The following is a 144,179-nucleotide window of genomic DNA, read 5'->3' as shown; positions in this document are numbered from 1 at the left end:
GGCTTCAAATGACTACATTGAGTGCAAGTATGCTCTTCACAAGTAATAACAGTCATAAACAGCTACTTATGAACAATTTGGAGCATTATTTTAGGAGATTTCCTTTTCGCATTTGCACCCAGGCCTAAGAGGACCTGTGCTCACTTCACTCGTCGTTCTTGAGCAGGGGCCAGCAACCTAATTTAATTGGCCCACGAGTCGCCCCCAAACTGAATTGCCCACTCGCGCGCTGCGCTAAACCGGCACAGCACAGAGCAGGGACTCGCTCCCACGGGGCTGGAAATCGTGTCTGTGCAGATGCTGGAAATTGCGGGTGCTTGCGCACGCAATCCAGCCTACAGAGCATAGCTGTCAACCGTCCCTTATTTGGCGGGAAAGTCCCTTATCCCAGCGCCGTGTCCCGCTGCTGTCCCTTATTGATGATGTCCCGTAAATTTCCCGGGTTTCAAAGGAAGCAGCTCCTCTCCCTCCCTCCCTGCCGGCCAGGGAGGAGGGAGGCTCCAATCTGTTGCTTGGCTGCATTGCTCACCCAATAAGGAGTCTAAGAACGACTGGGGGGTGGAGCTTGCATGCCTTGTGCCAATCAAATCGGCAGCGTTGCCTGGGGACTCGCCTTTGCTCAGCGCTTCCCAGCGGAGAGGGGACGGTTGTTTTCCTTGCTGCATCCCTTTTGCCGGGTTGCTGCGCTGTGGGAACCACCGCTTGAGGCTTCGTTTGGCTGCTGGCTGGGCTTTCTGCCTTTGGCTCGGAGGGGCTCAGAAGTTGAACCTACCTGTGCTTGGAAAATCCCTTATTTTGGCTGCTGATCCCTTATTTTCGAGGCTGCTGGTCCCTTATTTTCAAATCTGTAAGTTGACAGCTATGCTACAGAGGGATCTCTGCTGGAGTGAACTGGCCCAGGTGAGATAAACCTTACTGACCCCTGTTCTTGAGAATGCAGAAAGACACGTCACGCACACCTCTTCAAGTGTGAATGAAGTGGAATTAGACAAATAGCTTTTTCAAAAACTGAGAAGCATGTAGACGTGGCTTCATAGGCAGGCAAAAGAACTACATGGGTAAAATGCCTGGATTTTGGTCAGTATCATCCACAATGTCAGTGGCAGCAGAACAAAGTTCCCCTTTTATTAAACTGAATGTGCACATCTCCCTGTTTCATGCGCAGAAAAAAGGGGCAGTGCACTCTTCTTGCCTGTCTCCTCCTTGTAAGAGATGACATCCTAAACCAGAGGATTTTGAGCCCACAGCTCTCTTGATCAGCTCCCTTCTTTCTGCTGCACGCCTGTGGGGCTCAGAGCCCAGTTATGTCACCCCTTGTTTGAAGCCGACAGCCCCTTACCCCTTTTCAAACACCCTTTCTTGTGGAGTGTTCACTCAGCCTCTTCTCCTCTCCCCTCTCCTTGGGAGTCCTCTGGGCAGTTGCTGCTGCTGCCCCTGGTCTCTGAGCTGCCCCTCCCTGCCCCAAAGAGAGGTGTCTCCTTACATGGCTCCCCAGGGGCCTGGGAAGCACCCCCTGGCCAGCCCCAGAGGCACCATTCGCCTGGGGAGCTTGTACCCAGGGCTGCTGCAACCAACAGCTGTGCAAGCCTTTGGGAGGCGAAGATGCAAGAGGGCATCAGAGGAGGGAGGGAGGGAGGGAGAGAGAGAGAGAGAGGGAAAGAAAGAAAGAGAAAGAAAGAAAGAAAGAAAGAAAGAAAGAAAGAAAGAAAGAAAGAGGGACAGAGGCCAGTGTTGTCCGCGGCACCCCTGACCATAATTCAAGGCACCCCAAGATGCTATGGCAAACTGGTTGAAAACCACTGTCCTAAGCCATTTCTTACAATCAAATATATAATAATAATAATAATAATAATAATAATAATAATAATAATAATAATAATAATAATAATTTTATATTTATATCCCGCCCTCCCCAGCCAAAGCCTGGCTCAGAGCGGCTAACAACAATAAAAGCAACACAGTTTACATAAAATCACAATCAATTAATTGAAATGCATTCTAAAATCAATTCATTCTAAAATCAGTTCAAATCAAATTAATGGCAACCATTGGGCTAGAGTTCTGTGAGGATTACCAAAGGAGGGGGTCAGGCTGTGCCCAAGGCCTGGTGGAACAGCTCTGTCTTGCAGGCCCTGCGGAAAGATGTCACATCCCGCAGGGCCCTAGTCTCTTTTTTTATATATATAATAATATTTATTAAAATTTCAGAGGAAATACAAAAAAGGGGGGAAAAGGGAAAAAAGAAGAAGAAGAAAAGAGACAAAAAGATACAAAATACAGAAAAATAAAAAAATAAAAATGGTTAAAAACAAAGCTTTTACTATATAGACCTTTGTTGGCAAGGTGATATTCCTACTTTTTAAGATATAAGTAGAATATAAGTAGAAGAGTAGAAATGCAAAGTTACTGCTACTGCTCCATCCAACCCAGTCCTCCCAAGTCTCGGAGGGAGGTCTTCCCCCATCACTTGCTATCATAGATCCTTAAATGAAGATGCCAGGATCTCATCAAGCAAAGCACTGGCTCCATTACTGAGCCATAGTCCCCTCCCAGTGTCATGATCGGCATCTTGTTCCCTAGTGGAACCCTTGTTATGTTGTTGTTGTTGTTGTTGTTGTTTAGTCGTTTAGTCGTGTCCGACTCTTCGTGACCCCATGGACCAGAGCACGCCAGGCACCTCTGTCTTTCACTGCCTCCCGCAGTTTGGACAGACTCATGTTTGTAGCTTCGAGAACACTGTCCAACCATCTCGTCCTCTGTCGCCCCCTTCTCCTTGTGCCCTCCATCTTTCCCAGCATCAGGGTCTTCTCCAGGGAGTCTTCTCTTCTCATGAGGTGGCCAAAGTACTGGAGCCTCAGCTTCACGATCTGTCCTTCCAGTGAGCACTCAGGGCTGATTTCCTTAAGAATGGATGCGTTTGATCTTCTTGCAGTCCATGGGACTCTCAAGAGTCTTCTCCAGCACCATAATTCAAAAGCATCAATTCTTCGGCGATCAGCCTTCTTTCTGGTCCAGCTCTCACTTCCATACATCACTATTGGGAAAACCATGGCTTTAACTATACGGACCTTTGTTGGCAAGGTGACGTCTCTACTTCTCAAGATGCTGTCTAGGCCTGTCATTGCCCTTCTCCCAAGAAGCAGGCGTCTTTTAATTTCGTGGCTGCTGTCACCATCTGCAGTGATCATGGAGCCCAAGAAAGTAAAATCTCTCACTGCCTCCACTTCTTCCCCTTCTATTTGCCAGGAGGTGATGGGACCAGTGGCCATGATCTTCGTTTTTTTGATGTTGAGCCTCAGACCATATTTTGCGCTCTCCTCTTTCACCCTCATTAAAAGGTTCTTTAATTCCTCCTCACTTTCTGCCATCAAGGTTGTGTCATCTGCATATCTGAGGTTGTTGATATTTCTTCCGGCAATCTTAATTCCAGCTTGGGATTCATCCAGCCCAGCCTTTCGCATGATGTATTCTGCATATAAATTAAATAAGCAGGGAGATAAAATACAGCCTTGTCGTACTCCTTTCCCAATTTTGAACCAATCAGTTGTTCCATATCCAGTTCTAACTGTAGCTTCTTGTCCCACATAGAGATTTCTCAGGAGACAGATGAGGTGATCAGGCACTCCCATTTCTTTAAGAACTTCCTGCTATTTAATACTTAAAGCTACAATTACAGATAGGGACGCGGGTGGCGCTGTGGGTTAAACCACAGAGCCTAGAACTTGCCGATCAGAAGGTCGGCGGTTCGAATCCCCGCGACGGGGTGAACTCCTGTTGCTCGGTCCCTGCTCCTGCCAACCTAGCAGTTTGAAAGCACGTCAAAGTGCAAGTAGGTAAATAGGTACCACTCCGGCGGGAAGGTAAACAGCGTTTCCGTATGCTGCTCTGCTTTGCCAGAAGCGGCTTAGTCATGCTGGCCACATGACCTGGAAGCTGAATGCCGGCTCCCTCAGCCAATAAAGTGAGATGAGCGCCGCAACCCCAGAGTCGGTCACGACTGGACCTAATAATCAGGGGTCCCTTTACCTTTACCTTTTACAGTTACAGATATAATGTGGTGGACCTGCCCCAAGGTGAAAGACTTCTGGGGAAAGATTTATAATGAATTGAAAAAACATGTTGAAATATACATTTATAAAGAAACCAGAGGCCTTTCTTCTTGGAATAACAGGTTTGGAATTGCCCAAGAAAGATGTTAAATTATTTTTGTATGCCACAACTGCTGCTCGTATTTTGTTAGCTAAAAAGTGGAAAACCCAAGAATTACCAACGATAGAAGAATGGCAGATGAAGATGATGGATTTTTCGGAGCTAGCCGACCTAACCAGAAGAGTCCGCGACCAGAAGAAGGAGGAGTATCAGGAGAGTGGAATAAATTTAATGATTATCTAGTTAAATTTGTTAAGTCAAATGAACTGAAAGCAGCTTGCAGATACTTAATTGGCTTAGGATTTTATTTATGTTGAGTGATGAATTAATATGTTTAATTCCCTAAGGTGAAGATTTAAGGATGTTAATGTTTAAGTTAAATTTCATAAGAATTGGGATTTGGAAAACCGTTAAAAGGGCATGCAATGAAATTCAACCAAGGGGAAGCGAGGAAGTCACTTAACAAAGTTAATAAGTGTAATTTTCAATAAGGCTATGATTTATGTTTGTTTGTGTTTGTTTGTTTGTTTGTTTGTTTGTTTGTTTATAATATTGTGAAAACTAATAAAAAATTGGGGGGAATACAGTTACAGATATAGACATATTACTGAAGAGGGTCTACTGTTCTGCAATAACTTCTTACCTAGTGCTTGTTGCATTGTTGCTCTTAGAGAGTTCTACATGCCTGTGGGTTTGGTATCTTCTGGACTCCTACACATGGAAGCCTCGCCATATCGTTATCAAGCTAAGCGTATTCATTAAATCTCTCTCGCTGCTATCATGTCAGAGGCTGAGAAACCCTCAGAGACTGACAACTCCAACAAGAAAGAGTTGTCATTATGTGCTGGGGGGGGGGGAGGAGAGTCCTGAACAAGACAACAAGTCATTCACATTTTCCTCTATCATAATAGCATCCTACAAATGTTAAGGTGGTTGCTGGAGGCATACAAGTTTTAATAAATGGCGGAATTGTACACTCGCTTCTGCCGGTGCCAGAAAACTGCCTTCTGAGCATTAGGTGTGGTAAGTGAAATAAAAGGGTCTGTTGAAGGTGTGTTGAAGGGCATGTAAGAAGCAGTGGCAAGGAACTCAAAAGAAGCTTTGTGCATTTCTCGGCTGTGTCTCAGAACACTCTGAGTGCATGATTAGGAACACCATTTCCAAAGCGCAAGAGGCATTTTGGCTCAGCCTTAATATAGGCATACTTCTCCAAAGCTCACGATTCAGATTATTTCCAGAAAGTGGCATTGCTGCCTCCATAACAATGAGGGGAACATGTTTTAAACATGCATTTGTGGTAGGGAGCACCATGCATACAACAAAGCCCCGTGGCCTGCAAATAAATATGCACATGAAAAGGCCTTTGCCATTAATGTTGTTGTTGTTGTTTAGCCATTTAGTCGTGTCCGACTCTTCGTGACCCCATGGACCAGAGCATGCCAGGCACTTCTGTCTTCCACTGCCTCCCGCAGTTTAGTCAAACTCATGCTGATAGCTTCGAGAACACTATCCAACCATCTCGTCCTCTGTCGTCCCCTTCTCCTTGTGCCCTCCATCTTTCCCAACATCAGGGTCTTTTCCAGGGAGTCTTCTCTTCTCATGAGGTGGCCAAAGTATTGGAGCCTCAGCTTCAGGATCTGTCCTTCCAGTGAGCACTCAGGGCTGATTTCCTTCAGAATGGAGAGGTTTGATCTTCTTGCAGTCCATGGGAGCCTTCTTGCAGCCTTCTTTATGGTCCAGCTCTCACTTCCATACATCACTACTGGGAAAACCATAGCTTTTATTATACGGACCTTTGTTGCCATTAATAACTATGAGTAATGCACTTTTATGCCCACAATGCTTTAATTCTTATTTTCTGCTGCTTACTATTGCGCCACATAACATAGCTCAGTTTTCAGATGGGAGTCTTTATGAAAGAAGATATGCAGATGTGGTTAGGTGAATGAAATTAAAATGGCGATTGTGACACACGCATTTTCCACTAGCATTGAAAGGATTAATTGAAAGCTGAAAAGGGGGTATTAATCACTTTCCTCAACAGGGAGAGGTTGTTCAGCTCTCCTGGTGACACAACAAAGCCTCATGGAACCCAGGTATAAAGGTGCTGCTGTGGCTGGCTCCTCAATTACAGAACCAATGCTCTGCATTTTGGAAGCAATTACATATGAAAGATGCTAGTCATTGCTTCTAGAGGAGATGGCGTTTCAATGAGAAAACAGGCGGAAGGCATTTTCTGTCGACACTCCTTTGCAAATGTAAAAAATGTTTTCTTCTAGATCACAGAATTGTCGGAGGGGTTGTAATAAACTAGGTGCATATTCTCATTTTATAGTGCAAATGTCAGTTGGTGCAAGATTTTGGGGATTTAATTTCGACAGAAGTGATAAATATTACTAGAGAAAATATGGTTTGGTGTCCCAAATTAATGTTACTGAATTTTTTTAATGATACCAATGTCAATATATTATCAAAAGAATTGGTCTTATATATAACATTGGCAGCAGGAATAGCAATTGCAACTCAATGCTTGCTACTGCTTACTCTGGAATATAGCTATAATCCGGGCTTTTTTCACCTGGAACCGGCCGGAACTCAGTTCCAGCACCTCTCAGGTGGGCACCATTGCCAGGAGAGGAAGGGAAATGACATCACACAGAGCCCTCTCTACCAATTGTATTTCTATGGTCTACGGATCTGCCTTTCAGCAACCCATCTCTGTGGACTTAACCCCTTGTCATGCTAACTAGCAAGACTATGCAATTGATGGGTTTGGCTACTAATCTCCCACAGGAACAAGCCAAACTGGTAGTAATGCAAAAAGAAATTATAAAGACTATGCTAAGGAAAAATCTTACAGCCTATTGCTTTATTAAACCAGGATCTCAAGATCTGGATGTCTGTATTGGCAATAAAGGTGATATTAGTAAATAGATTAACGATGGCCAGACAGGAATTATTAAAAATGAAACACCTGTAAACACACATCAAATATATGGAAGTAATCAACACAATTCATTAAATTTACAGTTCAAAACAGGCATATGCTATCATGTTTATTGATGCTCAGAAAGCATTTGATAATTTCAAATAATAATAATAATAATAGTAATAATAGTAATAATAATAATAATAATAATAATAATAATAATAATAATAATAAATTTTATTTATACCCCGCCCTCCCCAGCCAATACCGGGCTCAGGGCGGCTAACACCAAATATAAAAACAATTCATTGAAATACAGCTTAAAAAACAAGATTAAAATACGTTAAAACATGAAAATGCAGCCTCGTTTCAGTGGAAACTCAATCAAAAACTTTGGGGGGGGATGAAAACGTCAAGAAAATGGGATTTCTCTCCCTCCCCCCCAAAAAAAATTCTTGGCAGCCAATTTACTTGCCTCCTATCCATCATCTGCTTCTCCGTGGCCCCTGGAGCTCCATTTTTTATTCAGATTTGCACAAGGAGCACCAGGGCAGAGGTTGGGAGTGGTTGCGAGAGAACCCTCTGAGAAAGGGCAGTGGGCAGAGGGCAGCCACCAGATGAGAAAAGGGAAGGAGGCAGACAGGTGGGTGGGAACACCTATCACTGCTGCTCACCTGACAGAAGAAGAGATCCCTTGGGAAGGGGGAGGAGGGAGTACAGCATGCACTGGAGAAACAAACCTGTGATACCAGCTGCTTGGAGTTCTTGGCCAATGAGCGGGGGGGAAACCAGGATTGGCAAATGCATACCCTGCAGATGATAAACAAAGAGGAACATGCACATTGCCTGAAGAAGGGACATCCTGGTTCATTTCTCTGTTAACAGAGAGAGGGAAGTGAGCTAGGATCCTATGTGGGAATGTTCAGGGAGGCAGGAGAAGATATATTGTTTATTAATATCATTCCTAACGTGTGCTAGTACCGTATTTTTCACTCTATAGGACGCACTTTTTCCCCTCCAAAAATTAAGGGGAAATGTGTGTGCGTCCTATAGAACGAATGCAGGCTGCGCGGCTAAGCCCAAAGGCAGAAAAGGGAGACGGAGCACTGCGCAGCGCTCCGTCTCGCTGCTCTAGCTTGGGGGTGGCTGCGTAAAGCCTCCACAGGCCAGCGGGGTGCCTTCACCCCACTGTTCTGCGGAGGCTTCAGAGGCTGCGCTCCAGGGGCTTCAGGCAGCTATCTGCAAGCCTTCTGAGCGCAGCAGGAGTTCCCACTGCACTCCAAAGGCTTGCGGATAGCCACCTGAAGCCTGGAGAGCGAGAGGGGTTGGTGCACACCGATCCCTCTTGCTCTCCTGGCTTCGCTTCGCTGGAGAGGTGCTGCACAGTTTCCCCTCTCTGCGCAGCGCCCCTTCATGGAAGGGGCTCCGTTTCTCCTCCCGCTTCGCTGAAGGGGCGCTGAGCAGAGAGGGGGAGATTTTTTTTTCTTGTTCTCCCCCTCCTATGGTCCGATGCGTCCTATAGTCCAGTGCGTTCTATGGTCCGGTGCGTCCTATAGAGCGAAAAGTACGGTACGTTCCTTTATTTAGCAGAGTTTTACATTCCCCTTTTAAACACACAGCAGATAGCTGGTTGCAGGCTTATAGAAGCCTCTCACTATTAGGTTCCTGGTAAGTTCCCTTAGAACCCTCTTAAAAGAATAAACACGCCACAATCTTCTTCAAAGTCAATAAAAGAAGTTTACTCACATCATCAGTTCACAGTTGGATCCCTGAAGGCAGACTTAGTTACAAAGTATATACAGGGTGAGTCTTTTAAAAGAGGCCCCGTGGAACATGTGTGCTCTGTATCCACAGGGCCTCTTTTAAAGGACTCATCCTGTACGTGTGGAGCTATCCCATATGGAGATAATCCCAGTGTCCTCTGTTGGCTGAAAGTATTTCTAGCTAAAAGCTGCTCCAACGACGGTGGAAGTCAAAAAGAAAGAGTGTGGCAGCATGCCTTGTCCTTTTGTTACCTGGATAGGTAAGGTCACGCCCACCTCTAGTCCAGGCCTCAGTCCAGTATATCTGAAGGAGCGTCTTCATCCCCATCACTGAGGTCCAGCACCGAGGGCCTTCTGGTGATTCCCTCACTGCGAGAAGCCAAGTTACAGGGAACCAGGCAGAGGCCTTCTCGGTTGTGGCGCCCTCCCTGTGGAACGCCCTCCCATCAGATGTCAAAGAGAACAACTACCAGACTTTTAGAAGACATCTGAAGGCAGCCCTGTTTAGGGAAGCTTTTAATTTTTGATGTATTACAGTATTTTAATATTTTTCTGGAAGACGCCCAGAGTGGCTGGGGAAGCTATTATTATTATTATTATTTTATTATTATTATTATTGTTGTTGTTGTTGTTGTTGTTGTTGTTGTTGTTGTTGTTGTCACACGCAAAGGAAGTATGCCGCAGCCCAGGAGGAACAAGAAAGTTTCGACTGGCTGGACCAAACATCTCCTTGCATGTCCACTCTAGGAAAATGAGGAATGCTGCACTTGACTGCTACTTATGTATCCCATTCCACATTCTACCTGCCCTATCTACTGAACCCCCTCCCACCCAACCCCAAGAACTGGCAGGAATGTGGACACTGGGAGGAAAGGCAGTGGGACTGCAAGTGGCTGCTACTGGCTGCTAGACAATTTTCGGGGTTACATGTATGGAGAAGTTATGTAATTCGACAAAGGCGCCTTGGCTCTCTTTGATCACAAAATTCCAAATTAGGATATTTATACTCACTATGCTAGAGGTTACAAACTATGCTAGAGATTACGGCAATTATACACATTTGTTCCTTTGTATTTAAGCACTTCAGGCTAGAATACAAGTTTGGCTATTAAATTTCCACAACAGAAAGTTGACTCTGCCATCGGCACATTTACAGTTTTTACAGTTTATGGCTCTCCTATAAAATTCCAAAAGTGAATAGCCACTCTATAGACATTTTCCAGAGATATTGATAGCAAATGGACCGAGATCCAGTCTATGTCGAAACCATGGTTGGCTTTTCTTGCATATGGGAATAATAACAATAACAATAACAATAACAATAACAATAACAATAATAATTTATTATTTATACCCCGCCCTTTTGGCTGGGCTTTCTCCAGATTCTGTCCTTGTATTAAGGACAGACTGTGTCCTTGTATTAAGTTCCATTGTGTGGTGAGGCCCCGGGCCGCACAGTTCCCTTAGATAATAAACACACTGACACAAATGTTTAGGTTAATGGGATAAAATAGATCACAACTTTATTGGTTACAGATGTGAGCGATTTGGCTTAGGTATTGGGTGAAACCGGACTATATTCTGACTCCTGCCCGTCTGCAGGGAGTCTCATAAGGGTTAACCACGGATAGGGGGAGTCTTGTGATATACAACAAATTGGGGCACCCCCAGGGTCACTGATGGGGTTGTGCCATGGCCCTTGCCCACGCCCAGGCTTTGGACAGGAACCACGCCCCCCCCGAATCCCTTTAACGGGATACCCTTAATGAGGAGCGGGAGGCGGAGGCAACCATTTCCCCTCCCATAAACAAGGCTTAAAGGTAAAGGTAAAGGACCCCTGACAGTTAAGTCCAGTCGTGAATGACTCTGGGGTTGTGGCGCTCATCTCGCTTTATTGGCCGAGGGAGCCGGCGTTTGTCTGCAGACAGCTTCCGGGTCATGTGGCCAGCATGACTAAAAACCAGAGCAGTGCACGGAAACGCCGTTTACCTTCCTGCCGGAGTGGTACCTATTTATCTACTTGCACTTTGACGTGCTTTCGAACTTCTAGGTTGGCTTACCCAATGCCTAACCTTACAAAGTTGTGACGATTGCTACAAGGTAGGCGCAAACCAAATGGCTGGTGCCGGCGAGGAGGTGAAAGAAGGCCGCCCCCCCTCCTGCCATGCCACCCTTTAAACAAGGGCTCAGTAACCTTTTTCAGCCATGGGCCAGTCCACTGTCCCTCAGACCTCGTGGGTGGCCGGACTATATTTTGAAAAAGAATCTGAACAAATTCCTATGCCCCACAAATGACCCAGAGATGCATTTTAAATAAAAGCACACATTCTATTCATGTAAAAACACCAGGCAGGCCCCACAAATATCCCAGAGATGCATTGTAAATAAAAGGACACATTCTACTCATGTAAAAACATGCTGATTCCTGGACCGTCCGCAGGCCGGATTGAGAAGGCGATTGGGCCGCATCCGGCCCCCGGGCCTTAGGTTGCCTACGCCTGGTTTAAACGGCAGGTGGCCACGCCCCCCCAGCCATCCTGATTGGTCAGCCGGGGTATGTGATGCAGCCGGAGTCCCAATGATGCAGGCGACATCCCTCTGCCCACAGCCGGGTCACCGGGAGGCCCAGATGCCCCCCGCAATGCCACCCCCCCGGGAAAGGGAGCGGACTTATCAAAATGCTTTTACAGAACTAAGATTTAATGTCATGCCCTCTGCTTTTCCGGGTGGACATTAAAAGAAATTACCCCTAGAACAGCACCGTTGTGTTCCTTGGGAAACTCTTACAGAGAACATTGTCTGCTGTACTGCTCAGTATCCACTTTATATAAAGATCCCCATGGAAAATATTTGTTGCCATTTAGCTGCAGGAAGAAATTTGTCACACCTAATGGAGTTGCATGCTTTTTGCTGTCTGATAATAAAAACCGTTTTGTGCGTATGTGTTTATTTGCGCCGGCAGCCAGGAAATGAAGAACGAAATGTGTGTGGGTCAACTCTGAATGTTGTTTTGCTTTTCGCTTCTTTTGCTTCCTGTTTTGTTTTTGCTTATAGCTAAACAAATAAAATGATTGCCGGCCTACTCAGTTTCCCAACCAAGATTGGCTCCAAAGTGACTTTTAATTAAAATGCACACAAAGCACAATTCTGGAGCAGATCTACTGGGGGAAATGTGTGGCAGAGTCTGCTGCTAACTGGCGATCGATGGCCAAGCTACCGTATTTTTCGCTCCATAAGATGCACTTTTCGCCTCCTAAAAAGTAAGGAGAAATGTGTGTGCGTCTTATGGAGTGAATGCAGGGGGGAGGCAGGCAGGAAAAGCCCCCAAGAGCCGCACACAAGCTCCGCGCGGCTCTTATGGGCTTTTCCCCAGGAGGGAGAAGGGACTGACACGGCCAGTCAGTCCCTTCTCCCTCCTCATAGAAAAGCCCGCAGGAGTAGCGTGCTCCTTAAAGGGTGTGCGGCTCCTGTGGGCTTTTGCGAGAGGTGGGGGTATTGCCATAGCCGCGCGCAGCCCCTCCGGTCGGGAGGGGTATGGCTTCTTTAGCCACGCACAACCTCTCCAGCCTGCTCGCTGTCTTAGCTTCTTTGCTCTTTGGGGCTGGGGGGGGCGCGGGCTTCCCCCAGCAGCCCCAGAGGCTCTGGGAGAAGCGGACAGGCTGCGCGCATAAGATTTTTTTTCTTGATTTCCCCCTCTAAAAACTAGGTGCGTCTTATGGTCCGGTGCGCCTTATGTCGCAAAAAATACGGTACTTATTTTGCATAGTTAATGCCCATGAGAGACTCTGTTGAACACCATCTGATAAGATATAGATTGTCTGTTGAACCTTAGATCAGCTGCCCAAGATTATTCCATGATTCAAGCATTCTTCCTTCTGTGGGGAAAGGATTGCTGGTTTTATAGCAAGTAAGGGTTTTGGGGGGCGGGGGGAAGGAATGAATAAAAGAGAGCACTTAGAATGGAGATGTTGAGAGCCACTTACACGTACCACAAAAGGAGCTTTCTCCTTTCCAGCTCTTTTGGCAGATTAAAAAAACACACATTTTCTAGCAGTTGCTTGGATATATTTTGTTCTAAGTATAGTTAAAGCATTAAGAATGTGAGATAATGGCTTCAGGGTTTTTTCCAGTGATCGAAGACTGTGCATTACTTTTTCTCCTGAACTAAAACAAACATTTGTTGATTTGAAATAGTTATGAGAATCTGTGAATAATCTATAATAACACAGATCACAACATACAAAAAGAGCAGCCAGATCAAAATTATCATTCCTAAAATATTTCTAAAATAATGTCTTCATTAAACCCCAAAATCTATACAGTTTAAGTGTTTGCTTCATCTCCACTAGGAAGTGTGTTCCACGATGCAGGAGCTACAGCACTGAATTCTCTCTCCTGAGAATGGAGATTTTATTTCTGTGGCAAGAGGCACTTCCAGGGGGTCCAGGGGGTGTACATATGTCAGGCACCAAACCAGCAGGCGCCAAAGATCCTTAAGTTTCATTTTTTAAAAAATTAAGTCAACCTCTTAGTTATACACTAAGCAAAACATGCAGACAAGGCTTAATGTTTTAAGAGATTTCGTGGGATAAACCAGATTGGCTGCTCCTGCCTTTTAGTGCCTTTAGCCAATAAGGAAAGTCAGATTGGCAAGCGAGAATTAGGACACCAGGAGTGCCTGGGGTCCTAAAAAGCTTCTCTCCCTCTCTCTCTCTCTCTCACTCACTCACTTTCTCTCTCACCACTTAACCTTCTGGCTTCTGTTTCCTTGCAATCTCTGTATGAGATCAGGTAAAAGGTAACGGGACCCCTGACCATTAGGTCCAGTCGTGACCGACTCTGGGGTTGGGCGCTCATCTCGCTTTATTGGCTGAGGGAGCCGGCATACAGCTTCTGGGTCATGTGGCCAGCATGACTAAGCCGCTTCTGGCGAACCAGAGCAGCGCATGGAAACGCCGTTTACCTTCTCGCTAGAGTGGTACCTATTTATCTACTTGCACTTTGACCTGCTTTCGTACTGCTAGGTTGGCAGGAGCAGGGACCGAACAACGGGAGCTCACCCCGTCGCGGGGATTCGAACCGCCAACCTTCTGATCAGCAAGTCCTAGGCTCTGTGGTTTAACCCACAGTGCCACCCGCGTCCCCTATGAGATCAGGTATACCTTATAAATTATTTCCTGCAGATTCTACTACGCAGTGTTTCTTGAGTGGGTGTTAAATAATCCTCCCCCAACCAGTTAAAAATGCAAATGCAAATGGTATATATGTCTAGTAAGAAGTATCTTTGTGTTTAATGGGAAGGGTTCATGGCGAGAAGGTCCCTTGTGTTTACCAATCTGCTCGGCATATTAAGATTGGTTGAAGCCTCGGACATCTACATTGCTGGTGGGGCAGACAGAAAGCAAGCATATCCCTTTATAGAGCAGTTGCACTCCTTTGGTTAGACACAAAATTAGATCTACCCCCGTCCAAGCATTTTATACCTCCTATATGCAAAGTGAAATTAAAAGACGCCTGCTTCTTGGGAGAAAAGCAATGACAAACCTAGACAGCATCTTAAAAAGCAGAGACAGCACCTTGCCAACAAAGGTCCGTATAGTTAAAGCTATGGTTTTCCCAGTAGTGATGTATGGAAGTGAGAGCTGGACCATAAAGAAGGCTGATCGCCAAAGAATTGATGCTTTTGAATTATGGTGCTGGAGGAGACTCTTGAGAGTCCCATGGACTGCAAGAAGATCAAACCTCTCCATTCTGAAGGAAATCAGCCCTGAGTGCTCACTGGAAGGACAGACCCTGAAGCTGAGGCTCCAATACTTTGGCCGCCTCATGAGAAGAGAAGACTCCCTGGAAAAGACCCTGATGTTGGAAAAGATGGAGGGCACAAGGAGAAGGGGACGACGGAGGACAAGATGGTTGGACAGTGTTCTCGAAGCTACCAGCATGAGTTTGACTAAACTGCGGGAGGCAGTGGAAGACAGGAGGGCCTGGCGTGCTCTGGTCCATGGGGTCATGAAGAGTCGGACACGACTAAACGACTAAACAACAACAAATATGTGAAGTGAGACTGGGTGGCTGGCCAAGGCAGGAAGTGAGCAAAAGGAATTGTAAGTGCATGTGCTCAGAATATTTTCCTTTTTAAAAATCAAGATTAAAGGTAAAGGTAAAGGGACCCCTGACCATTAGGTCCAGTCGTGACCGACTCTGGTGTTGCGGCGCTCATCTTGCTTTATTGGCTGCCAATTAAGCCAATTAAGTATCTGCAAGCTGCTTTCAGTTCATTTAACTTAACAAATTTAACTAGATAATCATTAAATTTATTCCACTCTCCTGATACTCCTCCTCCTTCTGGTCGCGGACTCTTCTTGTTAGGTCGGCTAGCTCCGAAAAATCCATCATCTTCATCTGCCATTCTTCTATCGTTGGTAATTCTTGTGTTTTCCACTTTTTAGCTAACAAAATACGAGCAGCAGTTGTGGCATACAAAAATAATTTAACATCTTTCTTGGGCAATTCCAAACCTGTTATTCCAAGAAGAAAGGCCTCTGGTTTCTTTATAAATGTATATTTCAACATGTTTTTTCAATTCATTATAAATCTTTCCCCAGAAGTCTTTCACCTTGGGGCAGGTCCACCGCATTATATCTGTAACTGTAAAAGGTAAAGGTAAAGGGACCCCTGATTATTAGGTCCAGTCGTGACCGACTCTGGGGTTGCGGCGCTCATCTCACTTTATTGGCCGAGGGAGCCGGCATACAGCTTCCGGGTCATGTGGCCAGCATGACTAAGCCGCTTCTGGCGAACCAGAGCAGCGCACGGAAACGCTGTTTACCTTCCCGCCAGAGCGGTACCTATTTTTTTTTTTTAAATATATTTTATTAATTTTTCCATACAATCATTTCACATTAACAAATTGTAATACATTGCCAATTTTTTTTGACTTCCTTCAGCTTCTCTGATAATCATTCGAATTCTAATTTTTTAGTACACACTTCCCAATTTCATATTACCTTTGTGCTTACCCCCATCTTATATTCTGCTTTTTTGCAATATTTCTTAATCTGTTACAGAGCTTCTTTTAATGCCACTAACGTTATTTCGTTATCACTTATACTTTCCCAATAATCTGTTAATTTTTTCCAGTCCTCGATGAAACTTTGATCTCGCTGATATCTAATCTTCCCTGTCAGCTTATCAAGTTCTGCATAGTCCATCAGCTTTGTTCTCCATTCCTCCAACGTTGGTATTTGTTCTTGTTTCCAATTCTGGGCCAATAGTATTCTTGCCGCTGTCACTGCATACTGGAAAATTTTGTAGTCCTTTCTATTTATTTCATTCCCTATTATTCCTAAAAGAAAAGCCTCTGGTTTTTTAACAAATGTATATTTCAACATTTTTTTCAACTCATTATATATCATCTCCCAGAAGCTTTTCACCTTCTTACATTCGCACCACATATGAAAAAATGTACCGTCCTTTTCTTTACATTTCCAACATTTCTTACATGTTTTGTACATTTTTGCTAATTTTACTGGTGTAATGTACCATCTGTATATCATTTTCATAACATTTTCCTTTAATGCAGTGCATGCAGTAAATTTAATACCATCCTTCCAAAGTTTTATCCAATCATCAAATTGTATATTATGTCCAATATCCCTGGCCCATTTTATCATAACTGATTTTACTTCTTCATCTTTTGTATGCCATTCCAACAATATTTTATACATTTTGGATAAGTTTTTATGTTCATTATTTATTATTTCTATTTGAAATCTAGAATCTTTTTCTATATATCCATATTCTTTAAGGTCTTTCTTAAACATTTCATTTGTTTGGAAATAATGTAACCAATCATACATAAATTCTTTCACTTCTTCATATGGTTTCATTTTCCATTTCCCCCCTTCTTTAATGATCAGATTTCCATATGTAATCCAATTCTTTCTCATATTAGTTTTTTTAACAGCCATAACCTCTAATGGCGACAGCCAGTGTGGAGTTTTTGCTTCCAGTAGGTTTTTATACCGCTCCCATATTTCTATTAATGATCCTCTGAAGATGTGATTTCCAAAACCTCTATGGATTTTCTTCTTTCCAGCCCATAGGTACGCGTGCCATCCAAATCTGTTGTCAAAACCTTCTAAGTCCAACAGTTCTGTATTTTCTAATTTTATCCATTCCTTTAACCAACAGAGAGCTGAGGCTTCATAATATAATTTCAAGTCTGGCAAGGCAAAGCCCCCTCTTTCTTTTGCATCCGTTAATAACTTAAATTGAATTCTTGGCTTCTTTCCCTGCCAGATATATCTTGAAATTATTCTTTGCCAATCTTTAAAAACCCCAGTCCCCTTGATTATCGGAATTGTTTGATATAGAAACAGTAGTTTTGGTAGCACGCTCATCTTTATCGTTGAAATTCTTCCCCAGAATGATAATTTCATTCGTCCCCACGTGTCCAAGTCTTTTTTTATCCCATTCCACACTGGTATGTAATTATTCTGATATAAATCTATATTCTTGGGGGTTATCCATATACCTAAATATTTCACTTTTTTCACCACTTCTATACCTGCTTGCTGCTGTATCTCTTCAATTTTTTCAGAGTCCATATTCTTAACAATTATTTTGGTTTTTTTCTTATTCAATATAAATCCTGCCACTTGACCAAATCTCTCTATCCCTATAAGTATGTTTCTCATACTTTCTAAAGGGTCTTCTACCGTTATAACCAGATCATCGGCAAAGGCTTTCACTTTGTACTCATTCCGGCCTACTTCAACCCCTTTTATTGCCTCATTTTCCCTTAAAGATTTTAGAAAGACCTCCAGTACCATGATGAATAACAATGGTGAAAGTGGACACCCTTGTCGTGTGCCTTTAGATATCCCAATTTCCTCAGTAATCACATTATTTACAATTAATTTAGCTTTCTGCTCCGTATATATTGCTTTAATTCCGTTGAGAAATTCCGCCCCTACTTCCATATATTCTAAACTTTTCAGCATAAAATCCCAAAATATGTTGTCAAAGGCCTTTTCCGCATCAACAAATATTAACATCGCTTGTTTCTCATTTCTGGCTGTCAGATATTCCAAAATATTGATTATATTCCTAACATTATCTCGCATCTGTCTGCCAGGTAAGAAACCCGCTTGGTCCTTATGTATAATATCCTTTAATTCTCTTTTCATCCTTTTCACCAAAATACTCGCAAATATTTTGTAGTCTGTGTTGAGTAACGAAATAGGCCTATAGTTTTTTACTTGTGTTAGATCAGAATCTTGTTTGGGGATAAATGTGATAAATGCTTCCTTCCATGTTTCCGGGATTTCTTTTTCTTTAAGAATATTATCCATAACTTCTTTTAGGGGCAACGACAGGATGTGTTTCATCTCTTTATAATATCTTGCTGTAAATCCATCCGGGCCTGGAGCTTTCCCTTTCTTAAGTTCTTTTATAGCCTCTTTTATTTCATCTAATTCAATTGGGGTATTCAGCCTTTCTCTTTTTTCTGTCGGGATCTTCTGCACCATTTTTTCTTTTAAATACCTCTCTATTTTCCTCAAATTATTTTTTTCTGTTCTTTTATATAGATGTCTGTAAAAGTCCAAGAATCCTTTTCTAATGCCTTTTGGGCTGTCAATTTCTTCTCCCTCCACGATGATTTTATTAACTGTGCTTTGTTCTTTTCTTTTTTTGATTTGCCAAGCTAGCCATTTTCCTGATTTATTCGCCGATTCGAAATTCCTTTGTCTCATCTTTTTTATATTCCATTCCACCTCTTTGTTGATTATCATCGCAAATTGTGTTTGTAACACCTTTATGTTCTGTTTTATTTTCTCATTATTCAGTTTTTTGACCAATTTTTGTTCATTGTCCATTATTTGTCTTAGGATTTCTTTCTTACCTTTCTCTCTATTTTTGTTTTTGATGGAATTCTGCTGGATAAAGAATCCTCTCATAACCGCCTTACTAGCGTCCCATACTGTATTGATTTTCGTGCCTTTGTTGTAGTTATTAGCAAAATAGTCCGTCAAAGATTTTTGAGCTTTCTCCACAATTTTTTGATCATCTAGAAGGCAATCATTCATTCTCCATCTGAATGTTCTTTCTTCATATCCTTGTAATTCTAGTTTTATTGGACTGTGATCTGATATTACTCTTGGTTGAATTTCTATTTGCTTGATTCTTGGAGTTAACTCATTTGAAACCCAAATTTGATCAATTCTTGACATTGACTGGTTCGGATCCGAATAAAATGTAAATTGCTTTTCCAGCGGGTGTCTCAATCTCCAAATGTCTATTAAGTTGCAGCATTTTACCAGTGAAAAAAATGTTTTTGGAAGTTTTCCTTCTTTACTAGTTCCTGCTGCTCTTAATCTATCCATTTCCAATGACACCACTCCATTCATGTCACCCAGTACAATTATCTTTTGGTCTACATATTCGAACAGCTTTTCTTCCAAATTTCTGAAGAAATCTACCTTATTTCCATTTGGTGCATAGATCCCGACAATTATTATTTTTTCGCCTTGCCATTTGATCTGTACCGCGATAATTCTTCCTTCTTCATCTTTGAAGATTTGCTGGGCATCAATTTTACTCCTCACGTAAATTACCACTCCTCTCTTCTTACTTTTATCAGAAGAAATGAATTCATTCCCTAATCTTCTATTAATCAAGACCTTTCTGTGTTTTTTTGCCACATGCGTTTCTTGTAAACAAATTATGTCCAAATTTTCCTTTTTTAAGTGCTGTTCAATTTTATTCCTTTTTTTCCTGTCATTCATTCCATTAATATTCCAATTCCAGATTTTTAAAGCCATTTTTACTTCTTAAATTAAATATAATCTTTTTTTTTCCTCTAATTTTATTGTTCCTCTACTTCCTCTTCTTCCTCTTCTTCTTCCTCGTCTTCTCCTTCTTCCTCTTCCTCGTCTGTTTTCTTTCTTCTCTCCTCTTTTTCTTCACCTGCTCTTGTGACCAGTCCTCCTAATGCTAATCCTCCTACAGCTCCTTTTTCTTCTTCTTCTTCTGTTCTTAGTTCTTTATATTTTCTCTGGAACTTACTTGTCTCTTCTGGACTGGTCAGTCTATGTTTCTTACTTTTGTAGAAGAATGAAATTCCTTCAGGAAATTCCCATCTGAATTCAATTTTATTTCTCTTGAGGATTTGTACAAATGCTTTGTATGGCTCTCTTCGTTTCAACAATCTTATTGGAATATCTTTAAAAATAATGATGTAATTCCCATCGATGTTTAGCCTTTTTTCTCTATTTTTTTGTAATATCTGATTCCTCATATCTCTGTCTTTGAACGTAATTAGACAATCTCCTGGTACTTTCCGTGTTTTAACTGATTTTACTCTCAATCTGAATGCGCTTTGAACTGTCTTCTCTTCTCGCCACCACTTAGGCTAATCCTTCTTCTGCCACCAATTAGGCTATCTCCAATTAAATAAGGGCAATCAGAATCAAAATAACCAATCCGCAATAATCCAAACAAAGGCGTCGATAAATATATAAAGGAGTTGGTCAGTTATAATCCAAAAGTCCAAATTTTTCTTTTCTTTTCTTTTCTCTTTCTTTTTTTTTTCTTTCTTTAAGATTGTCCCGAAAATTATATCCAAATCCCTTCGAAAATTCTTCCCAAATTGGAGGTAGAAGCAAAGAAAAGCTCAATTTTACCAAAAAAAAAAAAAAAGAGAGCAAAAAGAAAAAATTTAAAGTTTGCCAAAACAGCAGCAAAGTCCAGGGAGAGAGTCTCTCAACCGAAATAGTCTTGATCCAATTCTAATTAGTTTCCAAGTTCAGATAATTCCAAGTTTCAAATAATAAAAAAGAAAAAGTTTAACCAATTCTAAGCTTGGGGATCAAAGATTAATATACAGGAAACAACCGTCAAAAGTAGCCAGTTCCGAAAAAAAACATGTTGTAATTCCCTGTTTGCCCACAGGGTTTTAAACCACAGTCTATGGCCGATTTTTACTTATTCTCCCCAAAGCTTATAAAAAAAGCTTATAAAAAAAAAAAACCAGAGAGGCAAAAGCAAAATTATTCTCCTTCTACCAACAACAAAAAATAACAAAACGAAGATACAGCAACAAGAGACTACCAAAGACTAACAAAAATTGTGTAATGGCGTTCAAATCATTCCTTCTTCTCTGTATTCCAAACAAGAAGCATTGTTCTATAAATAGTAACAATGGAGTCTTAAGCTCTGTTGCGCAGATATTTAAGCAGTCACAGATTCCAATTATCACGTACTCCTCCTGACTCCGTACTAATTTCCTCGAGGGCTTAAGGTTTCTACCTCCCTCCTCTTTTTTTTCACTTATATTCTCACTATCACTGCAACAGTTACTTTAAAAAAGTAACCGTTTTCAAAGTTTTCAAAGGGGCAGGGAGACGGAGCCGCTAGCAGCAACTCACTTTCGATTTCCAGCTCCGCTTGCAGTCCTGCGTCTATGCTGATTTCAGAGAAAACCGACCTCCGTTGTTTTAGCTTTCAATTCCGGATCCTTCCTTCTGCCGAATCAGTTCTTTTTTGTTTTAATTAGGTCCGAATTTCTTATAATTTGAGAATTGAGCACTCCCCCTGCGGACTCGGGGCTTCGCTTTCCGAAGGCAGCAATGGCTTCCCTTCAGCCCGCTCCCCTGATCGCCGTTCTCTTCGCTCCGCTAGGAGTTACCTGACGGCCGGGCGGTTAGCGTTTCGGCTTCAGCGGGAACCTGAACTCCTGGACCTCCTCCAGAGAGTATTTTCGGGGGCTACTGCGCCCTGTAGCACCCCCTTTTCCTTCGGAAAACCCGGGATTCTCTCAGCGGAGAGAATCCCCGTCCGCTCTGGTGTCGGGCTCAACCGGAAGTCCAGAGCGGTACCTATTGATCTACTTGCAAAAAAAAAAAAAGAGTTTGCAGCTTGCCAAGAGTTTTGAAGCTTTGTGCTCAGGGGTCGAGTGCAGTTCTGGTCCACAAGACTTTTTGCCACTATAAACGTGTTGGTCCTTTTTTTTCTGGCATCTAATTTCATGCGTTGCTTTTGAGCGGGAGGGCAACCCTATTTGGGGAATTGCCCCAGGGCCCCCGGCCACCTTAATCTGGTTTTTGCATCTGCTCTTCATCCCTTATTGCTGTGCTCTCTTTGTGTATTTGAAAATGGACCAGACATTTCAGAGGCACTGTGAGTGTCCAGTATTGCAGTGAGCTGTTGCAGGAAACCCCCCCCCCATCATTCAGTTTGTACAAACGCGACACACTCACACGCGACATACGTGACATTTCTGTTATTGAATCATAGAATCATAGAATCATAGAGTTGGACTAGACCACAAGGGCCATCGAGTCCAACCCCCTGCCAAGCAGGAAACACCATCAGAGCACTCCTGACATATGGTTGTCAAGCCTCTGCTTAAAGACCTCCAAAGGAGGAGACTCCACCACACTCCTTGGCAGCAAATTCCACTGTCGAACAGCTCTTACTGTCAGGAAGTTCTTCCTAATGTTTAGGTGGAATCTTCTTTCTTGTAGTTTGGATCCATTGCTCCGTGTCCGCTTCTCTGGAGCAGCAGAAAGCAACCTTTCTCCCTCCTCTATGTGACATCCTTTTATATATTTGAACATGGCTATCATATCACCCCTTAGCCTCCTCTTCTCCAGGCTAAACATGCCCAGCTCCCTTAGCCGTTCCTCATAAGTCATCGTTTCCAGGCCTTTGACCATTTTGGTTGCCCTCCTCTGGACACGTTCCAGTTTGTCAGTGTCCTTCTTGAACTGTGGTGCCCAGAACTGGACACAGTACTCCAGGTGAGGTCTGACCAGAGCAGAATACAGTGGCACTGTTACTTCCCTTGATATAATAAATCCATAGTAAATCAACCGTACATCGGATTTACACCGGTCCACTTTTATTTTGCTCCATGAAGGAAGGACTATCAAAGGGGGATGGTTTGATACAGGACGGCCATAATACCTTAACCGTACCAGCACGTACTCAGGAGCCCTGCCCAGGTGGCATGGCAACCTTGATGGTCCCAGACAGAAGACCATCAAGGTCACAACGGACTTGCATATGGGAGTGGATTCAACAGAGACTGGAACAAAGGACAATGATCAGATCTTCCCTCTGGGGGCAGGAAACTGCCAACTGCCCTTTGTCCTCTGGAAATGATTCATGGGGAAGGGGAAAGGGGGAGCTAGCCAGGTGACAAGATACTCAGGTTACCTCCACAACCCCTCCCTCAACCCCTCCTTTTTGTGATGTGTCAATGATGTAGTCATGATGTAGTTGTGATGTAGTTCTAGGGGTGTAGCTTGGGGGATTAGTAGCTAATAAAAGTTGGGGTCTTCTTCTGTTCCATTTTGCTTCATCTTGTTGCGGGTGGGAGTCCTGTCGCGACAGTTTCCAATAAAGGCCAAGCCTACAGACTGCTGTTTTCCTCCAAATTGTCCTGGTTGGTGTCTTTGGTTTTTGCCCAAGGGAGCCCTCGAATTCCTCCATTAATAATAAATAATAAATAAATAATAAATTTTATTTATATCCCGCCCTCCCCAGCCGAAGCTGGGCTCAGGGCGGCTAACAACAATAAAATAATACAACATTCTAAAATCATTTCATTATAAAATTATTCAAATCAAATTGATGGCAACCGTTGGGCTAGAGTTCTCTGAGGATTTCCAGAGGAGGGAGTCAGGCTGTGCCCTGGCTAAAGGCCTGTGGAACAGCTCCGTCTTGCAGGCCCTGCGGAAAGATGTCAAGTCCCGCAGGGCCCTAGTCTCTTGTGACAGAGCGTTCTACCAGATCGGGGCCACAGCCGAAAAAGCCCTGGCTCTAGTTGAGGCCAGCCTAACCTCCCTGTGGCCCGGGATCTCCAAGATGTTTTTGATTGAAGACCGTAAGGTCCTCCATGGGACATACCAGGAGAGGCGGTCCCGTAGGTACGAGGGTCCTAGGCCGTATAGGGCTTTAAAGGTTAAAACCAGCACTTTAAACCTGATCCTGTACCCCACCGGGGGCCAGTGCAGCTGGTATAGCACCGGGTGAATGTGATCTCGCAGCAAGGACCCCATAAGGAGTCTTGCCGTGGCATTCTGCACCCGCTGGAGTTTCTGGGTCAGTCTCAAGGGCAGCCCCACGTAGAGCGGGTTACAATAATCCAGTCTGGCGGCGACCGTCGCGTGGATCACAGTGGCTAGGTCAGGGCGAGAGAGGTAAGGAGCCAACTGCTTAGCTTGGCGGAGATGAAAAACAGTGCCAACTATTATACATTTCTGTTTGGGTTCTTTAAAGAGGTATTCAGTTATGCCTCTGAGCATGTTGGGCCGGAGAGTTATCACCTGGCAAAATGTGCGTCCTGTTCTGCTTCTCTAGCTGTGTTTTCCAACGCTGCAGTCTGCCATTCAGCATTCTTCATGGGCAAAACTGCCTTGGGAACTGTCCCTCCTACTGATGACAGACGTTGGGCATTTCACCTCTGCAATCCAAAGAGTGCACATTCCTGTAAGAAGAAAAGGGCCGTCCCCACCCACTCCCCACCCCCAAGTGATGTTTCAATTTGCAGTCAAGTTGGGAGATTAAATGGACTTTCGAGACAGGCAGCCACGTACAGCTTGTGCGGAGAGCCACTGTCAAGACATGCTCTTTCTTAAATCAATTTGTCATCGTTTGGAATGTTCAGAAATAATTTTTTAATTCTTCTGACCTTAACTCTTGGAGGCACCAGTCTTTGAGCTGTTACACTGAGCCTAGGAGGCAAAAGAAGGGGGGGGGACTTTATGAGCTGGCTTTCAGGCCCTCTTCTGAGCTGAACCTTGCCCCACATTGAACTACACTTTAGAAAGGAACATTTTCTGGTTAGGTTGTGTGAAACTCAGTATCCTGTTTATGAAATCTTGCTTTCATAGTTGTCCTTTCTGCTGTTTTTGCAAATATCCACGATATACACTTTATGCGTCTTTTGTTTTGTTTTGTTTTGAAGAAAAGGCACGGGGGGGGTTTTTTGAGCAGGAACTCAGGGGAACTGAGTTTCCTTACCTTTTGAAAATTTAATAATTTTGTTGCTGTTGGAAAAAATATACACCCGATGCCTGAGACAAAAACCCACCTGTATCTGTAATCAATAAAGTTGTGGTCATTTCTTTTCCTTTTTTCTTTTTTCTTTTATTCAAAATTATAACAAGACATATTATCCAAAAACATATCATCCTTGTTTTCCCCTCATTTTTCCTTCCTCCCCCCTCCCACACAAACCCCCCACCCCCACCCCCACCCCACCCCCGACTTCCCTCAGTTCCAGTCTTTGGTTTCTCTAAGAATGCTCTTTTCTGCATGTTACGCAGTTGTATAGATCCTCAAACTATTTAGCTGATTATTATCAATAAAAAGTTTGTGAATGTTTATTCAAAACCTGCCAAGGAGTCCAGTTCGCTTTGTTGCGTCTTCAGATACTTTGTAAAGGGTTCCCATTCATCCTTAAAGTCACAGTTATCCTTGTCCCGTAGCTTATATGTCAGTTTTGCCAGTTCTGCATAGTCCATCAATTTTTCTTGCCATGATTCTTTAGTTGGGGTTTCTTCAGTCTTCCATCCTTGTGCTACCAGAACTCTCATGGCCGTTGTCGCATACATGAAGATGTTTTTCAACTTTTTTGAACAATCCCCAGCAAAAATGCCTCGGGTTTTTTAACAAATGTTAAATGGAACATTTTCTTCAATTCGTTGTATATCATTTCCCAAATTTTTTAAATTACCTTACACTCCCTCCACATATGATAAAATGTCCACTCCTTTTCCTTACACTTCCAACATATATTTGAACTAGTTTTGTACATTTTCCCTAACTGCACTGGTGTTGTGTACCATCTGTACATCATCTTCATGTAATTCTCCTTCAGTAGGGAACAATCTGTAAATTTTAAGTCAGTTTTCCATAATTTAACCCAATCTTCCATCATAATGTTGTGACCTACAAGTTGTGGTCATTTCTAATCCAGATCATTGTCTGCTTGAGTTTATTAATCACATCTTACATTTAGCCACTGCCTGGGGGCAGGGTGTGCCACTATGACTGGGCCTGCAACAAACAAACAAACTGTGAGTTCCCCACCATTTTTTTTCCAGAAAAAAAAAGCACTGAGAAGAGGTTTAGAGTGCTGAATTTAGACAAGAAAAGCCCAAATTCAGATAGAGAGTCAGCCATGAAACACACTAGATTGCCTTGGGCCAATCACAGAGTTTAACCCCCACCCCTTGTAGAGCTGTTTCGAAGATAAAATGAGCTAGTCCCACATGGACCAGTCTGAGCTCTTTGAAGGATGGGGCAAATGTGATGAATAAATAGCATCATTTATGAACATGCCAATCCTGGCTCCCTTGTAATTCAGCAGCGATATCTCAAAGTTTTAACTGTGCTTTGCGCACTAGTTTAAAGTTTTGATCTAGCCTGGGTCATGCAACTGGATCCCACTAGCAGCACATTCATGTATGATATGAGAGACAGGGTTGGCTTAAGAGGTATGATCATGTCAAAGACATGGGACTCAGGTATATTAGTCAAAAAAACCCCAGTGTTTTAAATGTGTTATAAGCTTGCAACACCAGATAGCGCTATAGAGCACAAAAATTTCTATGCCGTTTTACATAGGGTTTTTTTTCCTTTCGTTATAACGATTTAATCTATTACTTATTTATAGCGGGGGTTTTCCTGTGTGTAGATTCACCCATGGATGACAGAAGCGAGGCTAGCACTTTGCCTCCGTTCATACAACCAAATTGTCCAAACCAGTCTGAAGAAAGTGCAGTGGCAAAGCAGTCTTTGATAGCCACTGTTTCATGATAACAGCCATCCAGTGCAATTTGCACATCCCTAATTATATCAGAAAAATAAGCAGCCTATATAGGAAACTGTTAGTTTGTGAAGTTTGTGTCTGCCACTCATTTCAATAGCGATTTCATCATGGAAGTAGTATGCAAATATTGTAGCTCATTGTTCAGACAGATCTGTAACACAGCCCTCTCATGTTTAGAGTGTTATTCTTCCTGCCACAGAAGTCAGGTTGGTTTGTTGAAATAAGAACTAAACACAATGACAGAAAGAGGTTTCTGTGACATTGCCTAACTCTGGCCACCCAGCAAGCAGCTCTGTGCTAAATAGTGATGAGACTGAGACACCACAACACATAAAGTCAGGGCCGCAGTCTGAAATATTATGTAAATGCTCTGAGCACACATCAGAAATGAAATTCTGCAAAAATGTTCAACCTGTGCATAGCCTGGCTGGGCGACACTGGGCGACACTGAACATACAAATATTTTAGCCAGAGTAAAATATGAAATGATAACATCAGGCAGACATACCACAGAAAAAAAAGTTACTTAAAGTTTAACTAGTGTATGTCATAACGGGTTATTCAAGTCAAACAAGATCACTTTGAATCTTTCACGCTGGGCGAACTTTAAAGGGACAGGAGCCACAAGAAGAAGGCAACGAGAGAATAAAATGCAAGGAAAAGCAAATGGTCAAGTTTTAACTCTTCCCTTCATTACATCTCAAGAAAGCCAGGATTGAGTTAGGAGCAGAATAAAAGGGCAGGCTGTCACTGCTGTTTCTCTGCTCCTCCACAACCACTGCTGAAAATCAAGGGGTGTTTCCACACTAGGTGTTGACTCTGGAATTGCCTGTCTGTCTGTTTTTCAATGAGACATCAACATGAAAGGGTCCTCCCCTACTTAATTTTAAATCGTTGGGTTTTGATTGATTTATTTGGGATAGCTTAGTTGGTAAGAGCGCGAGTCTCTCAATTTCAGGGTTGTGAGCCCCACTTTGGATGAAAGATTCTTGCCTTGCAGGGGGTTGGAGTAGATTATCCTCGTGGTCCCTTCCTAGGGGACATGGCTGGCTCAGTGGTTTAGACCACAGACCTCTTGGGCTTGCCGATTGGAAGGTCAGCGGTTCGAATCTCCGTGATGGGGTGAGCTCCCATTGCTCTGTCCCAGCTTCTGCCAACCTAGCAGTTCGAAAGCACGTCAAAGTGCAAGTAGATAAATAGGTAGGAAGATAAATGGCATTTACGTACGCTCTGATTTCTGTCATGACGTTCCGTTGCTCCAGAAACGGTTTAGTCATGCTGGCCACATGACCCGGAAAGCTTTTTGTGGACAAACGCCGGCTCCATCGGCCTGAAAGCGAGATGAGCGCCGCAACCCCACAGTCTCCTTTGACTGGACTTTACTGGTCCAGGGGTCCTTTACCTTACCTTTTACCATGGTCCCTTCCAACTCTAGAATTCTGTGATTCTGTGATATCTGTACTATGCTTTGGATAATTGACACTGATTATTTATAATTGAACCCTGTTGTGGTTTTTGAATATTTAGATTTATTGCTGTTTACGTGATCTGTTACGGACGTGGGTGGCACTGTGGGTTAAACCACAAAGCCTAGGACTTGCTGATCAGAAGGTCGGCGGTTCGAATCCCCACAATGGGCTGAGCTCCCGTTGCTCAGTCCCTGCTCCTGCCAACCTAGCAGTTTGAAAGCACGTCAAAGTGCAAGTAGATAAATAGGTACCGCTCCAGCGGGAAGGTAAATGGCGATTCCGTGCGCTGCTCTGGTTCGCCAGGAGCGGCTTAGTCATGCTGGCCACATGACCCAGAAGCTGTACGCCGGCTCCCTCGGCCTATAAAGCAAGATGAGAGCCGCAACCCCAGAGTTGGCCACGACTGGACTTAATGGTTACCTTTTTACATGATCTGTTGGGAACCACTTTGGGCCAAATCTTGTGAGGAAGAAGGATCCTAAGAAACTTACAGTGGATGTTCCTAAGGGAAAATGTGCCTGGTTTGCTCTGCCACTGACTGTTAAAAATGCTTCTAGCAGCCTGTGCGGCCCCAGCCCAGCCCAGCCCAGGCCCACAATCTCACAGCACTATTTTATTGCTTGCATCGCACCATCCATGGCTGGACTATGTCCTTGAGCTATGATATGCCTTTTGCCTGCCTAGGTGGAGAGATGTGCATAGAAGCCTCTGACTTCTATATGACTGGCTTGCAGCCGACGTTGAATCAAATCCATTATGAAAGTTTCCCCAATCCTACAACAAGGAAAAGCTTCTTCGATTGCTGGTCGGTTCCTAGGAACGGGCCTGCCGTGTCCCCTGTCCTTCAAATAAAAAGTGCATTGTCAAAGATTAAATGGCATCAGGAGGAAGCGTTTAGCGCAAAGAAAATAGTGAGGTACTTAATTGATAGCTCAGAAGGACACCCCCCCAATGGAATGGTTTTAGTAATTACATCTGCCCATCCTGGACTCTTCACCCAGGCAGAGATAATAGCACTTATCTCTGAGAGGCCAGGCCCCAGCTGAGAAGGCGGGACACCCAGTAAAGGAGTTGTAATTTGTATTTTGTCAACAAAAGCTGTTTAATCCCCCAGAAAGGCATCCTTCACGGAGCAATCCTTTGTCCTCAAGCTAGCAGTGGGGGGAAAGAGAAATTGGGGGAGGGGGATTACTCGCACAAAATTTATGGTTGAAAGAAAGGGTCATTTATAGCCAACACAAGATGCCTTTCGCATCTCATTTTCTCATCAGGTTTGCCTTTTGTAGTTAAATGAATGGTAAGGATCTGAGGAGAGGTTGGCCGTGGCTGTTAAATCATCTGATGCCATCGAACTCCAGCCCCAAACTGATATTCACGTCTGAATAACATTTCGCTGCCATGAAATTTAGAGGCACAGGGATACTGAATACATCACTGGGATGTTCTGGGAGTACTTTGATTCTGCCCCTATAATCCTTGACAGAATGCAGAAGAAATAATGCAGAGGGAAAAATATTGTTGGAACAATTCTACTTTCTGTTTATTTGGAATTTGAAGACGATGATGATGATTAGGTATCTTGGAGATATTTGAACCGCACTTTCACAGTTGAAGCAATCTGCTCCAGAAGTCTGATAAAACTGGATAAAATTCAGACTTAAACTTTGATTTTATAACAGCAAATTATGTATGTATATATATATATATATATATATATATATATATATATATATAGTACAGTACCTATTTTGAAACCAGCTAAATTCATATTTCTTATCGTAGGGTTTGCCAACAGATCCTAGCTACCGGTAAATTCATGTTTATAACTGGACACACACACCCCACAGCTGGTAATATTAACTGTACATGTACCAAGTTATAATCCATTCTTTAAATACATACAGTACTTTTTAAATTAGTTTGCATCCAAACCATCTTTTGGCCAAAATGCTCATGGGTCTTTTGACCTTTTTTTATATAATGTATATAAACCATGTGTCCATGTGGATTAAACTCTTGAGTACAGAAAGTCAGATTATCTGGCTACAGATATATAGGTAGAGGTAAAAGGTAAAAGACTGGTAAAGTCCAGTCAAAGCTGACTATGGGGTTGCGGCGCTCATCTCGCTTTCAGGCCAAGGGAGCCGGCGTTTGTTCACAGACAGCTTTCCGGGTCATGTGGCCAGCATGACTAAACCGCTTCTGGCGAACCAGAGCAGCACACGGAAACACCGTTTACTTTCCCGCCACAGTGGTACCTATCTATCTACTTGCACTAGTGTGCTTTCGAACTGCTAGGTTGGCAGGAGCTGAGACAGAGCAATGGGAGCTCACCCCATCGAGGGAATTCGAACCGCTGACCTTCCGATCGGCAAGCCCAAGAAGCTCAGATATATAGCAAGGATGTTCTAGAAGGCATTCTAAGTGAAAATATACAGCTTCATGGAACCAGTCTAGGAGCTTCCTGCAAGCCAACTCTATTCTCCTACAACTGTGTATCTCTAGGTCCACGGCCACAGGGAGCAAGGAATCATGCTAAGCTTTTCGTATATGATCATCTTTCTACACCACAACTGTTTGGAAGAATTTAGCGATGCGAATTGGAGGCACAGGGCTTGCAATATTTGACAGGCGGTGGCACTTAAAGGCTCCTCCATTGTTTAACTAGTAGCTGTTCTGTTTCTCGGTATTAAACATACAGAGCAACTGCAATGTTCTTGACTATAAACATAGTTGGACGTATACCTGAAAAACCAGAATACCAAGATAAAACATTATCTCAAGGGAACTACTGTAACGTAACACCGCCTATGATGACTCAGTAAAAATGGCGCTGAATGTGTATAATTTGAATCTCCTTTCACTTTCTTCAGCTTTGCTCCACACATTTTCTGTTGTTGGATTAAAGTTCTAAACACATGCAGGATTGGTGCAGCTGTGAGATTAAGTTAAATCAGTGTCAGATTCTTCAGTACGTATAACTATTTTAATTTAAGAGAGAGACAGAACGCCCATTACCCCCACTTAATTCTTGAACACGCCAGAGGGTTTAATAGACTCATGAAAAGTTTCACTGGACTAAAAGCAATACTCCAAGATCAAATGAAGGTTGACCATATAACATCACAGAAATGTTTAGCTTTTACCACATCATGCCTATTCTAAAATCCCTGTCAAAGACCTATTTTTCATCTGTGTTGCATCACTGAAGTGACATCCAGGATTGCATGAGAATATCTCCTAATCAACCAATACAAGAGAAACGAACTTGTTTGTTATATTTACATCCTGACCTATTATATGGGCTCCAGGTGGTAAATTCAAATTAATTTTGAGACCTTAACTTTGGCTAACATCATGCTTGGAACAGCTGTAAGTCACCATTCCCCAGTGCAGGCCCATGCTGTGACGCTTGCAGGACTCTCCCTGCTGTCTCTGTCTGTTGTTGTTTAGTCGTTTAGTCGTGTCCGACTCTTCGTGACCCCATGGACCAGAGCACGCCAGGCACTCCTGTCTTCCACTGCCTCCCACAGTTTGGTCAAACTCATGTTCGTAGCTTCGAGAGCACTGTCCAGCCATCTCATCCTCTGTCATCCCCTTCTCCTAGTGCCCTCCATCTTTCCCAACATCAGGGTCTTTTCCAGGGAGTCTTCTCTTCTCATGAGGTAGCCAAAGTACTGGAGTCTCAGCTTCACGATCTGTCCTTCCAGTGAGCACTCAGGGCTGATTTCCTTCAGAATGGATGCGTCTGATCTTCTGGCAGTCCATGGGACACTCAAGAGTCTCCTCCAGCACCATAATTCAAAAGCATCAATTCTTCGGCGATCAGCCTTCTTTATGGTCCAGCTCTCACTTCCATACTTCACTACTGGGAAAACCATAGCTTTAACTGTACGGACCTTTGTTGGCAAGGTGATGTCTCTGCTTTCTATCCTCACCCAAGTAAAGGGTTTTGGAGATGGAGGGAGGAGGAGAGTGAGGCTGAGAGGAGGAAGGAAGATGGAGCCAGGGAGCCTATTGACACAGGAATGGAGCAAAGGAAATGAAGAGAAAGAGGTCAATACACAAGGCGGTGGAGAATCAGAGTAGAAGACCTCAAGAGGGAGAGGCTGGGAGGAATAGCCAGAGAGGACCTGCTCCTCAGCAGTAGTGCAAAGCTGCAAGAGAAGAGGCAGAGAAACTCTCCTGCTAGCTTGCTTTGGTTGTTTTCTCTCTCAGGAAACTTGAGTCTTTCTCCAGAGCTGACCTGCTCTGTCTACTCAGATTCTCCCCACAAAGCTCAGGTGGTTAAACCTCAGGCAAGAGCAGAAGAAAGAAAGAAAAAGCAGTAAAAAGGCGGGGATCCCCAAATGTAATAGCAGGCCAAGACACAATTAATTTTGTTAACTCAGAGGTTTTCAACCTTTCTGAGTCCACGGCTCCGTTGACCAACTACCTTCTTCCTGTGGCACCCCTGTGGGGCTCAGGAGCCCAGTTAGGTCACCCCTTGCCAGCAGAGCTGGCAGCCTCTCACCCCTTTTCAAATACCCTCCCTTGGGGAGTGTTTCCTCAGCCTCTTCTCTTCTCCCTTCCCCTCTCCTTGGGGGTCTTCTGGGCAGCAGCTGCCACCATCCCTGGTCTCTCACACTGCCCCACAGGGGCCGGGGAAGAGGATGCCCCCAGCCTTAGTGGTCCAACAGAGACCGGCCCAAATGTGAGGCCACCATCTTACTCTCCCTGGGAGGCAGCAGTGGGCATCGCCGGGCCTGCATGGCAGCGCCGGGCACTCAGCTCCCAGACAGGCCTTGCACACAGCAAGCACAAGGAAGGCCAGCAGGGTGCCCACCTGCCTGGTCTCCCATCTGTCTGTCCATTCCCAACAGCAAGGGCTGGAAGACCAGCTGGCTGGGTTCCCTTGCCCACTTGCTTGCTCCAAGGCCGCCTCAGCTCCTGGCAACCAGCACCCCTGGCCAGCCCCAGAGGCACCATTCACCTAGGGAGCTTGTAGCCAGGGCTGCTGCAACAAACAGTCATGCAACAAACAGGACATGGAAGCAGAGATGCAAGAGGGCATCAGAGGAGGGAGAGAAGGAAAGAGGGACAGAGGCCAGTGTTGCCCGCGGCACCACAGCCGCTATTCAAGGCACCCCTGGGTGCCATGGCACACTGGTCGAAAACCACTGAGTTAGCTAACAAGGGGTAGGTTGATGACATGGTTTTTCCATTCCACCCATCTGTCTCCAAAGGATATAATGCTGCGTGTTTTTAACACTTGGTTAAGGTGAACTTGAGGGACGTGGGTGGCACTGTGGGTTAAACCACAGAGCCTAGGACTTGCTGATCAGAAGGTCGGCGGTTTGAATCCCCACGACGGGGTGAGCTCCCGCTGCTTGGTCCCTGCTCCTGCCAACCTAGCAGTTCGAAAGCACGTCAAAGTGCAGGTGCATTTGTTCTGGTTCACCAGAAGCGGCTTAGTCATGCTGGCCACATGACCCGGAAGCTGTACGCCGGCTCCCTCGGCCAGTAAAGCGAGATGAGCCCAGAGTCGATCACGACTGGACCTAATGGTCAGGGATCCCTTTACCTTTTTTTAAGGTGAACTTATATTTCTGAATTCCAGTCTAGACATTGGCATCTCTTTTTCTATCATAAATAGAAAGTATAATATAGTTTTACTACAGCTGGGATATGGTATGTTTGATATTTTTCAAGAGCAGTATGTTCTGGGTCCCATGTCAGGGAGAGGTCTTCTTCTTCTTCTTTGGCTATCACTTGTAGCCGAGTAAGATTGTTTTCCATAAACACGATTTTTAAAGTGAGTCCGTAAGTGACTGTGGAGGCGAATCCTGGATCCATACGTCCTTCCACAGTGGGGACATAGGTTTCCGGGTGGGAGTTGATCACGGTGCAGATTTGCCAAGCGTGCCTTCCTCTTAGCACGTTTCTCCCTTGCGTCCTGAGTTCGAGTGTCTTCAAAGCCCAGGACACCTTTGGTAAAGGCTGTTCTTCAATTGGAGCACTCGCAGGCCAGTGTTTCCCAATTGTTGGTGTTTATACTACATTTCTGGGGTGCATGCTTTGCTTCACCCCACTGCTCCCTGGCTGGGGTTAGGATTACTCTGCCCATCTGGATCCAACTCAATATCAATAACTTTAAAGGGTTGTTTTGATAATTATTTTGTTTTTCATCAAAAAGATTTTTCTTTCCCACCCACTCCCTCTTTAAAAGGCAGGAGGAGCAGACACGCTGTCTTAAAAACACAACGAAAGGAAAAACCCTCTTTTTATAGACTGTGGTGCAGAAATAGTTAATAAGGAATGTTCAAATGGATTCTGGCATCAAAGGCTGGGTTTGGTTTATCAGCTGAAGTCTACCGTAGGATCTAAAGTCTGTGATATATCAATGCTATGCAAACACGGGGCACTTTAGAGCTAGGGTAGAGAAGCACGTTTTCTAAAACAACTTAAAGTTATTTTGTACAAATCCCCTTTGATGACATCTATGCATTTTGAAAATGCACCAAGACCACTTTAAATAGACAACCATGCGAATTTCTTTTCTCCAACTTTCACTCTTTCAAAACAGACCTGTGTTTGTTCATAGTAAAATGGGCATTTGGAACGTTTTGTTTTGTTTTTAATGCTAGAAGAAATAATTTGCTTTGGGGAGTGCATCAACCTCCAGCGAAGACAATGAAGATGTCAGGCTGCCCTTGAGAAAAGGCTTGGTGCGTCTTGTCATGCTAGGACATGAAGCGCAAAATATCTCTATTACGCCCCATGGAAACCCCAGAGGACACAGGGGTCGCCTTCCCATTAGGCATCAGAACCCGCCTTCCATCCCTGGTGAGGCACAATAAGTTGATTATAAAATGCTTTTTTGTTTTGCTAAGTAGCGCACAGGACAATGGCGCATGTCCATCTGGGCCTCTCGGCTAGGACCTTTGTGACAGATCTGCCGGCTCATTCTGCAAAGCTGCTGTGCTGGAGGGACGGGCGAGGGCAGGCGGGTGTTGGAATTATAAAGCTGTCACTGACTGCTGCCATGTTCCCCATCTTTCCTTATAATAATAATAATAATTTATTATTTATACCCCGCCCATCTGGCTGGGTTTCCCCAGCCACTCTGGGCGGCTCCCAATCGAGTGTTAAAAACAATACAGCATGAAATATTAAAAACTTCCCTAAACAGGGCTGCCTTCAGATGTCTTTTAAAGATAAGGTAGCTGCTTATTTCCTTCACATCTGCTGAGAGGGCGTTCTACAGGGTGGGTGCCACCACCAAGAAGGCCCTCTGTCTGGTTCCTGGCCCACTCTGCCGAGGAACAGCTGGTACCTGGTGCTCATGATGACAGAAAACATTTCTGAGCTGGGGCGGAATACTGATTCACAGGTGCCAGGGCTATTAAACAGGCCATCACGGGTATGAACACAAGATTATATTTCTAAGGGCTTGCCCACACTTGTCCCATGCCTAGAAAGCACAGGTCTGAGAGATTTCCCACCTGTCCCAACTGAATCAGAACAAGCATCTATCAATCCACAGAAAAAAACCGATTGGCATTTGTTCTGATTCAGTGGTAAACAATGGGTTTTCTTGACGGGTCAAGCAGTAGACTGGACAAGCCCTAAGTTGATGCCTTTTTCCCTACACAAGATGGGCTCCCAGTGCTAATATAGCCAGCCTGATGGAATATTCCTCATATACAAACCTCTGGGATGAGTGGTCTTTATGAAGTGCCCACCCAACCCCATTTTCAAACTTTTGATTATTTGTAATTATTATTATTATTATTATTATTATTATTATTATTATTATTATTACCCCACCCTTCCCGGTTTAAAAACCGGGCTCAGGGCGGCTAACAGCAAATATAAAACATTGATTAAAATGCAACTTAAAAACAGCATAAAACAGCATAGAATACTACATAAAATGCAGCATCAATATCAATAAAATTCAAAAATTCAGGGGTCATTTTTTTGGGGGGGAACTCAGTCAGTAGACATTGAACTATCACCAAGGCTAACTGGCCAAGTTGGTCCTACTGGGGTCAGCAAGGAGACCAAGGAATAATTTAAATGTGGGGTCCCAGAAAGGGTTTCTTTCTAGAAGAGGAAAGGGAAAAGGGAATAGAGGATCAGGCTAATTCAAATTGAAGGCCAGGCAGAATAGCTCTGGGTATGAACACACTTTCATTGTACACACTTTCCGGTTGTTTGGAATGGAGCATACAATGTTCTGGCTCTCAAAATCAAATCGCAATTTTTTCCCGGCACGAAAGCCTGTTTAAAAGAAAGGTAGAACTCCCATTTTTTTCGCCACTGGCGCTAATAAGAAGATAATACTTCCAGCACTTTGTAAGCCAGCATACACAATTAATTACCCACTTACTTAAAAATATTGGGGCACCTGTGTGTGTGTGTGTTTAGTTATTTTCCTATGAATAAGTGCTAGCTCCTTCATGCTGAGAGTCACACTGGGCAGCAGCCGGCCGCCTTTCCTCGCATGGAAACAAACTGGTTTGCTTCAATAGGTTATTGTGGAGTAAATGCAAATATCTGCACTCACTGGAGCAAACAGGAGGCGGGGGATTAGGAGTGAGGAGTTGCTGGAGTGGTTGAGACCATCTGTCGCAATCCTGAGAAAAGAGAACTCCCATTTGCCGCGCATGCTAATGAGGACTGTGATTGGCTCTGCTCTCACCTCTGTAAAGTGGGATCACCCCAGCACAATTGAATTCAGGCCCCTGGGTGCTTATCAAAGCACATGTTGTAGGCTCTGCTATTTGAGTTGTAATTTCAGATGCTCCAAAATGAGTCTTGACCATACCTTCCCACCCACCCCCAACCCCCAGCCTTAATTAAGATGTGATTTGAGCTGTTTGCCGAAGCGCCTTGCTCTTTAATACACTCAAAATTACTCATTTGCAATCGAGGAGCTGCATTTATTTCTGTTCCCTCGGTGTTTATGCAGGAGGTGCCGGGTTTGAAAATATCCTTTTGGTCTGTTTTGGCTCTCACAGTGTCTTCATTCAGAGAGAAGTCTTGCCCTTAGAAGAACACATTTTGTTAAAATAAAATTATCTCATGGAAAGCTTGTTCCTTCTTCTGTTGTTTCAGCTATGTTCTTGAAGGCTGCAATCTTCCCTCCCCAGTTTAAGCTATGGATTATACAGAGGGTCCCTGCCTTAAGGTACCACTTGTTTTGTTATGTATTTGCTGGCTAGAACTGCAGGCTGAAACATCTCCATACCTCTCTATACCAAATGATGAAACAAACAGAGGGGTGCTGCCCTCCTGTTAGACTCCCGGAGAAATTTGGCTGGTCATTATTGAAAACACAGTGCTGGACCACATGCCAACAAAGAGTTCCATCCCAACCCACAAACTGAGGGCAAGGCAAAGGAACAAGTGTGCATCTGAGCTCAAACATGAAACCACTCCCTTTATCATACAGGTGTTTATTTTAAATTTCCTTCCATAAGAAAACATGGAATAACAACAAAGAGCTGTGATGTGCAGATGTTGTGTTTATCGGTGACACCAGATGGCGCTGTGGAGGTCTGCCTTTCCCCAACATGATTTCCCACTTTGAGATTTACAACGCGTTTTCCTGAAACGCTTTTTTGATGCTTTTGAATTCTGGTGCTTTAGGAGACTCTTGAGAGCCCCATGGACTGCAAGAAGATCAAACATATCCATTCTGAAGGAAATCAGCCCTGAGTGCTCACTGGAAGGACAGATCGTGAAGCTGAGGCTCCAAGACTTTGGCCACCTCAGGAGAAGAGAAGACTCCCTGGAAAAGACCCTGATGTTGGGAAAGATGGAGAAGGGGATGACAGAGGACAAGATGGTTGGATAGTGTTCTCGAAGCTACCAGCATGAGTTTGACCAAACTGCGGTAGGCAGTGGAAGACAGGAGTGCCTGGCGTGCTCTGGTCCATGGGGTCACAAAGAGTCGGACACAACTAAACGACTAAACAACAAGAAGATCCAGCCCACGTCTTCCCAGTTTACTAGGGTTATCTTTAGTCCATTGAGCGAATCCATACCAATGACCAGACAAGTTGCCTGTAGTGTTTTCTTGTCTCGTTGCTTCAATTTGCATCGTCAGTTTTTCTAGTAAAGCAACATGCCCAACCATAAATGCCCATTCTTGTATTGATCCTCCCTCATTTGATTTCCAGTTTTGTCCTATTGTTTGCTTGGTCGCCGCCAAGAGAAGTGGCAGAATGCCTCAGGAAGCGAGATCTGTGTTTTGCCCATAGCTAAAAGTGCCAGCGAGGGTCTTATCTAAATATGGTGACCTATTGTTTTGCTACATACAGTGGTACCTCTGGTTAAGAACTTAATTCGTTCCAGAGGTCCGTTCTTAACCTGAAACCATTCTTAACCTGAGGTACCACTTTAGCTAATGGGGCCTCCCACTGCCGCCGCACGATTTCTGTTCTCATCCTGAGGTAAAGTTCTTAACCTGAGGTACTACTTCCGGGTTAGCGGAACTTGAAGCATTTGTAACCCGAAGCATTTGTAACCCGAGGTACCACTGTACAGTGGCACCTCAGGTTAAGTACTTAATTTGTTCCGGAGGTCCGTACTTAACCTGAAACTGTTCTTAACCTGAAGCACCACTTTAGCTAATGGGGCCTCCTGCTGCACGATTTCTGTTCTCATCCTGAAGCAAAGTTTTTAACCTGAAGCATTATTTTTGGGTTAGCAGAGTGTGTAACCTGAAGCGTATGTAACCTGAAGCATATGTAAGCTGAGGTACCACTGTACTAGAAGCAGTGCTAAATACACGAGAACAGCTGCCAGTAAAACCTGTGGCAGCAGCTCTAGAGGGTCACTTAACTCCAGTTGTTCTCTGAGTTGTGGGTCTCCTGTAGGCAAATGAGCCAATAAACTCACAACGGCATGGCTTGTATGCTAAAGGAAAACTTGTTTACTGGCTTCGATGGAAGTACTGCTGGGGCGACTTGTTTACAACTTTACTCTTCCCTAATAGCCTCATAATGCAACTCACTGTTGAAAGTTTGCTTGAAAGCTTGCTTGCATAAACATGCTCCAGTGAGTTATTATTTGCTTTTTCAACTTTTGTTCCCAATATAACGTATTATTAAACGCCCCCTTTCATTCGAAAATGTTGTCTGGAACACATGCATGTCTCCAAAAGGATAAGTACGATTCCCCACCACCCTCCTTCATTTGTTCAAGCCTTCAACTTTTGACCTGTGCTTTGAAAGAGTAGTTACGACTGGGTGAATTGCTCCCACTGAAGAAGAAGAAAAGAGATCACCTGTTAATAGATCTACTCTCTGTACGTGAAAGGTTTGTTGCATTTAATACCATCACCCAATTCTACACCAGCTGACGGCAGATTCAGGTAGGTAGCCATGTTGGTCTGATGCAGTCGAAATAAATTTTTTAAAAAATTGTGCAGCAGCACTCCCGTTGCTCGGTCCCTGCTCCTGCCAACCTAGCAGTTCGAAAGCACGTCAAAGTGCAAGTAGATCAATAGGTACCACTCTGGCAGGAAGGTAAACGGCGTTTCCGTGCGCTGCTCTGATTCCCCAGAAGCGGCTATGTCATGCCGGCCACATGACCTGGAAGCTGTTCACAGGCTCCCTTGGCCAATAAAGCGAGATGAGTGCCGCAACCCCAGAATCGGTCACGACTGGACCTAATGGTCAGGGGTCCCTTTACCTTTTAAGAAACAAGGCGCAGAGCTAGGAACAAAGGGGGGATGCTACGACTGCATGAAAAGCGATATAGTCATGTGTCCCCAAATGCAACCCTGAAACTTTTGGCCGCTAATCTATTCTGTGCAATGTGAATTTGTAGGGTTTCATCCAGCTCCCGCAACTAGTGAGGTTCCCATCATGGTGCTGTGTTACATCTGAGGTGAAGGGGGAAAACGGCAATGTTTCTGCTGATGGAACTCGCAAGGCAACTCCAGGGCCTATAGCAGGAAGCAGCGCAGTGCTCAAATTATGGGGAAAATGTAGGAGAGCCCTTAATGAAATCTACAAGTCCCCTTCCGTCTCCTTGTGGTGTCTGGTGTCACTGAGGCCATGTTGGTTTCTTACATGCTACAGTTTCATGTGACAGCCTAACTGGGAAACTATGGATTAAGGTTTCCCTCCAATCCGGGATTGGAGCTAAAGGAGAGAGGCCATAAACTATGTTTTATAGGACTGAGATAATAACATCTGAACCAGACCAAATGTTTAAAGTACAGTTCTCTTCCACGCCCGCACACACACTGCAAAGTTGTTAAAAGATAAGGGAAGGATGATGCAGTAAAATGTATTCTTAATACTGTGTACATTTCACTCTGGCACACTGTAAGAATAATTAGCATGTAAGTTAACCCCTTGGATACTCAGTAAGCACCAAAAATACTTTGAAGAATCGATGGAATGTTGGCTGGCATGGCACAGAAACATTCAGTCACAGTCAAACAGTTTGCAATTACCTCAGGGAAACTTCAGAGCTGCACCTTTGAAAGCTTCTGCAGAGACTGTTTTAATCCACAATCACTTTGGACTGGCATGCTTTATCTTCTGAAAACACCTACAAGGCCCAATTCACCACTGCCTAGCACTTTAAAAAAAATATTTGTCTTGCATCAGTGTAGGATGTTACCTCTGTAAATAAAGAATTCAGACTCAGTTTGTATTTAACCTCCCCCCCCCCAATATCCTATAAATAATTAGAGAAGGTCTCAAAGCATTTATTACTAAAATGCTTCTTTCATTTGACAAAGGAACCTTTGAGTTTCCATGCTCCTATTCAGAGGCACTATTTAGATTTCCTTAACTGAGACCTATTCACCCACCCCACTTCCAACCTAGAACTTGTTATTTCTGGATTCATTAAAGATAGTTATCATCAGATAATTTGAGAACAAAGAGTTTTTTGTGGTTATGGAGCTAGGTAGGAATTTAAGTGAGTCACGCAGTTTTACAGCATGTGCCAATTAACTTTATATTATCTCTCTTTAGATAATGATTTATCCTCTTGGGATGTACTTTTTAACCCACAAATGGCTTCGAGAACAACATCTATACATGGCAGGCATAATCTGCACACAAGCTTAAGTAGGTTTCAGACAGGATGAACTACCAGAATGTTCCCTGAAGAAACCTGGGGGGGATAGTAAATTTGTGAGGGGAGTGAAAATAGAAATTGATTAATAAACTTGCAAAAAGCTCACATATTTTTAAGAGTTGAGCAGTGTATGCTGAATGGATGCTGGCAAAACACAAGCCTTTGCAATCAGCTACCTCCTGGCTGCACGCTAGTTCCTGCACAGAAGGTTGTTTTTATTATTATTGTTGTTGTTGTTGTTGTTGTTACATTTTGTATTTATTTAATATTTTTAATACTATTTTATAAATTTTTACAATAACAAAATAAATAAATAAATCCCATAACAGCTCCCATACATGCCATTTCCAAAAATCCCTTGACTTCCCTCCACTCCACTTCTTGGTTCTTTTGTTTTACATTTATTCATTCATGTCCATAATAAATTCAATTCACAATAATTCCCAATTTTGTACATTATTCATCGTATTGCAAGCGTCTTCCTATTTTTATTCAATATTTTCTTGTGTAACAAGCAAGCAAGCAAGCAAGCAAGCAAAGGAAAGTACATATAGCGTCTCCACTTTCTGCTCATAGAGTCTTTTCCACAATTTGTTTACAGTGTTTATAAGACCCTGTTGCCATTTGCATTATGAGGTATGGGGGAAAGGAAAGAGGGGGCGGGTATCGATCTTTCTACTGCATAGTGTTTGTGCAGGGTTTTTGTCTCAGCATCACATGTGGGTAGGTAATTAATTCATTTTTGTTGGCATTGCAAGAGCTTGGAGGGTCTAGAGCTTGCTTGGTTGTAGTGTGGCTTGTTTGTTTGTTTGTTTGTTTGTACGTGTGTGTGTGTGTGTGTGTGTGTGTGTGTGTGTGTGTGTGTGTGTGGAGCGGAGCTTGCTGAGTCAGATTAGTCAGATTAATTTGTATGCTGTGTGTTGATGGAGTGATACGTCATTTTCTTCTTGTGCTGTGTATGTGATAAAGGAGAACCACACCTGGGTAAAGGCGTCCTCCTTTGCTAGTTTAAGTTGTTGGTTAACTTTTCTAATGGGGCTGTTTCCCATATACAGTGGTGCCTCGCAAGACGAAATTAATTTGTTCTGCGAGTTTTTTCGTCTTGCGAATTTTTCGTCTTGTGAAGCACGGTTTCCCATAGGAACGCATGTATTAACGGTTTTAAGAAAAAGGAAACAAACTCGCAAGACGTTTTTGTCTTGCGAAGCAAGCCCATAGGGAAATTCGTCTTGTGAAGCAACTCAAAAAACGAAAAACTCTTTCGTCTTGCGAGTTTTTCGTCTTGCGAGGCATTTGTCTTGCGAGGTACCACTGTAGTCTGGTACCAAGTGCTCTATATTCATTCCTGACCAGTCTCCTTTGAAAGGAGTCCCCAAAGTCTCCTTTGAAAGGAGAATGTCAGCCGCTTTGAGACTGGTAGTGATAAAGCAGGATATCAAATCCAAACTCTTCTTCTTCTTCCTTACGATGTTTCTGGCTGCTGAGAGAAGGGGCGAAGGAACACATTGTAACCCCCGGGGCGGGCGTCGCTGCGTAGGGCGCATGTGCGGCATCGCTACGTACAACGCATGTCCCGGAAAAACTGTCTGTGGACAAACGCCGGCTCCCTCAGCCAGTAAAGCCAGATGAGCACCACAACCCCAGAGTCGTTCACAACTGGACTTAATTGTCAGGGGTCCTTTACCTTTTTTAAAAAAATCCTGATCTTACCTAGTGATTTTTGCTTGTTTGGTTCTGGGAAACCAAGCAGAAAGTATTTTTCTGCTGCTCCAAATTTTTCTAAGTCTGGGGAAGGGGAAGAGACAACTTGCACACTTGCCACAAGGAAGTTGACAGTGATGATTTGGGGAAAGAATTGAGTACAGGTAACACCATCAGAGAAGGGACAAGGGTGGCGCTGTGGGTTATACCACAGAGCCTAGGACTTGCCGATCAGAAGGTCGGTGGTTTGAATCCCCGCAACGAGGTGAGCTCCAGTTGCTCAGTCCCAGCTCCTGCCAACCTAGCAGTTCGAAAGCACGTCAAAGTGCAAGTAGATAAATAGGTACCACTCTGGCGGGAAGGTAAACGGTGTTTCTGTGCACTGCTCTGCTTCGCCAGAAGCGGCTTAGTCATGCTGGCCACATGACCAGGAAGCTGTACGCCGGCTCCCTCGGCCAATAAAGTGAGATGAGCGCTGCAACCCCAGAGTCAGTCACGACTGGACCTAATGGTCAGGGGTCCCTTTACCTTTACCTTTAACACCATCAGAAAGGTGTGAGGTAGCAGCTGGGCTGCAGTGGGGCTGGGCTGCCAAAAGGAATGCATTGCCCATGAGGTGTTGACACTGTAACCTAGGAATTTGGAACAATTTCCCAATCTCGGTGAGGCTCATTCTTCTAGTTGTCATCCTTCATTGATTTAGTCTGGACAATGGAACCTTAAATAATGGAATTTACTTTTGAGTGAAGACACACAGAATTACACTGTCCTTGAATTGTGAGTCACTCATCATTGGGGCAGAATCAGTGCCAGATTTACGTAAAAGCTAAACAATCTATAGCTTAGGGCCCCACTCTCTTGGGGCCCCCCAAAAAATTTTAAAGAAAAAAAATTGATGTACATTTCCAAAATATAAGATAAAAAACAAATAAAATAAAACCTACATACAGCAACAGTGTTTTGTGTTGTGTAGGCTCCTATGATGTAAGTCATGGGCCCCGCCTGCTAGCCTGCTCCCTAAAATATCACTGGTTTGCTCATTTCTATATATAGGGTACCGTATAGCATATATTCAACACAAAAAACAGCAACATTTTTTTGTTGACAAAGGACAGCTGGACATATAAAGGGCCCCGTTACCTTCAGTAGCTTAGGGCCTCATCAAACCTAAATCCAGCCCTGGGCAGAATATAATTTTGTTGTGAATAATAATTGTATTTGCTTTTAAGATGATGCGTAAGTCTAATATAGCATAAAGGTAAGGTAAAGATAAAGGGACCCCTGACCATTAGGTCCAGTCGTGACCGACTCTGGGGTTGCGGCGCTCATCTCGCTTATTGACTGAGGGAGCCAGCGTTTGTCCGCAGACAGCTTCCGGGTCATGTGGCCAGCATGACTAAGCCGCTTCTGGCAAACGAGAGCAGCACACGGAAACGTCGTTTACCTTCCCGCCGGAGCGATCCCTATTTATCTACTTGCACTTTGACGTGCTTTCGAACTGCTAGGTTGGCAGGAGCAGGGACCGAGCAACGGGAGCTCACCCCGTCACGGGGATTCGAACCGCCGACCTTCTGATCAGCAAGTCCTAGGCTCTGTGGTTTAACCCACAGCGCCACCCGCGTCCCAGCATAAAGGTAAGCATGCCACAAATAACAGCTTCTCCATCTCAGCTTCTTTGTAACATTTCAGATCACATATAACGAAGTTGAAAGAAAGCATTTGCTGAAAAAGTTGTCATCATTCAGTAGCAAAGTTTCTACAAAGAGGTATAACCCACTGATTTCATGCAGCACGTTCAGCAATTCACAGCATTACAGACAGACTCAAGTCTCTGCACAAAAACACTGTTAACTTGTGCAATTCTGCATTCAAGGTGCCGTTCTGAATCATTCACTTTTTGAGGGTTTTTGCCCCTGTGGGATAATCTGAGTCATCTACGACTCATTTTTTTTCCCCTAATTAATTTCATTCCCAAATAAAATAAAGGTTGCCCCAGTTATATAATCATTCCTGAGAGAAATTGGCTTTTGCATAGCTAGCTTGTCACTGAAGTGGGATTCTCTGACAACACACCCCTGTTTCCAAAGAGCAGACATTTATTTTTAGCAGACCTCCTGCTGAAGCCTCAAAAGTGCGGTTCTGATGTTTTCCTTATTCTAAATTTAAAAAGTGTTGTGAGTTGTAGCGCGTGTGTCAGTCTGTATCATGCCTGAATCCATTCTAATTCTGGGGGTCCAGCAAGGGTTAAAAATCTAACGGCGGATTCCATTGCTGAATTAGCCAGGCAAGGTCCTAGTCAGGCCCGTCTTACCCATAGAGACTAGAGACGAGCAGAATCCGTGACCAAGGGAAAGAGACGGTGGAGGAAGATTGGAAGAAATTTAAACTTTATCTTAAAAAATTTTGTAAAATCATTGAGTGTTAAAATGTCATGGGTAAAGCATAGCAGATTTGCAGCGATAAAGGATTGGATATGAGGAAAGAAAAGGTTAAAGAAAGGAATTAATAAGTAACTAAGACCAGGGGTTGCTGAAAAAATTTAAAACAAGGATGCAGAAAAGGGAGGCATGGGGAAGTCGTTGAAATTGGGTATATGAAAAAAAAATTATGAAATTATACATGTTTATATGTTTGTTTGTTAGTGTTTGTGGTTTGTATTGTCTTATAATATATGTTGAAAAACCAATAAAAAATTTTATAAAAAAAAAAAAGAGAGAGACTAGTGGCGCAGGGTGTCAGGGCGCCAAGTTCTGGAAGGCGCAAGGCAAGAGTCCGGGAAACACCGAACGAGTGCGCTGAGTGAGCAAAGGTGCGTGCGCCGCTCCTGCCGAATTCCCCCCTTTTAGTCTGCAGGCGCCGAATTCTGCTCTCTCGGCGCATGCCCTCTCGCTGCCTGCCATGGCCACCGCTGCATGAACCGCCCAGCTGAGCCGGGAGGCGCCCACATCCAGCCTCCGCTTCTTTCCCGGAGGAGGAGCCGTCCTCCAACCGCTGCCCGCCTCCTCCAGCCCTAAAAAAAGGGCGACAACTCTGGGAGGGGGGCACCGGAGGGATCTTTGCACCACAGCGCCAGATATGCTTACGACCTGGCCACAGTGATCCATGCGATGGTCACCTCCAGGCTTGACTACAGAGTTTGGGTGTAATCTTCGATACCTCCCTCTCTATGGAGGCGCAGATTGCAGCTATAACAAAGGCGGCATTTTTTCATCTCCGCCAAGCTAAGCAGTTGGCTCCTTATCTCTCTCGCCCTGACCTAGCCACTGTGATCCACGCGACGGTCACCTCCAGAATGGATTATTGTAACTCACTCTACGTGGGGCTGCCCTTGAGACTGACTCAGAAACTGCACCAGCTGCACCGGCTCCCGGTGGAGTACAGGATCAGGTTTAAGGTGCTGGTTTTAACCTTTAAAGCCCTATACGGCCTGGGACCCTCGTACCTATGGGACCGTCTCTCCCGGTATGTCCCACAGAAGAACTTACGGTCTGCAAATAAAAACATCCTGAAGATCCCAGGCCACAGAGAGGTTAGGCTGGCCTCAACCAGAGCCAGGGCTTTCTCGGCTGTGGCTCCAATCTGGTGGAACACTCTGTCACAAGAGACCAGGGCCCTGCGGGACTTGACATCTTTCTGCAGGGCCTGTAAGACAGAGCTGTTCCACCAGGCCTTTGGTCAGGGTGCAGCCTGACCCCCTCCTCTGGCAATCTGCACAGAATTTTGCTTAATGGTTGCCATTAATTTGATGTTAATTAATTTTTATAATGAAAGGTTTTTAGAATGTTGGATTATTTTGATTGTTGTTAGCCGCCCTGAGCCCAGCTTCGGCTGGGGCGGGCGGGGTATAAATAAAATTTATTATTATTATTATTATTATTATTATTATTATTATTATTATTATTAATTCGCTCTACACGGGGCTGCCCTTGAAGCTGTCCCAGAAACTCCAGCGGGTGCAGAACGCTGCAGCGAGGCTCCTCACGGGGTCTCTGCCATGGGAGCGTATTCACCCAGTGCTTTTCCAGCTGCAATGGCTCCCGGTGGAGTACAGGGTCAGATTTAAGGTGCTGCTTTTGACCTTTAAAGCCCTTCACAGCCTAGGACCCTCGTACCTATGGGACCGCCTCTCCCGGTATGCCCCACGGAGAGCCTCAAGGTCCATAACTAGCAACACCCTAGTGGTCCCGGGCCCTAAGGAAGTTAGATTAGCTTCAACCAGAGACAGGGCCTTTTCAACACTGGCCCCGGCCTGGTGGAACGCTCTGCCTCATGAGACCAGGGCCCTGCAGGATCTGATTTCTTTCCGCAGGGCCTGTAAAACGGAGTTGTTCCACCTGGCCTTTGGCTTGGAGCCAATTTGATTCCCTCCCCTCTTTCTATTTTCTTTTTCCTTTCTCCTCCTGCGATGAGGCTACATTTTAATATTTTAATGTTTCAATATTTTAATGTTGTATTTTAATTTTGTTTTTAAGTTGTATTCATTCAACTTGTTTTTATTATTGCTTGTTAGAGGCCCTGAGCCTGGCCTTGGCTGGGGAGGGCAGGGTATAAATAAAAATTATTATTATTATTATTATTATTATTATTATTATTATTAAGACGGCCCTGGTCCTAGTTACCACGTAAGTCTGACAAAGGAAGTGGCTCTGTGCCAGCGGACAAATGGGTGGGTTCCCTCTCTCTCCTGGCTGGTAGCAAGAAGCACAATAGCCAGGGTTGTGTGAGAGAGAGAGCTGAGCTGGAAGCAGGCTGCAGGCAGACAGGGAGAGCCACGCTGGGTTTCTGCTGGGATCCAAGACTGCGACTATGGGAGAAGCAAGACCCTCTTGGGGTGTGAATGCTGCAAGTCCCTCCATCGTAAGCTCAGGCTGTATATATGTGTAAATAACCCATATATCTTAAAGATACAGTGGTACCTCGGGTTACATACGCTTCAGGTTACAGACTCCGCTAACCCAGAAATAGTACTTCAGGTTAAGAACTTTGCTTCAGGATAAGAACAGAAATTGTGCTCTGGCGGCGCGGCGGCAGCGGGAGGCCCCATTAGCTAAAGTGGTGCTTCAGGTTAAGAACAGCTTCAGGTTAAGAACGGACCTCTGGAACGAATTAAGTACTTAACCCGAGGTACCACTGTACTGCAGTCTCTGTTGTCCCCAGGAAACCACACCCAGAACCCCTGGAATATCATCCACTTGGGAGGGCACACAACAATATCAGTCATGTAGACATTTGGGCATGTTGCCCATCGACAGCTAGTTTGGGATCTGGAACATCAGAAATCCGTTTGGAGAAGTCTTTGATGGGGAGAGAGGAAGACAGGGTTGGCCCGAGACATTTTGGAACCTGAGGCAAACCTATGGGAACCAACTCCTAGGGGCTGACGTCCCTTTGCTCCCCCTCCCTAAAATATTTTAGGGGGTTAAAAAAGTTGGTGGGCATTGCCATGTTGAGTCATGTGACTGATGGTGCGGGGTGGGGCTTACCAGTGCAATATTTTATTCACGTTGGCACCCCTGGGTGAACCGCAACATGGTTCCCTGCCAGGGAAGAAGGCGTGTGGACCACCGGGATTAAATTTACGGCATGTAATGCCTTAAGAGAGAATATTATGAAAATGATATATAGGTGGTACATGACCCCAGTCAAGCTTGCAAAAATCTTTCATTTGCCCGACAACAAATGTTGGAAATGTAAGGAAAATGAGAAGCCACAGAGCACCCACCGCTCGACTGGCGCCCCTGAGAGAAAACGGCCTCGGTGGGAACAAATACAAATACCTTTATTGGCATGTCGAGTTAAAACATTTCAAAACACTAGGATAAATTTAAAAGGGACAGGAGTGAGGCTGTCAAGGACCACAAGGTACCCTGTCTATTCCCTATATGTCAAACAGGTCGATCACGACCTCAACTTTGGCTCCCTAAAAAAAGCTCAACAAACTTGGTCAATCCAATGGGTAGATAACTGCCAGGGTTTTTTTTATAGCGCGAGTAGATCGCAGTCTCTTGGAAGTTGGAGGGATGGTTTATTAAGAACCCTTTCGGGTAAGATGGAGGTTAAAAAGGAAGCCACTGGGCAGGTCTGTGGCATATGTGGTGCCAGGGTGCAAAGATCTGCCCGGCGCGCCCCTCCCCCCGGTTGCCCACTCCCTGGTGCGCAGGAGGGTGGAGCCGGATGGCCACCTCATCATCTTTCTGGCTCGGTCACCCCCGAACTTGCGGCCAGAGCCGTCCGCAGCAGAAGAGCCCACCGCAGCGCTCTGACCGATGGACGGGCTCTTCCCCGGACTCAACTCTCGGGCCCCGTACTCTCGGCCTGGTGCCTGAGTGCCCCACACCCCTAGCGCCTATGGGTAAGACGGCCCTGCCACTGGGGCAGTAAAGTCCTTGTCCCTATCTGCTAGGAGGAACCTCATTTGGCTTACTCTCAGAGCCATGGGTCGCAGGTCCAATATCTTGCTCAACATCGGTTTGCGGAGTTTGCTGTGCAAATGGCAGTCCAAAAGAATATGGTCCAGTGAATCTGGTACGCCCTGATTGCAGGCACACAGGTGGACTTGATAAGGAATGTGCTAATATCTACCTGTGGTCACAGACGCGGGTGGCGCTATGGGTTAAACCACAGAGCCTAGGACTTGCTGATCAGAAGGTTGGCGGTTCGAATCCCCGTGACGGGGTGAGCTCCCATTGCTCTCTCCCTGCTCCTGCCAACCTAGCAGTTCGAAAGCATGTCAAAGTGCAAGTAGATAAATAGGTACCGATCCAGCGGGAAGGTAAACGGCATATCCATGCGCTGCTCTGGTCCGCCAGAAGCGGCTTAGTCATGCTGGCCACATGACCCGGAAGATGTACGCCGGCTCCCTCGGCCAGTAAACCGAGATGAGCACCGCAACCCCAGAGTCGGCCACGACTGGACCTAATAGTCAGGGGTCCCTTTACCTTTACCTGTGGCCACTACGGAAGGGAAAGCGTTTAGTCTCAGTGGGAAAGCTCAGGGGGCAACTGCCCTGGTTCGTTGCCCAGCAGCGCCAAAAACCCGCACACGCCGTCTCTTGAGGCAGACGGGCGCCCACACCCACGGCCACCAAAGAGGGGGAAGCCCGAGGGGGGGCGGCTTCCCGCTGGCTGCCTTTCCCGCCCTGTTCTTCAGGTAGGCTGCCGCGGGCTCCTCCTCGCCGTCCAGCCGAAGGGCCGCCCCTCGAGGGCTTCGTGCGCCCTGGGCGCAAAGGCGCGCCGCCCCCTCTCTGCCGCTGGGGGCCGCCGGCCAGCCCAGCCCAGCCGGCCAGCCCAGCCCTCTCAGTGAGGCGGGGCAGGCAGGCAGGCAGGCAGGCGGACTGGCTGTCTGGCAAGGCTGGCGAGCGAGCGAGGGAGCGAGCGGAGCGGAGCAGAGCCGCCCGCGCCTCTGCCCAGAAGCGCTCCAGCGGCGCCAAGGAGCAGGTAAGCGGCTGCTCCTCCGCGCCATCCCCGGCGGGTACTGCCGGCTTAACCGGAGGGCGGCGCCCCTCTCGGAACCCTAGGAGCGGCGTCGGGTTGCGGGAAGGGAAGCCCCAGGGGAGGCGGAGCGGCTGCTCCGGGCTGCTGTCGGGGCAAACCCGGTCGGGAAGGGGGAAACGGTGCGCAAAAATGGTTCTTCCGAGGCGCGCTCGAGGCGCCTTCCGAGGTGGCGGGCGGTGCTGGGGCAGGGCTGGCGGGGAAGAGGAGCTGCCCTCTCCGCTGAGGAGCCTCCGCGAGTGTCCCTCTCCTCCCGACTCCTTGCAGGGCACGGGGCCGCCACTTCGGGGACCCAGAGCAGGAGACCCCCGGCCAGCCCACGGAGCAGCATGCATCTGGAGGATGGCTGAGGCGGGCCGAGGAAGCGCTGCCACCACGACCCACGGCGGGCTGCCCCGAAGCGAGAGGAGAGGAATGATTGCTGCGTGGGGAGCCTGGTCTTGCTTTTTCCTGGTCGCCACTGTGCACAGCCTCCCGGCAGCCAGGATTCCTATTCCAGACCCCGAAGAAACGCCGACAAGAGCACCATTAGGTAAGGAAGCAGGAGGGCTTCTCCCCCCAGTTATGCTTTATTGCATTTTTAAGCATTTCACGGATGCATCCCAAAACGTAAGAATTTTTTTTCTTTTCTTTTATCCACTTCCCGTCCCATTTTCTGTAGCTTCCTATTTCTGTAGCTTCCTATCTTATAACCCCTCTCTTATAACATAACCTTATAACATAACAATGATCTCTCATTCCCTCTGTTGCTCATAGTTCAAATCCTGCTCACGATTCCATCAAGCTATCATATTTCTTTAAACAGTCCCCAAAAAGGCTTCCATTATTCCACAAAACAATCATCATTAGGTTCTCTCGTTTTAGCTGTTAGATTTGCTGATTCCTCAGAGTCCATCATTTTACTTATCCATTCCTTTTCAGTGGGAATTTCTCCTTCCTCCCTTTTTTGCGCATAAGGAATCTTAGCTGCTGTCATTACATACATAAACAGCTTAATCGTCTTTTTTAGAACCACAGGACAGCTTCTTCTGCAAGGCATGAATATAGTTGACAAGGTTGGGGGGTTTTGGTTGGTTTTTTGTATTCCATGGTATATAGGCTAAAAAGGTTATAAGCCTTTTTAAAACGGGAACACGCTTTGGATGTCTACCTGCCTGAAAGGGTCCCAGTGTTTGATCCCAGAAGACTTGGCTTCAGCTTGGCAACTTTTCCTTTCCAATGCAACCCCCCTGTGCACAGTTTTACAGTGCCATAGGACTTTGTGGTTTTTGTTGCAAAAGAGAAACACAGCTACGCCGCTTAAGTTTGCTCTCTTGAGAAGTACGCAAGGATAGAATTGTTTCTGTTGCCTCCAGAACAGTCTGCACATTTGTGATACTTTCCCTCCATACTTGCAAACTGCTGCTGGATCCACCAGAAGTATTCCAAGACCAAACTGTTACAGGTCAAGGGCAAAGTCTCCAATAAATGGAAGCACCTCAAATGGTTATTGTAGCATTAACCAAAGGACAAATGCTAGGGTGTATGCACTTAGATGCCGGTGGCTTCACAGAAAAGCGTAACTTGATTTCCTTGCTGAAAATAGTGGGTGTTCGGCCCACACAAAAAATCTTTGTACTTTTGAAATTTGAAAATCTGGACTGGAAAGAAACAAGTCCTTCTTTCAAATCCTTTTTTCCAGTCTCATGTGCAATGAAATGTTCTGTGCATTGTAGTTTTATACCTCCCAGCCAAATGCTGCGTTTAAGGGAATGTAGAAACAGGGTTGTTTGGGGGTCTTTGGGAAACTAGAAATTGAAGTAAGAGAGACATGAACATTTGTGCTGAACATTTTAAATATCCAAATGACTCAATTTTAAATATCTAACTGACTCAGATTATTTTAAGCGGGAAACTCATTGTACAATATCGCTTAAACTCTAAACATTTGGAGAGAGAGTTAATTGTTTCCCCCTTTGTTGGCAGACAATAAAAGTCAGGGTATACATCTGTATACACCATGCACAGAAAGTTCTATCTGTGTCAGGTTTCCATTGTTTGGGAAAGAGATGAAACATGCTTGGCAAACAAATGAGGGTGGAATAAATGTGCTTCATGGCAGCTATTCACACCGGGACATTATTTCCCTTCTGTTTTCCTGGTACAGCTATAGATCACCCAGGGCAGTGCTATTTTTCAAGAGAGATGCCGGAACTCACCATGAACAACTCCCTCTTTCTCTTAGAATGCCAATGGTGCCCACCTGTGAGGTGCCGAAATTGAGTTCCAGCTGGGGGGGGGGGAGCCCTGACCCAGGGTCATGGTTTTATTTTCAAAAAAGTTTGACTGAAATGCAGGGTTCTCCATGTAGATTGCCTGGCTCATTTCCCCACAACTAAATTGATTGAATAATGGAGCGACGTCTCTTCAATTTGATCCAAGTGGATACGTTTTGTACTGTATATGGAACAAGCTGCATGGCTTGTAGAACAGTCCAGAAACTCACTAGGTATACAGTCAGTTTGTTGATCCAGTGTTTTCTCCTTCTTTCCTAGTGGACTGCCCTTGTTTTGAGCTTTTAAACCAATTCCTTTGGAGTATGTAACCACGTTTTGTAAGGTTCAGAATGGGACCTCTGAACAAACAAGTTTAGGACTGAGTCCCTTCACTGTACAGTATTGTGCTGGGCTGCTATTATGACTGCTGATGTAGCTACACTACCATTCTGAAGGAATATGTACTTGAATGGTGTACATATTTTTAGAATGTTAAGATGGAAGAGCCCGGCAGAGATGTCTTAGAATGATGAAATCCCTAGATTGGGTCTACAAAATTGCTTTCTGGCAATAGTATTTTCACTTCTTTCCGTTTTCAAAGAGGTAGAACTGCCCAGCTGTATAGACTCCGATGGCAGTCTTAGTCTTTAGGCAGTCTTAAGGGCCTTTTCATACATTACGTTGTATGTGTGTGTGTGTGATTTTCATTCTAAAAGCATGCACTTAAAAATATAAATGCAACGAACATGTATTGTACAAATATAGCAGGATCGGCTTGGGCTTGTTGTCAGATATACGCTACCAAGAATGACCTTACCTGAGTGTGACTGCATTTTATTTCCAAGAACTGTATCTTGGACTAGGGATCTAAGAGTGCAGTTTGCTGAGCGCAGAAGTTGGTATAATCCCAATGGAATAAACAGCAGCAAATGGTTTCAGATTGTTAAATAAAATGCACATTGGTCCCAATGGTTCTCAATGCTTAGCAGCACAAGCAAAGTTGCACTATATATTGCATTATATATTGCACTATATATTGCATTATATGTGTATATATATAGAGAGAGAGAGAGAGAGCGCGCGAGCGATGCTTGATTGATCATTCCCTGTTTTTGAATGAACTATCAATATAAAATGGTCCATAAGAAAAGGTTCTGTTGAATCACTTGTATATAGAAGACAGAGATTCACAGCCAAGCAAAACACAGGTGTTTACTTTTGAATCTGCAAATTGCACAGTCACAAGCAAACATTTTCTCCTGGTCAAATGGGCCGTGGGGGTACTGATTCATTACTGAGGCTTGTTGTTCGGCCGCTTTTGCCTTTAACACAGCTCAAGACCTTATTTTCCATAAAGGGGCTTGGAAGCATTTTTCCCCAGTGATCTAATTCTCCACACGGGGCTGTGAAAGTTGTAACAGCTACTGCCTTGTGCTTCTGCTCAGCTACATAAAACACACATTGAAAGGAGGCATTCTGGAGGTATGTGTATGTTTGCTAATATGAATACTAGCTATTAATGGAGGTGGTGCAAATTCTGACATCTCTACAGGGAGGTGTTCTGCTGTTAGCAGGAAGAAGGCAGATGGTGGGGCTGCTGCTGAATAGAAAAATACTGGGGGCCTCATTTGGGCTGCATTTCTCTCGTCTCCTTTTTCTCTGGACTGCTGCAAGAACAATGTCATTTTTTTTTATGAATGAAAGTGGAGAGGCAAGACAGAATTGACTGTGTATGTCATTCACTCGCAATGGCAGAGATGATTAGGGAGGTCAGTGAACTTGTTTGCAGCCTTGAACATGTGGTCACTCTATTCAGCCGCCACAGAATAGGCGTTGGAATAAAATAAAATAAAAAGCGCTCCTGCAATTTGCATTCTTATTCAGATAAAGATATTACTGGGTACGATCAGTGAATGTCAAGTAGTGCTTACTGTGTTGTTAGACAGCAGACAGATAAAAATAGCAGCGGCACATTTTAAGGAGTTTGTGAGGTGCTCTGTCCCAATTGTACTGTGGTTTCCACAACACCCATTTTAATTCTTTTCCACAGAAAAAAAAACCCCATTGCCCCATTACGAATGAAACTCCTCCTCCCCTTATGTTACTCATTAAGTGTTCTGGATCTAATGATATTCTTGAGACAGAATGTTTATTAGCTAGCAGATTAAAGTATCTGTAATATTCAAAGAGCAACAAATACTTATTATTTTATTGTTATTAAACATTCAGACCACCCTTCATCTGAGAATCAGAGGGTGGTTCACGGTATAAAATACATAACAAAGTAACAAGCAGAACAACAATCCCATACTTTTTGGGAGAAAACTATTTGAAACATACAGTTATTTTATTGAAATAGCTATATGCTGGTTTTCAGCCCAGGGGTTCTCTGAGCAGCTTACAGTAGTTTGAAAAAGCAAGCCATTACAACTTCTTTATTTAAAAAACCAGAAGAGCACCCCAGAAAAGCTTCTTTTTAAAGCAAAACAAAACACCAGGGTCATACCAGCATTAAAAGTGCAAACTTAAAAGCAAAATAACCCCTCTGTTAGGAATAAACTGGAGCAGATTTTGACATTAAAACAAGTGAGGGAGATTATTATGATTATGATTATTATTATGATTATTATTATGATTATGATTATTATGATTATTTATTATTATTATTATTATTATTATTTATTATTTATACCCCGCCCATCTGGCTGGGTTTCTCCAGCCACTCTGGGCGGCTTCCAACAAAACACTAAAATACAATAACCTATTAAACATTAAAAGCTTCCCTAAACTGGGCTGCCTTCAGATGTCTTCTAAAAGTTTGGTAGTTCTTTTTCTCTTTGACATCTGGTGGGAGGGCGTTCCACAGGGCAGGCGCCACTACCGAGAAGGCCCTCTGCCTGGTTCCCTGTGACTTGGCTTCTCGCAGCGAGGGAACTGCCAGAAGGCCCTTGGCACTGGACCTCAGTGTCCAGGCAGAATGTTGGAGGTGGAGACGCTCCTTCAGGTATACTGGACTGAGGCCGTTTAGCAGAGTGCAGGTATCTTGTGTTTGGTCTTGATACATGCAAAGTGAAGAAGCGTAATTTGTGGGTAGGAAGGCCTAGGAACCCCTTGGGTCACCTTTGAGCACGTCAGAATTCCTGCTCAGTGCAGAGACATTGCTCATTTTCCTTACAGGAATGGCTGAATTGGTCAAGGAGAAGTTGATGCCTCTTCGTCAACACGTTGGGACGGTACAGTATTCCCAACATAGTCACTGAGCTAGTTTGGACAATAAGCCAGGAGATCAGAAGCATTCATTTTCACTTTAGATTCAACACAGCTCGCTGTTTTGTCTGAACCCAACACAGTGTGGTTATTATGAGCAATAGCTTGCTTAAAACAAGCCGGCATGAAACCATGGATTGTGAAATTGTCGTGTTTCAACAAACCACAGTTACAATGAACCACAGTTATGGGTTCAGACAGAACGCTAATGGAAACTGAAGCTTGTGGCTACACCAGGAGGGAGAAGCTCCAAAGCCCAAGGTTAGCTGAAGCTTGTTCCCATTGTGGTAAACCATGGTTTATTGTGATGCCTGAACTCGCCCACGGATTCTTCCGAGAAAGAAAGACTCCTATACCTTTTCTGCTGGGAAAGAAAAGTGCAGCAGCTAAAGCAACTAAGATGTTTCTTTCTTGGGAGAATTGCCTTTTTTCTTTCGCTCTGTTCCTGTAGGAAATATACTTTGATTAAGTTGTACAGCTGGAAACAGAAGCATATCAGGCTGCCAAGTGCAGATGCAGTCATCCAAAAAGGGCTGCTGGGTATCTTTTATTCCTTTCAAATGGATATTGTGCAAGTGGGATGGGCCGGCCAACCTGTGATGCGTGGCCGTCATGCAGCAAAGCTTGGGCAGGGGCTAAATCCTGAGCTCCTGTTTGGTCTTACTGTGTTTAGTGGCCAAGTTTACATTGTCTGTTGCTGTTTTTATGTGGATTTTCTGTAAAGAAAGAGGTTAAAACGTGGATTTCTGTAGCAGAGTTCAGTTTTCGCAGGTTCTAATAAGGACTTTCTTTAAGTTGCTATAAATCACAAGCAAAATCACATCGTTGACATCGTAATTGGAACCTAACACTTTCGTAACAAGCTGCTGTATGGCGTGAACAAGATTTGTAATCTTGCTGCGTTTAATTATTATTATTATTTTTGGAGCCGTTTTTGTTTTCTTAAAAAACAACAACCATCATATCTAATTATATTTTTATCTGCTGACAGTCTATATCAGGCTTCCTCAAACTCAGCCCTCCAGATGTTTTTGGCCTACAACTCCCATGATCCCTAGCTAGCAGGACCAGTGGTCAGGGATGATGGGAATTGTGGTCTCAAAACATCTGCAGGGCCGAGTTTGAGGAAGACTGGACCATATTGTATTCTGGTTGTAGCAGCGTAGTTTCTTGACACTGATTGGCTGAGCTGCTGTGATGGCATGGAACATTCCTACTTGAGGAACAAGGTTTTAGCAACAAAGGTTTCACAGCCTGGCTTCTGTTAGAAAGGATAGGTCTTAGCCTTTGGGGGATAGGGATCCCTTATATGGTGTGGTGTAAAGGCATACAGGGGATGCAGGTGGCGCTGTGGTCTAAACCACTGAGCCTAGGGCTTGCCGATCAGAAGGTCGGCAGTTCGAATCCCTGTGACAGGGTGAGCTCCCGTTGCTCGGTCCCTGCTCCCAGCTAGCAGTTTGAAAGCACATCAAAGTGCAAGTAGATAAATAGGTACCACTCCGGCGGGAAGGTAAACGGCGTTTCCGTGTGCTGCTCTGGTTTCGCCAGAAGCGGCTTAGTCATGCTGGCCACATGACCCAGAAAAACTGTCTGCGGACAAATGTCGACTCCCTTGGCCAGTAAAGCGAGATGAGCTTTGCAACCCCAGAGTCGTTTGCGACTGGACTTAACTGTCAAAGACATACAAGGCAACAGCCTTGCTGAGCCTAAGCAGGTCTTGGCCTTGATTGGTTTTCCACCTGGGAAGCACATGCCTTGGGAAATGTAGCTTAATGAAATCAGTCCCTTCCAACTCTATGAGTCTATGGTTCTATTAAATGATACAGGCATGTAGACAGAAGATCTGGCCAGGGCAGGTGAGGGACTGGAAAGGTGGGGAGAAGGAGGACGCTGCAGGTATCAGAGAGCCCAGAGGCTAGGTGGAAAGGGTCACAGCAAGTAGCAGAGTTAGATCAAGGTGTGTGACCCAAGTGCAGATAGAAGCATCATAAGCTTGAGACTGAGAAGACTTGGGGACTGAGGGCCAGGGCACATAAAGGCTGTGCAGGGTTGCCAGGTCTAGACCCTGAGAGGGTTGCACAGAAGGCTGACTCTGGCATTATTGTCTGGCATTGGCTCCCAGTGCGTTTCCGAGCACAATTCAAAGTGTTGGTGCTGACCTTTAAAGCCCTAAACGGCCTCGGCCCAGTATACCTGTAGGAGCGTCTCCGTCCCCATCGTTCTGCCCGGACATTGAGGTCCAGCGCCGAGGGCCTTCTGGCGGTTCCCTCATTGCGAGAAGCAAAGCTACAGGGAACCAGGCAGAGGGCCTTCTCGGTAGTGGAACGCCCTCCCATCAGATGTCAAAGAGATAAACAACTACCTGACATTCAAAAGATATCTTAAGGCAGCCCTGTTCAGTTTTTAATGTGTGACATTTTAGTGTATTTTTGGTCTCTGTGGAAGCCTCCCAGAGTGGCTGGGGAAACCCAGACAGATGGGTGGGGTACAAATAATAAATTATTATTATTATTATTATTATTATTATTATTATTATTATTATTATTTCATCAGCACATCTGTGGTTAAGAGGTAGTGATATTATGCTAGGCACTGGATTTCACATACACATTTGAACAAACCAGCTCTTTGCTTGTAAGCTTCCTGTATTATCGGATTGAAACTTAACTCGCTGTTGATAAAATTGTGTTGTTTTTTTTAAGATAGGGGATGGGCAGAGCCTTAATTATTACTTTAATTTTTAGCTTCTTCCGTGTGAATGTATTGGCCTCATCCTTATTTTGGTGGACTCCCCCACCCCCACCCCGGTTGCCTCCGCCATCAAAACTAGGGGAAACTTGTAAGATACATTGCAGTGAAGCCATTATGACTACAAGTGATTCTAACTTTTAGAATTGGTGCCTGAGTTTGCTGATTTTCCTCTTTCTTCCTCATCCCCTTTTTTTCCTTTCTGTGTTGTGTCTTTTAGATTCTAACCCACCCACAGGCAGATACCATCTTGTTTTTATTGATCTTGGGAAAACTACTCTTGGAACCTTTTGCGTGTTCAGACCCAGAGACCTCCCCCCAAAATAAATACACACTTGACTCAAATTTTAGTTTTGATTTTTGACAGAATTTAGGTCACAACTTTATTGATTACAGAAAAAGTGAGTGGTTGCATAGGCTCTGGTTCAACTAGCTCCCTGCACCGTTGCAGGTAGCGCTGACCCAGAGCTCTATCATAGGTCAGACAAGGGTGAACACCTGAGGCAAGTGAAAAGCCCGGGAACAGACTCTGTTCACTCTCCCAGATGCTCCCCTGGACTCAGGCACAGGCACAACCCCCTCTCAGGGGTTGACCAAACCATCGAGTCCCTGGATTCCTTTAATGGAATACCCTTCACGTAGGGATGGCGAGAGCCTTCTCCCATCCCTGTCACCTGAACCAGAGCCTATCCGCAACCTTACAAGTTGTGACGATTTGCTACACAGCAGGCGAAACCCAATTGGCAACAGCCAATCAGCCAAGTGGGGAAAATTCCTGCTATGCCCCTGTCCCAAGGACAGATGACACACAACGGCATAGCAAGGTCAGTCACAAAATATCCTAAATATAGGGAGAGGTGGGCGGGTGTTCCGTTTGCACGAGCTGAAATAGAATCTCTGGGTCACATGCAAGGGGTTAAATAGGTCCCTCGAATTGTATAGACTGCACCCCATTGGCCAGATTACACCCAGCAATGAGGGACCTACCAATCGGGTGTTGTGGCTATCCAATAGACCCAACCACAACCAGGAAGTCAGTCTCCAGGTCTCATCGTAACGCGTGCCCTCTTTTAGGGAGGACACGATTTCCGTGAAAAACAACAACCATGCCTTAAATAAATATAAATAAATAAATTTAGTCTTGGAGCAGTGAAGGTGCTATATTTTTCAGCCTGCCTGTGTTGGCAAAGCCATCCTAAACAAGAGGTGTTTTCTGAATGTTATGAACAAGGCAAGGAGGTTCTTGGTTGCTATTGTAAGCTACCGAAGGCCACTCTCGTTTTTTTAAAGTAATGTTTATTAAAGTTTTAAAGGTTACAAAAAGAGAAAACACCAAATTAAGCAAAAACAAGACAACACATCACAATAAGGGGGGGAAAAGAAAGAAAAAACAGAAAAATAGAAACAATTAAAAAACACAACGAACCTTCCCATAACTTATCTTTCATTTGCTTGTTTCCTTGATTGCAAATGCTTCCATGTTCGGCAAAGGTGCTTTTGCAGGATACAGATCCTTCTGTAACTCTGCAGGTGGCGAGATTCCTGAATGCGGTTATCTCACACTCAAAAACCACCAAAAAACAACAACAACATCAAAACTAATCGGACTGTTATGATGAAAGTGCACGTCGGATTTCGTCTTCAGTTTTCCTTTTTCTGTGATCCGTCCCTTGGAGCTCTCCTGGCCCCAAGCTGTCATTTGGCTCTGCTCAATGACCCACCCTTGCATCGTGGTGTTCACCTTCTGTTGTCGGATATATCGGTTTTTATGTCTCTGTGTTTTTATGTTTGTACATATTTTATGGGCTAATAGCCGTAAGTAAATAAATAAATAAATAAAGGTGATCAAGAGAATTCCTGCATGGCTAGGATTCCTGATTGTTTGGAGGAATCCTAAGTGTATTTCTGGTTGAATGCATGGTTACCACCTGCCCTCTGCACGTTCAGTCTCTGTGTGGTAAGAATGAATTAAAAAAGGGCCCACCTTGTTTTGCTTCTCCTCTCTTGCCTTCAGTTCATAGAAGATAGACCTGTGGAAAGGAATTAGACACAATAATTAAATGGACCCTCTGTGTGTCAATTCATAGCTGTCACAGATTTGAAAATAAGGGACCAGCAGCCTCGAAAATAAGGGATCAGCAGCCAAAATAAGGGATTTCCCCAGCACAGGGAGGTTCGACTTCTGAGCCCCTCCAAGCCAAAGGCAGAAAGCCCAGCCAGCAGCCAAACGAAGCCTCAAGCGGTGGGTCCCACAGCGCAGCAACCCGGCAAAGGGGATGCAGCAAGGAAAACCACCGTCACCTCTCCGCTGGGAAGCGCTGAGCAAAGGCGAGTCCCCAGGCAATGCAGCCGATTTGATCAGCACAAGGCATGCATGCTCCACCCCCCAGTCGTTCTTAGACTCCTTATAGGGTGAGCAACGCAGCCAAGCAACACAGTTGGAGCCTCCCTCCTCCCTGGCCAGCAGGGAGGGAGGGAGGGAGAGGAGCTGCTTCCTTTGAAACATGGGAAATTTAAGGGACATCATCAATAAGGGACAGCAGTGGGACACAGCGCTGGGATAAGGGACTTTCCCGCCAAATAAGGGACGGTTGACAGCTATGTGTCAATTGTGTAGGGTGGGGCTGGGGGCAACCAAGAAAAGGGAGGGTTGCTTTCCTTATGTTCTCCCAGGAGGTTTCCTGGGAGCACCTGGGTGGCCATGGCTGGAAAGGGGATGCTCAATGGGTATATTCAGCCAGGCTGCTCTTATATTATTTGCTTCCTTTAAAACATTTATATTATTGTAAGCCGCCTAGAGATCTCTCTTATTTGGTGCCATATAAATATTGCTAATAAATACATGTTGGATCCCTTTCCGTAGTTCACAGTGGGTTACAATGAGATAATATATCCCGTATTTTTCCGCCTATAAGACGCCCCCATGTATAAGACGGCCCCTATTTTGGGGGACTCCAAGTTAAGAAAATACTCCTTAGCACTACCTGTGTATAAGACGAGCCCCAATTTTAAACCTAATTTTTTGGTTTTAAAAAAACTAGTTTTATACATGGAAAAATACAGTCGGTGTGTGTGTGTGTGTGTGTGTGTGTTGTCATTTACTGCAGATTTTGTTAAGCTACCTGTTCTGAGAAGTTTTATCTGATTTACAAGATAGAAATTCCTTAATAACAAATAAAATACTGGTTGTATTCAATAATAATAATAATAATAATAATAATAATAATCAAAAACGAGGTAGCCAACCAAACTAAAAACAGGGTGAAAGCTCTTCTGAAATCTACTGGCAACAATTAAAAAGAGAGGGAGAGAGAAAGAGAAAGAGCGAAACTGGTCCCAGAGCAAGCCCCATCCCCCAAAACTGGACTGTGGCTTTTGACTCTGTTTTTTCCTGCCCACCATGGTGTTAGAGAAAATATGTTCCCCCCCATCACCCTTCAGAAAAAAGTTCAGATCACAGCTAGAAATGTCTACCGCACTGACCACAGGCAAACCTGCCTCCTCAGAGATATGAGCTTTGATTTGTCTGGGAAGTACAAATGTTCAAACAGAAAAGAACGAGTTTTATTTTATGGAAAAACTAACCATATTTGTTATAGACAAGGCTACTTACTGTTTGCTATTATTACATTTTTGCTATTTTTCAAGTCTAAATGCAGCGGGTGGAAATTTGTGGAACAGGCATGCATAGTTCAACTTCCTGACTTTCATTTTTAAAAACCGCTAAGGATCTAGTCCTCATCGCTGAGAGGCTTTATCTGAAACAATGTGGCAATAGTATCTGAGGAACCAGAGGGGTACTTGGAAAAGTTTTCCTGTGGGTGGGCTGGGTGATGTTTCCTTTCCTGCAAAGTCTTTGCCCCCTTCCCATGAGTAACGACAGCAGCATAAATTATGCAAATCAAGACAAATGCGCAATTTTTGGGTGAAGAGTTTTGCATGGTCATGTAACTTTTATCAGTATAAACGTGGACCTCGTTGTGGCCAAGCCTTGAATACAGCATTAAAAACTCTGCTGTTCCAATATAGCTAGAGGCTAAAGAACGCGGGTGGCACTGTGGGACGCAGGTGGCTCTGTGGGCTAAACCACAGAGCCTAGGACTTGCCAATCAGAAGGTCGGCAGTTCGAATCCCCGCGACGGGGTGAGCTCCCGTTGCTCGGTCCCTGCTCCTGCCAACCTAGCAGTTCAAAAGCACCTCAAAGTGCAAGTAGATAAATAGGTACCACTCTGGCGGGAAGGTAAACGACGTTTCCGTGCGCTGCTCTGGTTCGCCAGAAGTGGTTTAGTCATGCTGGCCACATGACCCGGAAGCTGTACGCCAGCTCCCTCGGCCAGTAAAGCGAGATGAGCGCCGCAACCCCAGAGTCGGCCACAATTGGACCTAATGGTCAGGGGTCCTTTACCTTTACCTTTAAAGAATACCAGCGCCGTCTGCTTGTGAGAGTTCTCCTTGAGGAAGAGTAATAGGCCAAGACCTTTGGCATGTTGCGTCACTTTTAACAGCTGTGCCGCCATTGTACCCGTCTGTGACTGTATACACCTAGTGCTTTAAAAAATATAATGTTGTTTGAGTTGTGCTTTATTTCCCCCCTTTGTGTATGACACACCCTCCTGTTTGTGATGCTATGGAGACTGTCGGGTGGGTGAGACAAGGAACCTTTATACAGCGAATTTGATATTCATTACCCTCATAACCTTTGTCTTTAGTTAGCAGGAAGGCTTTGCGATATCAAAAGCAAACAAGGAGCCTGAGATACGAGAAGAGCAAAGCCTTAGGTAAACTTGGTAGTTAAATGTGAAAAGTAATCCGATTAAACTTACCCTGTCATTCTTCTTTGGGGGCGGGTAGGGAACACACCATGTCTTGCTGTGTTGTGTAATGTGCCCCCTCCAGAATCAAGAGTAAAAGCCTGTTTAGTTCTGCCTTCTTGTCTTGAAACTGTGCTGGTGCTTGGAAGAACATCATTTGCATCGATATGAAAAATAAGGGTGTGCATATTTTACTGGGATATATATTCCTAGGAAGTCTGGTGCCATTCTCATCCAATTCCAAATGAAGCCGCTAGTGGTCCACTTCTGGGTTTGGGGTTGGGAAGGGAGGAATGTTTGCACACTGTTTGAGCTGGCATCTCAGGAGCAGTGGATCTGCTGGGTAAGCGCTCAGGAGCCGGCTGATCTGGAGCTGCAGATTGGCTAGCTGAGGAGGGCTCTCATATTAAGATTGCTCATGAGTAGGTCCACAGGTAGGAATATCTCCAATCCATCTCTGTTATGCCATTTAAGGTAAAGGGACCCCTGACAATTAGGTCCAGTCGTGGCCGACTCTGGGGTTGCGGCGCTCATCTCGCTTTATTGGCCGAGGGAGCCGGCGTACAGCTTCCGGGTCATGTGGCCAACATGACTAAGCCGCTTCTGGCGAACCAGAGCAGCACACGGAAATGCCATTTACCTTCCCGCTGGAGCGATACCTATTTATCTACTTGCACTTTGTGCTTTTGAACTGCTAGGTTGGCAGGAGCAGGGACCGAGCCATGGGAGCTCACCCCGTCGTGGGGATTTGAACCGCCAACCTTCTGATCGGCTAGTCCTAGGTTCTGTGGTTTAACCCACAGCACCACCCGCGTCCATATGATGCCATTTGGTGGCCTGCAAAAAAGCGGGTGCTTGAGAACTCTACCCCTGTTCTTCTTGTCACACGTCTGGCTTCCTCTGCAAAGTTCTTCTCAGTTTCTCTAGTCTTTCCCTCCCTGCTCCCTCAGTTCCACCAGTTTTACGTTCACAGTACAGTCATACCTTGGAAGTTGAGCAGAATCCGTTTCGGAAATCCGTTCGGCTTCCAAAACGTTCGGAAACCAAAGCGTGGTCTCTGATTGGCTGTAGGAAGCTCCGGCAGCCATTCGGAAGCCGTGGAAGCCCCCCAAAATAGTTCACAAACCGGAACAGTCACTTCCGGGCTTGCGGCGTTTGGGAGCCAAAACGTTCGAGAACTAAGCTGTTAGAAAACCAAGGTATGACTGTACTTTAGAAATCTTTCTTAAAAATCACCAGTGCTTTGCTGAGGTAGTGGGCAGCCTCTGGCCAGCAGGTCCCATTAGGCCTGGCAGGATTCCGGATTTGACCCACAAGGCTTTCTCCCCCAAACTCCACCCTGTTACCTTTTCACTTCCTGCATTCCAAGTGTGGGGCGAGTGAAGACATGGCTACAGAACAACAATCAGGAACTAGGTTGCTGTTACTCAACCTCCTTACATAGATCTTATACATAAGTACTCAGAACCAGGTCTCACGAGTAGATCTGAAAACCAGTACCTCAAACTTGTGATTTGAAACTGATCCCTTCCGAGTCAGCCAGTCTGCAACCAACTGAAGGTTTGTAATACAGTCCATCATCATCATCATCATCATCATCATCATCATCATTTATTATTCGTACCCCGCCCATCTGGCTGGGTTTCCCCAGCCGCTCTGGGCTGCTTCCACAAAGACCAAAAATACACTAAGATGTCACACATTAAAAACTTCCCTGAACAGGGCAGCATGAGTGGGAGCAGTGAATATTCCCCTCTTTGCGAACATATCTCTGGAGAGCAGCAGCAGCAGCAGCAGAACATTCCAGGAGGATATGTGATAATCCTCTAGGTAAAGAAAGATCCCCATTGTATGAACTCCCACATTATTGGATCTTCAGTAAGATGCTTTCCAATAGAGAGAGAGTACTGGCTTCCTCCCCTGCCTTAAAAGTGGGTGACAAGGTTGGGCATTTAGCTGGGCCCCAAGGTCTTCATGAAGAACACCACCAATCTTGCTCCACACAACACCTGAGAACATCAGAGGCAGTGCGTGATAAGGGTTTAATTTCCATTCCCCATCCCCTCTGGGTGAAGGGGGACCAGAGAACTCACAGAATTTGGATACTGGATTAAGTTGGGACTGGGGCTGATGGGAGTTGTGGTCTGAAACATCTGGACAGCATCTGGTTGGAGATGTTTGCTGGTTGGAGAAGACTGTTATTATTATGATTATTTTACTATCAGGCTGCCTGTCACTATGCTTTTTACTATGTTTTTATCATTGATGTTTTGGAATGTGTTTCTAATGTACATCGCCCTGAGATCTTTTGGTAAAGGCCAGTATATAAATTGAAACAACAACAACAGCATGATTTTAGGGTTTTTTACTAGAAATGGGCAGCTGTATGAATGATGCACACCAGCACCCTTCCTCAGCCATATCACTGCACATCTAAACATTCTGCAAAACAGAGAAACAAAACTAGAAAAAAGATAGCCAATTAAAAATAATAATCCCATTTTGACACTGATGAAAAGCTTCCAGTCTCGTTATATTGAAAGCAACTGTATTCTGCCCCCAGCTTCAGTGAATGCCTGAAATAAATGTTCTAAAAAGTTGGGGGGCGGGGGCTGTTGCAGCATAAGATCAGCGAATTTATAGAAAGTACAAATAGTGATCTGATCCTATGCTTCTTTCCTGAAGATTCAGGTAATAGGTGTGGGACTGTTTTAGCTTGCAGAAAGCGCTGGGGGAGAGAATTACAAATTACAGGGTTGTTTTTTTCCATAGAAGGAGAGGTCTGCCCCCTCCTCCTCATCCAGATATTTGGGCTTATATTCATGCAATCCCGGTGGTCTCGGTTTAACTTCCAGGGCAAGACGTTCTAAGCTTGGTGGTTAGTTATTTTCTGAAGTAAGGAAGGGGGCAACAGGGGGCAACTGACAAATGTTAGTATAAGTCCCCGACAGAGTGCCTGGAGTTCCGCTTTGAGCCATGTTCTCTGAACCGTTTAGACCACTGGAGGAAACCTGGAGAAATGAATACAATGCCCCTGGGTACCCTTCGTAAGATCAACAAGTTCCTAGGAAGCGTGCCACGGGCTGGCTCTCCATAAACAGATTTCTGTTCGATCTCCTTTTGAATACCAAGTAGTGTTGAAAATGTGAAGCCTCTCAAACATACCATTTGCCTCCTTTTCAAAGCTTTACTCCTAGTCCTGCTGCGTTCAGAAGGCAATTTCCAGTTGGCATCAGAAACCATGGGTTTCTTTTGAGGCGGCAACAGCTGGCAGTAGCAAGTACTGTAACTGGTTACCCTTTGGAAAAATCCACAGCCCCAAGTGTGTTAAACAACTAAGACAAACTTTGTCCTTTCATTTTAAATTTTCATAGTAGATTTCCTCACAAAATATTGGGGGGAGGAGAAGTTTGGTCATTTGCTCTTATCTTACTCTACTCTTACTGTAGATGACACATGATAGAGTTGCCGTACTGCAGCCGCAAGCAGTGTCCAGGTGGAGACTGGCAAAATATCTGGGGAAATCGCCGGCAGTGTTGTTTTTGCCGATTTCCCTCAGAAATAGCTTTAAAATGTCAAATTTCTTTACAATTTTGTACCAAAAAAAAAAAGCTCAAAAACTTTGGGCCAAAATAAAAAAAGCTCAACAGCTTTGCCTCCCGAAAAAACAAAAAACCAACTCCACAAATTTTCTGTCCAGATTTTCACCTTTTTGAAATATGACAGCCCTATACCAACCATCTATTTTTCAGCTTTTGGACTACTAGAGCAAAGGTGATGGGAAATTATTGTGATTGAGCCTATTTTTCCTTCTGGGGAGAAAGGGATTCTACAGTGTGTTGTCCACTGTCTTATTAGCCATTTCTTCACGTTAGGCATTTTGTTCTGCCAATGTTGCACAGGATTAGTATTTAGTACTGCAGCTTGCAGACGGAACAATACAATGGTGATAGTGTTGCTATTCCACTTCAGCAGGTCTAGGCTGAGTCTCTTCATTGGCAATCTCCATTCTTGAAGGAAAGAAGACAGTACTGCCATAAATTGGAGTTTGAAAATACTGTCTCAATTTGCATAGTAATAAAAGGTTGTGACAATCTGATGAATGTAGTTAGCACTCTGTGCCTCAGCTAACATACAAAGCAGAAGTCTTGGTACACGCTGTACTTTCAGACAAGAAAACTTCTGCGGGAAACGAGAGCTATTAGGGTGGAGGTAAAAGTTGTTGTGAGTCCTCCCCTCCCCCCCCGCCTTTCGTCTTTGCCTCAAGCAAAGTTTGTTTTTAAGCAGACTGTCCAACTGTGCGTTTTATTTCTGAGCCTCATATGTCTTGAAAAAACACCGATTTAAATGTTTTCAGTATTTCTGGCAAATGATTACTAGCGTGGCATTTTTGCCGTTGGCAGATTTGCACTTTAATCTTGCAAAGTGCAAGGGAGTTGAGAGGGAAACAAAAAATTGGGAAGACCCTGTGGCTAGTTTGCGTACTTGAATCTCAAGAGAATTAGAATGAGGTTTTGCTGTCCTCCCACAGACCCTGTAATAGTTAGTGCGCTCCTAGAGCACAGCCTCATACATCTTGATGGATGGATGGGGTTTAGTTGCATTGAAAGGGAAAGCAGTGGCGGAAAGGGAAAGGAGGACTGGAGAATCGTGTCCCTTCCAGTACAGTGAACAGATAGCACAATTCATCATCATCAATCTTTATTACGGTCCAGAGACCCAACAAATCGTTACGAAGCAATACACAATTCATAAAGCCTACCTCCAGGTTAAACAAGCATTTTGTCCAGAATATAGGGATCATTGGTTCTTGCAACCACCGATAAAAACTTTGCCACTGCTAATGTTCTAGCATTTGTCCGGTCTTCCAATAGGAACCTGACATAGTGAGCCTTTGATTTCCCCGGGAAAAGTACCAGCAAGGGTAGTATCAGTTCAGCCCTGGCTTGCTCATATTTTGCACAGTGCAACAAAATATGTTTTATGGAATCGATGTCTTGAGCACCCGAGCAAAGTCTGTCCTGGTAGGTAGGGAACTCCTCTCAACCTGCCATCCAACACTGCAGAAGGAAAGACGTTTAGTCTGGCTTTGGTGAAAAGCCTTCGATAGTTTGGTACTGTCAGGTTTTTAATGTAAGATGTTAACTTAAAGACATGCCCATATTGTACTCCTACTGCCAGAGGACTACAGACTGCGTGTGATCAAGATCGCAAGTCACTGTGTGCATTATCCCATAATCTTTGCTTTAACATCTTTTGGGCACCTTCATAACCCAGGTAATACAGTTGGGGGGGTGACAGACCAATAGAGGTGGCTTGATAGCACAATTAAAATGAAGCATTTGAATGGTGGGGAAGAGGCTGAAGAGTTGTCTTTGCTAAATTGTCCTGAGCCAGCCCGGTAGAAATAGCCATTTTGCACAGAGATGCCCTGCTAATGCCAAAGTGGGAAAATCTCAATAAAAAGGCTTTTGGTATTAGTCCTTTTTTGGTGATACAGCAGAGTGTGGGTTGAGATAAAGGTGGGTCGGCATATGGTGGCTACAGCAAAGTTGTTCATTGGTTGCATTTGCGGAGGGAGCAGCCAAGGCAGTATCTTAGCATTGTTAGAAAAAGCAATGTTGCTAAAGTTAAATATGTATGTACCTGTCTTTATGGAGAGCATTGGCAGAAACAGGGACCATAGTGTTGGACTCTTCCATTGAACAATATTTTTTTTTTAGGTTTTAGCTTGTTTTGCTGTTAAACCTTACATCTTGTTACAGAGATGTTATTTCACAAGTGAACTATATTTCAGTGGCATGGGAAATGGTCAAACTTTATTGAATAATATGATTTGTTAAGTATCGTCTGCCAATCCAAAAGGACAGGGTTTTTGAGGATGAGAGGAAGTGATGTGTGAAAAAAGTCGTGATTAAAGGTGTGTTGGATTAGGGGTAGCAGGCTATTACCCTGAATTAGTAATGATTGGTAGTTAACAAGAGTTGGATTCTGCTGTCTCTTGGCTATGGGGCCGGCCCACCCATGAGGCAATGGGAAGTGACTGCCTCAGGTGACAGAATCGACAGAAGCAGCAGATACCGACGCAGATCTTCATTCAGGGCTGGCCCACCCAAGAGGCAAGATGAGGCAACTGACGAGGATCCACAGAAGGAGCAAATCCTGTTTCAGATCTTTATTTCCTACTTCTTCATGATTTAGATCTTCACTCACCCTTCCTTCCCTGGCAGAAGAAGGTGGCACCATTTTGTGGTTTGCCTCAGGGGCCAAGATGTTTTGAGCCGGCCCTGCTTGACCACACACATTGGCTCAGTTGGGTTATTCTGGTTTCACAGTGAATTCAGTGAGGAAGGCACTCAGTAACCGAACAGGGTTAAAAACAGACAAGAAAGGTGAACATTATATTAACATATTATAATATTTGCTGATGAATTTCAGCCATCATGGGAAACCGCTCAGTATTGAACAGTAATAAACCGGTTGAAAACAGAATTCTAGCAGTATTATTATTATTATATTTTTTAAAATCCCAATATAATAAACCATGAATAGCTACAGCACTTCCCAGTCCTAAAATCTACTACATTGCAAGTTTTTCTGAGATTAGGCAGCAGAAAGGCAACTGTGATCCAGACATGAACTGAAGTCAACTTGATGGAAATAGTACCAGGAAGTCTAAAGGAAGAAGAAAAGACATTATATTTATATGCAACAGTAGCCGCAAGGCTATTGATTGCGAAAAATTGGAAAAGTGGTATTATACCGACAAAAACAGAGTGGCGTGCCAAATTATTGGAGTACTACAATATATCCAAAACAATGGGAGAAATTGAAAGGATCTCAAAAGAGAAGATAGACAGGGACTGGAAGGTGTTTAAAGGATACTTTCAAAACCATATCGAAAAATCAGAACTCCTATTAGAATAAACAAGTTCCGTTTTAAATACTGAAATACTAAATAAGATGGATAACAATGTGTAATAGAAAAAGAAGCATGAAATTAGGTTAAAGATGTGTGAAAGAAAGCAATTGAAGTGGAAAGAAATTGCAATTGAGTAGATTGGAAGTCTAACACAAAGGTGGGGTGAGGGGTGGTGGATGGTGAAGGGAAAAGGAATTATCTGTGGGACTGAGTGTAGGTATGTTTGAACATTTTTAAGGATTGTATGAAATGTATGTTTGTATGCTTGTATATTCGCAATATGTGTGTATTAATGTTGAACTATTTTAACAATTAAAACTTTTTAAAAAAGAAGTCAACTTGATGCTATCTGTTTACAAAACAAAAATTGTCATATTCAGATGGATTTCTTCTGCACCACTCTCTTTTAGCTTGGGAATAGACTTTACGTTGATAATTCAAGGGTTATGTTCTGGGTCTTTGTGTTCCAATAACTTCCAGCACACTCTTATAACGCATGCTTGTCTTCACCAAAAGATTAGAGCGTGGAACTCTGATTGCTTTGTTAAGAATAAAGTTTTCTCTCTTTGTTTATACAAAAATAACCAGTGCCTCACTTGACATTGGAAAGCAAATGTTTTCACTCAGTATTACAAAAGTTGGCCAACAGCACAACCATCTTCTAGATCAGGCATCCCCAAACTCGGCCCTCCAGATGTTTTGGGACTGCAACTCCCATTACCCCTGACCACTGGTCCTGTTAGCTAGGGATGGTGGGAGTTGTAGTCCCAAAACATCTGGAGGGCCGAGTTTGGTGCCTGCTCTAGATGTACGAAGGCCTTTTGTGACGATACAGTGATGTAACTGCACAGCTAACCAAATTGTTGGCATTAAGACTGCATATGAACTCTTGCAGGGCATTTGTCGTATGGGCATCTCACTGTGCAGTTTCTCGGGTGAAAAGCCAATGCTGGGTAGAAAAGAGAGATGTCATGGTGGGGAGATGGGTATACTACAACAAATCCAGAATGCGGCAGCTAGACTAGTGACTGGGAGCGGCTGCTGAGACCACATAACACCGCTCTTCAAAGACCTACATTGGCTCCCAGTACGTTTCCGAGCACAATTCAAACCGTTGGTGCTCACCTTTAAAGTTCTGAACGGCCTCAGCCAAGTATACCTGAAGGAGCATCTCCACCCCCATCATTCAGCCTGAGGTCCAGCTTCGAGGTCCTTCTGGCAGTTCCCTCGCTGCAAGAAGTGAGGGAACCAGTCAGAGGGCCTTCTCGGTAGTGTCGCCCGCCCTGTGGAACTCCCTCCCACCAGATGTCAAAGACATAAACAATTATCTGATGTGTAGAAGACATCTGAAGGCAGCGCTGTTTAGAGAAGTTTTGAATGACTGGTGTTTTAATGTATTTTTAATCTTTTGTTGGAAGCTGCCCAGAGTGGCTGGGGAAACCCAGCCAGATGGGCAGGGTATAAATAATAAATTATTATTATTATTATTATTATTATTATTATTATTATTATTATTGTGGTAACTTGGTTTAAGAACAGTCTGCTTTAAGAATGATTTGGTTTACAAACTCTGCAAAACCAGAAATATTGTCTCGGTTTGAGAACTTTACCTTGGTCTAAGAACGGAATCCGAACGGTGGAAGGGCACCAACGGCGGGAGGCCTCATTAGGGAAAGCACACCTCGGTTTAAGAACGGTTTCGGTTTAAGAACGGTCTTCTGGAACGGATTAGGTTCATAAACCGAGGCACCACTGTATACTAATCCGCATCCTAGCCACTGTTCCAGGTTTGGAAAAGGTTGGCTTCAGCAAATGAATAGAGGGACGCGGGTGGCGCTGTGGGTTAAACCACAGAGCCTAGGACTTGCCAATCAGAAGGTCAGCGGTTCGAATCCCCACAACGGGGTGAGCTCCCGTTCCTCGGTCCCAGCTCCTGCCAACCTAGCAGTTCAAAAGCACGTCAAAGTGCAAGTAGATAAATAGGTGCCGCTCCGGCAGGAAGGTACCGTAAACGGCGTTTCTGTGCCCTGCTCTGGTTCACCAGAAGCAGCTTAGTCATGCTGGCCACATGACCTGGAAGCTGTACACCGGCTCCCTCGGGCAATAAAGCGAGATGAGCGCCGCTACCCCAGAGTCGGCCACGACTGGACCTAATGGTCAGAGGTCCCTTTACCTTTACTAAAGGAATACGCATCAGTTAGACCTCTAACAAGTGTGGAGCGAAGCATGCAAACAGAGCATCTCAGGTTCTTCACTCCAGATAACTCACACAACCAAGCCAAGCCTTATATCGAATTCTAAATCTTTACTTTTCAAATAAGGGCCAAGGTTTTTATTCTTTGCACAAGATTGCGCCACCTGTTGCTCTCCATTAGTTAAGAACTCCCTGGATCTAGTATTGTTTGCAAGGTTTTTGGGAAATAGTGGTGGCTTTACAAGGCATTGTGAGCCTTCAGCCTTCATCTTATTAGGAGTTGTCGCATTTGTGCTGTTCTTAAAGCACCAGAGAAACATGCAAAATGTTTTCCTTTTAGTTTGTTTGAAGGAATACCCAAAAATTTGCATTTGTTTACTACATTGAAAGCTATTTGGGAGTGATTGTGGTAATCCCGGAAAGTTGTAAGTGGAAAGCTGCTACAAAAGTAGCAACATATACTTTATAACCTATTTCTGTAATTAAATCAATAAAATCAGTTCTGTTGCATGGTTAGCTGAATAGAACCTCTATGTTCAACATACGTCTGAATAACAAATTCTGAAGATATAACGCTTACCTGCATTTTGAGTTTCCAAGTTGATGACCGTTATTACTCTGATTCATTGAGGAAATTGTTTGTGCTATAATATCTGTTTGTGCTATATTTTCCATGAAACATTTTTATAATTTGCTAATGTAGTCTGCCATGTTCTGAAGTACAGTGGTACCTCGGGTTAAGTACTTAATTTGATCCGGAGGTCCGTTCTTAACCTGAAACTGTTCTTAACCTGAAGCACCACCTTAGCTAATGGGGCCTCCTGCTGCCGCTGCAGCGCCGGAGCACGATTTCTGTTCTCATCCTGAAGCAAAGTTCTTAACCCAAGGTACTATTTCTGGGTTAGCGGAGTCTGTAACCTGAAGTATATGTAACCCGAGGTACCACTGTACAAATTTTGACATTCCAAATATATCCAAGAAACCTTTTTTCCTTCATACATAAATTCCTCCTTTTATCCACCACTTTGCATATAATTGTGTTTGCACATCACTTTAAATCATGGGTAGGCAAACTAAGGCCCGGGGTCTGGATCCGGCCCAGTCACCTTCTAAATCCGGCCCACGGACGGTCCGGGAATCAGCATGTTTTTACATGAGTAGAATGTGTCCTTTTATTTAAAATGCATCTCTGGGTTATTTGTGGGGCATAGGAATTCGTTCATTATTTTATTTTATTTTTCAAAATATAGTCCGGCTCCCCACAAGGTCTGAGGGACAGTGGACTCGCCCCCTGCTGGAAAAGTTTGCTGACCGCTGCACTAAATTATGGCTTAGTTAATGTTATGAACAATAGCAGCTGGCGCAGAGGCGGCGGTGGTTATCTGACCTCCCGCCGCTGGTGTTTCTGCAACTTACTGGGTGATGTAACTGGGATTTTGGTGCAGTGCAAACACACCAGCAGGGTGAGCTGGATTTGTGCTGCTGGTATATTTGCACTACACTGACTTCCCCATCACATTCCCCCTCCCCACCTCTGTAAGGTGCAGCAGTTACCTGTGAGCCAGTGTGGTGTAGTGGTTAAGAGTGGTAGACTCGTAATCTGGTGAACCCGGTTCGCTTCCCTGCTCCTCCACCTGCAGCTGCTGGGTGACCTTGGGCCAGTCACACTTCTCTGAAGTCTCTCAGCCCCACTCACCTCACACAGTGTTGGTTGTGGGGGAGGAAGGGAAAGGAGAATGTTAGCCGCTTTGAGACTCCTTCAGGTAGTGATAAAGCGGGATATCAAAATCCAAACTCTTCTCTCTTCTTCTTCCAATGAGAGGGGGTCAGGTAAGAGCCTCTACCTCTCCATGCTGCAAGGATGAATCACAGAAAGCTTTGGGCTCATACGTTGCCCTTTCCTCATTCGGCATGGCTGCAGGGAGGAGTGCAAAAACATTCTCATCCATATTTAGACCGGCTGCAGCTTGTCATGTCATCTAGACCTGATTAGTCTTAACTATGGTTTGGGGAAACCAGCCAACTTCAAACCATAATGTATGGAATTGGGTCGCTTTCACTAACCATAGCTAAAAGTAGCCACAGTTTAGGGTTCAGATGTCATACTAATCTCTAGTTGATTTAAAACAGGTGGAGCTTCTGATCTCCGCCTTGCAACTATGCCAGCGAAGGAAAGGGAGAAAGTGTACTTTCCCTTGAAACGAAATGACTGCATGCAAAACAGGCCTGTAATTCTCTTTAACAGAATGCGCCTTTGCTAATCTCATGGACACAAGTTAGCATGAAGCTCTGCACCTTTCTAAGGAAGGAAGGAAGGAATTGGTCCTGGATTTTAAGATTTTTGACATTAAAAAAGAAGTTTCAGTGTTTGGGGAAAATCAGCCAATAAATGCATTGGAACTGATGGTTTTAACTAGCTGTGTTGGAAAGCGAATTTCGCTCTGAAAGTAGGACGGTTGTAGCTGGAATGACAATTAATGCCGTGTGGGCAAAATCCCGGCTGGAAGCCGGTATCTGAATAGAACAAGAACTCTGGCTCTTTCTACCAGTCCTTCCCTCCTCTTTCGTGATTTGGCCCTATGTTGGCTGTAGAGTGTGGTGGCTTCCATTTTTAATTAGCCAGCTGGGCAAAATTTAGTTCATTGTGTCCCTTCAGTTAATTATCGTGAAGCTGTTCTCTTCCCCTTCCCCCGTTATAGAGCAGCCTGGGATTTGGCAATCTGGGGTCCAGCATTTTGCTTTTGAGGTATTATTGGGTGCCAGCTGTCTGCCTTAACTGAAGATTTGATCTAAGAGAAGTTTAATCTAAAAAGGGGCAGGGAAGTCCGGAGGAATAGAGAACGTAGACCTGCAGAATCTGCAAAACTTCATTCTTGAAAAACTAGGTGGGCAAACTGCCCTAGAAGGAGCACAAAGTTTCCCCCCACAAAGGCACTAGGGAAGTCTTAAGTGTCTTAATCAGACTAATTTAGAATTGTGCCCTTGCTAAGGGCTTTAAAGGCAGGACATTAAAGGCTGTAGACAACAAATGTAAGAATTAGGAACAAGGTAGACATCGTGCTTTTCAAGAACCTGTCACACAGAAGCAGGCAAAGAGTACTGTATTTTTTGCTCTATAAGACTCACTTTTTCCCTCCTAAAAAGTAAGGGGAAATGTGTGTGCATCTTATGGAGCGAATGCAGGCTGCAGAGCTATCCCTTTCACTGTGCAGCGATCCCTCTTGCTGTTCTGGCTTCTGGGATTCAGAATGTTTTTTTTCTTGTTTTCCTCCTTCAAAAACTAGGTACGTCTTATGGTCTGGTGTGTCTTATAGAGTGAAAAATACGGTAATTCTCTGCCGCCCCAGAAGGTAGGACCAGCTAGAGATCCTTAAGACTTAAAGTAACATTTAAGTAAGTTTTCGGAAGAATTTATAGCTGCCAGAGGCAGCACAAGCGTTCTCCCAGGCCACCTCCCTCAGAATGCCTTGCTCTGAGGAAGGGAGTCGTCCCACCGAAGGAAGCAGAGAGGAGAGATGGAGGTGGATTGACTCCTAGCACTGCCACTGCATTAGCAGAGCAAAACTTGTGAAAAGTAAGCAGGGAGGAGAGGAAGAAGAGTTTGGATTGATATCCTGCTTTATCACTACCCAAAGGAGTCTCAAAGCTAACAGTTATAATTTACACAATTGTTGTGTGTGTGTTGAGTGGGAGTTGAACTTTCCAGGAAACTTTCTTTTCTCTAGCTGCTTCCTTCCCTAAATTCCCAACAGGAGGGAGTTGGAGCAGGTCTCATCAGAAGCAAGTTTTGAAGAAAGTTGTTGTTGTTGTTTGTTGTTGTTTAGTCGTGTCCGACTCTTCGTGACCCCATGGACCAGAGCACGCCAGGCACTCCTGTCTTCCACTGCCTCCCACAGTTTGGTCAAACTCATGCTGGTAGCTTCGAGAACACTGTCCAACGATCTCGTCCTCTGTCGTCCCCTTCTCCTTGTGCCCTCCATCTTTCCCAACATCAGGGTCTTTTCCAGGGAGTCTTTTCTTCTCATGAGGTGGCCAAAGTATTGGAGCCTCAGCTTCAGGATCTGTCCTTCCAGTGAGCACTCAGGGCTGATTACCTTCAGAATGGATAGGTTTGATCTTCTTGCAGTCCATGGGACTCTCAAGAGTCTCCTCCAGCGCCATAATTCAAAAGCATCAATTCTTCGGCGATCAGCCTTCTTTATGGTCCAGCTCTCACTTCCATACATCACTACTGGGGAAACCATAGCTTTGACTGTACAGACCTTTGTCAGCAAGGTGATGTCTCTGCTTTTTAAGATGCTGTCTAGGTTTGTCATCGCTTTTCTCCCAAGAAGCAGGCGTCTTTTAATTTCGTGACTGCTGTCACCATCTGCAGTGATCATGGAACCCATGAAAGTAAAATCTCTCACTGCCTCCATTTCTTCCCCTTCTATTTGCCAGGAGGTGATGGGACCAGTGGCCATGATCTTCGTTTTTTTGATGTTGAGCTTCAGACCATATTTTGTGCTCTCCTCTTTCACTCTCATTAACAGTTTCTTTAATTCCTTAAGAGGTTCTTTAATTCCATACAGTGTAGCATCAGGGTCTTTTCCAGGGAGTCTTCTCTTCCCATGAAGAAAGTAGAGTTGCCATATTCCCAAAAGTGAACATCTGGACAAAGTTGTTGAGCCCTTCTTCTTTCTTTCTTTCTTTCTTTCTTTCTTTCTTTCTTTCTTTCTTGTCAAAGTTATTGAGCTACAACAATTGTAAAAGAATTTTTAAATTAAAAAAAATACTCCACTTGCCATACAACTGGTTTTCACCGATTCAGAGAAAATCTGTCTGGATGCCATTTGAGAGCTTGTTTCCCAGCTGTGTCCAGGATAATCCGGGCATATGGCAGCCCTGAAGAAAGCTCATTTCACAGCCACGCAGCAAGGGAACAGTCTTTCATTGCCTTTGGTTCAGCGACTGTCGTGTGTATAAACAGAGTGGTACTGGGTCTCAAGCTTGCTTGGGAGCTAGGCAACCTATCACAAAGTGCTCTTCAGTTCTACAGTTTCCTAAAAAAGAGAAGAAAAGCAGTCTCTGCGTGCCTAGGGGCATCAACATATTTAATTGATGTATTCCACAAATCAGCTCCGGAATGTAAAAGATTCTTGCCAGAGAAGGCAAGAAATATATGCAGGAAAACGAGAGGGTGCGAGATGCAGATGAAATAGGAAATCTTCTTGGCGGAAGGAAGCACATAGAAGAAACACTGGTGCCTGTGAAAGGGTGGAGAAGCAGGAGATAAAGGAGAAGTGGCTGGTGGTGGCAGGAGCCAGAGGGCAGATGAGTTAGTAGATGAAGGCATGGGAAGGAGAGGAGAGATGGGTGACCCAGGACCAGAGGAGAGGAAGCTTGTGACTCATGAAAAGCAAGGGCGAACAAACAAGAGAGAGAGAGACTCTCCTACAGGTCTAAACCACTGAACCTCTTGGGCTTGCTGATCAGAAGGTTGGTGGTTCGAATCCCTGCAAAGGGGTAAGCTCCCGTTGCTCTGTCCCAGCTCCTGCCAACCTAGCAGTTCGAAAGCACGCCAGTGCAAGTAGATAAATAGGTACCACTGCAGCGGGAAGGTAAATGGTGTTTCCATGCAGTGCTCTGGTTTCCATCACGGTGTTCTGTTGCTCCAGAAGCGATTTAATCCTGCTGGCCACATGACCCAGAAAGTGGTCTGTGGACAGACGCCAGCTCCCTTGGCCTGAAAGCGAGATGAGCACCGCAACCCCATAGTAGCCTTTGATTGGACTTAACTGTCCAGGGGTCCTTTACCTTTACCTTTTTACCTAGAATATGGTTATGATCGTGTTTACATATTCTGAGTAAACTAGAATTGTATGGCATCTTTTCCATTTTCTTTCCTTGCAGATTATTTAAGGACCGATACAACATTCCTTGAAGAACTGGTGGTTGGCAGTGGCGAGAACATCGAACTCCTGTGTAACTCTCCGGTCTCTTCTATGTCTGTCTTCTGGTATAAAGATGGCATTGGCATTTCACCTACTAACCGAACTCATCTTGTCCAGAAGTTGTTAAGGATTATCAATGTATCTTACGATGACTCTGGCCTGTACAGCTGTAAGCCAAGGCACTCCACTGAAATGCTCAGGAACTTCACAGTACGAGTGACAGGTGAGTTCAGTGAAGTCCCTCCCCCCCCCATTTTCTCTCTGCTTTTCTGCAGATCACCTGGATCCATGCTTACATCCCCAAATCAAAAGTGCATTTTAAAGAGTTTTGCATCTGGTTCTAATCTGATCTGAAAATCAAATTGCTTTGACCAATGTTGTTTGACCAATGTTGTTTCCTTCGCATTATCCAACAAAGTTTGTGATACTGTTCAGTCTGCCTAGGTTGCAGCTTCCTGACTTGAAAAGTGTTAGGTTAACAAAGAAGCTAAAGACTGCTAACTCAGGTTCTAGAATGCTCTCTATGGAATAACAGAAGGACCCCAGGTGTTTGGACATGGATGCGAATGATTTTTCCACTCTTGTAGTTTGTCTACCTTTAGTCTCACCTGTGGCCCCTAGAAGCTGGGCATGCAACAGCAGCCGCTTAGAATCATAGAATCATAGAATCATAGAGTTGGAAGAGACCACAAGGGCCATCGAGTCCAACCCCCTGCCAAGCAGGAAACACCATCAGAGCACTCCTGACATATGGTTGTCAAGCCTCTGCTTAAAGACCTCCAAAGAAGGAGACTCCACCACACTCCTTGGCAGCAAATTCCACTGTCGAACAGCTCTTACTGTCAAGAAGTTCTTCCTAATGTTTAGGTGGAATCTTCTTTCTTGTAGTTTGGATCCATTGCTCCGTGTCCGCTTCTCTGGAGCAGCAGAAAACAACCTTTCTCCCTCCTCTATATGACATCCTTTTATATATTTGAACATGGCTATCATATCACCCCTTAACCTCCTCTTCTCCAGGCTAAACATGCCCAGCTCCCTTAGCCGTTCCTCATAAGGCATCGTTTCCAGGCCTTTGACCATTTTGGTTGCCCTCCTCTGGACACGTTCCAGTTTGTCAGTGTCCTTCTTGAACTGTGGTGCCCAGAACTGGACACAGTACTCCAGGTGAGGTCTGACCAGAGCAGAATACAGTGGCACTATTACTTCCCTTAATCTAGATGCTATACTCCTATTGATGCAGCCCAGAATTGCATTGGCTTTTTTAGCTGCCGCGTCACACTGTTGGCTCATGTCAAGTTTGTGGTCAACCAAGACTCCTAGATCCTTTTCACATGTACTGCTCTCAAGCCAGGTGTCACCCATCTTGTATTTGTGCCTCTCATTTTTTTTTGCCCAAGTGCAATACTTTACATTTCTCCCTGTTAAAATTCATCTTGTTTGTTTTGGCCCAGTTCTCTAATCTGTCAAGGTCGTTTTGAAGTGTGATCCTGTCCTCTGGGGTGTTAGCCACCCCTCCCAGTTTGGTGTCATCTGCAAATTTGATCAGGGTGCCCTTGAGTCCATCATCCAAGTCGTTGATAAAGATGTTGAATAAGACCGGGCCCAAGACAGAACCCTGTGGCACCCCACTAGTCACTCTTCTCCAGGATGAAGAGGAACCATTGATGAGCACCCTTTGGGTTCGGTCAGTCAGCCAGTTACAAATCTACTGAGTGGTAGCATAGTCTTCTTGGGAACAGCTTTGAATGGCCAGCTAAACTGGGCAAGGGTAGCCCATGGGTCTCAAACCCTTGGACTTCTGCATGTGAAGACAGGTTCTGGCGGATTGAGCAGACGAGGCCAGTTTCTACACCTGCTGTAGAGGGGCAGACGGGGCTTGTCAACCAGAGAAGGTAGCCTATCTAGGAGAAGGAAAGCTCTGGTTCAAACCTCCACTGCCTTGTGGGATATCTTTGGGGGGAGGAGCAGGAGGCTAAGGAGTGAACCCTACACCAGTAAGGAGTGAGGTCCCTAAGACTGTTGGATGGTGCCTTGTACGCCTCCTTCCGGCAACAGCAAGGCCAAGAGGGGTGTCTTGTTGTCGGGGCGGCCCAGGACCTCCATAAAAATGTGAGCTCCCGGGAGGTCCCTTGGGTGCTGCAAACACAGCAGCTTAACTTCATCCCTGGAGACACACTCCATTGTCTTTTGGCTGTCTCTCTCTTGGTTGTGGGCAGACTGGTCCAGGGGAGGGAGGAGAGAAATGATGGGGTGGAACCCATGGCACTTGCTGAAGAATCCAGAGATGTTGGGCAACCCCCAGAGTACATGTGAGAAGGGAACGTCATTGCTGAGTATTCTTGCCTTATAGAGGGTGCATCTCTTTACCAACTTTCGTTTTCTTTTCATGATACGCATTCAGGTTCACAGGCCCAATGTATAACGACCAGGAATGGGAAGAAATTTGATTCAGTTTGCATTTAAAGCCAAATCTATCAAATCTATACTTTCTGAAACAATATGTGGTTCGAAAGAGCCGTCCTTCAAAATTAACACCTGAACTTTGTGATGCAGTTGGTCAACCAAACATTGTTTGCAATCATGCATATCTATTTTTTGGTGGGGGGTGTGTGCATAAAAATTAATATGTTCATGAAAATCTACATATTAAAAGTTATGTTAAATCTTCAAGGTTTCTGGGGGTTTTCCTGTTGTTGATTAAAATACAGCTTAAAAATTAGAATCAGGATAAAATTAAATGATTGCCCACTAATTACAACCATAGGGGTCGGGAACCTCAAGTATTCATCCATGTTGGTCCCATAGGAGCCGATAAAAGGGCCAAAGAGTTAACTTACGGGGTCCCATACAGGGGGGTCAAACTGGGCCCGGACCAAAAGCCAGGCGGAAGAACTCCGTCTTGCATGCCCTGCAGAAGGATGTCAAGTCCCGCAGGGCCCTGCTTTCCTGCGATAACCTGTTAACGCTTAATTAAAACCAGCTCAGTGGAAGCATATTCTCTTGGTACATGGGCAGTTTTACACTCCTGGCAAACAGAAGGGGAAGAAATGGAGGCAGTGAGAGATTTTACTTTCTTGGGCTCCATGATCATTGCAGATGGTGACAGCAGTCACGAAATTAAAAGACGCCTGCTCCTTGGGAGAAAGGCGATGGCAAACCTAGACAGCATCTCAAAAAGTAGAGACATCACCTTGCCAACAAAGGTCCATATAGTTAAAGCCATGGTTTTCCCAGTAGGGATGTATGGAAGGGAGAGCTGGACCATAAAGAAGGCTGATCGCCAAAGAATTGATGTTTTTGAATTATGGTGCTGGAGGAGACTCTTGAGAGTCCCATGGACTGCAAGAAGTACAAACCTGTCCATTCTGAAGGTAATCAGCCCTGAGTGCTCACTGGAAGGACAGATCCCGAAGCTGAGACTCCAATACTTTGGCCACCTCATGAGAAGAGAAGACTCCCTGGAAAAGACCCTGATGTTGGGAAAGATTGAGGGCACAAGGAGAAAGGGACGACAGCGGATGAGATGGTTGGACAGTGTTCTCGAAGCTACAAACATGAGTTTGACTAAACTGGGGAGGCTGTGGAAGACAGAAGTGCCTGGCGTGCTCTGGTCCAGGGGGTCACGAAGAGTCGGACAGGACTAAACGACTAAACAACAACAGTGGAAGCATATTCTCTTGGTACAGGGGCAGTTTTACATTATGCAGTGTAAATGAAAGAGAACTGGAAAAAAAAAATATTCCTGCATGTTATATATCTTTATTGTCACACCCTCACCTGGAATGTTGCATTCAGGTTGTGGTTTCCAAAGAAATTTTGAATTTCAAGAACTTCCAAAGAATAGAAGAGAACATTCACAGCAACGTTGAAGAGCAAAAAGGACCTAGAGATATTTTCATGTTACGACAACAGACTGTAAATATAGAGTCCGCGTAGCTGCACAGGGGCAATAAACATGATCTTGCTTGGTTTTTTTTCCATTAGCAGTGCCTGGCTCTTGGCAGTGGGGAATTCTAATACGAACATGATTTTGCCAAGCTGATTTCCTCAGCAAAACCACTTTTATACTGGGCATCGACAAACCGCCGACTTAAAACGAGCTTGTGAGCCTTTCAAAACTGTGAAAACGGAAATGATTAGAATGTGCCAATTGGTTTACAAAACCTCAAATTGGTTTACAAAATATAGATGGTAAAATCAAGAAAAATTCACTTTAAGGCATACAAAAGTTAAAAGTTAAAATACTAAAGCAGATTAAAATTACCTCAACTTTCTAAGCAGCTGGGTAGGCTTGTCTATACAAGTGTATGTCTTAAACAGGTACTGAAAAGAGTACAGTGAAGGCACATACTTGATCTCAATAGGCAGGCAGTTCCAAAGTTGTAAGTGCTTCCACACTAAACGACAGAGTTCTTATGAAAGGGTACCTGTGCTTTGCCCCTGTTTATTTTGGATGAGAGTTGACATGAAAGTGATTTTTTTATAAATATCAAAGACAATACATTTTCATTCTTTTTATTTGAGTTTTTAAAAGCAGACTACAAAAACCTCAGTCAATATGTTCCCTTGTAGTTATGTTATGTATAGCAGCCACCCAAGTGATCTGGATAAAACGCCATCCTTTCAGTTGTTCCATTTTTTCCCCTCATGTGGGTGCTTGTCATTTCACCAGATTTCTTCAGGAACAATTTCTTTGCTCGAACTGTTTATATAGAAAGGTTTTCTGACCATCCTCATTTTGTAGAAAAGTGCAAACAAACGGGGACATTTTTTTTATGATGGAATTGAGATTTTGGTTGGTTTTCATTAGCGCCTTTTAACAGAAGTGGCTAAGTAGAGTGGAACACCACCCCAATTTACCAGCAATTGCATCACTATTTCTTACTGGGGGGGGTGTGTGTGAAGAGGTCTGTTTTAGCTGATCGCAGACTAAATGTGAGCAGCAGTTGACTCCTAAAAAAACAATTGCAGTCTTAGGCTGCATAAACAGAAGCTGTGTCCAGATAGCAAGAAATAATAATTCCACTGTCCTTTACTGGTCTTGCTGTCTTTTGAGTACAGTGGTACCTTGGTTTATTAACTTAGTCCGTTCTGGAAGTCCGTTCTTAAACCAAAGCTGTTCTTAAACCAAGGAGCGCTTTCCCTTATGAGGCCTCCCACCGCCAGTGCCCTTCCACCGTTTGGATTCCATTCTTAGACTGAGGTAAAGTTCACAAACCGGGACACCTGCCTCCAGTTTTGCGGAGTTCGTAAACCGAATAGTTCGTAAACAGGGCTGTTCTTAAACCGAGGTACCACTGTACTGCCTCTAGTTCAGAACGCCCTACTTTAAGAAGGACATTGATAGAACTGAACCACCTGTGATTTTTAATCCCCTTTGTTCTGAAGATCATTACTGATATTCTGGGCTTAGCCGGACTGTATCCCTGTGTTTGTGGATGAGTGGATTTATGTGTTTGTAAGTTCAGAAGTAAAAGTTGAGTTCAGAAGATCACAGCTTTATTGGGATAACGTTGGGATGTGCCAATTAATACCTTTTGATAATGGAAAACCATTGCAGGAATGAATTGAGAATTTTGCCTCCACAAAATGTAATTTCCACACACACCCCTTGCTTCTCTTTCAAGATTCTCCATCGTCAGGTGATGATGAAGAGGAAGATGAAGATGAAGATGACTCTGAAGACGGAGGTAAATATCAGGGGTTTGGGACACATGCAAAGTAATTCTCAAGAATGCTTATACTAGCTAAACTATTGGCATCAATGGGGCTTGGAACTGTTGGAATCATTTGTGCAGATGGGGGGGGGTGATTTCAACCTTTGTTTTACAATATCTAGCACTGAGTCAAAACTTTTCAGTGTTTCAATGTTTTTACTGTTATCTTTTTGAGTGGTTATGCTACTGCACCAAAGACCTCAATTTCCTCAATTGTTTTCTAAGGGCAGCAATCCATTCTTCACTAGAGAAATTTTTTAAAAAGAGTTTCAGAATTAATCAGGAAGCCCTATCTTAAAAGAATGGGTCTTCTTCTGTTTCTGTGGCTCATAGTGCCTCTCCCATTGCTGTCCTTAAATAGCAATTGAATTGTGGGGGGGGGGATTTCCATGCAGCATATTGTGTTCCCTTCTAAGTAAAGGTAAAGGGATCCCTGACCATTAGGTCCAGTCGTGGCCGACTCTGGGGTTGCGGCGCTCATCTCGCTTTATTGGCCGAGGGAGCCAGCGTACAGCTTCCGGGTCATGTGGCCAGCATGACTGAGCCGCTTCTGGCGAACCAGAGCAGCACACGGAAACGCCGTTTACCTTCCCGCCAGAACGGTACCTATTTATCTACTTGCACTTTGACGTGCTTTTGAACTGCTAGGTTGGCAGGAGCTGGGACCGAGCAACGGGAGCTCACCCCGTTGCGGGGATTTGAACCACCAACCTTCTGATCGGCAAGTCCTAGGCTCTGTGGTTTAACCGCCTGCCTTAATTTGGAGTCAATATGCGATATTTGCAACAGTGCCAAGGAAGAGTGCTGCCTACTTAAATAAAACCATGGAAAATACCTGGGAAGGACAGTGGTATTTCAAAACCACTGCATTCAAAGGTAGCAGAACCCTTTAAAATTGAAATCCCTAATGATTTTTAGAAGTCTTTTTGTTTTTTCCTATGTATGGACTAGGGTTATTTGGGACAATGGGATGAAGTGCTTTGCAAGTGTCACACATATCTATGCACTGAATTGGTGCACTGATTATTAACGTGACTTTGCTGACCTCTGTGCTGACTGCTAGGGATGCGGGTGGCGCTGTGGGTTAAACCACGGAGTGAGCTCCCGTTGCTCGGTCCCTGCTCCTGCCAACCTAGCAGTTCGAAAGCACATAAAAGTGCAAGTAGATAAATAGGTACCACTCCAGCGGGAAGGTAAATGGTGTTTCCAGGTGCTGCTCTGGTTTGCCAGAAGCGGCTTAGTCATGCTGGCCACATGACCCGGAAGCTGTACGCTGGCTCCCTCGGCCAATAAAGCAAGATGAGCGCCGCAACCCCAGAGTTGGTCACGACTGGACCTAATGGTCAGGGGTCCCTTTAACTTTACCTATGCTAACTGCTGCCAATCAGTCCATGTGCACTGGCCTCCCATACACCTTCTTGCAAACATACGAGGCACTTCTTTTGAGGTGCTTCCTGTGACGGCATTCTGATCACTGGAGGCCCCCTTCTGAAGCACCTTGGGAAGAAATTTCTTTAGCGCTTCTTGTCTCTTTTTTCTGAGATCTTTCTGTTGTGTGTCGAGACCCCGAAGCCACCCCCTCGTTGATGAATAAGACACAAGGACGCGGATATTAGGTTAATGGTTATTGGGCAAATTTAGGCCACAACTTGATTGGTTACAGAATGTGAGCGGTATTGGCTTAGGCATTGGAGTTGACCTGACCATAGCTGACTCCTGCCTGTCACGCAGGGAGTCCAGTAAGGGTAAACCACCAGTAGGGGGAGCCCCATTGATGCAAACCAACTCAAACTCCCCCTGGGTTCCTGACGGGGTCGTGGCATGGCCCTAGCCCCGCCCCGGGCTTCAGACAAGATCCACACCCCCTGATTCCTTTAACGGAATACACTTCAGCTTGGAGAGGCAGGTGATGGCCACACCTTCCCTCCCCCATCATAAGGTCAACCAATGCCTAACCGCCAAACCTTACAAAGTTGTGACAATTGTAGGCGAAATCCAAATGGCCCGTGCCAGGTTGCCAAGTGGAAAAATCCCTACCAGGCCCCTCAACGGTGACCAACCGAGGTCCATAGCAAGGCCAATGTTGAAACCTGAAAATAGGGAGGTCAGGTGGGAGATCGAGGAGGCGAGCCAAGAGGAAGCTCTCCAGCTCACGCCTCCATTTAAATGGGGCCCAGCCACGCCCCCAGCCAGCGGATTGGCTGGCTAGAAATGACGTGGCCGGGAACGCCCCTGGAGGGGAGTGATTGGTCACGTGGTCCACCGCAACTCCTCCCCACTGGGAAGTGGAGTGGATTTGCCCACCTTTCTTGACTTAGAATCATAGAATCATAGAGTTGGAAGAGACCACAAGGGCCATCGAGTCCAACCCCCTGCCAAGCAGGAAACACCATCAGAGCACTCCTGACATATGGTTGTCAAGCCTCTGCTTAAAGACCTCCAAAGAAGGAGACTCCACCACACTCCTTGGCAGCAAATTCCACTGTCGAACAGCTCTTACTGTCAGGAAGTTCTTCCTAATGTTTAGGTGGAATCTTCTTTCTTGTAGTTTGGATCCATTGCTCTGTGTCCGCTTCTCTGGAGCAGCAGAAAACAACCTTTCTCCCTCCTCTATGTGACATCCTTTTATATATTTGAACATGGCTATCATATCACCCCTTAACCTCCTCTTCTCCAGGCTAAACATGCCCAGCTCCCTTAGCCGTTCCTCATAAGGCATCGTTTCCAGGCCTTTGCTGAGCTCAGCATTTTACTGAGGAGAGAGCTTTCTCATTCGTATAGCCTGAGGACCTTAATCCGGTGCTAACTTGGCATTGCGTTTGTGTTTCATTTCACTGAGGTTACTTTGGAGCCGCTTCAGTTCTTTCAAGAATTGGGTCTCATCAGCAAGCTTCTCCAAGGCTCAAATGACAACTGCCTTGCTCTTTCCCAACCTATGAAAACAACAATAATTTTAAATTTACGGATTATTTGAAAAGTATTTGCGATGACCAGACGACGTTTGTAGGTTTGCAAGAGGCTCTGTGAGAACTAATATTAGAAATATTGCAAAAATGAAGAAGGAGATGAGTTGTGTTAAAAATGTAAAGGCAATATTAACTTAGGAAATGCGTAAGAAGTGATTAAGACGGATGATTGTCAAAGGTGCTGATGGAAGACTAATAAGAGGGTATTTGTGATGAATTGTGTGGTATGTTTTATAATTTTATATTTTAAAACTAACATATATATATACACACACACACATTATATATATATATATGTGTGTGTGTGTGTGTGTGTGTGTGTGTGTGTGTATATATATATATATATATATATATATATATATATATATATATATAAAAGAAAACAACAATGATTTTGCTGAAACTAAATCTAGCTGTAGCCATTTGGCTGCTGTTCCACATAATAGATCGCATCACAGGCTCGCCAACGGACATGGTGTGTTTCTTCAGTTGCTCTGCTTTGTGTCTACAGTTGCTCCTTACTGGACCCGTCTCGAGATAATGGATCGGAAGCTTCTGGCTGTTCCTGCTGCAAACACTGTTCGCTTTCGCTGCCCGGCTGCTGGGAATCCCTCACCTTCTATACACTGGCTGAAAAATGGCAAAGAATTCAAAGGAGAGCACCGCATTGGGGGCATCAAAGTAAGACGTCAGGGGTCTAAATATCGATTTGGTCCATTTCTTAACTTCCAGCTTTGAAAACCTCTTGGAACTGTCGCACCTGAAGTTTTGCTCACTGAACAATTTTGAAAGGGCACTTGGATATGGGATCCACCACTTTCACATCATAGATAATTTCCTTTCCAGTCTGTACTTCTTTATAGCCAAACTGGTTTGCAGATTCTCTCCTTGGGTATAATTTTTAGAATGCAAAATGTGACGTGGATACTGTCATAAACTGAATATATTGGTGAGACAGTTGAAGCATATGAACAACATTGTAGGTATTCAACGTTGTAGTTGGATGAATTATTAGATTCAGGTTGTTCTTGAATCATTCAGCCCGGACACTGAGATCCAGCTCCGAGGGCCTTCTGGCGGTTCCCTCACTGCGAGAAGTGAGGTTACAGGGAACCAGGCAGAGGGCCTTCTCGGTAGTGGCACCCGCCCTGTGGAACGCCCTCCCATCAGATGTCGAGGAAATAAACAACTATCCGACGTTTAGAAGACATCTGAAGGCAGCCCTGTTTAGGGGAGATTTTAATGTTTGATGTTTTATTGTGCTTTTAATATTCTGTTGGAGCTGCTCAAAGTGGCTGGAGAAACCCAGCCAGATGGGTGGGGTATAAATAAATTATTATTATTATTATTATTATTATTATTATTATTATTATTATTATGTTCCCCAACCCCTAGCTGCAGCCCGTTTACAAATTTCGTGAGAATTTTCCTATGTTGCTGAATCTAGTGTATGTACAAAAAATACCAGGAAGTATGTCTGCCACTTCAAGAAAACAAAGTAATACTGTTAGCTTTAAACTAGCACATTTGCCGTGATTAACATCCTGAGGAATTAAATTAATACTCATTTCTCAAAAGTTTTTTTGGTTCATGTGAATAATCCCCAATCTCATTTATCGGGCCCTATAAAAGGAGAGTGGGGGTTTTTTTGAGGGGAGGGTTCAAGAGTTGTTTTGGCTATGATCCAATACTTCTTCCTGACCATTCTGATGTAGGAAATTGCTGAAGTTTTGTTTGAGATTAATTCTCACATTAACCGGCTGCAGACTACATATTTAACAACATAGGAATGGGTTTCCATCAGGATATTAAACTTTTGATAGAAAGTCTTTAAAATGGGATCAGAGCTGAGATTGACTCGGATTCCTTGTTGCTTTAGTACTTTTAACAACCAGGTTCCAAATCTGATTTCCTTTTGCCATACAGTGGTACCTCAGGTTACATACGCTTCAGGTTACAGACTCCGCTAACCCAGAAATAGTGCTTCAGGTTAAGAAATTTGCTTCAGGATAAGAACAGAAATCGGGCTCCAGCGGCACGGCAGCAGCAGGAGGCCCCATTAGCTAAAGTGGTGCTTCAGGTTAAGAACAGTTTCCGGTTAAGAACAGACCTCCAGAACTAATTAAGTACTTAACCTGAGGTACCACTGTATTTCACTTCACTCTCTTCCGAGATAGATCCTGCAAAGGAGGCTGATTTGTGGTTATTCTTCGTTTCCCCCTCTGCAGTTGCGACATCAGCAGTGGAGCCTCGTCATGGAAAGTGTGGTTCCATCAGATCGAGGCAACTACACCTGTGTGGTGCGGAATAAATATGGCATCATTTGGCATACCTACCAGCTTGATGTTCTTGGTAAGTGTTCTTTCTGCCTGTTTGAACCAGGTGGACAGTGTTACTCAGGTGGCTTGGGGCTGGGGGTGGACGTTATTTAGTTCCTTCCTGCTGGGCTTTCCACTTACTGGCCTAGTAGTCACGAGTCTGCACAACTGCAGCCTCCGGAATTCAAGGGCAGCCTCACATATAGTGAATTGTTGTTGTTGTTGTTTAGTCGTGTCCGACTCTTCTTAACCCCATGGACCAGAGCACACCAGGCACTTCTGTCTTCCACTGCCTCCCGCAGTTTGGTCAAACTTATGCTGGTAGCTTCGAGAACACTGTCCAACCATCTCGTCCTCTGTCGTCCCCTTCTCCTTGTGCCCTCCATCTTTCCCAACATCAGGGTCTTTTCCAGGGAGTCTTCTCTTCTCCTGAGGTGGCCAAAGTATTGGAGCCTCAGCTTCAGGATCTGTCCTTCCAGTGAGCACTCAGGGCTGATTTCCTTAAGAATGGATAGGTTTGATCTTCTTGCAGTCCATGGGACTCTCAAGAGTCTCCTCCAGCGCCATAATTCAAAAGCACCAATTCTTCAGCAATCAGCCTTCTTTATGGTCCAGCTCTCCCTTCCATACATCACTACTGGGAAAACCATAGCTTTGACTATACGGACCTTTGTCAGCAAGGTGATGTCTCTGCTTTTTAAGATGCTGTCTAGGTTTGTCATTGCAGGCATCTTTTAATTTCGTGACTGCTGTCACCATCTGCAGTGATCATGGAGCCCAAGAAAGTAAAATCTCTCACTACCTCCATTTCTTCCCCTTCTATTTGCCAGGAGATGATGGGCAAATATCTCAGTTTTTTTGATGTTGAGCTTCAGGCCATATTTTGCGCTCTCCTCTTTCACCCTCATTAACAGAACAAAAAAAAAAATTCTTTCCAGTAGCACCTTAAAGATCAACTAAGTTAGTTCTTGGTATGAGCTTTCGTGTGCATGCACACTTCTTCAGATACACATCTGAAGAAGTGTGCATGCACACGAGAGCTCATACCAAGAACTAACTTAGTTGGTCTTTAAGGTGCTACTGGAAAGGAAAAAAAAATTTTGTTTTGACTATGGCAGACCAACACGGCTACCTATCTGTAACCGTTAGGTTATAGCTATATGTGGCCAAGAGAACTGGGCCTGGAGTCAACATGCAGCAAATGTCAGGGCCCGTGGTGCTCAGAGGAACCATTGGGGGTTACACTACCACCCCCTTCTTAACTTTTTTCTTTTAGCCCAGGATTCATCAGAGAAGTGTAAAACAAAGTGACTGCAATCCCTTCTCTCAGTGCTTCTCTGTCGCGTGTTGGGCTCAGTGCCATCACCTGTCTCTGGCTCCCAAGAATCCTGGCCCTGGAGATAATTATTTTGCTTTGAGAAAAGCTTCCACTGCCCAGTATTATTTTAATTTACCTTCCTTGTGTGATTCCAATGAGCATATACCTGTCTTTCTTATGGTCTGAGCTTAGACCAAGACTGTATGCTGCCATGCTGATGTAAAAAGGTAAAGGTAAAGGACCCTTGACAGTTAAGTCCAGTCGCGAACAACTCTGGGGTTGCAGTGCTCATCTCACTTTACAGGCCAAGGGAGCCGGCGTTTGTCCACAGACAGTTTTTCCGGGTCATGTGGCCAGCATGACTAAGCCGTTTCAGGCAAAACCAGAGCAGTGCACGGAAATGCCGTTTACCTTCCTGCCGGAGCGGTATCTATTTATTTATTAATAAATATTTAGCTATTTATTTATTTATAAATAATAATAATATTTATTTATTTATTTATTTATTTTTATTAATAAATATTTAGCTATTTATGTAAAGGTAAAGGGACCCCTGACCATTAGGTCCAGTCCTGACGGACTCTGGAGTTGTGGCGCTCATCTCACTTTACTGGCCGAGGGAGCCGGCGTACAGCTTCTGGGTCATGTGGCCAGCATGACTAAGCCGCTTCTGGCGAACCAGAGCAGCGCACGGAAACGCCGTTTACCTTCCCACCAGAGTGGTACCTATTTATCTACTTGCACTTTTATGTGCTTTCAAACTGCTAGGTTGGCAGGAGCAGGGACCGGGCAGCGGGAGCTCACCCCGTCACGGGGATTCGAACTGCCAACCTTCTGATCGGCAAGGGCCTAGGCTCTGTGGTTTAACCCACAGCTCCACCGCTGAAGCTTAATCTGAGATTCTGCACTGTATAGAATAACAAGTCAAAGCACCAACATCATCTTGCCATAAATCCGTTGCCCTGCAGTTGTTTACAGCGAATCCTTCCTCCGACTGAATTCACACAGCAGCATTCAAAGGCTTTCCAGAAAAGAACCGTTTACCAAAAGAGCAATTTCTATATATCAGGTTCCCAATGAAATACTGGAAAAGAGCCAACTCCTTCCTCCTTTTTTTTTCTTCTGCAGAAAGATCACCCCACCGTCCTATTCTCCAGGCAGGATTGCCTGCTAACCAGACTGTGGTGATTGGGAGTGATGTTAAATTCCTGTGCAAAGTGTACAGCGATGCCCAGCCTCACATCCAGTGGCTGAAACACGTGGAGGTCAATGGAAGCAAATATGGACCAGATGGGACTCCGTATGTCACTGTCCTAAAGGTTGGTACACAGCTACACATCCCCTCTATGGCCATTGCATGCTAGAGTTTGACCTATACTCTTGAGGCACCGCCTCACAGCAGTGAATACTTCTGGAACCCCTTAATTTGGGCATTATTGACGCTAAAGGCACATACCTTAAAAGCAGGCAGAAAGCCATGTATCACTCTCATTTCCACCCAAGTTTGCAGATACATTTGGGGTGAAATCTTCTGCAAAATCCAAAATATGGTAGGGCTACTACCAGACTTGTGACAAGCTGGTATAGCATAATGGTTAAGAGACTGCAGCTGCGATCCTAATCCCATTTACCTAGAAGTAGGCTGCAATGAATTTAATAGAACTTTCTGAGGAGATATGGTTAGGATTGCATCAGTCAGGAAATCTCTGGTTGAGTCTCGCTCCTGCCATGATCTCGTTAGGTGGTCTTTTAGGCAAGCCATTCCTTCTTAGCCTCAACTCCCAGCATTGACTGTCGTGCAACAGAGAAGTTTATACTAGCTTGCCTTACAGGGTCATTGTAAGTATTGCAGCTGGATAACACACGTTGAAAACTTGAATCGTAGAACCATAGAATTGTATTGTCAGCGCTGCCCAAGGTCCCAGCTCACACAAGACCAACGCTGCTTCTTGCTCAAGTTAAAAAGTCTTTATTGAAGTTCAGTCTCATTTCCAGACGCGCAGCGCGCAACGCTACATCTATCCATCAGACCGTAGAAGTCCCATCTGAATCTCCTCCCCCCTGACACCAGCTTAAGATTCTAGCCTTACTCCACCTCTTCCTCTGTTCCTTCTTTCTCTGGGTCCTTCTGCTAGTCGGAGTCTCAGCCCTCCTAGATTCTTCTGACGCTGATTCTGCTGACTCTTCCCCCCCCCTCTTTCGGGCTTTAGGACCTGGCTCCCAATCCGGGTTTTCTGCTGTCCCGCGCTCCTCCACATTTGAACTTGGCGCGCGCGCGCAGCCTCCCACTTTCCTTCTGACCGTTACACTTGTGTCACTGCTCCCCCTTTCGGGGAGGCTAGCTGGACCTGGCCTTCCCTCCGTCTCCCCACTCCCCGATGGAGGAGACGCTGGTCCTGACTCATGTGACTCTTCCCCCCCACTGTGCTCTGGTGGGGGAACTGGCCCTACTCCTCCGCTACTCCTTTGAGACTCCCCTCTGGTTCCTTGTTTATGGATCGTCCCTCCTGGGATTCGCCTCGCCCTTACCATAGGCGCCCCCTCCTGGGAATCTTCTGATTCGCTGGAGAAGCTCATGGAATCTCTCGGTCCACTGTCATATTCCCCTACGCTCCCCTCTGATTCCTCTCCTCCACTCTCTATTTGCTCTCTCCCCTGCTCTTCTGCTCCTGAGCCTCTGACATGTATGTTTGGGAGGGACACCAGCAGCCATCTAGTCCAAACCCCTACAATGGTAGGAATCACTTGAAAACACCGTACAAATGAAAAAGAGGGTCCTTTACTTTAAAGGACTATTATTAGGTAACAGAATTTCAGATTTAGCATCTGATCCAGCAAACAAGATTCTCACCCTATTTCCTCTCCTACATGATTAACTCCTTTGCCAAATAATATACAGGAAAAGTGCATTACGGTGCTTGTCATATTAGGGACGTGGTAAATGGGATGTAAAAGCACCACTCTATCTCAACATAAAAGATAGGGAGAAATAACAGAATTCGTAATCGGCTGTTAAAATTGTATATACTTTGGTCCAGTTGAAGTTTGCAAGCTGTTCTTCAGAAACAGCCCCTCGCAGTGCACATCATGGTAATCCAATCTAGCTGTGACTAGGGCATGGATGATGGAAGCCAGGTCTGTGGGACAGAGTGCAGCTGCCGTACCAGCCAGAACAACCACCTGCCTTCTAATGTCAAGTGGAACCCCCCAAGTTGGAAATTTACTTTTTAAGGGGGAGTGCAAATCCATCCAAAACCTGGTTCCGGATTGGAATCCCCAGCTTTGATATCTATGGCAGATCCATTCCTTGATCCAGTCCAGGATTCCAGAATTATGTGGACTGAGCATAGACTTGTGGACCTACTGAGAGGAACACCAGTCCCTATGTAACTGGGAGCTAGGAAAGTGCTCTAAACTAAACTTCTTCATCTAACAAGCATCACTGATGGGGCACTTTTGGTGGCTCCCCACAACCGTTGGCCGTTACTAGCCTTCAGTGAGGCAGGGCCTGCCCTGCTAGCAGAGGCTCGGGAGGAATAATTACTGCCATCTTTCAAATAATCTTCCGAAAACTGTGCTGCTTACGCAGGCCTTTACAACACGATTCGCCCTCCTTCCTTAACCAACCAGTATTTACTGATGTTTTTATTGAGGCAGATTTAACCATGATCTTATATATGGCCTTGATATAGTTCTATGAAAGTGCAAACTATTACCATATTTTTTGCTCTGTAAGACACACTTTTTCCCTCCTAAAAAGTAAGGGGAAATGTGTGTGCGTCTTATGGAGCGAATGCAGGCTGCGCAGCTATCCCAGAAGCCAGAACAGCAAGAGGGATCGCTGTGCAGCGCTCCCTCTTGCTCTTCTAGCTTCTGGCTTAGCCACGCTCTGTCCCTTCCCCCAGCTCCCGGAAAAGCCCCCAAGAGCCGCACTCCCTTTAAAGAGCCACGCGGAGCCTGTGTGCGGCTCTTGGGGGCTTTTCCCCCAAGGAGGGAGAAAGGCTGCCCATCAGTGAAAGGCTGCTCTTCTCCCTCCTCGGGGGAAAAGCCTGCAAGCGCCGCACACACGCTCCACGCAGCTCGTGAAAGGGAGCGCTGAGCAGAGCCTGGGATGCATACAGGCTCTGTTCAGCACTCCCTTCAAAGAATTTTTTTTTTCTTGCATTCCCCCTCTAAAAACTAGGTGCATGTTATGGTCAGGTGCGTCTTATGGAGCGAAAAATACGGTGATACTTCAGCAGATAAATGATAAAAGGCAAGATTATATCGATCCTTAAAACACCCCATAGGCAAGGATCCACAGGGTGGGGCAGCAGTCTGCCAACTGATCCTGAGATCCCTCTTTAAAAATGATGGGGAAACTGTGCTCCCCAAAATTTGCATGAGGACCGGATGCAGTTTTTATAGCTGGCCATAGCTCCATCTGCTTGTGTCTGTGAGCTTGCATTTGTGTCAGCTCTTCGTGTCCAGCTCCAGCAAAACTACATTTCTGACATACCTTTGAGGCATCCAAGCAAGTACTGTTCTCTTGGAAGATCATGAAGATCTCATGATCTTTACGCAAGCCGAACATCAGGACCTTGGCAGATCACTCAGCGGTCTGGGTGCAAGTCAAGCAGGCAAATCGAACTATTCCCCAGGCCCACAGTGAATCCCAGGCACTTGCTGAGTTTTCACCCCTGCCTAAACCACGATCACGGCCACGGTCTTCTAGCACAGCCTTAACCAACCTGGCAACCTCTCTAAATATTTTGGACTACAACTCGCATAAGCCCCAGCCACCACAGAGCTGAATTAAGTCTGTTGGGAGTCCATCTTGAGGGCTTCCAGGTTCATGAAATCTGGCCAAAGATGATTCCTTTTCATTCTTCGCTTTAGTCTGTGTGACACAAACCGTGTCTTGGCTAGATTTGGCCAGCCAAGAATATTTGCAAATAACGAGCAAATCAGCATGAAGATGATCCTTCAGGGAGGGGTAGCCAACATTGCTCTTGCTGACATGCAATAATGGGAGCTGGAGACTCATCAGTACAGTGGTACCTCAGGTTACATATGCTTCAGGTTACAGACTCCGCTAACCCAGAAATAGTGCTTCAGGTTAAGAACTTTGCTTCAGAACAGAAATTGTGCTCTGGCAGCAGGAGGCCCCATTAGCTAAAGTGGTGCTTCAGGTTAAGAACAGTTTCAGGTTAAGAACAGACCTCCGGAACGAATTAAGTACTTAACCTGAGGTACCACTGAATTGGCTATCCCTGTTCTAACCACTATAACCCTGGTCCCCCAGGTGAACGTGAAAGGAAATCTCCGTTAGTAGTTGCAACACTTACTGGCTTGTCAGGTGCAAGTAAACTCTGAAAACTGCAGCAAATTGAAGGGAGCTCATTTTTAAAAACGAGAACCTTCAGCCAAAGAAAATTTTCAAATGAGCAGCTTCGCAGGCTGCTTAAAAAATGAAAGAAAGGAACTCCGGTTTGGGGGGGAGAGGGGGACAGGACGCGGAATTCGGCTGCCTAGCAAAATCAGAGAGTCCCTTTTGGTCAAGTAATGTGTACATTTTTTAAAAAGAGCCTAGAAGCAGAAATTCAGTCCTGTCTGTCTAATGTGTGATGCAGAGATATTGTTTGGTTTACTGAAGTTGAGGTTTCTGTCTATTCTGCAGTCTCTGATCAGTGCAAACGCTGAAGCCGATGCTTACCTAAATTTGTCTAAAGTGACAGAACAAGATGAAGGCGAATATCTATGTAGAGCCAACAATTTCGTAGGCAGAGCCGAAAAATCATTTTGGCTCCACATTGACAAATCAAAACCAGGTAAACCCTCGACTCTGTCCCAAAGGCTTAGCAACTGCAAGAATGAGCTGTAACGCTTGAAGATGCTAGTTGTTTTAAAAATTAATATTTTGTCGTCTTTCCTGTGTATGTCATGATGTCACTACTTATATATTAAGATAATAAAATGCTTTTTTAAAAACAAATCAGTTGCAAAGGAAAAATTCCCACATTGATGACTGTCTGACTTTGCTCATTACATCTTTATCGCTTCGAGTTGCATGTTAACGACCTGAACTCTCATAACCTTACTATAATTTATAGATAGGCTTTACCGATTTCGTTGTTCGTTGAACTCTAAAAATCTCCTGCACATCAAATTCAGGTATCAGGGAGGAAGAGAAAACTTCCCTGCAGTTAAAACAATGTACAGGCCAGTAACTGAAAGATCTCTGACGGACACTGAGAAAGAGGCAGACAATTCCTTCTCCAGCTTACATCAGGAATCTTTCAGTAATTTGGCATGTAAGTGTGATGAAAATCACCAGAAGTGGGGAACGAGTTACAAGTTGCTGGTTTCAAATTTGATGTTTGGGTGGAAATCCTGATCAATTTTACATTTTTAAAAGTTAAGCTCTCTTTCCCCCATGCTTAACTCATTATTCACATTAACTGCATTTTATCCTTGCTCCTTGCCCTTACTTACTCTCTTTCCCTGTCTCCCTGCCCAGCCATACTAACCAAAAGACAGTCATATATATGTGGAGGAAATTTTTTCATTCTTACGCTTTTGCTTGCATGCATTATTAGTGGGACAGAGTAAGAGCCTGGTGAAGGGAACCCCTTGCTTTTTAAACAACTGGTTGTGGTAGGGCATGAGGACAAGCTACTGGCCTCTCAAATATTGTAAATCTGCTTTTCAAATTTGCCTGAGCATCCGTATTGCCTTCTCTGGGATATGGCTTTGGAATCCTGTGGGTTTCCCCCTCCCCCCTTCCTTCTTTATCTTGTGTATTTTTTTTCCCCTCCGTAGACAGCAGGCGTTAACAAAACAGATAAGGAGCTAGAAATTCTGTACTTACGCAATGTTACTTTTGAGGACGCTGGGGCATATACTTGTCTTGCTGGGAATTCTATTGGGTTTACACACCATACTGCTTGGCTGACGGTATTACCAGGTACTTCGGCTCTGTCACTTTTTTCCTTTCCTTCCCTAAGGGCCTCGGCGCCCACTTCCGAAATGCCAAATTCTTGAGCGGTAGATGAGTGTTACTCTTATAGCCAGCTTGTGTTGAAGCACACTTCACCTTTTCGGCGACATGTAACTTGTTAACCAAGTTGGCAGTAAATGCTTCAAATTCTCACTCCAGAATGAAGTTGCATCTCAGTGGGCAGGTGCAATGCTCATGGCTCCGTCTCAAAATGGCCGTCATCTGTTGAGATGTGATGCACAATTCTACCTCCATAGTACCACCAGTTTGTTTCAGACTATGTGCCGCTCAAGCATTTGACATTTCTGTATCTTGACTTTATGAATTGGGTGGCTTTTAATATCGTTGAATCTGATTAAAAGTGCTTCTTTGGCTAGATTGGGTCCATATTTAGTTTTGGAGAACACCAAGGCCTTCTATGTCATAAATCCTACACAGTACGGCCTATAGCATTGACAGCTAATTTCCCATAATGTTCTTGGTGGAGGCTAACTGTTGCTGAACAAAATCTCTCATGCTTCCACTCCACAATCACCAGTCTTTCTAATACCTGTAGGCTTCTGTTGGGTGGGAATGTTGAAGCTCTGTTACGAATGAATGCCACATCATGACAACAATTGAGAACATGTGCTCTGCAAATTCATTTTCATTAAATACCTTTATCTGTGCTAGCTCCATAGAGTTTATTGGGTACCATTTCACCCCAGGAGCAGTATATGATTTCTCCAGTAGAGATTCGGCAGGCACAAACAGATCTTTTGAAGACCTTTCTATGTAGATAGGCCTGTGTAACTCTACATTATTATTTTTAATCAACCAGTTATTTCAATATTTATTTTTTTTACTATTTTCATGGTGTTTTAAGTCATATTGCTGTACACCGCCGTATTGTATTGTATGAATTGGCGCTGTATTAATACTTTTATTAGTAAATAATGCTTCATGTCTCTTACCTTGAAAAGCATTTTCTACAAAAACCTATCAGAAACTTTTTATAGACAATTTTATTAAATTCTGTAGATAGTGGTGTGATTACCTCAGAATCGGGCTCAGTATTCTACCCATTTTATTACTGAGTAATGAAACAGGATCCACAACAGCATTCCCCTGGTTTCCTCCAGATGTTTGGGACTACAATTCCCATCAGCCCCTGGCAGCACAGCCACACATTAACTCAGTCCCACATGTGGCAGAGCAGTAGAGTGCTTTTCAATGTCCCAGGACACAATCCTTTATTTTTGCTTAAACAGACTTGGATAGTCCAATGATCCAGAGCATATGGGAGTTTTAAGTGTATCAGTAATAGAAGTTTTGTTTGTGTGTTAAAAGAGAGGGAGTTGTGGAGAGGGTAGATGCATTTCAATGTGCACTCTGCATATAACAGGCTGAGTTACATATCTAACGGGCCACGTACAAAAACCAGGTACTCCATGGGGTATACTTTCATTAACAAACGGTGTTAAACAAAGAACAAGGCTAAATGAAAATTGTCTTACACGATCAGCCTATGCTTGGTGTTTAAGTCCTAGAAACTCTATAGATTTCCAAGCAAGACTGAAGAAACCGGAGTTTGTTTGAAAAAACAGCCAACCAGCCAACTTTAAGCCTTTCTGTTTTACTTATGTATTATTGCAACTGAACCAAATACTAATGCACGACTTGCAGTGCCTTTAGGAAACCCAAACTATCTATTCAAGATTCTTCAGGCATACAATATGGCTAACTAAAATTACATATTTTAGGGAAATAATGCATGTAAAACACATTTCCCCCCATGATTATTATTATTTTTAATCTATGTTGGGGGGGACAGAACAAATGGCTGCAAAACTGACACAGAAATTAAATTGGTTGATCTGTTCACCCCGTTAACAAAATGACAAACCTTTGTGGCACTTAGATTCAGAACATTACTTTAAGCACAAAAACATATTTGATGTGGCCACACTTACCTAGTTCCGCTCAATTGTTTTGTGGCAACTGATTGGAATAATAATAATAATAATAATAATAATAATAATAATAATAATAAATTGTATTTATATCCCGCCCTCCCGAGCCAAAGCCGGGCTCAGAGCGGCTAACAACAGTAAAATGATAAAACATTCTAAAATCATTTCATTATAAAATTAATTCCAATCAAATTGATGGCAACCATTGGGCTAGAGTTCTGTGAGGATTACCAAAGGAGGGGGTCAGACTGTGCCTTGGCCAAAGGCCTGGTGGAACATCTCTGTCTTGCAGGCTCTGCGGAAAGATGTCAAGTCCCGCAGAGCCCTAGTCTCTTGTGACAGAGCGTTCCACCAGATCGGAGCTACAGCCGAAAAAGCCCTGGCTCTGGTTGAGGCCAGCCTAGCCTCTCTGTGGCCTGGGACCTCCAAGATGTTTTTGTTTGAAGACCGTAAGTTCCTCTGTGGAACATACCAGGAGAGGCGGCCCCGTAGGTACGAGGGTCCTAGGCCGTATAGGGCTTTGAAGGACAACTCTTTATCTTTTGGGATGTCACAGGCATTCTGTAGAATATTAGGTGTTTGCACGTGGCCTCTAAGATACCCACTGTACCACACAAGGCGTTGTGCTGGAGAACATACACTTTGCTGGGTGTTTGGGGTGTGTGGTCCAGATTTGCTAGGTATTGTCTGAATTGAATTGCCTGTCTCCCATTCAGATTCCTAACATATCTCTATTACTCTGCAGCGGAAAAGCGAGTTGCCGTGGACGATTCCAGTTCCCTTTATGCAGGCATCCTCAGCTATGGGACTGGCTTTGTTCTTTTCATCTTGGTGGCCGTGGTGGTGGTTATCTATAGAATTAAAAGGCCCTCCAAAAAACCGATTAACACCACTACTGTTCAGAAAGTCTCCAAGTTCCCACTCAAGAGACAGGTAACAGAAAGTAGATACAAGGTTCCTATTCCTTCCTTATTATCTTTCCTTCCCCTTCGCAATCTTCTGTCTAGATCAGAAACTTGCCCTGGTGATTTATGTCTCTGGAAGCTCTAAGTGAGATCTTTGAACGCTGTTAGCAGGAAATGGTTTCATCCACCTATTTTATCTTTGTTTTCATTATTTAAAAACAAAACAAATGTGTAAAATATGGCCTGAAAATCTGGTGGTGATTTAAAATGTTCTGGTTTATAGATCCTGGTTTTCTTGATCTGGTTCTGCTAAGGTCTGACATTTATATAGTGTGTTAAACAGACCTGCTGGCTGAGAAAAAGGCGTAGACCTTTCATGTTGGCATAGTTCTGTGCTAGCAAGAAAAGACACAACTGAAGAATGATTCTGCCCCAATGATGTAATTTGAATACAGTATTAGGCCTCTTTCTGCTGGGTGCTATTGTGCATATGACCTCCACATTGTGTAGTAGCAGAACTGGAGGCACAGGGAGGGTCAAGTACCAGTGGTGCAGGGCTCACCTGGTGAGGGAGATGGCAGATCTTGAAGGGGGCAATTTTCCATTTGCTAGATATTTGGGCTATGTGTTTTTCCTTCACACTGGAAATGTTTTCTCAGGTGGGGAGATCTTTGATGGGAAGCAATAGAATCGCCACTGGCAGAGGTAGATGGCTTGAGGAGCAGACCTAGGTTCTGGCAGGCTGATAATGTCCAAGAGTTAGCAGATTCACTCCAGTTAGATGAGACAGATTATATTGCGTGTCTGCATGTTGCAGCTATTTCCCCGGTCAGCTAAACACTGTTGCGGAATTTGGGAGCTGTGCTGATTTAAAACAAAGTATGAGGACGCGGGTGGCACTGTGGGTTAAACCACAGAGCCTAGGACTTGCCGATCAGAAGGTCGGTGGTTCGAATCCCCGCGACAGAGTGAGCTCCCGTTGCTCGGTCCCTGCTCCTGCCCACCTAGCAGTTCGAAAGCATGTCAAAGTGCAAGTAGATAAATAGGTACCGTTCCAGCGGGAAGGTAAACGGCATTTCCGTGCGCTGCTCTGGTTCTCCAGAAGTGGCTTAGTCATGCTGGCCACATGCTGTATGCTGGGTCCCTCGGCCAGTAAAGCGAGATGAGCGCCGCAACCCCAGAGTCGGTCACGACTGGACCTAATGGTCAGGGGTCCCTTTACCTTTACCTTTTTATGAGCTTGACATTTGCATATTAAGAGAGGAAGAACCGTGTGTCCATATTGCAGATTACTGAATGAAGCAAAGACTCTTCAGCTAATGCCCTTTTGCTATTCTCTTTCTATGACCTTATATGCTAGCTAATAGAAGCTGTTGGCAATAACACCTCCTTTGCTGTATTCAAGCAGGTATCTTTGGAGTCCAACTCCTCCATGAATTCTAATACTCCTCTAGTCAGGATCACCCGCCTTTCCTCCAGTGATGGACCAATGCTGGCAAACGTCTCAGAGCTTGAACTGCCTGCTGACCCTAAATGGGAACTGGCAAGATCTCGGTGAGGAAAATGTAGTTTTGAGCTGGTTGACTCTTATTTAGGTCTTTAATATACCACCTTTCATAACAGCATCCCGAGTTACATGCTGACGTCTTTGCTTGTGTGTTTTGCTTCAGCCTGACTCTAGGAAAGCCACTGGGCGAAGGCTGCTTTGGTCAAGTGGTAATGGCAGAAGCAATGGGGATCGATAAAGAGAAACCGAACAATCCTATCACTGTCGCTGTCAAGATGCTGAAAGGTACTGAGAACAGAGAATGGCAAGAACTAGTCTCCCATGTGCCTCTGCTCTCCATATTTTTCCTGATTTTCAGCCCTCCCCTGGGTTCCTCTGCATTGGTTTCTCCCAGGTTTCCTGCCCATAGCTGTCAACCGTCCCTTATTTGGCGGGAAACTCCCTTATCCCAGTGCCGTGTCCCGCTGCTGTCCCTTATTGATGATGTCCCTTAAATTTCCTGGGTTTCAAAGGAAGCAGCTCCTCTCCCTCCCTCCCTGCCGGCCAGGAAGGAGGGAGGCTCCAACTGTGTTGCTTGGCTGCGTTGCTCACCCAATAAGGAGTCTTAGAATGACTGGGGGGTGGAGCTTGCATGCCTTGTGCCTAGCCGCATTGCCTGGGGACTCGCCTTTGCTCAGCGCGTCCCAGCGGAGAGGTGACGGTGGTTTTCCTTGCTGCATCCCCTTTGCTGGGCTGCTGCGCTGTGGGAGCCACTGCTTGAGGCATCGTTTGGCTGCTGGCTGGGCTTTCAGCCTTTGGCTCGGAGGGGCTCAGAAGCTGAACCTACCTGTGCTTGGAAAATCAGCTGTTTCCCGCCTTCTGTGCCATCTCTCAGACCTCCGGGGCCCTGCTTAGCTTGTCCACCCCCTCGCCAAGCTGTCCTAGCTCTTTATAACCTTATGTCAGGCTACACCCTCTAGTTCTTCAGCGACGCTTCCTCTAGTTTCACCTCACAAGTGGTCTTAAAAGAAAAGAAGCCCCTATGGTTGCTTCTTGCCCCATTTGTTTATGTCTGCATTTATTTTCAAGCTGCTGAAAGGAAGGAAATAAGATAGAGAGGAAATAGTACGCAGTGTATGCGGTGCAGGAATAATTTAATTCAAATTGGTGGCTTTCCTCATCCTTCAACCAGAAGTCTTATATTATTTCTGTTGTGACAGTTTTGAATCATTGTCAGTGTTTAAGCAGAAGAGCAGCTCTACTTGACTGTGTTCATCCAGCTCCTTCTCCTGCTTAAGCATGTCACTGAAAAGTCAGGTTAAATTTGGCATAATAATAATAAAGGTAAAGGTACCCCTGCCCGTACGGGCCAGTCTTGCCAGACTCTAGGGTTGTGCGCTCATCTCACTCTATAGGCCGGGAGCCAGCGCTGTCCACAGACACTTCCGGGTCACGTGGCCAGCGTGACAAGCTGCATCTGGCGAGCCAGCGCAGCACACGGAATGCCATTTACCCTCCCGCTAGTAAGCGGTCCCTATTTATCTACTTGCACCTGGGGGTGCTTTCAAACTGCTAGGCTGGCAGGCGCTGGGACCGAACGACGGGAGCGCACCCCGCCACGGGGATTCGAACCGCCGACCATGCGATCGGCAAGTCCTAGGCGCTGAGGTTTTACCCACAGCGCCACCCGCGTCCCTTTTTTATTATTAAAATAATAATTTTATTTAATTATTGGAAGGCCTTACTGGGCACCTGAGCCCACTGTATGGTGTAATCCAGAGTTCCCCAAACTTGGGACTCCATCTGTTTTTGAACTACAATTCCCATCATCCCTAGCTGGCGGGACCACATCTGGAAGCATCCTTTATTGCACCAAGTTGGTGTACCTGGCTTGGATGAGAGGCACCTCATGGGGACACAGGTTACTGATCATGTGCAGCCAGTTCCAGTGCAAAGCAGCAAACGAAGGACTTGGGGTGTTCTTGAAGTACCGTATTTTTCGCTCTATAACACGCACCAGACCATAACACGCACATAGTTTTTAGAGGAGGAAAACAAGAAAAAAAATATTCTAAACGAAATAGTGGATATATGATTTTTGTGGTTCATGCTGTGGCCACAGACATGTGATCTGACAGTGAGTTTGGAGTAGCCCAATGCAAAAATCCTGAGGATCCATGTGGATCCATGCTTTGTAACCACGGAGGAGGGAAGGAAGGGGAACCATGGATCCTCTGCTCACGACTGCAGCAGATCCCCCCCGCCACCCGCAGGCATTCGCTCCATAACACGCACAGACATTCCCCCTTACTTTCTAGGAGGAAAAAAGTGAGTGTTATGGTGCAAAAAATACGGTATATGCGCCAAAGTCTGAGTAGACATGGGCTGTATGGCACGGAGTGAATTCCATCCATGGCACATAATAAAACTCTGCTTTTCCTGATCGCTTCTTTTCCCTTTCCTGTATAGATGACGCCACGGACAAAGATCTATCTGACTTAGTCTCAGAAATGGAAATGATGAAGATGATTGGGAAGCACAAGAACATCATTAATCTCTTGGGGGCCTGCACACAGGATGGTATGTTCCAGAGCTCTGTGGCGGTTGACGAAGGTGGTCATATAATTGAATATTATTGATACTACCGCCTGGTCTGTTTTCAGTGTTTACAATTTGCATGCATCTATAGCTCTCCCATGGGACGCGGGTGGTGCTGTGAGTTAAACCACAGAGCCTAGGACTTGCCGATCAGAAGGTCGGCAGTTCGAATCCCCACGACGGAGTGAGCTCCCGTTACTCGGTCCCTGCTCCTGCCAACCTAGCAGTTCGAAAGCACATCAAAGTGCAAGTAGATAAACAGGTACTGCTCCAGGGGGAAGGTAAACGGCATTTCCATGCGCTGCTCTGGTTCACCAGAAGCGGCTTAGTCATGCTGGCCACATGACCCGGAAGCTGTACGCTGGCTCCCTCGGCCAATAAAGCGGGATGAGTGCCGCAACCCCAGAGTTGGCCACGACTGGACCTAATGGTCAGGGATCCCTTTGCCTTTAACTTATAGCTCTCCCTCATGCCTCTTTGCTGCAATCTCTGTGAGAAGCCAAAAGTCTTCCGTTCTGGAAGAGACGTGCCAAATTACCACAGTCTAAATGGGCTTCTGTTTAGTGGCTTAAATGAGTTTCATGGATGCTTTGAGTCTTCTGCTATAGACCAGGAGCAGGAGGCTTTTTCTGGCTGGCAGACCAGCTTGTTACCTCCCCATCCCTTGGTGGACTAAATTTGGTAGGTGGGCAGGACCTATCAAACTATACAGAGCTGCTGGCATATTTGAAAGGCCCCCAGTCCTTCCACCCACCTTGACACTGTCACCCTCTTCTTTGGCACCATTGTTGCTGTGTTTTGTGTGTGTTTGTTTCATCTGATGGTGGTGGAGCACTCTTCTTCTGAAGAAGTGCCTGCCTTCTAGACTCAGAGGGCGAGGAACAAGCCTGGAAACATACAGAAATATCTTCTTGCCACTCATCAGAATGGTAGCTTGTCAGTAGAAAAGAGTTCATTTTGGATAAAAATATATTGTTTTTACTCCAGGTCCTCTCTATGTCCTGGTGGAATATGCATCAAAGGGGAACTTGCGAGAGTACCTTAGAGCCCGCCGGCCACCTGGCATGGATTACTCTTTCGATACCTGCAAGCTGCCTGAGGAACAGTTAACATTTAAAGACTTAGTCTCCTGCGCCTACCAGGTGGCACGAGGGATGGAGTACCTGGCATCTCAGAAAGTAAGTAGCATGCAGCTTTATAAGAAACTAGGGGTTGTCCCCCTGTTTGCCAACTCCACCCAGCCCTCCATCTCCCTAGACCTTGCTGGAGGAAAAAATCCCAAAACGAATACCTTAGACCAGGTGCAAGGAATAATGATGATGATGATGATAATGATAATAATAATAATAATAATAATAATAATAATAATAATAATAATAATTTATTTATTCCCCCAGCTACTCTGGGCGGCTTCCAACAAAATATTAAAATACAATAGTCCATCAAACGTTAAAAGCCTCCCTAAACAGGGCTGCCTTCAGATGCCTTCTAAAAGTCTGGTAGTTGTTCTTCTCTTTGACATCTGGTGGGAGGGCGTTCCACAGGGCAGGTGCCGCTACCGAAAAGGCCCTCTGCTTGGTTCCCTGTAACTTGGCTTCTCGCAGCGAGGGAACCACCAGAAGGCCCTCGGTGCTGGACCTCAGTGTCCGGGTAGAACGATGGGGGTGGAGACGCTCCTTCAGGTATACTGGGCCAAGGCCGTTTAGAGCTTTAAAGGTCAGCACCAACACTTTAAATTGTACTTGGAAATGTACTGGGAGCCAATGTACGTCTTTCAAGACTGGTGTTATGTGGTCGCTGCAGCTGGTCCCAGTCACCAGTCTAGCTGCCCCATTCTGGATTAGTTGTAGTTTCCGGGTTGCCTTCAAAGGTAGCCCCACATAGAGTGCATTGCAGTAGTCCAAGCGAGAGATAACTAGAGCATGCACCACTCTGACGAGACAGTCCGCGGGCAGGTAGGGTCTCAGCCTGCATACAAGATGGAGCTGATAAACAGCTGCCTTGAACACAGAATTGACCTGCGCCTCCATGGACAGCTGCAAGGGGCACAGTTACCCCATTCAGGACCACGGCGTCCTCCACTCCTGCCCACCTCCTGTCCCCCCAAAACAGTACTTCTGTATTGTCAGGATTCAACCTCAATCCATTAGCCGCCATCCATCCTCCAACCGCCTCCAGGCACTCACACAGGACCTTCACTGCCTTCACTGGTTCTGATTTGAAAGAGAGGTAGAGCTGGGTATCATCTGCATATTGATGGACACCCAGCCCAAACCCCCTGATGATCTCTCCCAGCGGCTGCATGTAGATGCTGAAAAGCATGGGGGAGAGGGCAGAACCCTGAGGCACCCACAAGTGAGAGCCATGGGGTCTGAACACTCATACCCCCACCAGCACTTTCTGAACATGGCCCAGGAACCCTTTTGACTCTCTCCTCATAGGTCAACATTAACAGATGGGTGGGTGGGGCAACCCTATAGCTGTCAACCGTCCCTTATTTGGTGGGAAAGTCCCTTATCCAACCGCGCGTTTCCCGCTGCTGTCCCTTTTTGATGATGTCCCTTAAATTTCCCGGGTTTCAAAGGAAACAGCTCCTCTCCCTCCCTCCCTCCCTGCCAGCCAGGGAGGAGGGGGGCTCCAACTGTGTTGCTTGGCTGGCTGCGTTGCTCACCCAATAAGGAGTCTAAGAACGACTGGGGGTGGAGCTTGCATGCCTTGTGCCGATCAAATCGGCCGCGTTGCCTGGAGTCCCGCCTTTGCTCAGCGCTTCCCAGCAGAGTGGTGATGGTGGTTTTCCTTGCTGCATCCCCTTTGCCGGGTTGCTGCGCTGTGGGAACCACCACTTGAGGCTTCGTTTGGCTGCTGGCTGGGCTTTCTGCCTTTGGCTTGGAGGTGCTCAGAAGTTGAACCTACCTGTGCTTGGAAACTCCCTTATTTTAGCTGCTGATCCCTTATTTTCGAGGTTGCTGGTCCCTTATTTTCAAATCTGTAAGTTGACAGCTAAGGACAATCCACATGTCAGTAATGTGGTGTTATTGTGACCTCACACGATTGGTGGGTTGCCCTGCCCACCTATCTAAATCCCAGCATCAGAGGTTGAAAGGGGGAGTGCAGGAAGACTTTGCAAAGCCCACCCCTCACTGATACTTGCAACCTTTTGCAATTCCCCTCAACTCCTCCTTCACCCTCTCAAGGTTGAAAAGAGCAAGGAAGGTCACCAACCTCAGCTACCAACCTTCCATCAACAAACAGGTTGCTACAAAGCAGTTCATTCTGCACAAAGGATTAAATGGCACCCCGCTGCCTTGAATTTAGTTTTTTTTTTTTATAAAATTTTTATTGGTTTTTCAACATACAGTATAAAACAATACAAAAGACAAACACAAACAAACAAACATATAAACATATATAATTTCATAAATTTTTTCATGTACCCAATTTCAGCGACTTCCCAATGCCCCCCTTTTCTGCATCCCTGTTTTGAGCTTTTTTTCCAGCAACCCCTGGTCCAAAATACTTAATTCCTTTCTTTAACCTCTTTCTTTCCTCTTATCCAATCATTTATCGCTGCAAATCTGTTATGCTTTACCCATGACATTTTAACACTCAGTAATTTTACAGAAATTTTTAAGGTAAAGTTTGAATTTCTTCCAATCTTCTTCCGCCGTCTCTTTCCCTTGGTCACGGATTCTGCTCGTCATCTCTGCTAGTCCCATATACTCGATCACCTTCGTCTGCCACTCTTCCAGTGTGGGTAGTTCTTGTGTCTTCCAATACTTTGCTAGTAGAACTCTCGCTGCTGTTGTAGCATACATAAAAAATATCCTATCTTTCTTTGACACCAATTGGCCTACCATGCCCAGGAGAAAAGCCTCTGGTTTTTTGTGAAAGGTACACTTAAGCACCTTCTTAATTTCATTATATATCATTTCCCAGAAGGCCTTAATCCTTGGGCACGTCCACCAAAGGTGATAGAAATTACCTTCAGTTTCATTACATTTCCAACATTTATTATTGGGCAAATGGTAAATTTTTGCAAGCTTGACTGGGGTCATGTACCACCTATAAATCATTTTCATAGTATTCTCTCTTAAGGCATTGCATGCCGTAAATTTTATACCGGTGGTCCATAACTGTTCCCAGTCAGCAAACATAATGTCATGACCAATGTCCTGTGCCCATTTAATCATAGCTGATTTAACCATTTCATCCTGTGTATTCCATTTCAGCAGCAAGTTGTACATTCTAGACAGATTCTTCGTATTGGGTTCTAACAATTCTGTTTCTAACTTTGACTTCTCCACCTGGAAGCCGATTTTCCTGTCCTGTTTAAAAACTTCATTTATCTGATAATAATGTAGCCAATCTCTTACTTTAAACTTCAATTTCTCATAACTCTGTAATTTCACATTTCCACCTTCTTGTTCTACAATTTCCCAATATTTTGGCCATTTAGATTCCATATTAAGTTTTTTAACTTCCTTAGCCTCCATTGGTGACAGCCACCTAGGGGTTTTATTTTCCAACAAATCTTTATACCGAATCCAAACATTATATAATGCTTTCCTTACAATATGGTTTTTGAAGCTTTTATGGATTTTTACCTTGTCATACCATATATATGCATGCCAACCAAATCTATTATTGAACCCTTCTAGGTCCAAAATGTCTGTGTTCTCAAGAAGTAGCCAATCTTTCAGCCAGCAAAAAGCTGCTGCTTCATAGTAAAGCTTTAAGTCCGGCAGGGCAAACCCCCCTCTTTCTTTTGCATCAGTTAATATCTTAAATTTTATTCTGGGCTTTTTGCCCTGCCAGACAAATTTCGATATATCTTTCTGCCACTTCTTGAAACAGTCCATTCTGTCCACAATCTGCAATGTTTGAAACAAAAACAACATTCTTGGCAAAACATTCATCTTAATAACAGCGATTCGGCCTAGCAAGGAAAGTCTCAAATTTGACCATATTTCCAAATCTTTCTTAATTTCTGTCCAGCATTTCTCATAATTGTCTTTAAATAAATTCACATTCTTAGTTGTTAAATTGACCCCTAGATATTTCACCTTATTTGCTACCATTAATCCAGTTTCACTCTGAAACTTCTCTCTTTCCTCCACTGTTAAGTTCTTTCCCAATACCTTTGTTTTTTGTTTATTTAGCTTAAAACCTGCCACTCGACCAAAGAATTGTATTATCTCCAAAACTTTTTTTGTACTAGTGTCTGGCTCTTGCAAAGTTAAAACTAAATCATCTGCAAACGCTTTCAACTTGTATTGTTTAGCTCCGACCTGTATCCCTTTTACCAACTGGTCACCTCTAATCATATTTAATAAAACCTCCAGAACAGTTATAAAAAGTAGTGGGGATATTGGGCACCCCTGTCGTGTCCCTTTTTCAATAGCGATTTCTTCAGTAACCACGTTATTTACAATTAGTTTTGCTTTTTGTTCAGAATAAATTGCACCTATACCATTCTCAAAACCTTGGCCCACCCCCATTCCTTTGAGATTCTTTTTCATAAAACTCCAAGAGATATTGTCAAAGGCTTTCTCAGCGTCCACAAATATTAATACTGCCTTAGTGTTAATGTTATTCTCAAGTAGTTCCATAATGTCTATTATATTTCTCACATTGTCAGATAAATGTCTTCCTGGGAGAAAGCCAGCCTGGTCTTTATGAATCTCACCCACCAAAACCCTCTTCAATCTTTTTGCCAAAATGTCTGCAAAAATTTTGTAATCCACGTTAAGCAATGATATAGGGCGGTAGTTCTTAATCTGATTCTTTTCAGTCTCAGATTTTGGTATAAGTGTAATATATGCTTCTTTCCACGATTCAGGTGCCTTCTTCCCCTCTAAAATTTCATTGCAGACTTCCTTAAACGGTTGAATCAACCAATCTTTCAAAGCTTTGTAGTATCTGGAAGTCAGGCCATCTGGTCCTGGAGATTTTCCCAGTTTCATGTTTTGAATAGCTCCCTCTATTTCCTGCTCAGTTATTTTCTGGTTTAAACTCTCTTTACTCTGTTCAGATATTTTTTGTAATCCATATTTTTAAAGAAATTCTTCTATCTCTTTTTCATCCACCGGCCCTTGTGCATAAAGTCTTCTGAAATAACTCTGAAAACAGTTTCTAATCTCATTTGGCCTAAAAATGTTCTTTCCTTCAACCTCTAAGCTTGTAACCATATTCAGTTTTTGTCTTTTCTTCAATTGCCATGCCAGAAGTTTCCCACATTTATCTGCCGATTCAAATGTCTTCTGTCTCATTAGCTTTATTTTCCATTCTATCTCCTGATTCATCAGTTCCATATATTGTCTCTGGTAGAACTTTATTTCTCTTAAGATTTCGTGGGACTTTGGCTTTGATCTCAGTTTTTTTTCACCTTCTTTTATTTTTTCCAAAATCTTATCTTTCTTTTCGTTCTGTCTCTTCTTTTTTAAAGTGTTCTGCTGTATCAAAAATCCTCGCATAACAGCTTTACTTGCGTCCCATATTGTTCTTTTCTCTACCTCTGTTTTCAGGTTTATCTCAAAGTAGTCCTTAATTGTTTTCTGGGCCTTTCTGTACACCTCTTCATCTCTAAATAGAGAGTCATTCATCCTCCATCTGAAGGAACCAGCTGTTGTTGTGTTCATTTCCATCTTTACGGCGTTATGGTCGGAGCAAGTCTTTGGGCAGATTTCCACTTTCTTTATCTTAGGTGCCATTCCACTAGTTACCCAAATTTGGTCGATTCTGGTCCAGGTCTTTTTTGCTTCAGAGAAAAAAGTTCCCTCTCTCTCCAGAGGGTTTCTTGTTCTCCAGATGTCAATCAAATCAATATTATCTGTCATTTCAAAAAAAGTCTTGGGTAGTCTCCCATCCTTAGAAACCACCTGTCTCAGTGCTTTGTCCATATTTGTAGAGACCACTCCATTCATATCTCCCATCATGATTATATTGTAATCCAAATAGTCCATTAATGTCTCATGTAGTTTCTTAAAAAACTCTGACTTCCCTTCATTCGGAGCATAAATCCCAATTATCAATAATTTTTCTCCTTGGACTTGTATTTCTATTGCCAAATATCTTCCTTGTTCGTCTTTAAATATCAACTTAGGGGCCAATTTTTCCTTAGCATAAATCACCACTCCTCTTTTTTTCACCTTATCTGATGAAATAAATTCCTGTCCCAGTCTTTTATTAACAAGTAATTTTCTATGTGTTCTAGTCACGTGGGTTTCTTGCAGACAAATCAAATCCAATTGTTCTTTTTTTAAAATATGAAAAACCTCACGTCTTTTTCTGGGAAGGTTCAAACCGTTACAATTCCAGCTTAAAAATTGTAGAGCCATGTTGTTGTTTACTTTGTTGCTCCTCCAACTGCCCCCAGCAGTTGTTCTTCCTTTGTTGGGGTCTGAAGTCCAAATGTCAAGTTCGATATATCCGCTAAGTCCTTAGCCTCAGTAGTCAGGTCCACCACTCCCTTCACAAGGTCTTCTTGGTTTTTTTCCAGAAACTGTTCTTTATCTTGCACTGTTTTTATTTTGATTTTTTTCCCTTTATAGTTGAAAGACAGGCCTTGTGGGTACTCCCATCTATATATTATGTTATTCTTCATCAACAAGGTGGTCAGATCCCTGTAGTAGGTTCTCACTTCCAAGATATATTTAGGAATATCCTTATAAATCTGAACAAAGGAGTCTTCAATCTCCAGAGATCTTTGATATTGTAGATTCAATATTTTATCTCTCTCCTCCTTAGATCTCAAGGTTATCAGGCAATCCCTTGGCTTCTTTTTATTCTGTCTTCTTCCCAGTCTGAAGGCCGTAACTATCTTGAATTCCTCCTCTTTCAAATTCACTTGCCAGAAATCCGAAAATTCTTTTGTGAGGAACTCTGCCAAATTGTCCTGCTCACTTTCTGGCACGGCTCTCAATCTCAAGTTCCTCTCCTTTCTCTGAAGATCTATTAAGGACAGGGCCGCCTCATGTTCCTCTAGCTTTTTACAAACAGGTTCTAATTTAACTTGCGTAGATTCAGCTATAATTTTTGCCTCTTCAGCAGTCTTACGAATTACAACATTTTCTTCAATTAATTTATTTATAGTCTCTGTATTAGATGCAACACTTTTAGTGTTCAAGTCAAGCTTCTCTGATAGCTCTGTTAATTGTTTAAAATTTTCTGTACCTTGTTTGGTCAAAGCCTCTAATGATTCATTAATTTTTATTAGTGCTTGTGTCACTGTATCCATCCCTCTTTCCTGCCCTTCTACACCTGCAAGGGCTAAGCCTGATATGGAACCTCTTCTCCTTTGTGCAATTTTTGTTTTTGCTCTTGTTTTTATCTCATCCTCTTGGCCTCTCATGTCCCAAGGTCGTTCCCACGGGAATTGTTTCCAGATGGAAAACTCCACTAACTTATTCTTTACACTGTTAAATTTTCCCTCAGCCCTCTAGAGGGAGCGATTCACCGTTCAAGGTACAGGGAAACAAAGAAAAAGAAAGCAAAAAATGGCCACAACTTTTCAAATAATTTTCCAGTCAGAGAACTGTTACTTTGTATCCTCAGCCACCAACAGTAGCAGATAAAGTCTCAACTTTGTATCCAACTTGCAATACACCAACTTTGTATCCAATCTCAAATGACAGCTTTCGATCCCGCTGAATTAGTCCTTTTTAAAGCAGTCCTTTCCCAAGGGTTTAAAACAGCGGGTAATTTTCCCTTTCATCTCTTTCCAGCAGGTAATGCTAGTTCAAGTTCATCCCCCCCCGCTCCTGCTGCTAAGGGGGAAGGTTCAGGTTCAATGTCTAGGTTGAATATAAATAGAGCTATCTTCCGTCAAATTGCAGCTTGTATATCGTTGCTTTAACTGTCATGCAGTCCGGGAAAGGCAGACTTCCTTATTTTAACTCTTTCCCGTTTTCAGCCAAATTTTCAAACCTTTTTGCTTTAAATCCCGGAGATTTCCCAATCTTACTCACGGGTAATTGTAAATCCAAATCCGAATGCCAGGAAGGAATCGGCGCTCTCCGTTATGGCGACGCGGCTTCACTCCGCGAGCTGGGTAGCGACTCTCAGCACCGCACTCTCACCCGATGCCGCTCCGGAGCCTTTAAAAAGGCTCCTTCGCAGTAAGGGGGGCGCTTCAGGTGCCCACCGAGTCTCCTTGTTCACAGGCTTCCGCGCCTGTGATTTTAGGGGTCCCCGCTTCGCCGTAGCGGTCGGACCCGAACTCACGGAGTAGTCTCCCTGAGCGGAGCTCAGCAGGAGACCGCCATTAAACGCTGGCGCCGACCGGAAGTCCCGTTTGGCACCATTTTTGAGTGAAATGCCGAAAGTCCGATTTTTGATGAAATTGTGACCCCGGGGCTTAGGGATTTTTTCAAAAAAATATTTTTCTTCCGGTTAAGTTGTTGAGGGCTGATTTCTTTTCCTTTGATAAAAAGCCTTCTGTTTCGACCGCCAAACCTCTCAGGGGAGCATTTGCAACCGTTTGGCACCATTTTTGACTGAATTGCCGAAAGTCAGATTTTTGATGAAATTGTGACCCCGGGGCTTAGGGATTTTTTCAAAAAAATCTTTTTCTGCCGGTTAAGTTGTCGAGGGCTGGTTTCTTTTCCTGTGATAAAAAGCCTTCTGTTTTGACCGCCAAACATGAATTTAGAATGTAGATGCTGCAGCGGCTCATAAACAATACATGGTCATTATTTCATTTTGTAAACATCTTAATCAATGTACGTTTCTTGGGTCCCCCCCCCCATTCTTTTTCAGTGTATCCATAGGGACTTGGCAGCTAGAAATGTTTTGGTCACAGAAGACAATGTGATGAAGATAGCTGACTTTGGCCTTGCTAGAGATGTCCACAACATTGATTATTACAAGAAGACAACCAATGTGAGTGAAAAGCTCTCAGACATGAAGCTATTCTGGCTACTTAAAGAACTGGGCATCTTGTGGGCATTAAATAGCTTTGCCTTGCATTCTCTTTTAGCGATTCAAGTTAAAGTGAGGCCCTGGGTTTTACTTGAATGTTCACTGTTTTCTGTTTTGTAAGTCAGTAACTCAGTTGGCTTCTGAGAGAGAGATTAATACAACTTGTTACACACATTCTGGACACCTTTCAGTTTCAAGTCCACAAACAAAACCCAATCTAATTTTGTTCAGAATTTTGAACAGGATAGGCTAGAAACAACACATTTATTTTAAAACTAACATTAAAAACTATCCCAACTTTCAGAAAAAAACATTTCTGACGAAAGCTGAGAATTAATATATACCATATTTTTCGCTCCATAGGGCGCACCGGACTATAGGGCGCACCTAGTTTTTAGAGCAAAGAAGCCAAGACAGCCAGCGGGATCCATCCCGCTGGCTGTCTTGGCTTCCTCTTTAGCCACGCGCAACCTCTCCAGCCGGGAGAGGCTGTGCGTGGCTTTGGCAGAAGCCAAGACAGCCAGTGGGATGGATCCCGCTGGCTGTCTTGGCTTCATTTTTAGCTGCGGGGCTGGGGCGGGGGAAGCCCGAGCTTCCCCCGACCCCAGCCCCCAGAACAGGTCCAGGAGCGGTGGCAAGGTTGCGCGCAGCCTTGCCACTGCTCCCGGAGCTTGCGGGGCTGGGGGCGCGCTCCGAAGGCTTGCGGATAGCTGCCTGAAGCCCGGGGAGTGCAGCGAGAGTTGGCGCTGTGCTCCCTGGGCTTCAGGCTGCTATCCGCAAGCCTTCGGAGCACGGGGGGAACTCCTGCTGCGCTCCGAAGGCTTGCGGATAGCTGCCTGAAGCCTGGAGAGCGAGAGGGGTCGGTGCGCACCGACCCCTCTCGCTCTCCAGGCTTCAGCAAAAGCAACGCGAAGCCTCTGGATCGCAGGGGGAGCTCTCTCTCTGCACTTCAGAGGCTTTCCGTTGCTATCGCTGAAGGCTAGGAGCCTGCATTCGCTCCATAGGACGCACACACATTTCCCCTTCATTTTTGGAGGGGGAAAAGTGCGCCCTATAGAGCGAAAAATATGGTATATACTACAAAGAGGAAAGGGATCTAACAAAGGAATTATTCAAAAGTCAAACTTCTTCAGCCATGTGATTTATTCATTTTAACTGAGAAGTAGTCACAGTCTCGGCTGCATCTGGCAATAGGTATAGCTGTACTGGGCAAATACTCAGTGCTTTTTTTCTGGGCGTACTCAAGGTTGCACAGTTCTGGTACCTTTTTTTCAAATGTTAAAAGTGTGGCACAACTGGAATGAATTTCAGGAACCAAGATGCTTTTTTCAGTGCAGCCTGAGCAGGAGCAGTGAACAAGATTATAGTTGATTGTTGTAGCTTGTCTTCACTTACCCCACCCGGCTCACAGTTGTGAAGAATGTTCCTACACTATGAATGGTCCATGTCACCAATAAGAAAAAGAGGTAGTAATAGGTCAATATATATGTGGACTGTCCCTGGACCAAGTGACTTTCCTTCAAGTTCTCAAAGTTCTTAACCTAGCTCAAGGTAGTCATCTGAAATAGCCGGACATTTAACTGAGAATCTATCACAGTCAGCCCATCATTTGAAAAATAAGACTTTAGAGTCGTCTTACCACCAAAATGGCAACTAGGCATTCTGTTTTGGGGGCTGCAACCTTGGTTTAAGGAGCCATTTGTGCCTAGCTTATACCGTATTTTTCGCCCTATAGGGTGCACCGGCCCATAGGGCGCACCTAGTTTTTTGGGGGGGGAAATAAAGGGGGGGAAATTATTTCCCCCTCAGGCGTGGGGCTGGGGCGGGGGAAGCCTGAGCTTCCCCCGACCCCAGCCCCCAGAACAGGCTGCTGTCCGTAAGCCGTGGGAGGGCTCCTGCGGCTTGCGCAGAGCTACCCGAAGCCCGGGCGCGACTGCTCAGCACGCCCAGGCTTCGGGATAGAGGCAGCTCTGCGCAAGCCGTGGGAGCCCGGCGGGAACTGCTGCGGGCTCTCAAGGCTTGCGGATAGCTTCCTGAAGCCTGGAGAGCGAGAGGGATCGGTGCGCACCGACCCCTCTCGCTCTCCAGGCTTCAGCGAAAGCCTGCATTCGCCCCATAGGACACACACACATTTCCCCTTCATTTTTGGAGGGGGAAAAGTGCGTCCTATAGGGCGAAAATACGGTATATCTGCGTTCCTAACTTCACTGTACTCAAATATAGTCGTATCTTGGAAGCCGAACGCCTTGGGTCCTGAACAAATCGGTTCCCAAACAATCGAAACCCGGAAGAGTGTTCCAGTTTTTGAATGATTTTCTGAAGCTGAATGTCCGGTGCAGCTTCCGATTGGCTGCAGGACGTTCCTGCAGCCAATCGGAAGCCGCATTTTGGTTTTCGAAGGGTTCCAGGAGTCGAACGGACTCCCGGAACGCATTCTATTTGAAAACCAAGGTACCACTGCACCATCTCATACTGCGTTGTGTTTGTGGCTGCGAAGCCTTTGCCTCCACACTGCCTGTGTCAGGGAGGAGGGAAAGTGTGTGGTCGGAGGGTTAGGAGAGAAGGGCGGCAGAGACAGCGTAGTGGCTAAAGCCTTCTCCCATGACCCCTTGAGGCGAGGTGAGGGATGTCGTATGACTTCAGGGCACTAAACACCTTGCACTGAAGGATGCAATTAGTATGAAGAGAAAGTAATTGTGGGCTGTGGGGGTCAAATAGCTTGATCAGTTCACCCATGTTCATTATTTGTTTGGCCTGGTCACCAAGGAAAATGTTTCAGACTGGATTATAGTTGAATGTTCAGTTGGTGCCAGAATGGCTGGGTGAAATTGCTGATGGATCTTTCCTTTTCATCTCCCTAAATTACAGGGTCGACTGCCTGTGAAATGGATGGCTCCAGAAGCATTGTTTGACCGTGTGTATACGCACCAGAGTGATGTGTAAGCATTGCCCGTGATTTTAAACAGTGAAAGCAAAAACAAGCGAAACACGAAAGTCATGGGAACAATTGTAATGCCAAGCTGAGACGGGATTTTGTCAATATGTGCATGAATAATTTTGAATTCACTGATGTAGTGGAAAACTTAACAAAGAGTAATAGACAGGCTGTCAGCTACCTGATTAAATGCTCATCTTAATTTCAGACTAGGTGTATGGGATTTCTATTGAGCTGCATCAACAGAGATCTGCAAGTGCCTAGTAAAAAAATAAAATGGCTCAGGCAATTAGTCATTCTATTGATGACTTGTTAGCTGTGCATGGCTGCCCAGAAACAAAAGAGAAGCCCCCGCCTTCATCTCCTTTCCCAAAAGTCTCATTGAATTCTAAAACCTTTGGTTCCCAGATGGTCCTTCGGAGTGCTGCTATGGGAGATCTTCACTTTGGGAGGGTCCCCCTATCCAGGAATTCCAGTTGAGGAACTCTTCAAACTCCTAAAGGAAGGCCATCGCATGGACAAGCCAGCAAACTGCACCCATGATTTGTAAGTTGTCAGTCTGGAAACAACTTCCATTTTTGTAAGACGTGTTTCTGAGTCTGAGGAGAAGGGGTTGTCTTTAATTCAACTGCTTCAGTCCCACATTCTCTCTCTTTGTGTATGTATCTCTTGGTGCCACCTCAATCCCTGCTATGAAGGGTCTTCTTCCTGCTTTCATGTACACACACACAGTAAAGGTTTCTTGATGTTTTGATAGCCGCGTAAGGCTATTGCTATGCCATGAGTGAGAGTTGGGCTAGACTCAAAAGTAGGGTGAAGTCAACCAACCAACCGTAGAAACTGCAGCTGATGCCTTCAATAAAATACTATAAGGCAGACTTACTTTCAACTGCAGTTTATATAGTTGGCTGGTTGTCTTGACTCCATTTTGAGTCCAGCCCAACTCTCAGTCATGGCATAGTGAGCAACACAAACCTATTTTCCACCAGGCTTAGTTGGATTTTGAATGCTGCTTTGCGCATGGAATGATTGTGAGCCGTGAGAACAAACCAAAGCACACAATATAAATGAAAAAAGTGGGGAGGGAGGAGGAAAGAAAACATTGGTGCAGCTACTCCTTCTCCAATCAGTGGAAGGGACCAGGCTGGTCTCCTTTCTGACAGGACAATCTTCCCAGGAGAAAGGCTCTCTCAGGGGCTCTTGGACTCTGGCCACGGTGTGCCACCCTTCAGCTTCACAGTGATGAGTAGCAATGAGTGATTGAAACTCTTTTATTTCCTTTCATTTTAAGCAGACCGCTCTTTGGTGAATCATTAGAAAGTCTGGCCGTGTGTGTGCACATGCATCCATAAAAACAACGAACCGTTCCAGTCCTTTTGTCTGTTTTATATCTCTCGCTGCTGTTTCGTAGGATAGCGTTTGGCTCAAGCTTCGGTTTCTTTTTCTTTTTTTAAAATATTTATTAAAGTTTTTAAAGGTACAAAAAGAAAAATCAAGAAAAACATCATTTTAAACAAAAAAAAGATGAAATACAAAAAAGAAAAAAGAAAGATAAAAAAGAACAAAGAATTAAAATCCCTTAAACAAAAAGAAAAATCAAGAAAAAATACAGCATATCTTCCCATTTGTTTTCTTTCATTCGCTTATTTCCCTGACCTCGTCACACCTCCCTTTTTTGTATTCTAAATCAGTTATCCATTTCTTTGCAATAAGTATTCTTGCTGCTGTTGTAGCATACATAAAGAAAGTTCTGTCCTTCTTTAGCACCAATTGGCCGACCATGCCCAGGAGAAAGGCCTCTGGTTTCTTCAGAAAGGTATATTTAAATACCTTTTTCATTTCGTTATAGATCATCTCCCAGAAAGCCTTGATCCTTGGGCATGTCCACCAAAGGTGAAAGAATGTACCTTCAGTCTCTTTACATTTCCAACACTTATTATCGGGCAAATGATAGATTTTCGCAAGCTTGACTGGTGTCATGTACCACCTGTATATCATTTTCATTATATTCTCTCTTAAGGCATTACATGCTGTGAACTTCATACCTGTGGTGCATAACTGTTCCCAGTCAGCCATCATAATGTTGTGTCCAACATCTTGTGCCCATTTAATCATAACAGATTTCACCGTTTCATCCTGAGTGTTCCATTTCAACAGCACGTTATACATCCTTGAGCACGTTATACATTCACGGCCTTCCATTTCTTTTTGAGTGTAAGGTTTTGGAATCCCATCTGCAGCAAGCGCAACCCCAGCCACTGGCGAAAGCCCATGTCCTGCCTAAACATTTGCCCTAAATTCTCCCTTTCCCCAGGTACATGATTATGAGGGAGTGCTGGCATGCTGTACCTTCCCAGCGGCCAACCTTTAAGCAGCTAGTTGAAGACCTGGATAGAGTCCTGATCGTGACCTCAACTGATGTGAGTATTGCCTTACTTTCTGGCACGCTGGGGCTAATTTGCACCTGCCTCTCAAAGTTTAGATGCTTTATTCAAACATACATGAGTCTTAAAGAAATAAAACCTGGATGTACATTTCCAAAATATAAGATAAAAAACGAATAAAATAAAACCTACATACAGCAACAGTGTTTTGGGTAGTGTAGGCTCCTACCAGACTTTTAGAAGACATCTGAAGGCAGCCCTATTTAGGGAAGCTTTTAATGTTTAATGTATTAGAGGATTTTAATATTTTTTGGGAAGCCGCCCAGAGTGGCTGGGGAAGCCCAGCCAGATGGGCGGGGTACAAATAATAAATTATTATTATTATTACTATGATGTAAGTCATGGGTTCCGCCTGCTAGCCTGCTCCCTAAAATATCGCTGGTTTGCTCATTTCTATATATTGGGTGCCATTGGCGTTGTGGGCTAAACCACTGAGCCTAGGACTTGCCGATCAGAAGGTCGGCAGTTCGAATCCCCGCAACGGGGTGAGCTCCCGTTGCTCGGTCCCTGCTCCTGCCAACCTAGCAGCTCGAAAGCACATCAAAGTGCAAGTAGATAAATAGGTACCGCTCCGGCGGGAAGGTAAACGGCGTTTCCGTGAGCTGCTCTGGTTCGCCAGAAGCGGCTTAGTCATGCTGGTCACATGACCTGGAAGCTGTACTCCGGCTCCCTCGGCCAATAAAGCGAGATGAGCACCACAACCCCAGAGTCGGTCACGACTGGACTTAACGGTCAGGGGTCCCTTTAGCTTTACTAGGTCCATAAATTACTATATAGCATATATTCAACACAAAAAACAGCGACAATTTATTGTTGACAAAGGACAGCTGGACATATAAATGCCCCATTACCTTCAGTAGCTTAGGGCCTCATCAAACCTAAATCCGGCCCTGCCTGCAGCAAACTCTGCTCCCTTCTGCTTTGCCCCTGCCCCGTCTCGGTAAACTGCAATGGCGTGTGGCATTGTGGGAAATGAGGTCAGCAATGCAACCACTACCAGTGCTTGGAATCATAGCAGCCTCACCACAGATCTTCATGGGCAGAGACCAGGGTATTTTGTGGAACTCCCAGTTCTAACCTAATAATAATAATAATAATAATAATAATAATAATAATAATAATATATTATTTATACCCCGCCCATCTGGCTGGGCTTCCCCAGCCACTCTGGGCGGCTTCCAAAAAAATATTAAAAAACTGTAATACATCAAACATTAAAAGCTTCCCTAAAGAGGGCTGCCTTCAGATGTCTTCTAAAAGTCTGGTAGTGGTTTTTCTCTTTGAAATCTAGTGGGAGGGCGTTCCACAGGGCGGGCGCCACTACCGAGAAGGCCCCCTGCATGGTTCCCTGTAACTTGGCTTCTCGCAGTGAAGGAACCGCCAGAAGGCCCTCGATGCTGGACCTCAGTGTCCTGGCAGAAGGATGGGGGTGGAGACGCTCCTTCAGGTCTACTGGACCGAGGCTGTTTAGGGCTTGAAAGGTCATCACCAACACTTTAAATTGTGCTTGGAAACGTACTGGGGGCCAATATACATCTTTCAAGACTGGTGTTATGTGGTCTCGGCAGCCACTCACAGTCACCAGTCTAGCTGCCGCATTCTGAATTAGTTGTAGTTTCCGGGTCACCTTCAAAGGTAGCCCCACGTAGAGTGCATTGCAGTAGTCCAAGCGGGAGATAACTAGAGCATGCACCACTCTGGCGAGACAGTCCGCAGGCAGGTAGGGTCTCAGCCTGCGTACCAGATGGAGCTGGTAAACAGCTGCCCTGGACACAGATTTGACCTGTGCCTCCATGGACAGCTGTGAGTCCAAAACGACTCCCAGGCTGCACACCTGGTCCTTCAGAGGCACAGTTACCCCATTCAGGACCAGGGAATCCTCCACACCTGCCCGCCTCCTGTCCCCCAAAAACAGTACTTCTGTCTTGTCAGGATTCAACCTCAATCTGTTAGCCGCCATCCTAACCTAACCTACGGCATGAGGTATCGCTACGAAAGAGTCACCGATTTCTCCCTCTCTTATTATCCGTGCCATTGTTCTTCTTGCAGGAGTACATTGACCTGTCGGTACCTTTTGAGCAATATTCGCCTGCGGACCAGGATACCCAGAGTGCCTGCTCTTCAGGAGACGACTCTGTATTTGCACACGACCTTCTCTCCGATGAGCCCTGTCTTCCCAAACTGCAAGGAAACGGCATCGTCAGGACATGATGGCAGACACCCGCAAGGAAGAGACTCGTGAATGTACGTTTTGGGGGAAGGCCCGGGAGAAAAACCTGAGGGAGGATTTCATTGCTCTGCTCCGTGGCGCAGAAGATTTGTCTTGCCGCGAAGCCGTACAAATTCCCCCCGTTTTGTTATTTGAAAAAAGGAACCAGCACCAGCACTGTTTGGTCTGAAGGAACGAATTTTGGGCAGGTTAGCAGCATCCAGGCAGACAGTGCCTTACCTAGAGGGTGCCGAACCCGCAGCCTCCAATCAGATTTCCACTGTGATTTTTCTGTGCCTACAGTACCAGGGTGGGAAGTGGGGTTGTTTTTTCCATCTTTTAAAGAGAAAAGCATGTAAAGAATGTAGGAATTCCTTTTCAGAATGCAATCATCACATTAATCTTTTGGGTGGAGCTCAAAAGCCCCATTGCCTGCAGGGATTCATACATTTATGTAAATATCTTTCGGAATATATAGATATATATTCACCATCCGCTTTGGAGGAATTTGAAAGCCATTCTGAAGAGTTCGCCACTCTTAAAAAGTATTAGTCCACTTAAAAAGTTGCCTTGGATTGGCCACAGTGAAGAATTAGCTGCATCTTGCACTAACGTCAGGAACAGATTAAAATAATATATGCAGGCAGAAAAGAACTTGACTGGAGGTGTTGCAAGGTGTAATTTTAAAAAAAACGGGGTGTGTGTGTGTCACTTTTTGTGTATGAGTGCATTGTGGTGAACTTGTTATATATTTTCCCAGCGGGTTGCTTATATATTGTAAGCAGCATTCGACCCAAATCTTGCTACGTGCTCTATTTATTTTTCTGACTTTCCAGTGTGTTTAGAAATTCTACAATGGGGCGTAAAATTTCTCGCAACGAATTCCCACAACCTTTTCCCCCAAAGGTTCCTTTCCTCTACCAGCAGATACTTGGAGAATGTAATTACGGGTACCTGTAAACAAAGCTCCTTTTAACGTATCACAAAAAGTTCCTATTCGCTCGCGTTGTTTTTATGTATGTTTGCATGTGTGTGGAAACCAGACGGAAAGAGAATTTATCCAAGACTGAAACCTTTCTATCTAGAACATACTGATTTAAGAGGGTGGTTGTTTTTTTATCTCGCCTGCTTTCTTGTGTTTTTAAAAAATTATATTTTAACATCATGTATATTTGTAAAATTATTTATAGATATTAACATATTCTGTTCCTCGGTTTAAATTGTTTAGTGTTAATGTATACATTAATTTTTTCACAAAATCTGAGGTTTTAACTTATTGAAAGTCTGGGAAGATAAATTAACCAATATTTTTCTTCTGAGTTTGTGGGAAATATTAAAAGAATGTATAGTTGTACAGTCGTATAACAAATCACTGTTAATACTAGATTTTTCTTTTCCAAAAAAACAAATAAGTTTTCCCTGGGTTGCAGTAAGTATATATGCATTCTGTAATACATTAGTGTTAAATCCAAACAGATGGCAGCAGAGATTATTTTTACTTCTGTGTAAGAACCAAGAAATCTTTCATCGCTTTTACCACTGTGCATTAAGGGAGGGGGTGGGAGTGAGTGCATTTTTTATATTTTTTGAATGAAGGTGTTCTTTGTGGTGGACTTGATGACAGGTATGCAGCCAAGCTGAAAGTTGACTGCAAATGATGTGTGTGTTTGAGGGTTCCCCCCCCCTTACCAGTCCCATTTATATTTTCCTGCCGGAGAAATGGGGATAAAACAATATTTAAATTATAAGTAGGGAAAGTTTGATTGTAGTCTTTGAGCCTAACATATCGTTTGGGGGGGGGGGAATGGCAATAGTGCCCAGTTTTGTACATTGAAAAACTATGTGTGCTAGACGATACTGTCAAAGCACTTTCGATAACCAGGGGACATACAAAATGGAAAAAGACCAATAGAATTGTAAATGCTAGGACCTTTTAACTCTTCCCACCACAGAGAAAGATGTCTATAGTGATCCTGAGATGTTTCTCTCTTCCATCTCCAGATCGTAAATTTCACTGAAGTAACAAGATAGTCCCCATTCCAGTTTGGTACTCATTCTATAATAAGGATTTTATCAAAATAGTTAATTTATAGTGAAGTTTCGAAGAGGTTTTTAAATATATATATATATATATATATATATATATATATATATATATAGATTTATATAGATTTATATAGATAACTACTTTTTGCAATAAAGAATTATTGTATTTTCCTACAGTGTATGCTAGTTTTGTACATTCCAAGAATCTGAAAAGTTGCTGTTCAATCCAGAACAATGTACAAATGTGTGCCTGAGTTCATTTAGATATTATAAATATATAAGCGTTATATATAAATATATATAATTTATTGAGTTTTTACAAAGGATGTATTGTTGTAAACTTGCCGAGTTTTTTAACATTCAGCTCTTATGCAATTTTATAGCCAGGATTTTAAAAGCTTAAACTTTTCTTTAAATCTTTTTTTATGATTGCTATTATTCCTGCTGATTTCACAAGCTATACGTTTACATGATTTGATATTTTGAGGAAAAGCTTCTTTATCTTCTAGTTTCTGTATTATTATGTTTGCTTGGCAGCTGCAGCTGTTAAAAGATGTGAAACAAACCAACACCGCTTTGCCATTGTTTCCCTGGCCTCAAAATAAAAAAGGAAAGTTGAATGTAATTTCGCCTCTCATTTCATTTCTCAGTCTCTAAAGAGTCTTTCCAAGAGCAAACCTTCGCTTTCGCATAGTATTTCATGTATCCAGTGGCCTAGGAAGTTCAGGTGGTACCTGGTGCGGAAAATTTCTTGTCACCCCCCACATTGAAATTGTTAAAAGAAGGAAAAATGAGATACTTACAATTGCAAGTGTTATTTTCTGGTTTATTTACTTAACATAGTGAGCATGAGCACTTAAAATCTTTTTTTCACGATGGGAATTTCTTATGAATGAATTTTTTCCCTTAATTTCGCCATTTTGCAGCCTGCTGTTGATGTGGGCTGCAGGCAGCTGAGGTGCTATGTGAGTACAACTGCAAAAAACAAGCGCCAGTGTGGATATGCCCCCACTCTTAAAAGAGTTGACCTAGAAGACAAGAGGAGCCAGTGGCGGAGGAGGGGGGGTGCGGGCCGCCCCGAGTGTCATCATTGGGGGGGGGGTAACAAAATGACAAAAATATTAGGGTTGTGTTTATTTTTAATGGGCTCACAAAACTTTGGAGTTCAGTCAACAAACGTTACAAAATGCGGCTGGCACTGGGCCATAGCTGTCAACAGATTTGAAAATAAGGGACCAGCAGCCTCGAAAATAAGGGATCAACAGCCAAAATAAGGGATTTTGGCTTGGCTTATACAGAAATCCCGCACTGATGGAGCCATACTGCTTTGGCTGCCACTGACTGTGTTTTGCAGGGGGTTGGGCTACATGATCCTAAGGGTCTACAACTCCCACCAAAGAAGAGGGGCAGACAAAACGGATGAACGACGTCCAGATGGCAAAGCTTACAGGCAGAATTAGAAACCAGGAAGAGGACCTCTTTAATAAAGAATGGGGAAAGTTTATAATTTATTTGAAAAGCTATTGTAAAGAGTTACATACATTGGTAGGGTTGACAGAAAACTTGTAGTAAAAATTTGAACTATGGATGGACAAATGATTTTAAAAAATAGAGTTATGAAAGGGATGCAGAGGGGGAAATTGCTACATTAAGATGCTGCACTGGTTGGAGGGGATGCTAAGCAGCACGTCGGGGCTGCCATCGTCCTGGCGCAAGGAGTTCCATCGGCCCTTCCCCGCCCGAGAGGGAAGGAGACTCTTGCCCATGCCGCCCGCGAGCCCGGCATGAGGCGGTTGTGGCGCCACCGCAGCCCTGAAGCGCCGCCCTTCTGCCTTCCTCCCCATCCCCTCCTCTTCCTCCTCCCTCAGGCCACCTCCTCATCCGCCGCTGCCGCCTCCAGCTTCCCCTAGCAGCGCAGCAGAAATCTCGCAAGAGAGGGGCTGCCTGCCCGCCCGCCGCCACCCATCTCCTCACAATGCGTCCCTGAGGGGGGAAAGGAAGAGACAGAGACGCGGCAGCTCATGCGCGCGCTCTCTCTTGCAGCGGAGGACCCTGAGCCGCTGCTTCCTGCACCGGGTGAGCATGAAACCCGGGAAATTTAAGGGACATCATCAATAAGGGACAGCAGCAGGACACGGCGCTGGGATAAGGGAGTTTCCCGCCAAATAAGGGACAGTTGACAGCTATGCACTGGGTGCCACACTGCAATGGCCGACACTTACCGCGGGGCCTGCAGCGTGCCCGAGCCATGCGTCTCTCCTGGGAGTGACGTGGTAGCTTCGCGGCCTGCATGCTCTGTGCTGCCTGAAATGGCAGCGTGGGACTTGCGCCTGTCCTCTGCCTGTCCCTCTGCCACCCTATAGCTGAGGGGAGGTGGCGGAGAGGCTCCACGCAGCGTGCCCCGCCCCAATGGGTGGCTCGCCCCAACCCCGGCTGCAGGGCACACATTCCGCACCCGGCACCCGAGCGGCTAACTACGCCGCTGAGAAGAGCCCTGCTGAATCCCACCTAGAACAGAATCCTGTTCTCACAGTGGCCAGCTAGATGTCTACAGGAAACCCTCAAAACAACAACAAACCTCTGGTTACGTGAAGCATATTCAATAAACACACAAGACGTAACAGGCTGTACGTTTGAAAAAATAATATATACTATTCATTATATTGAATTGTAGATTTCAACAGAAGTCGCTCATAAAGTTCAATGGAAAAAAGTAGAAGACCCAGTGGATCAGTTCATTCTCTAATCAGTTTATGCATAAAGTCCATATATGTGAAAGTGTCTATTCACCTGTCTGTTCATAGAGTCCCACAATCCATACAAAAGTTCCACAGAATCCTTTCACAGAGTCTTAAGACAATATTTCTGGAATATTAGCCTTGTTTCGCCGTCTTGGGCTTCATCAGTAGTACAAACTCCAGGTAATGCAAATAAATACAATACTGTAATCTCACACATTTTTACAGCAAAAATTATATAAAAACCGTCAACAACCGTACATACCATATATGATAACACAGGACAGTGGATCTTATAGCATAGTAGTAGATGCTGTAAGCAGAAACTTTTACAGAGTAGAGTTATATGGAGATGCACAATATTGATGTCTTGAGGAAACCCTCAAGCATATACCTTCCAATACATGGGTAGGCAAACTAAGGCCCGGGGGCTGGATCTTGCCCAATCACTTTCTAAATCTGGCCTGCGGATGGTCTGGGAATCAGCATGTTTTTTACATGAGTCGAATGTGTCGTTTTATTTAAAATGCATCTCTGGGGTATTTGTGGGGCATAGGAATTCGTTCATTTTTCCCCCTTCAGAATATAGTCTGGCCCCCCACAAGGTCTGAGAGACAGTGACCGGCCCCCGCTGAAAGTTTGCTGAACCCTGTTCCAATACATCTTTAGCCACCAGCTAAGATCTAAGACCTTTGCTGGTGCTATGTACAAAACTTTGAAAGGCACGATATTATTGCATCTCACACACACACACACACACACACACACACACACACACACACACACATATATATATATATATATATATATATATATATATATATCATTTTCAACAGTAATTAAACATACTTTTACATCTTATTCAATTTTTTTGACTTCCATCAATCCTGTCTGAAAATTTCCCAATCTAATCTCTTACGATATTATTGCATCTTGCCCTCTCCCCACCCCAGTTGTGCGGCAACTGAAATGTCTATGGGTGCTTCCAGCTGGGGGTGCTTCCTTCCAGCTTCCCCACATGCCCCCCCCTGCACCCGCTACACCACCCAGAGCCTCTCAGCGGCTTGGCCTCCCCGCCCCTGCGTGTCACTGGCGCTCTTTGCATAGGCGGCGCTCCCCGCCGGCAGCCCCCTTTATGGGCTCTCCCCTCACGCCAGCCGAGCCCAGAGCAAGAGCGCGAGGAGAGGCAGGCATGCAGTGCGCCACAGCCCCACCTCCTTTTGCCCCCTCCTCCTCTTCTTTTCCCTCCTCCTCCTGCAATAGCAGCAGTGCCACCACCAGCGTCTCCTTCAGTTGCTCTGAGGCAGCTGTCCAGGCAGGAGTGGCGCGGCGTAGCGTCCCTTACCTTGGAAATTTTTTATATATTTATTTTAAAAACACATATTTTTGCCATTTTGTCACCCCCTCAGTGATGACACCCAGGGCAGCCCGCACCCCCCTTCCTACGCCTCTGCCTTCAGGTGTCTTCTAAAAGTCAGATAGTTGTTTATTTCCTTGACACCTGATGGGAGGGCGTTCCACAGGGCGGGTGCCACCACCAAGAAGGCCCTCTGCCTGGTTCCCTGTAAGCTCACTTCTTGCAATGAGGGAACTACCAGAAGGCCCTCAGAGCTGGACCTCAGTGTCCTGGCAGAACGATGGGGGTGGAGATGCTCCTTCAGGTATACTGGGCCGTTCAAGGGGCAGTGCTGGATTAAACCCTGTGGAGGCCCCTTGGCGGTCAAAATCTGGGTGGGGGGCAGGCCTTGTGCACACGCTGGAATAAAATTGAACTAAGAAAGCTTGATTGTCGTTTTCTTTCAAGATCAATATTATTTTGATCCATTGTTGTGGAACCCCTAAAGAGTCTGGGGCCCATAGGGCAGTGCCTACTCTGCCTATTTGGTAATCCAGCCCAGCCCCTTTGACTGCAGGAGAGAGAAGAAACGGAAGTTGAGGGACGCCTCCTGATGCGCTGCAGCTGTTCGCCACAATGAATGGAAGGCTCAACAGTTGTCAGGCACCTCTGGATGTTCAGCAGCCCTGTGTGGTTACAACAACCCTGTAAAGTAGGCCAGTGCCATGCGCTCCCCAAATTGCATCTGAATCCCTCGCAGATTGGCATCCCACCTCTGCTTAAAAGCCTCCAAGAAGGAGAGTCCACCACCGTCCCAGAGAGTCTTACCATCAGAAAGTTCTTCCTAATGTTTAGTCCGAATGTCCTCACTTGCCCTCCCCTCTGGAGCAGCAGAAAACAAGCTTGCTCCCTCTTGCAGCCCTCAGCTATTGGAAGATGGCTCTCCTCTCTCCTCTCAGTCTCCTCTTCTCCAGGCTAAAGATACCCAGCTGCCTCAACCATTCCTCATGAGGCTTGGTTTCCAACTGCCTCAACCATTCCTCATGAGGCTTGGTTTCCAACTGCCTCAACCGTTCCTCATCAGGCTTGGTTTCCAACTGCCTCAACCGTTCCTCATCAGGCTTGGTTTCCAACTGCCTCAACCGTTCCTCATCAGGCTTGGTTTCCAACTGCCTCAACCATTCCTCATGAGGCTTGGTTTCCAACTGCCTCAACCATTCCTCATGAGGCTTGGTTTCCAACTGCCTCAACCATTCTTCATGAGGCTTGGTTTCCAACTGCCTCAACCGTTCCTCATCAGGCTTGGTTTCCAACTGCCTCAACCATTCCTCATCAGGCTTGGTTTCCAACTGCCTCAACCATTCCTCATCAGGCTTGGTTTCCAACTGCCTCAACCGTTCCTCATCAGGCTTGGTTTCCAGACCCTTCATCATCCTGGTCACCCTCCTCTGCTTACCTTCCAGCTGCTCAATATCCTTCTTCAACTAGCCTGTACTGACTAGCAACAACTCTCTGGGGTTTTGGATGGGGGGGTTATTCCCAGCCCCCCCCGGAGATGCCACCCAGGACAGAAGACCTGCATGCCAAGCAGATGGTCCAATCCTGCGCTATGGAGACCTCTGGCCTGCCTTGAAGGATGTGGGGATGGTCTCCCTTTGGAAATGGGGCTGCAGGCGGAACAGCAGGGGCCTCCAAGTTCTGACAGTGGAGCCTCACCTCTCAGGAGGGGCCAGGGCCAGGTGGGGGGGTTGCCACGGTGACAAGGACCTGCCCTCCTTTGTGACATCACTTGCTTCTCCCTTAAAAGCCACTGACTTGCAGGCGGCCATTGTGGGTTAGTAGTGAGGCGAGTTGAGTAGTAGAGAGAGGTGGTGGTGGTTGGAGATGAGAAGGAGAGGTGTTCATTGGATTGTTATTTGATTTATTACTTTTATTTGATTCATTTGATTTGATTTATTTTTATTTTATTATCTTACTTTTTTATTTTACTTTTGGGTTTTTTATACAGTGGTACCTCGGATTACATACGCTTCAGGTTACATACGCTTCAGGTTACAGACTCCGCTAACCCAGAAATAGTGCTTCAGGTTAAGAACTTTGCTTCAGGATGAGAACAGAAATCATGCTCTGGCGGTGTGGCAGCAGCCAGGAGGCCCTATTAGCTAAAGTGGTGCTTCAGATTAAGTACAGTTTCAGGTTAAGTACGGACCTCCGGAACGAATTAAGTACTTCACCCGAGGTACCACTGTATTCAATTTTTTTATTTTACATTTTTATTTTGTGTGCATTTGTGCACATTTTGAATATATTTTGTATATATTTTGTGCATAGAGAAGTAGTTAGGGGTAAGTGTAGGGTTAGGGCAGGGGTTAGGCTTAGGGCGGGGTTGGGGTTGGGGTCAGAGTTAGGCTTGGGTGGGTAGATAGTTAGCTAGTTTAGAGAGGAGGGTGGGAATTTTCCGTGAACAAAATGTGCAGACTGTAAGTAGCATTCCTCTGCTTTCTCTTGGTCTCCTGGGGGGTGGGTGGGGGTGAGTCGTGGGGTCTCCTGCACAGCCTTAGCTCTCTGGAAATCAACCCAGCCAGTCTTCTCCAGGGAGCTCAGCTCCTCCACACTCTCTCCCTGCCTTCCCCGCTTCTCTCCCCTCTCATCATTTACATTTACTAGGACACTCCTAGCCCACTTTCCTCCCAGGAGCTCAAAGTGGCCTTCGTGGTTCTCCCAGCCACCAATTGTTGTCTTCACAGCAGCCCTGCAAAGTAGGCTAGGCTGGCCCAAGGTCCACCAGGGAGCTTCATGGGGATTCAAACCCTGCTCTCCCAGGTCCTGCTAGTCCAGCCCTCCAACCGCTACACCTCTGCCTGGCTCCATTTTGCATCTCTCCAGCTGCCCTACAACCTCGGCCTTCTCCCCCTTCTTGGGGGTCTCTCTGGCTCCAAGGAAGACCCCACCCACTTCCTCATGTTCTGCTCCTCTTCTGGGACACCTTGAGGCTTGGAGGACCCTCCTAGGGGTCAGGGCTGTCCTAAGAAGACGAGGCAGAGCAGCCCTTTAACAGCTGACAATGCTTCTCTTTCCTTTGGGCTGGAGCTCTTGAACCCAGAGCACTTGGGGCCTCCTTTCTCTCTCTGCCAGCCCTTTGTGCTCTGGGCTGCCTCTTTCCAGCTCTGGTGAGGCCCTTTCAGGTCACTGAACTGCAGAGAGATGGAAGGAATTGGGCCAGACGCCCCTCCTCACACACAAACACCCCCCAAGAATTGGGGCTGCTGGCTTCTCAGTCGCTCTCTCTGCTCGTCTCTTCTAGGTTCAGGTGCTTAAGACACATAATAATAATAATAATAATAATAATAATAATAATAATAATTTATTATTTGTACCCCGCCCATCTGGCTGGGTTTCCCCAGCCACTCTGGGCGGCTTCCACAGAAACCAAAAATACACTAAAATATCACACATTAAAAACTTCCCTGAACAGGGCTGCCTTAAGATGTCTTCTGAATGTCAAGCAGTTGTTTATTTCCTTGACATCTGGTGGGAGGGCGTTCCACAGGGCGGGCGCCACTACTGAGAAGGCCCTGTGCCTGGTTCCCTGTAGCTTTGCTTCTCGCAATGAGGGAACTGCCAGAAGGCCCTCGGCGCTGGACCTCAGCGTCCGGGCAGAACGATGGGGGTGGAGACGCTCCTTCAGGTATACTGATGGGCCGCAGCAACAGGGTGGCCCCCCTGCAAGGCCCGGGGCAGCCCATGGCGTCAGGGGAGCAGGTGGCTGTGGCGTTTGCACAGAGCCCCCGGTCGTTCCACGGACTATTGACCATGCACCACCACGGCTTATCTCTTCCACTGCCACCAACCAGGTTTCCCCAGTAATATATTCAGACTCAGTCAGGCTGCAACGTACTAACAAAGATTCTAGTTTATTGTGAACGCAAACAAGTTTTAAATACTTTGAAACACTGCAATCCAATTCACTCTCTCTGCCTCCCACCCACAAGAAACCAACTGAACTAACTGCCCAAAGCCTTGTCTTGAGCCTTAAGCACAGTTAGGCTCCGCCCCTGGGCTTTCTGATTGGTCAGCCTATTAACCCTTTCTCTCTCTCCCCCAGTATTACATCTCCATCATGAGTGGGCAAGCGCCATGGTGGCCCTCCTTTTTGGGACAGGGGAGGGCAGGAATGGGCTGGGGGGGCAGCTAGTCAAAAGATGCGGAGAGCCAGATGGCTTGATCCAGCCCAAGGTCGATCTGGGCCAGTGTATGGAAACCCAACCCCCCCCCAGAGACCACCCCATTTTGTGGGGTCCGGTGGAGGAAGCAGGGGGCTGGGCTGTGGGGCAAGGTGGAGGGGGGGCAGTTGTCAGCAAGAGGGGCACCTTCCCTGGGGAGCCATGTTCTGGGGGCGGGAGGCCAGGATTGGCCCCCAAGGCCTGGGGTGTCCCTCCCCTGTAGTAGGACTTTGAAAACTCTTGGAATAGCCTTGCCAGGGGCTCAGAGACGAACTCACCTGTCCCCATGTCCTTCTCTTTGCAGATTTGCTAGGGTTCCACATCCCTTCCCTAGCGGTGAGTATTGGATAAAACGAGAGCAGGGAGTGGATCCCTCAGACCTGCCCCCCCCCCCCGCTGCCCGGGCTCTTTGCCCCCCACTCTGCACTCTCAGATGCGGCGGAGCCCTCCCCCCACGAGGAACTCACAGTCTGAATTTGCATTTCACCTTCTATCCCCCCAAGATCCTGCCCAATCCCCTTCTAAATCCAGCCCGTGAACTGTTCAGGAATCAGCATGTTTTTACATGAGCAGAATGTGTCCTTTTATTTAAAATACATCTCTGGGTTATTTGTGGGGCATAGGAATTTGTTCATTCTTTTTTTTCAAGATATAGTCCGGCCCCCCCACAAGGTCTGAAGGACAGTGGACCGGCCCACAGCTGAAAAAGGTTGCTGACCCCTGCTCTGGTTTGACTTACCTACTCTGCTCCTCCTGCAAGGGAAGATGTTTAGGGCCGAAGGACGAGAAGACAGGCTAAATGGAGGCAGGTCCACGCCATACACATAAAACATGGCACACACACACACACACACACCCCGAGTCCTGGGAAATGTAGTTTGTTAAGGATGCTAGCAATTGTGGCTCTGTGAGGGGGAAACTTTGGGGGAAGTGTTGTTGTTGTTTAGTCGTTTAGTCATGTCCGCCTCTTCGTGACCCCCTGGACCAGAGCACGCCAGGCACTTCTGTCTTCCACTGCCTCCCGCAGTTTGGTCAAACTCGTGCTGGTAGCTTTGAGAACACTGTCCAACCATTTCGTCCTCTGTCGTCCCCTTCCATCTTTCCCAGCATCAGGGTCTTTTCCAGGGAGTCTTCTCTTCTCAGGAGGTGGCCAAAGTATTGGAGCCTCAGCTTCATGATCTGTCCTTCCAGTGAGCACTCAGGGCTGATTACCTTCAGAAGGGAGAGGTTTGATCTTCTTGCAGTCCATGGGACTCTCAAGAGTCTCCTCCAGCACCAATGTGCTTTAAACGTGCTTTGGATGTGTTTTAAATATATGGTGTGGATCTGACATAAAAATTGTAGGGCAACACAATATGAGACTGCAGCAGTGGCAGAGGAAGCCCCATAGGGGTGGGGCACTGTGTCCATAGGGACGGAACGAGGCACTCGGCATCCCATGCTGTCCCCATGGGCGCCACGGCGCGCCCCGTCCCTATGGACGCTGCGCACCCCGTGCTGTGACATCCTGTGCTGTCCCTATGGGTGCCACGGGGCGCATGGCACCCATAGGGAGAAGATGGGGCGTGCAGCGGGGCCTCAGACACCCTACAGCTGGGGGAGAGGCAGCGGGTAGACAGTGGAGCCTGCAGGCCCAAAGACACGTGGCTCGTGCACACTGCAGGCCTCGTGGTGACGAGTGCCGCCCGCCATTTTGTCACCCCCCCCATCAGGGTGACACCCAGGGTACACCGCGCCCTCTGCACCCCCCTTCCTACGCCCCTGCATGTACAGTCATACAGTGGTACCTTGGGTTACAGACACTTCAGGTTACATACGCTTCAGGTTACAGACTCTGCTAACCCAGAAATATTACCTCAGGTTAAGAACTTTGCTTCAAGATGAGAACAGAAATCGTGCTCCAGTGGCACGGCAGCAGCAGGAGGTCCCATTAGCTGAAGTGGTGCTTCAGGTTAAGAACAGTTTCAGGTTAAGAACGGACCTCCGGAATGAATTAAGTACTTAACCCGAGGTAGCACTGTACCTCATGTTACGTTTGCTTCATGTTATGTTCTTTCAGGTCACATCCCGCGGTGACCCGGAAGAACCAGAAAGGGTTACTTCCAGGTTTCTCCACTCGCGCATGTGCAGAAGTGCAAAATGACGTCATGTGCACGCGCAGAAGCGTCAAATCGCAACCCATGCGTGCGCAGACGCTTTTCATGTTGCGAACGGCCCTCCGGAACGGATCCCGTTTGCAACCAGAGGTACCACTAGATGCATCAAAATTAGAATATTTTGAACAAGGAATGTTTTAAAACTATGCCCATTAGTAGTTTTGAAGGTGTGGAAATGGGGAATAAAGCAATCCATCATCATATTATAAAAGAGGGAATCTTTTCATCTTCACATGGGAAAGATTGTAAAAGCACAAGATGTTGGATTAGGCTACTGGTCCATCTGGTCCAGCATCCTTTTATCACAATGGTCAACCAGATGTTGTGGACAAACCACAGGCTACAGGGCTGATATCCCAGCCCAACAAGAGTGGCCCCTATTCCTCTCAGGGATGTTGGAAGTTACTGAATTGCATGGTTTTATTCATAAAACATGGTCTTCCTCATTTTCCGGCTTTGTGAAAATCTGTCCCTTGCAATCTTTGCAGAAACTGCAGCTGCTCCATAAATACTCTAATTAGAGATATTTTAACATCTACATTCTACTTGGTTGTTTTACCATCATTCTGTGAGTTTACTACATTGCCAAAAGCAGAGGACATCGACTTGCAGAGTATTTGTATATGCTAATTTAGAAACAGCATAATTTAAACAGAAATACAGTCCATCTTCCCCGTAGTGCTGAAAACTGACCAGTGCCTATGTGCTGCTTTAAATGTGGATGGGCAACTTCAGGCCTACTGATGCTTTTCCTTCCTAGAGTTCTTTATCTTTCAACTTGGACCACCCAGCCCTTCATATAGTCCATTGACAGCTTTCAAATCTGTGAACAAGCCCTCTTCTTCCTCCTCAGCCTAAACTAACTGCATTTTGGGTCAAATGCATGTGTTCGTTTTAAAGATATTACTGATTGACAAATGTTGGCAATTCTCTTTTCTGAACTTCAGAACATTGGCTTAAGAGGGGCCTTAGTTTACACTTAATTCATATATATACAGTATATAGTTCTATGCTTGTGCCAATTAATCTAATCAAATGTTCGAGCTGACATTTATTTTGTATTCAGGGAGGTCCATAAGGACTTGTTGGAATAGGTTGCACAGTGCTGCAATATACAGATAGGAGACTGAAACTGATAGACCATTTAAAAACATTTAAACTAAAAAAGAAAAGAAAATCTGCACCTCGATTATAAAAAGCTCAAAACCCTTTATTGGCTGCCATCTTTTGCTTTTGTTTTGGCTGGGGTGGAAAGACACTGTTGCCCATTCGTATCTATGTTAAAATCCTGGAGTTCTCCATTGACAGCTGTCGCTTCCATGCTGAAAACAGCATTCACAGCGAAACTGGAAGTTCCCTTTCCATGCAACAAGATAATTCGTTTTCCCATCTCTCTGCATGCATCCTAAACTTACATTCTTGCATCAGTGAACCTTTCGACATCGGATCCTGCTGGCTTCATAATGTGTCAACGCCAGAACTCCGTATTGATGCTTTCAGCAAATAATCTGTTTAGTTTGCAGATTGAAGGTTGCTGGAGGCAAACTGCAATTGCAGCACTTCTGGGAAAATTCCTGACAAGCCTGTAAGCTGCGTTGGTACAGCGGACGGTTCCTGCAGAAATCACAGGAGAGGAGGCTTGTGACATGTGCTGGCCGGACCCAAGAAGACCTGTCAGGATTTGATTGCAAAGAGGGTGACTGCTGAAGCTGAAAACCCACAAACCACTCCACCGTCGCTGACTCTGTTATGTACTGAAGTTCTCACCCTGGACCAGCAGGGGGATACTGTAGATACCGTATTTTTTGCACCATAACACTCACTTTTTTCCTCCTAAAAAGTAAGGGGAAATGTATGTGCGTGTTATGGAGGGAATGCCTACGGGTGGCATGCCTACAGATTTTCCTCCTCTAAAAACTACGTGCGTGTTATGGTCGGGTGCGTGTTATAGAGCGAAAAATACGGTAGTTTTCACTCAGGTCCACATATGCAAATAAGGGATTGAAAGTGACGTTCAGTGATTGGATAGTTACAGAAAATGCTTACTGTTGCATTCTAGTGGAGCTCTATATAAGCAGGCTGGCTGAACCCTTCAGTTCAGTTCAGTTCTGTTCTGGCCTGTGAATAAACAAGAGCTGTTTGAAGAATCGCTGTGTCGTCTGATATGTTCACCCACAACTTAACAGACTCTGTAGCCTTCCTTAGGACTTCTGCACTAGAAGAGGAATCAGGCCTTCAGAGTGCTTGCCACAGCCCCCTGCCAGCTTTGAGAGACCCTGAACAAGATACCCTCTGGGCCATTCCCTCCACAGTGCAATTTCGTCTCCTCACCCCACCCGCACTCACCTGTCTGGTAAGAAGGGACTCTTGCCCGCTTCTTAGACCCTTCTGCTTTGCTCATCTTCTTTCAAAACCTCTCGTACCGATGCCCGTGCATTGCCCCCGGCAGCACACCTGAAAAGTTAGAGCGAGCCTCACACAAAGCTCATTTTGCAATGGTGCTTAACACATATTTCCCCAACTTTGGAAGATTAGTACAATATGGGATGCTGCCTGCATGGCTAAGTTAACAAAAATGGTGTGCGTGTGGAAATTGTGGAGATATTGAGTGTTGTTTTTTTCTTTTTAACGGGGCACAGGATAATATACATTGTTAGGAGCTTTGGAGGGTATAATAATAATAATAATAATAATAATAATAATAATAATAATAATAATTTATACCCTGCCCATCTGGCTGGGTTTCCCCAGCCACTCTGGGCGGCTTCCAACAAAATATTAAAAATACAATAAAACATCAGACATTGAAAACTTCCCTAAACAGGGCTGCCTTCAGATGTCTTCTAAAAGTCAGGTAGTTGTTTATTTCCTTGACATCTGGTGGGATGGCGTTCCACAGGGCGGGTGCCACTACCGAGAAGGCCCTCTGCCTGGTTCCCTGTAACTTGGCTTCTTGCAGTGAGGGAAGCGCCAGAAGGCCCTTGGCGCTGGACCTCAGTGTCCAGGCTGAACAACGGGGGTGAAGACACTCCTTCAGGTATACTGGGCCAAGGCCATTTAGGGCTTTAAAGAGAATGAAGGCACAGGAACAAGGCTGGCCCAGGATGCCTTACCGCCCTGGGCAAAACTCACTTTCTCCTCCACAGCCCTTCTGGCAGCTGTGAGGGGCCACAGCTCCCTCCCCAGTTGTCCAGAGGCTGCCACCCTGTGGATACTGCCTTACTTTGATTATGTGCAGGCTGGCCCTGCAAAAGAAATCAGCTGAGTAGCCTCTGTTGCTACAAAATGCAAACTGGGCCTGTGTTGATCAAACATGCAGCCTTCTGAAAACATTGTCCTAACTATGCCCGAGTACGCAGTGTCAGACTCTGCTGTGGCCGAAAACATTTGGGTAGCTCCAGCCTAGTCTTTGGGGGATATTAATGAGTGTGACAAATACCTTTTCTAGGGTAAAGTCCTTTGAAATAGCTTTAGGCCATTTGACCATCTTGCAAGTTTGGCAGTGTGGGAAGACAGCTCAAGTGGAAATAGAAATAACAAGTCGATTCAGCTCAGACCAACAGAATATGCGGTGAGCTCAGCAGTATTTCCCCCCGGCCTTTCAAGAACAAAGAGGGAAAGACCGCTCTGCTCATCAGCTTGTAGTTGGAATTCCAAGGGATTAGCAGGAAAGAACTCTTCTGGACTCCTAGAAGCATGGCTCGTGGAGCATTAAACATTTTAGACGAAAGTATTTTGGCTTCCAATAGCACATTAGCCCAAACAGAGGTCTGCTAAACATAATTTCACACCTCAATAAACACCAGTGTTTAAAGCAATTTTCAAAATTGTACTTTAGCCAAAGGGTTTAGGCTGCTAATACCAAACCAAAATGCTTGTCTTGGTTTCAGACACCCTGGAATATACAGGAAAACATGTTGAATCCAAGAGTACCTATATATGTGAGAATATACATGAGAACATGTTGAATCCAAGAGTACCACCGTCAGAGAAGCAAGGACAAGGAGAAGTGGGTGCTTCCAGCGAGATCTTGTGAGATCTTCCAAGAGTTCCATGAGATCTCATGAGATCTCACCAGAAGCCACCACCGTGTGACCCTAGTAAACAAGGCCTAGTTGGGCATGGGGACACAGCACCTTCTCGTTTCGTCCCCACCCACAAACTGTGCGCGCGCTCCTGTCCAGAACACACGTGTAACAGAGGAACCACCCACAAACAGTATCTCAGTCTTATCTAGATCGACTTTCAGTTTGTTGGCTATCATCCTGTCCATTACTGAGATGTGCCACGAATTTGCTGGGATAAGCAACTTGTGTGCAGTGCAAGACGGAGCTAGACTGGCCCTACTAAACATCTTCCAAGACAACAATGCCCATTTACCTCACAAAGAACTCATAACCCACCTACTTTCAGCAGCCAGAAACACCATAACCAGACACTGGAGAGACCTGTCAGGAGTAAGCATGGACCAATGGTACCAAATAGGATGGGAAACAGCCCTACTAGAAAAATTAACCAATAAACTGAAACTGACACGGGGACAAACAGAAGAAGACGCCTTTACCCCGGTATGGCTCCCCTTTATCACATACACAGCCCAACAAGACAATGACAATAATCCACCAACAGCATACAAATCAATATGGCTAACCTGATCCAAAACACCCACCCACCCCACTCACACACGAAAACAAAGATCACCACAGCCAATCACAAATGAACAACCACACCCTAGGTCAACCCCAACCTCTCTCACCACCAAATGAACACAAATGAACAGCACAAGCAACGCTGACACCAAACCCTACATACATTAAGCAAAATAGAAACATCACCACCCGACCCCACTCCCACCCATCTTCCCCCCCTCCCCACCCCAATGTCTCAACAAATGAAACTGATTTGTAAAAATGTTACATGGAAAAAATACGAGAGACATTACACATACTTCTGTAAAACAAGAAAATCTTTAATAAAAAAAAAAAATTTGAAATTGAAGACGGAGCTGGGCTCATTTAGACCACCCTGCCAAAAGTACCTCTGAAACTTGGAGATGGCCTGAAAGGGGCTTGCAAATACCCAAATAATGAGAATGGCTTGGGTACACAGGCAATTTGCCAAACATACCCATGAAACCCCACGCCATCCATTTTATATAGGGAATACTTTGAAAGGTATGCTAAACACTCCATTGCAGTCGATGATATTTTAACTTGCATCAGGATTCTCTATGATAAATACTGCCTTAAAAGGACCCTCCTGCTGTGGAAACATTTGTTTGGTTTTAATTAGGACATGTATGAACATAACACATGCAGGGTGTGTGCATGTCAGCAACTTTCTGAAATTCTGATGAAAAGCAACGCCAACATTAAAATGTTAAAGGCCTGTTGTTTCTTGCCACCCATGCACTGCAGAAATATCAGAGTCCGCACCCAGTTATTTTGAGGGATCAAATATTTGGGGAGGCAGAACCAGAACACATGAAAAAAAGATCCCGCCCTTTGAACCTTTGCCTAATGACAGGATCAAACCGCCCGGGGGTTCAGAATAGTTAAAAATAGGGCCTGCCGCACATGTACACATAAGACCTGAAGAGTTATATTGCAACAAGCAGAAACCTGCGTTCCTCCAAGTTTGATAGCTGGTTCTTAAAAAACCATCAGCAAACATTTACTTCAGGTTTACATTCTGTTGTTTGACCTGGGGCACATTCACCCAAAAGCAGGGTGAGTAATGCTTAACAAATTTTCTCTCTCTTTTAGCCACCACACAACACAAACGCGTATGTAGAAACTTCACATGGTCACATACTCTGAGGTGTGATAAGAATTTTATGGTCTTAGATCTATGGTAATGTTCATAAATGTACCAACCAAGCACATACATAGATCAGCACAGGAAGGGCCAACCTGGAACCATTTCGATTCCTAAAGTGAGCAAATGTTTTCTCTGCAAGGTCAAACTGGAAAAGCCTCCCCATTGTCTTTTCCTTCACAAATCCTGTCATAAGGGTATGTCTGTGTTTGAATTGGGTGTGAGCCTGTGACCTGGCCCAGGAACTAAGTATTTATCACTACAAAAGACTGGCCAGGCTCCCCAGGCAATCCAATCAAGTAACCTGCCAGATAGGAGATAAACAACAACAGGAGAAAAACAATACTCAAATTTCTGTTTTAGACCGCCTTTTCTGTGATGTAGGTGTGATGTATCTGAGGGGTGGTCTTAGGTTACACCCCTTCTGTGATGTATGTATGATGTTTCTGGGGGTGGTCTTGATCTACAGGGTGGCAATTTCAAAAGTCTTTATAAGGCCTTGCACGCCATTTTTCTGGGTCCCTCCTCTCTCCTGCGGGTGAGGGGGCACCCTGTTGCAACAGATCAATAAAGGCCAAGCCTACAGGCTGCTGTTTTGCTCCAAGTTATCCTGGTTGGTGTCTTTGTTTTTGTCCAAGTGAGCCCTCGGATTTTTCCGTTAACAGAGGTTTAACAGGTCCTGTCCCGTTTTCATTTCAGCATTCACTTGCGCCTCGTGTTTAAAGCGAGGTGGAGAAGCACTTTTTTGGTTGTTTAGCTTGGGAAAGAAGCAGTTGCAGGTATAAGAAAAAGAGGGTCTGTGCTGTTTGCAGAACATCTCACTGAAGATCCCCATTCAAACATTTGTCCCGCAAGTAGCCGGGCCTCTTTCCTATGGGAGAACTTTGTTTATCCAGTTCTTGACAGAATAACTGTTTCAGATAAATATTAGATTCACAACTGATTTGGCACCGAAGTTTCAAAGAAATTTGCAAAATAAAACACGGTATCAGATATAAATACTAGTAGACTGGGTACTCAAACCAAGCATGGTCCTTAAGCTTGTATACTTCTTCTTCTTCTTTTGACATAAATTGTCAAAATAGGTTGCAGTTCACTCTGAGTTGCCTTTGGCAAGAAACAGTGACCAATGAAAGTAATAAATAATAATGATGATGAGGACAAAACTGTTCAGAGAGCTGGAGCAAACTGATGGGATGGGAAATAATTAAAAATATAATATAATATAATATAATATAATATACAGTGGTACCCCGCAAGACGAACGCCTCGGAAGACGAAAAACTTGCTAGACGAAGGAGTTTTTCGTTTTCTTAGCCGCTTCGCAAGACGCATTTCCCTATGGGCTTGCTTCGCAAAACGAAGCTTGCCCCGCAAGCTCCGGGGATAGCATGGAAGCGCAGCGCGTCTTCCCCGCTGTCCCCGGACCTCTTTTGAAGCAAGGGGCGGCAACGGGGAGAAGCGATTCTCCCCGCTGCCCCTTCCCTTGCTTTAAAACAGGTCCGGGGACAGAGGGGAAGGCGCGCGGCGCTTCCCCTCTGTCCCCGGACGGTCTCCATAGGAACGCATTGATTGATTTTCAATGCATTCCTATGGGAAACCGTGCTTCGCAAGACGAAAAACTCGCAAGAAGAAAAAACTTGCGGAACGAATTTATTCCGTCTTGCGAGGCACCACTGTAATATAATAATATAGCATATAATAGCATAGCATATACTGGCTGACCTGCTCAACATCCCATACCCTTTTAAAATGTTGCTCTTTGGGGGGAGGGTATTATTGGGTATTGCTTTTATTTTTATTATATATACTGTGATCTTTTTATACCCTGAGACCTCCAGGTACAGGGCAGTATATAAATTCAATCAATCAATCAATCACTCAGTCAGTCAATAATGATAATGATAATATTGTTTGCGAAGGGAGCAAAAAGCTCATTACATAATTAAAAGGAATATGGCAAAGCAATTACCACTTTGAAGAATTATGTCCTGACCGTAATATGACAAAGAACCATGTTCAGGAATGACAAAATGCCGTTGCGCTTTTTCAATGGTCTGCCCTCAGGGGGTGTCTTCAGAAAGCTACTTTTTCTTGGCCCATGAATGAGGAATCAGCAGTGACGGACCAAGATGCTTAAAAACATTATTCGGAGCATCAGTGGGGCAGTCCAGCTTCTGTTGAATATTTAGTTCTGTCAGTTCAAGTGCTTCTTGAGGGACCTGTTTATACCTGAAGGTGGGATAAGGCAGATTCATCGAGCTGTAGAGATTATTAAAGGAGAAATCAGGCAACAGAAGAAATACCTTCCAGGTTTTTACCCCCAGCATACTTACATGACGTTGGCATTATTAAAAGCCATCTGGAATTTAAACCAATCTTCCACTGTGGATTGAATCCAAATAGAAATACAGGTGGAGCTGGTGATTAAAAAAGCCTGCCATAATATCCACAGCATACTACGTCTCCAAGGATTCGCCATTCAATTGCCCCCCCTCCCCGGTTTTCTGCCCCCTTTCCCCCCTCGAAATATCAGTTGGCACTCCATGTCCACTGGGCTTGTTCAAATTTCATCAGGCTGTTCTGGAGTTTATTCCCCATTGGGTCCCATTCCCCCCAAAAATATTTTTGTACTTCTGCACACCTCACGGCCCTCGAGTCTCCCTCTTGTGAATGGACTATTTTGGCCATATCAATATCTGTATCAGGAGTCAGCAAACTTTTTCAGCAGGGGGCCGATCCACTGTCCTTCAGACCTTGTGGTCTGAAAAGAAAAGAAAAGAAAAAACAAATTCCTATGCCCCACAAATAACCCAGAGATGCATTTTAAATAAAAGGACACATTCAACTCATGTAAGAACCATAGCTGTCAACTGTCCCTTATTTGGCGGGAAAGTCCCTTATCCCAGCGCTGTGTCCCGCTGCTGTCCCTTATTGGTGATGTCCCTTAAATTTCCCAGGTTTCAAAGGAAGCAGCTCCTCTCCCTCCCTCCCTGCCGGTCAGGGAGGAGGGAGACTCCAATTGCATTGCTTGGCTGCGTTGCTCACCCAATAAGAACGACTGGGGGGGTGGAGCTTGCATGCCTTGTGCCTATCAAATCGGTCGCATTGCCTGGGGACTCGCCTTTGCTCAGCGCTTCCCAGTGGAGAGGTGACGGTGGTTTTCCTTGCTGCATCCCCTTTGCCGGGTTGCTGCGCTGTGGGAACCACCGCTTGAGGCTTCGTTTGGCTGCTGGCTGGGCTTTCTGCCTTTGGCTTGGAGGGGCTCAGAAGTCGAACCTACCTGTGCCTGGAAAATCCCTTATTTTGGCTGCTGATCCCTTATTTTTGAGGCTGCTGGACCCTTATTTTCAAATCTGTAAGTTGACAGCTAAGAACACACTGATTCCACGGGCCGGATTTAGAAGGCGGTTGGACCGGATCCAGCCCCCGGGCCTTAGTTTGCCTACCCACGATCAATATCAAGAAAAGAGATATTGCTATTTGTACAGACAGGTGGGGCTCCACAATATGACGTATCTCTAGTGTGCATGTCTTACCTGAGCCCAAG

At 44.9% G+C, this 144,179-nt stretch overlaps 1 protein-coding gene across 4 annotated transcripts; it reads left to right on the top strand.

The window, feature by feature from the left end:
* The first annotated feature begins 50,243 nt into the window (after positions 1-50,243).
* Positions 50,244-122,371, top strand: FGFR3 (fibroblast growth factor receptor 3). 4 transcript variants are annotated; one of them, XM_053387739.1, is made up of 18 exons: positions 50,244-50,384; positions 50,706-50,970; positions 78,528-78,791; positions 84,196-84,258; positions 87,763-87,932; positions 89,480-89,603; positions 92,016-92,206; positions 96,547-96,697; positions 100,564-100,751; positions 102,129-102,277; positions 102,394-102,515; positions 104,679-104,789; positions 105,795-105,985; positions 114,564-114,686; positions 117,594-117,664; positions 118,069-118,206; positions 119,975-120,080; positions 122,154-122,371. In XM_053387739.1, the coding sequence occupies exons 2-18, from the start codon at positions 50,781-50,783 to the stop codon at positions 122,313-122,315; spliced, it is 2,514 nt and encodes an 837-aa protein (XP_053243714.1). In that variant the 5' UTR covers positions 50,244-50,384; positions 50,706-50,780; the 3' UTR covers positions 122,316-122,371. The 4 variants fall into 4 exon arrangements, with proteins under 4 accessions (XP_053243714.1, XP_053243717.1, XP_053243716.1 ...); XM_053387742.1 differs by lacking the exon at positions 96,547-96,697 and adding an exon at positions 97,689-97,833 and having other exon boundaries at positions 50,245-50,384; positions 102,132-102,277; XM_053387741.1 differs by lacking the exon at positions 96,547-96,697 and adding an exon at positions 97,689-97,833 and having other exon boundaries at positions 50,245-50,384.
* Positions 122,372-144,179: the final 21,808 nt, after the last annotated feature.

The sequence above is a fragment of the Podarcis raffonei genome, chromosome 5, assembly GCF_027172205.1.
Source record: "Podarcis raffonei isolate rPodRaf1 chromosome 5, rPodRaf1.pri, whole genome shotgun sequence".
Lineage (NCBI taxonomy): Eukaryota > Metazoa > Chordata > Lepidosauria > Squamata > Lacertidae > Podarcis > Podarcis raffonei.
Note: the sequence above shows the minus strand (reverse complement) of the source record. Positions and strands in the feature narration are given on the sequence as shown.

What these genes read in the sequence shown, in the direction of transcription:
- FGFR3 (XM_053387739.1), top strand. Translation starts at nt 50,781, where the DNA reads ATGGCTGAGGCGGGCCGAGGAAGCGCTGCCACCACGACCCACGGCGGG. An exon ending in CATTGACAAATCAAAACCAG is followed by an intron (nt 96,698 to 100,563) that starts GTAAACCCTCGA and finishes ATTACTCTGCAG; the next exon opens with CGGAAAAGCGAGTTGCCGTG. An exon ending in TGATCGTGACCTCAACTGAT is followed by an intron (nt 120,081 to 122,153) that starts GTGAGTATTGCC and finishes TTCTTCTTGCAG; the next exon opens with GAGTACATTGACCTGTCGGT.